At 40.2% G+C, this 141737-nt stretch overlaps 2 protein-coding genes, 1 long non-coding RNA gene, 15 other non-coding genes and 4 pseudogenes across 18 annotated transcripts; 6 read left to right on the top strand and 16 right to left on the bottom strand.

Annotated features, from left to right (window-relative positions):
• Positions 1-10567: 10567 nt before the first annotated feature.
• Positions 10568-16594, bottom strand: LOC143710761 (uncharacterized). The gene is made up of 3 exons (XR_013194640.1): positions 16408-16594; positions 10856-10899; positions 10568-10643 (listed from the first exon to the last, which is right to left on the bottom strand). It is a non-coding gene; the product is annotated as an uncharacterized LOC143710761 (long non-coding RNA).
• A 17210-nt stretch (positions 16595-33804) lies between these two features.
• LOC143711410 (5S ribosomal RNA) lies at positions 33805-33923 on the bottom strand. Its single transcript, XR_013194842.1, has one exon. It is a non-coding gene; the product is annotated as a 5S ribosomal RNA (ribosomal RNA).
• Positions 33924-35861: 1938 nt separating this feature from the next.
• Positions 35862-35980, bottom strand: LOC143711338 (5S ribosomal RNA). Its single transcript, XR_013194811.1, has one exon. It is a non-coding gene; the product is annotated as a 5S ribosomal RNA (ribosomal RNA).
• Positions 35981-38825: 2845 nt separating this feature from the next.
• LOC143711403 (5S ribosomal RNA) lies at positions 38826-38944 on the bottom strand. The gene has a single exon (XR_013194841.1). It is a non-coding gene; the product is annotated as a 5S ribosomal RNA (ribosomal RNA).
• Positions 38945-43852: 4908 nt separating this feature from the next.
• Positions 43853-43971, bottom strand: LOC143711332 (5S ribosomal RNA). The gene has a single exon (XR_013194809.1). It is a non-coding gene; the product is annotated as a 5S ribosomal RNA (ribosomal RNA).
• A 628-nt stretch (positions 43972-44599) lies between these two features.
• Positions 44600-44717, bottom strand: LOC143711377 (5S ribosomal RNA; annotated as a pseudogene).
• A 386-nt stretch (positions 44718-45103) lies between these two features.
• Positions 45104-45222, bottom strand: LOC143711350 (5S ribosomal RNA). Its single transcript, XR_013194819.1, has one exon. It is a non-coding gene; the product is annotated as a 5S ribosomal RNA (ribosomal RNA).
• Positions 45223-45283: 61 nt separating this feature from the next.
• Positions 45284-45402, bottom strand: LOC143711383 (5S ribosomal RNA; annotated as a pseudogene).
• Positions 45403-51188: 5786 nt separating this feature from the next.
• On the bottom strand, positions 51189-51307 carry LOC143711328 (5S ribosomal RNA). The gene has a single exon (XR_013194808.1). It is a non-coding gene; the product is annotated as a 5S ribosomal RNA (ribosomal RNA).
• Positions 51308-51368: 61 nt separating this feature from the next.
• On the bottom strand, positions 51369-51487 carry LOC143711388 (5S ribosomal RNA). The gene has a single exon (XR_013194838.1). It is a non-coding gene; the product is annotated as a 5S ribosomal RNA (ribosomal RNA).
• A 61-nt stretch (positions 51488-51548) lies between these two features.
• Positions 51549-51667, bottom strand: LOC143711370 (5S ribosomal RNA). Its single transcript, XR_013194831.1, has one exon. It is a non-coding gene; the product is annotated as a 5S ribosomal RNA (ribosomal RNA).
• Positions 51668-51728: 61 nt separating this feature from the next.
• LOC143711320 (5S ribosomal RNA) lies at positions 51729-51847 on the bottom strand. The gene has a single exon (XR_013194807.1). It is a non-coding gene; the product is annotated as a 5S ribosomal RNA (ribosomal RNA).
• Positions 51848-65981: 14134 nt separating this feature from the next.
• LOC143711368 (5S ribosomal RNA) lies at positions 65982-66100 on the top strand. The gene has a single exon (XR_013194825.1). It is a non-coding gene; the product is annotated as a 5S ribosomal RNA (ribosomal RNA).
• A 273-nt stretch (positions 66101-66373) lies between these two features.
• Positions 66374-66492, top strand: LOC143711356 (5S ribosomal RNA). The gene has a single exon (XR_013194820.1). It is a non-coding gene; the product is annotated as a 5S ribosomal RNA (ribosomal RNA).
• A 2923-nt stretch (positions 66493-69415) lies between these two features.
• On the top strand, positions 69416-69534 carry LOC143711343 (5S ribosomal RNA). The gene has a single exon (XR_013194813.1). It is a non-coding gene; the product is annotated as a 5S ribosomal RNA (ribosomal RNA).
• A 61-nt stretch (positions 69535-69595) lies between these two features.
• Positions 69596-69714, top strand: LOC143711369 (5S ribosomal RNA). The gene has a single exon (XR_013194826.1). It is a non-coding gene; the product is annotated as a 5S ribosomal RNA (ribosomal RNA).
• Positions 69715-69994: 280 nt separating this feature from the next.
• On the top strand, positions 69995-70103 carry LOC143711373 (5S ribosomal RNA; annotated as a pseudogene).
• Positions 70104-75265: 5162 nt separating this feature from the next.
• LOC143711361 (5S ribosomal RNA) lies at positions 75266-75384 on the bottom strand. Its single transcript, XR_013194821.1, has one exon. It is a non-coding gene; the product is annotated as a 5S ribosomal RNA (ribosomal RNA).
• Positions 75385-75777: 393 nt separating this feature from the next.
• On the bottom strand, positions 75778-75886 carry LOC143711386 (5S ribosomal RNA; annotated as a pseudogene).
• Positions 75887-76177: 291 nt separating this feature from the next.
• On the bottom strand, positions 76178-76296 carry LOC143711334 (5S ribosomal RNA). The gene has a single exon (XR_013194810.1). It is a non-coding gene; the product is annotated as a 5S ribosomal RNA (ribosomal RNA).
• A 25404-nt stretch (positions 76297-101700) lies between these two features.
• Positions 101701-112664, top strand: LOC143710771 (5-hydroxytryptamine receptor 3A-like). The gene is made up of 8 exons (XM_077201935.1): positions 101701-101865; positions 102272-102316; positions 104020-104126; positions 104366-104535; positions 104626-104792; positions 104929-105139; positions 107215-107406; positions 112193-112664. The coding sequence occupies exons 1-8, from the start codon at positions 101701-101703 to the stop codon at positions 112489-112491; spliced, it is 1356 nt and encodes a 451-aa protein (XP_077058050.1). The 3' UTR covers positions 112492-112664.
• An 18086-nt stretch (positions 112665-130750) lies between these two features.
• LOC143710744 (5-hydroxytryptamine receptor 3A-like) lies at positions 130751-141501 on the bottom strand. The gene is made up of 8 exons (XM_077201874.1): positions 141337-141501; positions 140897-140941; positions 140698-140804; positions 140266-140435; positions 140010-140176; positions 139710-139920; positions 138630-138821; positions 130751-131142 (listed from the first exon to the last, which is right to left on the bottom strand). Exons 1-8 carry the CDS (start codon positions 141499-141501, stop codon positions 130844-130846), a joined length of 1356 nt encoding a protein of 451 aa, XP_077057989.1. The 3' UTR covers positions 130751-130843.
• Positions 141502-141737: the final 236 nt, after the last annotated feature.

The following is a 141737-nucleotide window of genomic DNA, read 5'->3' as shown; positions in this document are numbered from 1 at the left end:
ACTCAAAATTGGCATAATAGTAATACACAGGATGATAACAAAGCTTACACAACAACTCTTGCTTATTGATATAAACATAATTTATCTTTCATCCAAAGCCCTTGTTAGATTGACAACTATTTAATGGACACTTTTTACATTTCTGAGGTTCTCAGAACCAATATAATTTTGGTTGGGTAAACGTATAGTGGTAAATGGGAGGGAGTATAGTGGTTATGTAGTGGTGAACTATAGCAAATATAACTTTGCATTCCCATTTTGCTCCAATTTTTAAAAAAATATTTTAATGCAAATAACACAAATAATAGTTTTATAAATATAAAATGTAAAAAATTATAAACATTTTGGTAGATTTACCATGCGAATAACCATGGAAATGGGTCATTACAGTCTGTAAAAATCTCTTAACAACACAAGAATGCAATAGTGTAGACTAGTGTAGTATCTGGTAAGAATCTATTCTATATTAACAATGCATTAAATCACATTACACATTAATAAACAACAATAAATAAATAGAATAAAAACAAATTAAGTGATAACTCACATGCATCTGCTCCGTTAATGAAGCCATGTCTGTCAAGTGATTGTGAATTACGGGTCATCTTATAAAATGCGTCCAATCACAAGTGACTTCCGGGAAAAGGGATGTAACCAATGACATTTGAGGTTATTAAAACAGTAAGCCCCGCCCCTCGACTGCCAAAAATGAAATTGTTCGAGCCATAGACATCATATAGATAGACGCCCTATCGACCGCTACTGCCTATTGGCTCGGACGAGCCGTGGGGCCGCCATCTTAAACCGGTCACCCGCTCTGCTCAGTGTAATCTGTTTGGCAGGTGCAATGAGCTGCCAGCGCATTTAATTAATCATATCTCACTGAATACCGAACTGATTTTCACGCGGGGTTTTTTTGCTGCAAAGGTCATACAAGTAGCTACGATACAGGACACATTGAATATTTTGTTCACAAAATACAACTAATAGTACGGTAATGTTAAATGTTAAATCTTACTTGTGTAAAGTAATCCCCGAGTGATGGTCCGCCGATTTGAGCAGGAATATACTGCACAGTGCTCTGAAATCTACTGCTGCTATGCAACGCAAATTAGGAGTATGACCTGCTTAATATGGCGGCCGCATTTACATTTATTCATTTAGCTGACGCTTTTATCCAAAGCGACTTACAATTGCTATATTTCAGAGGTCGCACGCCTCTGGAGCAACTAGGGGTTAAGGGTCTTGCTCGGGGACACATTGGTGTCTCACAGTGGATTCGAACCGGGGTCTCTCACACCAAAGGCATGTGTCTTATCCACTGCGCCATCACCACCCCATCATGACATTTCTTGCGCCACAGCGGCCAATAGGGCATCTATGGCGGCAAATCAATGGCAATAATAATCGAGCGCAAAACTGATGTTGGCGCGCGCGGTAAATGACTTTCGCGAGAGAATAACAGATCTACACGCGATGAAACGGGAACTCGCGAGCTCATTCATAAGGCTTGTTTGAGATGAGCAAAATCTGCGCAGAACCGATCACCGGTGATCAGCGCGTAATGCATGCCGGTTAGAAATGTGTCCGAGAGCGGTCCGCCTTGCTGTGATGTCATGGTGACGTGTGTCAAAAAGCTCTCGCGAGCGCAAGGCGCACGTGTCGGATTCTGCAGTCGCGCGCAGTTGCTCTCCACCGACTGCGCTGATCAAAAGCATGATGGGAAACGACTTGCTGACGACACAGCTTAATGTTGATTGGTTTAAACAACCGTGATGTATTGTTCTCTTTTAAAATGTTTGATTTTAAAACTCGGATATCATGTTTTATGTGTATATGTACTCTCGGACAGTGCGATCTCTATGAGTTATGCAATGTCATTTTATTATTTAAAAAAAAACACACAAAAAAAACATCAATGTCACAGCCTATGTCTGTATTAAAGAAAAAATGATTGATAAGCACTTATTTGGAATGGAATTAAATAACAAGTACTCATTATTGTCTTGTTCATTATATTTATTTTCATATAAAGGCAACAGAACTTAAATTACATCCAGTTTATTAGCAACACTGTGCACGAGCGTGAATCCCGTGAATCCCGCGATATCCATCATTGATCTCGCAGGTGTCAGATCCACTGCGAGAAGCGAGAACTGTCCGGCTTGCCTGCGCTTTTTACACTCCTCTTCTCACTGCAGCCGCCTACTCTCGACTACATTTCAGGCGAGGCAAGGCGCATCTCAAACAAGCCTATACTCTGCGCGCGCTCATGAAATCTCCTTGTACGCAATACAAGCCCTCCCCCGCGCGCATGATCATTTCACAAGCTCTCGCGCGCACGCATGATCATTCCACACGCTCTCGCGCGCACGCATGATCATTCCACACGCTCTCGCGCTTGATCTGCTAATTAATCCTGTGTACTGTATCTTAACTTACAAAGCCAGAACCCCTTTTACATTTAATATAAAATATAATGAACCATTTATATTATGTAAAAATGCACATGAATTTTGGTAGATTTACAATGCTAATAACCATGGAAATGCGTTGTTACAGTCTGTAAATATCTCTTAACAACACAATGCAAACACTAGTAAGACTTTCTGTTAATAAAGTATCTGGTTAGAATATATTCTACATTAACAATGCATTAAATCACATTACACATTAATAAACCACAATAAAAGACAAATTAAGTGATGTATCAAGTCAAGTGAATTAGCCTACGAGTCATTGGACAGGCGTCCAATCACAACTGACTTCCGGAAAATGGAAAGTAACCAATGACATTTAAGGTTATAAAAACAGGAAGTCCCGCCCCTCAACTGTCAAAAATAAAATTGTTCGAGCGAGCAAAAGCAGCAGGCGAGAGCAGATCAAGCGCGAGAGCGTGTGGAATGATCATGCGTGCGCGCGAGAGCGTGTGAAATGATCATGCGTGCGCGCAAGGGCTTGTATTGCGTGCAGAGGAGATGTCATGAGCGCGCGCAGAGTATGAATGAGCTCGCGAGTTCCCGTTTCCTCGCGTGTAGATCTGTTATTCTCTCGCGAAAGTCATTTACCGCGCGCGCCAACATCAGTTTTGCGCTCGGTTATTATTGGCATTGATTTGCCGCCATAATCTAGTCTCTATATGATATCTATGGTTCGAGCGAGCAAAAGCAGCAGGCGAGAGCAGATCGAGCGCGAGAGCGTGGGGAATGATCATGCGCGCGCGCGAGGGCTTGTATTGCGTGCAGAGGAGATGTCTGCGCACGCGCAGGGCTTGAATGAGCTCGCGAGTTCCCGTTTCCTCGCGTGTAGATCTGTTATTCGCTCGCGAAAGTCATTTACCGCGCGCGCCAGCATCAGCTGTGCGCTCGTTTATTATTGGCATTGATTTGCCGCCATATATTAGGCTTGTTTGAGATGAGCAAAATCTGCGCAGAACCGATCACCGGTGATCAGCGCGTAATGCATGCCGGTTAGAAATATGTCCGAGAGCGGTCCGCCTTGCTGTGATGTCATGGTGACGTGTGTCAAAAAGCTCTCGCGAGCGCAAGGCGCACGTGTCGGATTCTGCAGTCGCGCGCAGTTGCTCTCCACCGACTGCGCTGATCAAAAGCATGATGGGAAACGACTTGCTGACGACACAGCTTAATGTTGATTGGTTTAAACAACCGTGATGTATTGTTCTCTTTTAAAATGTTTGATTTTAAAACTCGGATATCATGTTTTATGTGTATATGTTATGTGTGAATATTCCCAAACTCTCGGACAGTGTGATCTCTATGGGTTATGCAATGTCATTTTATCATAAAAAAAACACACAAAAAAACACATAACCTATGTCTGTATTAAAGAAAAAAATGACTGATAAACACTCATTTGGAATGGAATTAAATAAGTACTTTGGGTGTCTTGTTCATTATATTTATTTTCATATAAAAGCAACAGAGCTTAAAATACATCCAGTTTATTAGCAACACTGTGCACTAGCGTGAATCCCGCGATATCCATCATTGATCTCGCAGGTGTCAGATCCACTGCGAGAAGAGAAAACTGTACGGCTTGCCTGCGCTTTTTTCACTCCTCCTCTCACTGCAGCCGCCTACTCTCGACTACATTTCAGGCGAGGCAAGGCGCATCTCAAACAAGCCTATTGCGTGCAGAGGAGATGTCATGCGCGCGCAGGGTTTGAATGAGCTCGCGAGTTCCCGTTTCCTCGCGTGTAGATCCGTTATCCTCTCGCGCGAGGGCTTGTATTGTGTGCAGAGGAGATGTCACGCGCGCGTGCATGGTTTGAATGAGCTCGCAAGTCACCGTTTCCTCGCGTGTAGATCTGTTATCTTCTCGCGAAAGTCATTAGGCTTGTTTGAGATGCGCCTTGCCTCGCCTGAAATGTAGTCGAGAGTAGGCGGCTCCAGTGAGAAGAGGAGTGTAAAAAGCGCAGGCAAGCCGGACAGTTCTCGCTTCTCGCAGTGGATCTGACACCTGCGAGATCAATGATGGATATCGCGGGATTCACGGGATTCACGCTCGTGCACAGTGTTGCTAATAAACTGGATGTATTTTAAGCTCTGTTGCCTTTATATGAAAATAAATATAATGAACAAGACAATAACAAGTACTTGTTATTTAATTCCATTCCAAATAAGTGTTTATCAATCATTTTTTCTTTAATACAGACATAGGCTGTGACATGGATGTTTTTTTTTTGTGTGTGTTTTTTTAAAATAATAAATTGCATAACTCATAGAGATCGCACTGTCCGAGAGTACATATACACATAAAACATGATATCCGAGTTTTAAAATCAAACATTTTAAAAGAGAACAATACATCACGGTTGTTTAAACCAATCAACATTAAGCTGTGTCGTCAGCAAGTCGTTTCCCATCATGCTTTTGATCAGCGCAGTCGGTGGAGAGCAACTGCGCGCGACTGCAGAATCCGACACGTGCGCCTTGCGCTCGCTAGAGTTTTTTGACACACGTCAGCATGACATCACAGCAAGGCGGACCGCTCTCGGACACATTTCTAACCGGCATGCATTACGCGCTGATCACCGGTGATCGGTTCTGCGCAGATTTTGCTCATCTCAAACAAGCCTATTTACCGCGCGCGCCAGCATCAGTTGTGCGCTCGGTTATTATTGGCATTGATTTGCCGCCATAGTTTAACAGGGTTTCTATAGCTTTGGATCAAATTTTCATTAAGCAATAATCAATGTGTGTTAATGTGTTAAATAATCAAGATGTCAAACTTCAAACATAGCTAAATCCTGATCTGTCCATAAAAGATTGTGTCCATAATACAGACAGTCAAATGTTGTGTATTTACAAGTTGCAGTCAGACAGCTTTACATGTTTTCCAGTCTTATCTTATGTGTGTTTATTTTTTTTATTATTATTTTTTAAACTTGACATTGCCCCCCCCCCCCCCCCCACCCCCCACCCCCCACATACAGGTATGTCCGTCCTCACACACGTTCACACACCACCCAGCAAACAAATTTAGGTTCTGGGAACGTTAGTTTTTGGTTCCCAGAACGTTCCTAGAACTTTCCCTTAACGTTAGGGGAACGTTCCCGGAACATTTCCCTTACGTTATAAAAATGGAACCTAAAAATATCCTACATGGAACGTTCCTATAACGTTCTTGTTTGGTTCCCAAAAAAATAACCTCATGGGACCATTCGGGAACGTTAGGGGAACGTTCTGTGTTTGCTGGGATAACCACCAAAAACACACACCATTTCCTTCCCCACACCCCACACCCCACACACACAATTTACCAATTAGTAATACTTTGTATTTGTTGTACCACACTGATGGTGTCGATGAAGACACATACATTGTGGCCTGTAACCTGATTACCGGTATCTACACTTTTAATTCTATTTTCAGACTTTGTTTGTATATATTTATGTATGATATGTCATTCTGATCCTTCTGATCTTTATTTGTATGCCCTGTGACTACTTCATTTTCTTTCCTTTTTTTGTAACATTTTAGATCTTCTGGAATGACAATAAAGCATATTTTTTCTTTTCTTCAGTTTATTGAGTTTCATAAACTGGGGAGGCGGGGCTATAGGTGGGGGCTGGGGTGTAAGCAATGAATCTTCTGATCTCACTGATTTCTTTATATGCAGATAATTACTGGAGAATAGACAAGTGTCATTAACCTTTGTTGGTTCTTTATGTTATTCACATTAACTAACTGAATCCATTTATCCCATATGTAGGCCTCTGTTGATGGTATGAAATAACTGGCATGGCCCCTATAAAAGGCTTTTGTCACCTATTAACCAAAGCTTAGCAAATTTTGAAGTGAAATGAATTCATACCTTCGGGATGAATCTCCTGATCTCCTGACCGCCACAGCGGGTGAGAACAGTGAAAATGGGTTAATTTCAGCACAGCACACATGTACATCAATCAGCCACTACATTATGACCACCTGTCTAATATTGTAGTGTAGTTTACCCTTTGGCTGCCAAAACAGCCCTAACCTATTGTGCCATGGACTCAACAAGACCTCTTAAGGTGTGTTGTGGTATCTGTCACCAAGACATTAGCAGCAGATCCTTTAACTCCTGTAAATTGTGAGGAGGAACCTCCATAGATTGGACTTGTGTCCAGCACATCCCACAGATGTTCGATTGGATTGATTTATTTCTGTGGAAATCTGAGGCCATGTCAACACCTTGAACTCATTGTTGTTTCCTCAAACCATTCCTGAACCATTTTCTTTGCGGCATTATCCTGTTGAAAGAGGCCACTGCCATTAGGGAATACTGTTTTCATGAAAGGGTGTGCATGGTCTGAAACCATGCTTAGGGAGGTGGTACATGTCAAAGTAACATCCACATGAATGGCGGCGGACCCAAGGTTTAGCTGCAAAACATTGTCCAAAGCATCACACTATCTCCAGAGGCTTGCCTTATGCCCATAGTGGATCCTGGTGCCATTTGTTGTTCAGGTAAACGATGCACATGCACCCGGCCATCCACGTGTTGTATTGCCCATTGTTGCCATTTTTGGCAGTGGACAGGTCAGCCTGGGCTGTGACCATCACCTGTAGATGTGATTTGACATGAATTGGGACATTCCAACTTCCTCATGGACCTATAATTTGCTGTATTGTATATTGGTGAATCAAAATTACGGCTGATACCTTTTGATGTGTAGGCCTACTTAAAAAATCTAAGTGTAGCCTGTTGAAATAGCCGCCTGAGCCGAAACCCAGAGGGCCAGATCAGGCCCGCTATCTCTCTGATATGATACATTTATTAAACTTAATGCTGCAAACTATCCTCAGGAAGGAAGAGGCCACAAAAATGGACATGGAAGTTGGGTATGGAGGAGGATATGACAGCAGTACATCATGTTTGCTAGTGAGTATAGTAAACTAGAAAGGCCAAGGAATTACAAGTGCATGAAAATGCAACCTATGATGTAAAATATAATACAGAATAAAAACAGATAATGCAGGGATAGTTAAAATGGTTTAATTGTAATTTAGGTGCCTCAAAGATCTTTCTGGTTAGCCTACTGGTGGAGCATTGACAATCTTTGCAGTTCTTGCTGGAACTTATGGGATCCTTTAAGCACTTTGTAATCAGTTCAGAGGTTCTGGAGTCATCAAAGTGCTTTGGGGATAATTCGAGGAATGATATAAACGGTTATTGTAAGATCTTTTAACATTTAAGTGGTTCCTGGAAGATCTCTTATGTTACAGCCAGCATCTGAAGGAACCCAATGGTTCTGTGAGGCCAGAATAATATTATTATTATTTTCCTATTATTATTATAGGCTACTTAAGTTTAATTCAGTAGGCCTATACTTTGGCTTACATTTATTTAGTATAGGCCTATTGATTAATTTAAACCAACAACAACAACAACAATAACAAAATAACAAACAAACTGAATATATATAATAATAATAATATGAAGAAGAAGCAGGAGGAGAAAAGTTTTATTCCGTCACGAAACTGCTGCTATTTGTCTGCTGTCATCATTCAGTGATCCTCGCGCTGCTCGCGCGCAACAAAGCTCAGCTGATCATCATCGGATTTGAAAGTAACGGCTCCTCTCATCAAAGCCTGCTGCACCTTCCGCCGTTTGTTCGGCTATCCGTTACAAGGTTTGTAAACTTGCCAAAGAAATATAAATACCATCTAACGTTACTCACTATATATTCAAACACATATACTAAATGTATTATATATTACTACGTTTTTACAGTGTTTACCACTCGTTTATTGCACAGTTAACGTTATGTGGTATAGGTTTTAGCCGCGATTTTAACTTATCTATTGAACAGATGAAAACATTGAATTATTGTTTTAGATTGTTTAAGTCATTTAATTCAACGCATTCTGTAGAACTGTGTCTTCATATTACTAATATAACTAATTAATAGCTGATTCCTGCTGTCGTCATTGGCGTTTATTATGAATAACACAAGTGGTATGCTAACGTTATAACGTTAGTTTGGTCTGTTTTTGTTGTTACTTACTACAGGTGCCCTCATTCTCTCAAATACTATTTTAGCCGTTTACGGGCCAATAAATATTATGTTGTTAATGGATATAATCAGCTTTGTTCTTTAGTTTCCCCAGAACATCCAGCACATTTCTAAAAAAATCTGAAAATTTCAGAGGCAACATTGAATTACAGTCAGTTAACTTACCTTCACCACATGCAAGTAGCAAACTTTATTACTATGAGCTTTTCTGTGTGAAATTGTGTTTGTTTGAGTGTTTACTTGTGTTATTTAATCAGTTATTCTCTTAAAATCTTCCTCATGGTGTCAAATCTCATTCATGTTACTCAGAAAAATAATATCACAGGTTTGGTGCCAATAATCTTTTCACTTATCTAAATTAAGTACCTCACATGTCCCTTGTGAAGATTTTTTAGGGCCCGAGCACCGGTGGTGTGATGATGTGCTCTGTTTATTATTATTATTCTCCGAAATTAATCAAATTTTTGAGGGCCTAAACATGCACGAAAACTCACGAAAATTTGCACACGCGTCAGAACTGGCGAAAATTTACATCTGATATGCGTTTCAGATTTGGGCGGGGTAAAATGGCTCGTTATTGATTGCATTTTATGTTGCAGCAAGTAAAGGTGCGGTCACATTTGTGAATTTCGTGCAATTACACAGGCAAAAAAGTAAAAAAAAACGACATAATGTATGACGCACAGCTCATAAAGGATTCACTTTTCAAGCAGCTTTCTGTGTGTCAAATCCAGTGAATTCCAGTGACCAACTTGTGACCAACTTGTGACGCGCTTGTGACCAATGATTGATAGTGAAATTTTTGACAACACATGAAATTGCTGATCGTGTTGATTCTTATTGAAATTACTGGGATTCACCAGTGAAAATTCACAGAACAACAGATAATTTTACTACACCTCAACTCTGTTAAAATTGAAAATATTTTCTGCTTGTTATGACATATAGTCCGTGAGGCAGACCCCCACATTTCAGAAATTAGTATCATAAGAGGGCACCAATGCTGCTCTCTATTTTTATTCAACAGAGGGATGTCCCTGGACCACAAAAATGCATGATAGCAATTCTTATTGGGTAGCTTAAGGTACAAAAATCACCAATTTTATGTATGGCCCCCCAGAAATTTGACAAATTCCATAGAGGGTCAGTTAATTCATTAATTCATTATTTTTGGTACCAAAACATTTATACTTGAAGATATCTAGGTTGGAATAGTGTCAACACTTTAACTTGTTTCAATAATAATATTGATAATGATAATACAAAGAAATTCTGTTTTTTAGAGTTAGGTGAAGTTAAGTGAAGATGGACATTTTTAATTAGTCAAAATAAATAAAAAATTCATTCATTTATTACATGAAACATATGTGTTTCCAGGCATTTTGTTGAGATGTCTTTTCTTGTATAGCCTATTGTACTGTATATACATGGTTGATTGTTCATGTTGCTTATGTCTTATACAGTTTGTTTGTGTGTATTCATTGATATTAATCTATTATAGCTTTTTTTCCCAAGTGCATGAAGTGTATGTATTAAAATGGATCTAAAATATGTAATAAACAATTCTTATTTTGTATTTTGTTCAGTTGGTTTATTATTGTAGAAGTTAATGGTAAACAATGGTAACATTTTTTATGTGGTTCCTGGAGGCACCCAAAGCGGTTCCACACAGTGCCTTATATAAGAGTTCCTCAGGAAAACTGTATGGTTCCTCGGAGAACCACCCCTTTTTAAAGGGTTCCTAGAGGATCTACAGACAGTTCCGCCAGTGTGGCAAAGTGAAGAACCGCAAAAGGCTCCTCCAGGCACCTTTTATTTTTACAGGTTTATTTTCTAAAAGCCTATTGCTTTCTTTCAACAATAACACACAAAAAACATGTATATGTAATGATTTTAATGTATTGAAACATTCAAAGTATAAAAGAAAATATCCAAATCAATGAACAAAAGTTGACATGAATACATTTTTATTTCGGATCTGACCAACAATTACAATATAAAAATACAAAAAAACTTTATTAATTTTTGAGAAGATGAAACAAAAAAATAAAATATTTCATTAATAGATGCCAATCATTGGTATTGTTCTGCTGGCTCCCACGAGTCAGGCCATTCTTTCCCACTGTCCAAAAAGGAATGTAAAAAAGGTTATTAATAGGACAACTGAAACACTTACATTGAAAACAAATACAAAACTATGTATTGGTCCTTTTGAACTGATGAAAATATATCTGAGAGTGAATGTCCAAATAGACAAATAATAAACAAATTCAAAATGACCTCATTGACGGTCATATAGTCTGTATGTACATCTGTTTCCAGGGTAGGACTTACCATTTTGCGCAAGATGTCCATTTCACCCTGACTTCTTCTTTCCCCTGAAAATAGATGAAACAAGAAAACCATAACTTTAAACATATTTGCAAGAGCACAACATGCAGAACATGCAAGTGGAAAGGAGTGCGCTCAAAAGTGGTCGCTTTATTCTTAAACATAGGGTACAAAATACATACATAGATAATGTTTTCGGTGTTGTCAGTTAATTTATTCAGTTGAGTTCATTCATCTCTTTTTGCATGTCTTTCCAATTAATACCAACACCAGACGAGGATAGAATATTACAATAGTAGGCCTATCATAGTTATCAGATATTAAATCAAGGTCATTTTTGGCATTGTCACAGTGGGCTATATCCCATTTGGAAACCATTCTAGATTAAACGTGATTCAGCGACGACTAATATAATTTCATATGTAATATATTACATCTGTTTTGCTCAAAATCCTTGAGTAGTATTCTTTGAGAAGGAGGAGTTAGTCGGTACCATCTGAGGGGAAAAGGTCTAGTCTCATAGTCATTTTTGGCAAGGTATACCACCCTATAGTAAGACAATAAGTGATAGCATTGCACTGATAGTAGCTTTTTGTGTGTTATCACCCTGTATTGTATATTATACACTTATGCAAGGATATATTACTAGTGAAGGGCACAGGTGAGGGGTGGAGATAGGGATAATGAACAGAAGCACATGGCAAGGATAAATAAATAGTAGGGAGGTTAAGCCCAAAAAATAGGCCTTTGACTTCAAGTCATGATGCAAAGGTCTCCTTTGGTATGGAAGTACCTTAGGGTCATACAAATCAATTTATCCTAAGACACAAGTGAGATCACACTTTGTATCAGAAATAAACATGTTTTTTCAAAAATGGCCGCCAATGCGCCGAAAATACTCTAGAGCCCATATCTTTGCTTCTGTTATCGCTATAATGACAAATTTGGTGTCAAAGTGTACATTTTTGGGGTCAAGGAATCCAATAAAATCCCCATACCATGACAATTGGGGGTAAATATGCACATTTCACATAAAAACTGTCATCAGAGTGACTTTACTTATCTTTTCGTTCAAAATTTTTTTATTTTGTATTTAAGCAGTGCAGCTACTTCTGTACATTACATTTGTCCTAAGTAGCATGAGATTTCGACCAGTCAGGAGTAGCCTATAGCATATCAGTTCCTGCAACAACACATCCCATCTGCACCAACCAGCTGTTGAAGGTCAGAGGTGACAGGTTAACACTTCGAGGTTCGTATAATGTTTTTAATGTTAGATAACTAATAAATAGCTAGCTAGTTGACTATGGAAAAAAAACCTTAGAGGGAAAACCTCTTTTCTCGAGAATACTGAAGCCAAAAATGATCCTTATAATTTTTATTAATTTAAAACACACTTGCTGCAGCTAGCAGACCTAGGCGAGGCAGCTCGCGCGCCTATTGGATGCTATGCGGCAACTGCTGCAACCTATCGAGGCACTGCACGTGACGTAAGCACCAATGAGTGGGCGTGTGGGCGAATGGGCGTGGCTTATGCCTATATAAGCCAGAGCTCGATAAGATGCTCCTTGGTTTTCATCGACTGAAGCGAAACCAGATGGTAGCACAAGCACGACAGGGTTACGCAACACTCATTCCCTCTTCTAGAGAGTACCGAGGTTACGTTAGTAAACGTGACGTTCTCTTACGAGAGTACTCTCATGTTGCGTAAGCTAGCTTAGGCTACGGGAATCCAATTTAAAACGCTGTGCGTGCTAAATCTACCACAACACTGACCCAAGAGCGAGCGCCCTGAGTTTATATGATATGGGGATATAAAAATGGGAGGCTAAACCTTTAGATCGGCCACCAAACGAAACAAATAGCTGTCCTGACCGTCTGAAAGCAGCCGAACATTCCACGTAAATTCTAAGGGCCCTAACCAGGCAAAGGAGATTCACGTCAGACTCGCTGTCAGATCCGAAGAGAGAATGTCAGATTGAAGAGGCGGTGGTTCCAGTACCAGTCGGTCGCCTTCCAAGGTTTCAGAGCTGCGACGCATTTCTGATTGACCCTGAGGCGAAACAGATCGGAGCCCCAAGCTCGAGACGGCACTCGTGCTTTCAGCCACCACTGCAGTGGGCGCATGCGTAGCAGACCCAGATGGAGTACTGATGATGATGAGGCCATGAGGCCCAGCATTTTCTGAAATCTCTTGAGCGGGACTATAGTGCCGCAATGTTCAGTATGCGCTCTGGCGATAGTCGCGCTGTCATTGACAGCGAGTTCAGCTCTGTGCCCCGAAAGGATATTTCATGGCTGGGGGACAGCGAGCTCTTCGCCCAATTGACTGTGAGACCAAGATTCTCGAGGTGTTCGAGTAATATGGTCCTGTGTTCTATGAGCTCTGAATGAGATCGAGCTAGAATCAGCCAATCGTCCAAATAGTTCAAATTGTATGCCCTGAAGTTTCAGGGGCGCGAGAGCAGCGTTCATGCACATCATAATATACAGGACGCCAGGGACAGGACGAACAGTAGAACTGTGTATTGATATGCCTGGCCCTCGAAGGCGAATCTCAAAAATCGCCTGTGACGAGAGAATGTCAGATCCGCTGTCAGATCCACAGAGACTTGTGCTCTGAAAGGAGTGGCAAGTACTTTGGGGACATAATCATGTCTTGGTTTGAGGATGACCTTGGAGTCATTAGGCCCAAACTCAAGGCACGACGCGCTAACAGAAAGTGCGTGTAAGTCACCCACCAGCTTGACTGAGGCGATAGCCACCAGAAAGGCTGTTTTCAATGAGAGATACTTAAGGTCAACAGACTGTAGAGGTTTGAAAGGGGCACCCTTAATGGCCTCCAGGACCAAGGAAAGGTCCAAGGGGGGGCGAGGAGGGTTCATCCTTCTAGCTCCCCTGAGGAAGTGGACTACAAGGTCGTTCCTACCCAGTGACTGGCCATGTGAATGTTTGACAAACGCAGCAATAGCCGCCACATGTACATTGAGCATGGATGGGGATCTACCCTTATCCAAGAGCTCCTGTAGGAAGAAGAGAACCTCCGACACCCCACTATCTTGTGGATCCAGGTTGCGAGCTGAGCACCAACCTGAGAACACTGACCACTTGGAAGCACAAAGCCATCTAGTAGAGGGCGCTATAGCTTGCGTAATCGTGTTTAATACTCCGTCGGGGAGACTGACGGGTACCCTTTGATAGCCCACACATGCAGAGCCCAAAGCTCAGGTCGTGGGTGCCAAATCGTACCCCCGGCCTATGAGAGGAGATCTCTCCTCAACGGGACAGGCAACGGAGGCAAGCTCTGAAGCTTCATCAGCCCCGGAAACCAAACTTGGTTCGGCCAGAACGGAGCTACTAGAAGTACACAGGAACCGTTCTCCCTTATACGCTTGATTACCTGTGGTAACAGCATGATCGGAGGGAAAGCATAGAGAGGGCGGCTGGGCCAGTGATGGGCCAGCGCGTCCATGTTGTTTGTGAAGCATATTGGACACTGAGCGTTGTCTTGAGACGCAAAGAGGTCGACTTCTGCTGTGCCAAAGGTGTCCCACAACAGCTGAACTGTCTGAGGGTGGAGGGACCATTCCCCTGGGGGAACGTTGTCCCTGGACAGCCTGTCTGGACGCACATTAAGATGGCCTGGCACATGCGCCGCTCTCAGCGAGAGTAGGTTGCGCTGAACCCATACAAGGATGCGTTCTGCCAGTGCATGAAGGTTCCGTGATCTCAGACTGCCCTGGCGATTTATGTAGGAAACCACCGACATGTTGTCCATGCGGACAAGGACATGGTGGCACTTTAGAAGGGGAAGGAAGAACCGCAAGGCGTTCTCGACCGCCTTCATCTCTAGACAGTTTATGTGCAAGCTCTTTTCTTGGCTTGACCACAGGCCAAAAGTCGGTACGCCCTCATAGAGGGCGCCCCAGCCCGAATTGGAGACGTCTGTCGAAACCACTATCAGTTTAGAGATTACTCCCAGGTTTACACCTGTCTAATACCAGTCGACCGCCTTCCAGGGCTCCAGAGCTGTGACACAGTTCTGAGTAACCTTGAGACGTAAACGACCGGATGCCCATGCTCGACGCAGGACCCGCGTCTTCAGCCAGTGCTGTAAAGGGCACATGCGAAGCAGACCTAAACGAAGAAATTATTAAGTTGTGAACGGACTGTGTGTTTGGCATGCGTTTTTTAATAAAAAATTGCATACTTCACCTCCAATTGTCATGTTAAGGACAACATTATTGTTGTTTAGTCTTGGAACCTATTTTATTGGACTCCTTGACCACAAAAATGTACCCGTTGATACCAAATTTGTCATTATAGCTATAACAGAAGCAAAGATATGGGCCTCTCAAGTATGGTCGGCGGACATTTTTAAAAAATGTGCGCATATAAGATACAAAATGTGATCTCACTTGTGTCTTAGGATAGATTTTTTTCTATGGCCCTAAGGTACTTCCATACCAAAGGGGACCTTTGCATCATGACTTGAAGTCAAAAGTCACTTAACCTCCCTACTAAAAGGAACACATGGAATAGGACACAGTAAGTAAACAAAGGTAACACAAGAGGTGCAGACATGATGGAACACAACACTAGGCAGAGAAACAAAACCACGGCAAAACAAGACCCTTATAATTAGTCCTTGAAAAAGTATTCAGATCAGATGTGGAACAATATTGAGATTGTAAATACTACTGTAATATCGTCTGACACATTCCATTTGGTCAAAACCACTGTTGGTCGGCTTTAACCAAATCTTTAATTAATTAACCTCAGCCTGACTCAGCCAAATTTGTGTGTCTTACTTCGCTCTGGCCACAGTTCACATGCACTATCGTCAAAATATGCTCTCAACTTGCACCCTACATGTTTTACGAACAGTATGTTACTTTATTCTCTGAACCTAAATGAGGAAACCTGCAATTTTTTACACAGATATACATTTCTCGAGGTCACGAGTACTGTTGGTACGAAAAAAAACCCGGAAACAATCGGTTTTGCCTAGCTCGAGTTGCTACATCTAGCAGCTACAGCGCTACACTCTGTGGGAATGTACATGGGGGCTCATGGACATGCCCCTAGAGTGTAGTGCTGTAGATGCCTGGTTGGATTAGCTGTTGGCCATAGTAACTCGAGCAATTATCCCTTTGTCACAAGTTTCCCTTTTTTCGTACCGACAGTACTCGGTGACCGCGAGAAACAGAGCTCTAAGTGAAAACTCGCTGGATTTCTCCATTAAAGGCACCCATAACAGTTTTTAGACCTTAACATAACGTTCCCAAAATCATTTCAATGGCACATAACCTCATAACATGACGAACGGCACTTTGCCATTTTCTGAGCGGCCAAAATCAAAACGCCAAAAAAGCTGCTATGCTACAGAAATATATTTTTCTACAGATTGCTGTCGGTGCATTCCCTCAATATTATATTCGAGTTATGTTCATACTTTGTTGCAAAAGACTTTAGATCAGTTATTCTTGTGCTTCTCAACTGTAACCGAGAGCAACATAGAAGTATGCAACTTAGGTCTATGAAAAAATACTTACACCAACAACACGCTTATCCACAATGTCGGAATAATTGTAGATGGTCTGTTTGGCATGTTTTCTGCATTCTAAAAATGACAATAAAATAGGTTAGACAAAGTGTATGTTGTTCAACAGGTCAAAAATTAAGCAGAGTTGCAAAAGTCTGGATTCAGAAACTGAACGTCCTCCCAAGTATTGCACTTAACACAGGTGATTTCACGAATTAGCTTATTTACTTGCCTGAGAAGGGGTGATGATAGCACTCAGCTGGTGTAGTAGCACTGAAGCTAGACTTTTACCACATTTAATTAATTTAGCTGAAATCTAACCTTTAATTTTACGTTTTGAATTGCGTTTTGCAGGTGGTGGAGGTAAATAGGACCCAGGTGGTGGAGGGAGAGAGGACCCAGGTGGTGGAGGGAGAGAGGACCCAGGTGGTGGAGGTAAAGAGGACCCAGGTGGTGGAGGGAGAGAGGAGGACCCAGGAGCTTGAGGTAGAGAGGACTCAGCATAAGGCAAAATTATAAAGAAATAACCGTCAGTAGTTGTCACTGCCTGAGAAGTGGTGGTGATAGCACTCAGCTGGTGTAGTAGCACTGAAGCCAGACTTTTACAACATTTAATTAGTTTAGCTGAAATCTAACCTTTAATTTTACGTTTTGAATTGCGTTTTGCAGGTGGTGGAGGTAAAGAGGACCCAGGTGATGGAGGGAGAGAGGACCCAGGTGGTGGAGGGAGAGAGGACCCAGGTGGTGGAGGTAAAGAGGACCCAGGAGCTGGAGGGAGAGAGGAGGACCCAGGAGCTGGAGGGAGAGAGGACTCAGCATAATGCAAAATTATAAAGAAATAACCATCAGTAGTTGTCACTGCCTGAGAAGTGGTGGTGATAGCACTCAGCTGGTGTAGTATCACTGAAGCCAGACTTTTACCACATTTAATTAGTTTAGCTGAAATCTAACCTTTAATTTTACGTTTTGAATTGCGTTTTGCAGGTGGTGGAGGTAAAGAGGACCCAGGTGGTGGAGGGAGAGAGGACACAGGTGGTGAAGGGAGAGAGGACCCAGGTGGTGGAGGGAGAGAGGAGGACCCAGGAGCTGGAGGGAGAGAGGAGGACCCAGGAGCTGGAGGGAGAGAGGACTCAGCATAATACAAAATTATAAAGAAATAACCGTCAGTAGTTGTCACTGCCTGAGAAGTGGTGGTGATAGCACTCAGCTGGTGTAGTAGCACTGAAGCCAGACTTTTACCACATTTAATTAGTTTAGCTGAAATCTAACCTTTAATTTTAGGTTTTGAATTGCGTTTTGGAGGTGGTGGAGGTAAAGAGGACCCAGGTGATGGAGGGAGAGAGGACCCAGGTGTTGAAGGGAGAGAGGACCCAGGTGGTGGAGGGAGAGAGGACCCAGGTGGTGGAGGGAGAGAGGACTCAGCATAAGGCAAAATTATAAAGAAATAACCTGTCAGTAGTTGTCACTGCCTGAGAAGTGGTGGTGATAGCACTCAGCTGGTGTAGTAGCACTGAAGCCAGACTTTTACCACATTTAATTAGTTTAGCTGAAATCTAACCTTTAATTTTAGGTTTTGAATTGCGTTTTGGAGGTGGTGGAGGTAAAGAGGACCCAGGTGATGGAGGGAGAGAGGACCCAGGTGTTGAAGGAAGAGAGGACACAGGTGGAGGGAGAGAGGAGGACCCAGGTGGTGGAGGGAGAGAGGACCCAGGTGTTGAAGGGAGAGAGGAGGACCCAGGAGCTGGAGGGAGAGAGGACTCAGCATAATGCAAAATTATAAAGAAATAACCATCAGTAGTTGTCACTGCCTGAGAAGTGGTGGTGATAGCACTCAGCTGGTGTAGTAGCACTGAAGCCAGACTTTTACCACATTTAATTAGTTTAGCTGAAATCTAACCTTTAATTTTACGTTTTGAATTGCGTTTTGCAGGTGGTGGAGGTAAAGAGGACCCAGGTGGTGGAGGGAGAGAGGACACAGGTGGTGAAGGGAGATAGGACCCAGGTGGTGGAGGGAGAGAGGAGGACCCAGGAGCTGGAGGGAGAGAGGAGGACCCAGGAGCTGGAGGGAGAGAGGACTCAGCATAATACAAAATTATAAAGAAATAACCGTCAGTAGTTGTCACTGCCTGAGAAGTGGTGGTGATAGCACTCAGCTGGTGTAGTAGCACTGAAGCCAGACTTTTACCACATTTAATTAGTATAGCTGAAATCTGACCTTTAATTTTACGTTTTGAATTGCGTTTTGCAGGTGGTGGAGGTAAAGAGGACCCAGGTGGTGGAGGGAGAGAGGACACAGGTGGTGGAGGGAGAGAGGACCCAGGTGGTGGAGGGAGAGAGGACCCAGGTGGTGGAGGGAGAGAGGAGGACCCAGGTGGTGGAGGGAGAGAGGACACAGGTGGTGGAGGGAGAGAGGAGGACCCAGGTGGTGGAGGGAGAGAGGACACAGGTGGAGGGAGAGAGGACACAGGTGGAGGGAGAGAGGAGGACCCAGGTGGTGGAGGGAGAGAGGACCCAGGTGTTGAAGGGAGAGAGGACCCAGGTGGTGGAGGGAGAGAGGAGGACCCAGGTGGTGGAGGGAGAGAGGACACAGGTGGTGGAGGGAGAGAGGAGGACCCAGGTGGTGGAGTGAGAGAGGACACAGGTGGAGGGAGAGAGGAGGACCCAGGTGGTGGAGGGAGGGAGGAGGACCCAGGTGGTGAAGGGAGAGAGGACACAGGTGGAGGGAGAGAGGAGGACCCAGGTGGTGGAGGGAGAGAGGAGGACCCAGGAGCTGGAGGGAGAGAGGACTCAGCATAAGGCAAAATTATAAAGAAATAACCGTCAGTAGTTGTCACTGCCTGAGAAGTGGTGGTGATAGCACTCAGCTGGTGTAGTAGCACTGAAGCCAGACTTTTACCACATTTAATTAGTTTAGCTGAAATCTAACCTTTAATTTTAGGTTTTGAATTGCGTTTTGGAGGTGGTGGAGGTAAAGAGGACCCAGGTGATGGAGGGAGAGAGGACCCAGGTGTTGAAGGGAGAGAGGACACAGGTGGAGGGAGAGAGGAGGACCCAGGTGGTGGAGGGAGAGAGGACCCAGGTGTTGAAGGGAGAGAGGAGGACCCAGGAGCTGGAGGGAGAGAGGACTCAGCATAAGGCAAAATTATAAAGAAATAACCGTCAGTAGTTGTCACTGCCTGAGAAGTGGTGGTGATAGCACTCAGCTGGTGTAGTAGCACTGAAGCCAGACTTTTACCATATTTAATTAGTTTAGCTGAAATCTAACCTTTAATTTTAGGTTTTGAATTGCGTTTTGGAGGTGGTGGAGGTAAAGAGGACCCAGGTGATGGATGGAGAGAGGACCCAGGTGTTGAAGGGAGAGAGGACACAGGTGGAGGGAGAGAGGAGGACCCAGGTGGTGGAGGTAGAGAGGACACAGGTGGTGGAGGGAGAGATGACCCAGTTGGTGGAGGGAGAGAGGAATCAACAGAAGGCAAAACTAAGAAAAAAAATCCTCATTAATGACCACTGGCTCCTCCACCACCTCCTCCTCTGGAGGGTTTGCTTCCTCTCCAGATGGGACTGGATCCCCCACCTCCACTTCTTGTTGGTTTTCCTCCACCACCTCCTCTTGAGATGGGTTTGGATTCACCTCCCCAGGGACATCCTTTTGTTCAAGCAATTCTGCAAAATGTTAATATTAAATGTTAATAACAACAGGATTAAGAATGTTAAGATGAAAAAGTGAAAATAAAAGTAGCTGTCTATCTGCAAGTAGCTAAGTTTTCCTATGGCTTAAAGTTGTAAATATATAACATGACCTATACAGGTGCATCTCAGAAAATTTGAAAATAAGTTGTTTGCAGTCACGTGACTGTGTTGACGCGCGAAATTCAGATGGAGGGCAGGAAGTGAAGAACGCAATGGACGAGATGGAGGAAAGTCCTTACTGTACTACTTTAGACGCTATTACAAGAGAAATATATAAACAAAAAATCTAAAAATATGTGACCCGTCACAGAAACCAGGGACACAAGTCGGCAGCACAACTTTCGAGCAAAATGAGAAAGAAGAGTTTTTTTTCAAAATTGGTGATTTTCAATTTTTTGCAGAATCTGTTAATTGAAATCACGAAGAAGCCTCTCCATGTTTGAGATAGCAGTATTGGTATATTTAAAAGCTTAAATTTTTAGGTTGAACTCGGCTTGTTTTCGGAGATTCTAGCATGCAGTAGGGGCGTGGCGTGTCATTGTCTGTGTGTATTTCCATACTGAATAACCCGGCGCTTTTGCCCCCGCCCTCCAAATGAACTGCATGGCTACTTATTATGTTGTGCTCTGGCCGGCTCTATCTGATATCAAAATTCAATGAAGATGGATGCCGCAAAGATTGTCGCAGACGAAATGAACCGTGGCAGTTACACCGAAAATGTTTTCGCCGCACTTCGTGGGCTCGGGAAACTGAAACACTCAGTGCTTGAATATGGCGGCTCGGCTCGCTGACAGCGGTGGCTGGCTGTTTCATATGTGACGTCCCGATTGCTTTGAATGGGGAACGTTTTTTGAACAGGGAACAGAGTTAATGGACTGGCAACAATCTCCATAGAACATGAACTGGCACAGAGAATCGAAATAGAGGATGCAGTTAAGACCTTTGCTGCGATGAAGGCCCGCTGTGCGCGTTTCTGAAATGTAAGTTAAGCTTCATTTGCTCTTTAGTCGTTATTTAAGATGCTGAACCTGCTGATGATATAATATGTTTGCTGACATTTCATTTGTGTGTGTATACGCACATAAGAAAGTGGTGTAAAGAGATTTGCAACAGTAATTTGAGGAGGTGAAATGTGATTATTTGGAAAATTCCTGTCATGACTACTTATAGAAAAATGCCAGCAGGCATTTGCCTCCTGCATAAACTTTAATATTGTTGACATTTTGGGCACACGAGCGTTGCGCACTATTTGCGTTATATGTAGGCCTATGGCTTATTGGTCTTTGTGTGTTGTTGCTGGTTTTGCGTTATATGTATATGGCATATTGGTCTTTGTGTGTTGTTGCTGGTTTTGCGTTATATGTATTTGGCATATTGGTCTTTGTGTGTTGTTGCTGGTTTTGCGTTACATGTAGGCTATATGGCATTATTGGTCTTTGTGTGTTGTTGCTGGTACGTTGCAAATAGAGGGGCAGCACAATTGTTTTTCGCCTAGTGCGGCAGAAGTGCACTCATTCGAAGTGCAAAAAAAGCTGTAAAGCACAGGGGGGAGCTTTACAGGGGGTATGGCTTATCTAAATGAGATGTAAATGAGCCCTATTGTCACTCCCAGCAGCAGATACAGGTGAGAACTGCACAATCTTTAGAGGTTGTTTTCTCATCTTTGAGCTTTTTTAAGTGCCTAGCTTAAAATGGCCACAACTTCTCCAAATATTATCAGATTTCCACATGTTACACATCGTTGGAAAGCTTGGATATTACACTCTCAGAATCTATGAATAACTCAAAATGCCCCAGAACCGACTTGTGTCCCTAGTTTCCGTGACTGGTCACATATGCATCAGAGTTTCTGGCTCTGTCTCGCACATGTCACACTCTCTACTCACATTTTTGTTTATTTCCATTGAGGCGGTAGATATCCGCAACTACCTCGTCTCACAGACATACTTTGACTTTACAAAGTTCAAAAACTGGTACATTACACAAACAGACACATAAGCTGTATTAACTCAGCTTTGACGAAGTGATCACTGACACACACAGGCATTTTCCCATTCGGCTCCTCCCGACCGCAGACGTAGGTTTGCAAGGCAATTTTTCCGATGTTTTTCTGTCAATTTCTTGTATTTTCCCCCCTTATGAACAACAAATTTTGGCACACGATAAAAACTCCTCGTGGTTTGATCGATTTGAGCAACCATAAACGACGCAAAACATAGGCATTTTGAGTTTGTTATAGTGATTCCTAAATATAGAAAATCACTTCCTGCCCTCCATCTGTATGTATCGCCATGGGAACGCAGTGACGTGACGTCATGTGAAAACAAGCTATAGTGAAAAAAATCCATTGCCCTACCCAGATTGGATAATTAAATCCTCAAGAAACCATTGCCAGTGTTTTTACTTAATTAGCTGATTAGAGCTCTTCTCAGGTCGACATTTTACATTTTACAGCTCATGGAAATAAAAAAATCCAGCATCTCAAAATATTAAAATATAATACAATATACACTGTATAAAACAGTAATCATCAAGATTAAAAACCAAAAAAGGCTTGGAAGAATTTACTGTATGTGTAATGAATGTAGAATATAAAGTTTCAAGTTTAGAAATAAATAACAAAAAACAAAAATCACAACATACTACATAGACTAAGATGGATCTTTAATTTTCCGTATGAATGTGTACACATTGTAATTATACTAGTCGCAACATGTAAATAGGACAGAGTTTTTTGTCACTTTTGGGAAATAGGTTAGTTGGTTTTGCCACCTCAGTGAGCTATACTAAGATAGGCTAAAGGTGGGTCTGACTGAGTTAATGCAATGGATGAGAAGGCTATGTATAATCTTATCTCACTTTAAAGTTTTTAGGGTCACACTGTACTTGGATAGTTTTTCCACAGACTATCAATAGATGCTCAGATTACCTAACTATCTGTTGACACTGTAAACAGTGTCGATAGTTATGTAGAACATAAGTACGTATTACTGTGTTCATGTTGAAAATGACAGGAAATCTTACTTCGTAGAAGGTGCCCATAAAGATTTTTCATTTTTTTTATAAGTAAAGAAAGCTCAGGATTCCCTGGGTTCTCAAGGCAATGCATAATGTCTGCTGACATTCCCCGTTTCCTGTCCTTATGTCCCAAGAAAAGAATTGGGCAATAGTCCAAAACACTGAGTTTGGAAACCTGCAAGAACAATAAAAACAAGACAAATATTTGGATTATAAACAAATATGCAGTTAGTGTCACTGTAGTAATATAATGACTAGACAATGAGAATACACAGACAATCTACTTATTATATAATGTTATGAATCACAGATCAATGTGATTGGTTAGGCTGGATCAATGATTTTAAAGTTAATGGTGATTGTTTGTTTATGCTGGACAAATGAAATCCAAGCTACCGCAAACTTTATGTTCATTAGAATGCTACAATTGGAAACATTTCCAAATGGAGTGTACCCAGACCCTATCCACAAAGGGACACACCAAGTTTCCTGGCAGAAGGGAGGCAAAAATGTTGACATTAAAGTTCCTCGGGTTCACTCTCTGGTTTTAGATGACACCCACAGGTGAAATAAAACAGAAGGGTGAACCTGGGGAACCAATGGCGAAACACATTGTTTGCTCCTAATAAAACAATTCCTGACATCAGACCAGTGTGATACTCTCTACTTATTAAATCCTGACATTCCTGCACATCAATTCCTTAACAACGTATAAAGGAACAAGTCCTGCTTTGTGATTATGTGATTGGAAATCTAACAGTCTTAGACTATAGGCATCGGCCTATATGTGTTTTAACTAGATGTGTAGGGCTAATTTTAATCAGCCATGTTTTGCAAGTTTAAACATAAGACACAGCACAGAAGAGGAAAGAAAAGAGACAGTAGAAGTAGAGTAAATCCAAAGTATAGAAATTGGATACATTGTTCATAAACCTCCATCATCTGCAGATGTTGCAAGTTACACATTAGTGTTATTATATACACAAACATGTGGTCTAATTGTCACAGTTCTGTCACTATTATCTGTGTCTTTTCTGGGTTTAGTGACAGAGCTGTGACACTCCCGGTTTGTCATGCGTTTGTGTTGGTCTGGTTTATTGTGAGCACATGGCTTGTCTTGTATTCATTGTGCCATGTGCTCTCCTGTCAATTGTCTAGCCCCTCCCATCTCGTTTCCTGATAATTGATTAATCTTTCCCACCTGCCTTGTTCTTTACCCTCCTTGTTTGTTCCCTATTTAGTCTCCCTGTGTTTGTAGTCCTGTGCTCGTTTGTTATTGATGTTCACCCGTGTTATGAGTAATGACCTGTTTCGTGCCTGTTTTGTTATACCTGGATTTATTTTCTGTCTTAATTAAAATACTCATTCTCTGCATTTGAGTCCTCGCTCTCCTTTCCACAACTATCCCGTGACAGAACGAACAAGCCATCATGAGGACTCAGCAGAGGAAGAAGTCAAAGGAACCACCGGTCCCTCCTTTGTCATGCCCGTTATATGAACGGATAGTGAAATTCAGTGAATTGACCTCTCTTCGGCAACTGGGGACTAAAGTGAGGGACTTTGCCCAGAAATTCACTGCAGCGGCAGAGGGATTGAGACTTAGTGAGGGAGCTCTGAAGGATCTATTTAATTATGCCCTTGATGAGCCCATACCTTTTGGCATTATGAGAGGTTTGGAGAGGTCGACGTTTGAGGAATTCCTAAGACTACTAGAACGTCACATAGATCCTCCGAATTCGGTGGTCAGGGAGGACCCGACTTCAGGGGTCCCAAGGCCAGTGGTCCAGGAGGACTCGACTTCGGTGGTCCCAAGCCCGGTGGTCCGGGAGCACCCAACTTCGGTGGTCCCAAGCCCGGTGGTCCGGGAGGACCCGAACTTCGGTGGTCTGAAGCCCAGTGGTCCGGGAGGACTCAACTTCGGGGGGCTCACGTCCGGTGGTCCGGCAGGCCCTGATTTCAGTTGCCCCAGAGCTGTCCACTCTCTCAGTCGCGTCTCCAGTGGTAGCTGAGGAGACTGCAGCACCCTCTCGCTCTCGGAGTCGGAGGAGGAAGAGATCTTCCGGTCAACCACGAGGCCCGGAGCTTGTTCCGAGGCCCGCAGTCGAGACCCCGAAGCATCCAGTGAGGCCTGCAGCGGGGCCACCCAAGCGCCTCGCCCTGACGGCGCCACACAAGCGCCTCGCACTGACGGCGTCACACAAGCACCTCGCCCTGACGGCGCCACCCAAGCGTCTCGCCCTGACGGCGCCACCCAAGCGTCTCGCCCTGACGGCGCCACCCAAGCGTCTGGGCCTACCGACGCCACCCAGATGCCTTGCACTGCCTGCACCGCCCAAGCTCCTTGTTGTGCCAGCGCCGCCCAAGCAGGTCACGTCTGCCGATCCAGAGACCGTTCAAGTCACGTCTGCCGATCCAGAGATCTGCCGATCCAGAGACCGTTTACGTCACGTCTGCCGATCCAGAGACCGTTTACGTCACGTCTGCCGATCCAGAGACCGTTTACGTCACGTCTGCCGATCCAGAGACCGCTCACGCCGTGTCTGCTGCACAAGAAACTGTTTGCGTTAGGTTTCCTGAGCCGGTGCCTGTCCCTGAGCCGGTGCCTGTCCCTGAGCCGGTGCCTGTCCCTGAGCCGGTGCCTGTCCCTGAGCCGGTGCCTGTCCCTGAGCCGGTGCCTGTCCCTGAGCCGGTGCCTGTTCGTCCACCATGGCAGCCCAAAGGGTGGTTTCCACCATGGACACCTGAATGGTCATCTCCACCATGGCCGCCCGAAGGGTCTACACAGCCTGATCCGCCCTGGGGTCCTGCACAGCCTGATCCCACCTGCCTTGTTCTTTACCCTCCTTGTTTGTTCCCTATTTAGTCTCCCTGTGTTTGTAGTCCTGTGCTTGTTCGTTATTGATGTTCACCCGTGTTATAAGTAATGACCTATTTCGTGCCTGTTTTGTTATACCTGGATTTATTTTCTGTCTTAATTAAAATACTCATTCTCTGCATTTGAGTCCACGCTCTCCTTTCCACAACTATCCCGTGACACTAATATTTTGTAGGCCCTATTCATTGCTGTGCTTGTCTCGTTGGCTATAGTTCTGTGGCTTCTGTTTTGATTTGTTAGTGTAAGCTGTTTATAGGCTACTTCAGATGTTGGGGTAGTTCAGAAGTGGTAGTAGCAAATATTAATCAGATAGCCACTGTCAATGGTTCTGATCATAGACTAGTAGGGCTATGTTGTTGAGTTATTGTTATGTAGCATACTCATATTATATACTATTTAAAAGCTTGGACTCTTGGGAATAGATACATTAAATCTTATTCATATACAATATGCATTGTGCTTTACGTTATCAAAATAATACCCTCCAGCCCTTGCTTATATCCTAAGCAATATGATGCAACATATTGGGTATTAAAATATCCACAAGAATCCATAGAAATAGATTATACAGTATAAGTTGGGAAGATGTGTAGTCCATCTTATACAAACCCATTTGAAACAGCCATGCTATGGCAAAAAAAAGAGATTTCTATGTAATTATTACCTATTTAGTGTTGTGATTCTAGGCTATATGAGAACCTCTGGCATGAAATTCAAAAACTCTACATGAAATGTTTTACCCATAATTTTAGAGGATTATACTTCCCACAAATGGTTTCTTAAGCAGTGAGCCTTTGCCAGTATGCATTTTGGGTAACCTAAGTTCCTATTTGGAGTCTTGATAAAGACCTTGAGCAAAGTGCATGGGCATACTTTTACAAATAATTGTGTAAAATACTATTCATTTTTTATTATTTATTGATATTCTTTTATAAACAGCTTCACAAGACCTGTTGTCAGGGTGCAATTGTGTTTTTAAGACACTTCACATGACCTACATGGCTATGGATAGTTCAGAGATATCTGTAACCTGTATAAATAAAAATAAAAAACAATAGAAACTACTGGCCCTCGGCTTTCCAAAAAGGTCAAGCTTTTATGTCATACTAACAATAGTCCTTGTATGACTTACAGACAGCTGAGCAGCCTTAAGTATTCTGCTCACGTTTCCGTTTTTCTTAACAGATTCTGCCCACTTGGCGGTAACCTTTCGTTTGTGCTTCAAGGGGAACAGACAGACTGTGCAAGTATTCAGCGGCAGGCGATTTGAAACCTGGCAGGTGGGGCAATTGACAGCTTGTGGCTTTGTCATGTCTGCAAATGGAAATGACACATATTACTGTAGTTATGTTTCTATTAGCAATCACACCTTCAATTTCTATCACAGATGTGTTCTCAACATGCACTTATTGTGTTTAAAGACATACAGAGCATATATATTATTTTTAAGATAACCTAAATTGTATTTTCATGAAGAGCAGCCAAAATACTGAACGGTCACAATGCTTGGGTGGACTAGAGACAAAACCAATTCAAACCATCATCTGAGGCCATCAAATTCAGTTCAAAGACAAGATGTGTCACAGGACAGTGGGATAGCCTACTTTAGCCTATTTGAACATACTCCTATGCGGCTATTAAGGGATAATGGAGCCTATGTCACTTATTGCCTTGTTTAATTAGGCCTACCAGGCTTATATAAAGTAGGCTATACTACAGGCTAATTTAAAACTAAACGAAATTGTAGCCTTACTTAGCCTTGCCTTGTAGCCTGTTGCTGAAAGCGTCTGATAGCACGCACTTGGATTGGCTATATAAGCCCAAGCGCGTCCTGTAAAACGTGGGTGGCTGCATTTGAATGAGCGTCTCTGACACACGATAAAGGGTCTGTGTTGAATTCGGCCAATATACTGGGATGATGGAACCTATATTGTGGTGTTATTAGTTAGGATACCTAGTCACGTTTTAATTGAGTAGGCTACCACAGGCTAATTTAAAACTAAACGAAATTGTAGCCTACTGTGACGAGTTCAGTAATCAACTCGTTGTCTCTTGAGTTGCAGGTGATTGGCTGAAATGAGTGGTTGTACACCTGAACATAATCATGAGCTCTATAAAAGACTGTGACAGAGGAGAGCGAATGGGGGGCTGAGCTTGTGCAGAGCTTGGGCTGGTTTCGTCTGCGCTGTACATTCGGACTCTTGTCGGCTTGGAGAACTCATGAGATGTGAGGGATGTGGGAGATCACCGCCGCCCTTTGATCCATCTCTGTTGGGATGGTTGGATTGTGGACTTTCATGAGCGATATACATTTGCACACAACTACTTACACACTGATTGTCATTTATACTGATCCTTAAGTGTTGTTTGTCTCACACGAATTAATAAATTCCTTTATTAATTGCAAGTGGTGTGTGGTTGCTCCCTTATTTTGTTGCGACTCTGAGGAGATTGTAACAAATGGGGGCTCGTCTTAAAGCAAATTATGTCATAGGATCAAATTTGATTCATGTTTGTTATGATTTCGATTAGAGAAAAATAAATCAAATCTTGAGCTTTCGGTATTGCGCGTTGTTTTGGAGAAACGTACATAGCTATTGTGTTTAAACCATCTCATGAGTTTGAAAGTCGTTAAAGGTAAGCAGGTGCATTTTTTTTTCTTTTTTTTTACAGGTGATGCATTGTTCATTTTCTCCCGGGTAGGAATTAGCAACGCTTGGCGTTGATTTGTTATTTTGCCTTTTTTATTTTTATGCAGGCTTCTGGGTGAAGTACACCGCCGTGGTTTCTGATTGAGCTGTTTGTTCAATTTTTAAACCATCGGTATATTGGTGTTTAATGTCGCTTTGCTCTTGGAAGCTGCATGAAGACTAGGCATAGGTTAGCTTAGTGGTTGGGTAGGCAGTTTAGAAGGGGGAGAGTGAATAATTATTTCACCTGTTTTGTTCCGAAAGGGGAAATAAATGCACTTGTTTTTTGTTCTGTGTAATTTTTGAGAACAGTATGGCATCGATAGAAGAATTTATTAAAGCTCCTTTAGAGGAGAAATTAATTTAATTTGTAAAACAACAATTATGGGACCTTGTAGATCATTTTAAAATCAGTGGGGTCGATAAGAAGACACGGAAAAAGGAATTACGTTCTGTTGTGAAAGATTGGTTATGTGAAAATAGCATCATGGTGGCTTCGCAGAGAAAACGTGACGTTGACGTAAAAGGTTCTTTAGACATTTTCTCCGGGTTATCTTTTGAGGAAAAAAAAAGAGATTTTACAAAGGCAGCAGCTTCACAATAAAGAGTTGTTTAAAGAAACTAAACATTATGAATTGGAGATTGAAAGATTGAGAAATGAGAAGGTGATCAGACAAAGCGAGCTTGATTTTGAACAAATTGAAATAGACGCTGAGAAGTCTGCACGAGATCATGAGCTGCAGTTGGAGCGATTGAGATTGGTAAAGGAAGGGAGAATGTCAGATGTTGGGGAAAGAGGTTTAGGTTTATCTGAAGGATTTGATTTGGCAAGCAATCTAAGACTGCTTCCCAAATTTAATGATCATGACCCTGATGTGTTTTTTTCTTTGTTCGAGACTATGTCAGAAGAAAGAAATTGGCCGAGGTCTATCCGAATTGTCATGCTTCAAATGGTAATCACAGGCAAGGCACAGGAGGCATATGCAGCACTCACAATGGAGGACAGAAGGAATTATGACAAGGTAAAAGTTGCTATTTTGAAGGCCTACGAACTGGTTCCTGAAGCCTATCGCCAGCGATTTCGAAGCTGGAGAAAAGGTGAGCGTCAGACTCACTCTGAGGTGGTAAGAGATCTGGTTTCTTATTTTGATCGTTGGTGTGTTGCGTCCGCTGTTGATGACTTTGAAAAGCTGCGCGATTTGGTCATTTTAGAACAATTTAAAAATATTGTGCCCGATGACATTGCTGTATATATAAATGAAAAGAAGCCAAAAGACGCAATGGAAGCTGCCGTGTTGGCAGATGATTATGTGTTAACGCATAGAAAGTTATACAGAGAAGACGGATCAAGTCAACAGAGTGGTAACTTTAACCGAGTTGGAGTAAAGAAATTTGAATAAATGTTTACTTCAAAATCAGAGAACAGTGGTCGGAGGAGATCTGACAGAGACTTGGTGTGTAATCATTGTTTTAATTTGGGACATTGGAAAAATAAATGCCCAGTGGTAGCTGCTAAGTGGATGTCGGGAAAAAGTAAATCACATATTAATCCTGTGTTAGTGACTGAGGTTACTGGAACTGCCAATGACTTTAAGCAGGGTGCTTCCATAGAGGTGGGGGAGGAAGTATGTGACTCCAAATTGGTAGCCATGAAGAGCTTTGTACCGTTTATTATGGAGGGTTGTGTGTCGTTGCCAAACTCTGAGAGTAAAATACCAGTTACAATTTTGAGAGATACAGGCTCATCAGAATCTTTTATTCTTGAATCTGTTCTGCCCTTTTCTCAGGTATCAAGTGAAGGGAGGAGTGTTCTGATTAGAGGAATTGGATTAAACACTCTCTTTCTGTTCCTCTGCATAGAGTACACTTGACTTCCGACCTGATCTGTGGAGAGGTATCTTTGGGAGTTCGTCCGTCTCTGCCAGTGGATGGGGTTACTGTCATCTTGGGTAACAATTTGGCTGGAGGTAGGGTCTGGCGAGAGGTGATCCCACCTCCTGAGGTAGTGCCTATTCCAGTCACTGAGAACACCGACATTTTTTATCAATTTTCCTGAAGTATTTACAGCTTGTGTAGTGAGTCGTGAGATGTCAGTTGAGAAACCAGAGGTGTCAAAATATGTTGTGTATGGTTTATCCACCCTTTCACCTATTTCTCATAGGGAGTTGGTAGATGCGCAGCAGAAAGACCCTGAGTTACAGACGTTGTTTGATGCTGCTATTTCGCCTCAGGAGGTAAGAAGTGCGGTTAGTGGATGTTTTACCCAAGATGAGGTGCTTCTAAGGAAGTACATTCCCTGTAAAAAGTTTTTACTGGAGGAGTGTGTAATTCAAGTGGTGGTGCCGAAACTATTTCGAGACATAGTATTACAACATGAACATGGTGAAGTTGCTGGACATTTAGGAGTAAAAAAGACCTATGACCGAATTTTACGACAGTTTTATTGGCCCCGTGTGAAAAAGGATATTGCGTCCTTTATTAGAACGTGTCACACTTGCCAGGTAACCGGGAAGCCAAATCAGCGGTTGAAACCAGTGCCTTTGAGTCCCATAGTTGCTACAAGTAAACCATTTGATCACTTAATAATTGATTGTGTGGGACCACTGCATGCATCTAAATCAGGGAATGCATATCTGTTGACCGTTATGTGTCAGGCAACTCGCTATCCAGCAGCTTATGCTATACGAAGAATTACCACCAAAGCGGTTGTCAAGGCGTTAACCCAGTTCATATCTATTTTTGGGATACCGAAGGTTATTCAAAGTGATTACGGTACTAATTTTACGTCTCGTATGTTTGCTGAGGTTCTGAAAGTACTTAAAGTGAAACACAATGAGTCGAGCGTATATCATCCTCAAAGTCAGGGTGCGATCGAAAGGTTTTACCAGACTTTGAAGTCGCTTTTGCGTGCTTACTGTGTGGAGCTAAACCGTGACTGGGAGGAGGGTTTACCCTGGCTATTACTTGCTGCTAGGGAAGTACAGCAAGAGAGCTTGGGATTTAGCCCAAATGATTTGGTTTTCGGTGATGTACGTGGACTTCTTTCTGTTTTGCGTGAGGGACTAGGTGAGGGGGATCCTCCGCAAAATTTGGTAGAGTATGTGAATGGTTTTCATCGACGTTTGTTCTTAGCTGGATTAAGTGCACAGAAGAATCTTGCTGTTGCGCAAGAGAAGATGAAGAATCGTTTTGATAAGCATGCTGAAGGTCGTGTCTTCACACCAGGTGATCAGGTGTTAATTTTGTTGCCATCTTCTGGATCTACGTTTTGTGCTAAGTTTACTGGGCCGTATACTGTTCTTCGGAAACTGTCTGACGAAAATTATCAAGTTGCAACTCCCGATAGGCGCAAATCTAAGCAGTGTTTCCATGCAAATTTGCTTAAGGCTTATCGTTCTCTAAATTCTGAGGTTCAACCAACTAATTCCGTTGCTCCTGTTGTCACTGCTTCTTTTGAGTCTTACCAACCTGTTGTTGAGGGAGGAGGAGATGTAGTTAAAGAGGATACAGTTGTTCCTGAAGACTGTGTTTTGCTGCCTCGATTAAGGAATTCTGAGACTCTTCGGAATTTAGATGCTTTGTTTTCACATTTGACAGAGGTTCAAAATAAAGATCTAACCCAGATGTTATGGGAGTTTTCTGGCTTGTTTTCAGATATACCCACTCGTACCCATCTGGTAGAGCATGATGTTGATGTGGGCGAGGCACAACCTATTCATCAACGTTTCTATAGGGCTCCAGTCAGTAAGAGAGAAGCATTGGAATCTGAAGTTCAATATATGCTTGAGAAGGAATAGCTGTTCCATCGTGCTCATGTTGGGTTTTCACCTTGCTTGTTAGTAAGGAAAGCAGATTCAACGTATAGATTTTGTACTGACTATCGCAAGCTAAATGCCATCACTAAGGCCGATGTTTTTCCACTTCCTCGAATGAAGGATTGTGTAGATCAGGTGGGTACAGCTAATTTTGTGAGCAAGCTAGATCTTCTTAAGGGGTATTGGCAAGTGCCGTTAACTCCTAGAGCTAGAGAAGTAACCTCCTTTATTACATCGTCTGGATTATACTCGTACTCAGTTATGAGTTTCGGTTTGCGAAATGCACCTGCCACCTTCCAGAGATTGATGAATCGAGTGGTATTTGGGCTGGAAGGGTGTGCAGTGTATTTAGATGATGTTATTGTTTTCAGTGAGACCTGGGAACAACATTTAGTTCGTTTGCGAGCTCTTTTAACTTGGTTGACTGAGGCATGTCTTACAGTTAACTTGGCGAAGTGTGAGTTTGCCAAGGCTACTGTAAGATATTTGGGGAAAGAGGTTGGCCAAGGTAGTGCGTCCAGTTCAGGCCAAAGTTCTTGCCATTCAGCAGTTTCCTTCTCCGTCTACCAAGAAAGAACTCATGCGTTTCTTGGGGATGGTTGGTTATTACCGGGGTTTCTGTTCAAACTTTTCAACCGTGGTTTCTCCGCTGACTGACTTAAGAACTCTGACAATTCTCGCTCCAGTCAAATTTCACTGAGCTTTTGAAAATGTTAAATTACTATTGACCACTGCTCCTGTTCTAGCTGCCCCGAGGCTGGATATGCCATTTAAGTTACAGGTGGATGCCAGCCAGGTTGGTGCTGGAGCGGTCTTACTACAGACAGGGGAGTTCTGTTTTACAGACAGAAAACAGTGACCTCCTATAGGTGTAGTAGGCAATCCTAATCAAACACACGTCGTTGTTGCTGAAAACGTCTTTAGTCTGTGCAGTCGGTCAATGTCGAGGTGAATTGAGGACTGGCGAAGCCCTGAGCGTGTAATAACATTGCGGATGGTTTTACATTGAAGTTGGTTGAAAGCCATGTGCGTGTCATGTGTACGCAAAAGGGTGCTATATGCGTGGGCAGAAAACGCCGAAGGACGTGACAAAACGGCCTTATATGACGCCCTGAGATGAGAACGGGTTGGACCAAGGTGGTACGGCCGTAAGCGAAAACTGCTGCCAAAATTGGGCTATTTAAAAGGTTAGACAAATTAATGAAGAAAACTAAGAAGAATTCTTGTAAAAACTCAAACTCTTTCAGGCTTTCTGAAGAATCTCAGAGACTTTTAAAGGCTTTCTGAAGAAGCTCAGGGACTTTTTTTTTAATCAAAAAAGCTTACAGCACCTGGTATTCCCAGGCGGTCTCCCATCCAAGTACTAACCAGGCCCGACCCTGCTTAGCTTCCGAGATCAGACGAGATCGGGCGTGACCAAGGTGGTATGGCCGTAAGCGAAAAATGCTGCCAAAATTGGGCTATTTAAAAGGTCAGACCATTAATGAAGAAAACTTAGAAGAATTTTAAAAAAAACTCAAACTCTTTCAGGCTTTCTGAAGAATCTCAGAGACTTTTAAAGGCTTTCTGAAGAAGCTCAGAGACTTTTTTTTTTTTTTAAGCTAAGAAGAACTTTTGAAAAAATATTTTCTTCCACAACCATTCTACATCACATATCATTTCCATAATTTAAAAAAACTTATTCACTTCCAGGCAACCTCCACATTAGATCCTTTAAAACATCACACACTTTTGGGGTAAAAACACCATAAACATCCAACTTATTTTCACATTTAAAATACTCATACAATCCTTCAATATACAATTCAGTTTTCCTTTTAAAAACGATCCAAACATCCAACACGATTTTTTCCTTTTTTGCTACAATTCTTCTTTCCCATATTGCACTTTTCATTATCATCACACACAGATTAATAAAACTTTTGTTTTTACCCTTTTCTTCCATCCCAAACATCACCACTCTGTTCCATTCTACAGTCTTCTCATTGGATTCCCCTCTCAACATTTCAATCAATCTTTTACCCTTTTCGTTAAAATCTTCCAATTCTCTACAATTTAAAAACAAGTGTAAAAAACTTTCATCTTCCACATTACACACTTTACATGTTTCACTTAGTTCCATGTGGATTTTTAAAAAAAATAATGTCAGTAAAAATTGCTCTGTGTCTGATTAAATATTCAAAACTCTCAAATTTCGCGTCTATCATTGTACCTTTCCTGTTATTCCATATATCCTCTTCTTTTAGATCTTTGTATTTCTGTACCCAGAACTCATTGGCTTTTGGTTTTCTGAAAACCCCCTCTCTAAAAAAACAGAAACATTTTCACAGTACATTTATAAAAAAGCATATAGTTTTCCCCTCAACGTTACATGCACTTCTTTCCCTTGTTTCTCTTCTTCCATATCTTCTATTCTTTTTATCCACTCTTTGGGTATTGATTCTTTCATTATTTCATACTTATTTTGCAGTTCTTGTTCATTAAAATCCTCTTTTGCCACTTCCATTGTATCTATTATATACTGTAATAGTAAAAATCCCTCTTTAAATTCATATAAAATATCTAACTCTTGTGATCCCAACATCCCACCATTTCTTTAAAAAAATCACATTCCCCTGATTTAAAATGCCGTTGTTTAAGAATAAAGGCTGGTTTAAAATGCTCTCTCTACCTTGAGGATTAAAATAAACAATAGTTAAAAATTTCCCCCATGAACTCATCAATTCTCTGTAAAAATTTGGCATTCCGTTCACCATCCAATTCTTAGTTTTCATCCATAAAATATTATCTCCCAAATTAAAATTCCCACATTAATTTAAAAAATATTCCATCGTCTTTTTCCACGTTGTTTTACTTTTCTCATCCAGATACTTTTTTTTTATTATTTTAACTCTTAAGCTATTTTTTCCCTCCCTTTCCAACTTCTCCTATTATAATATTGTATGCAATTCTTGGAGGTTTTCCATCCCATATAAAATCCAGAAAACTTTTCTTCAGCCTTTTTTCCACCCACATCGGCATAGAAGTCACATATAAAACATACCACAACTTTGCTACCATTAAAACATTTACAATTAAAACCTTCCCCTTTAAACTTAAAGTCCTCAATTTCCAAAAATTTAGCCTTCTTTCAATTTCTCCTAGTATTTCTTCCCACATTACTTCTTCAACATATTTTTCGTCTTTCCCTATTAAAACACCTAAGATCTTTATTTCCTTTGAAATAAAGGAAATAAAGTTGTGGTATGTGGACTCTTTTTTTTAAACTAAGAACTTTTGAAAACTCAACTCTTTCATGCTTTCTGAAGAATCTCAGAGACTTTTAAAGGCTTTCTGAAGAAGCTCAGGGACTCTTTTTTTTTTTTTTAATCAAAAAAGCTTACAGCACCTGGTATTCCCAGGCGGTCTCCCATCCAAGTACTAACTAGGCCCGACCCTGCTTAGCTTCCGAGATCAGACGAGATCGGGCGTGACCAAGGTGGTATGGCCGTAAGCGAAAACTGCTGCCAAAATTGGGCTATTTAAAAGTTTAGACCATTAATGAAGAAAACTAAGAAGAATTTTTGAAAACTCAAACTCTTTCATGCTTTTTGAAGAATCTCAGAGACTTTTAAAGGCTTTCTGAAGAAGCTCAGGGACCATCCAAGTACTAACTAGGCCCGACCCTGCTTAGCTTCCGAGATCAGACGAGATCGGGCGTGACCTTTTTTTTAAAAATCTTTTTATTGAAATTCACACATTTTCTAATCAATTTTTTACATCATTTATCACTCAAAACATTATTATAATTATTATTCTCTCTTTTAAACACAACATTTGTTACCAATTGAACAATCTCTTTTCTCTCTCCCTCTTTAATGAACTTATTACCGTTTATAAAGAAGTCTTTCACCTCGGTTTCTCCATATGTACAACACATTTCAACATCTCTCTTCACTATTGCTTTGAACAAGTCTTTAATTTTTACTTTTCTTCCTTCAAAGTGAGCATAATTCCGTCTATACACCACAGCTAGCCTGGCATGGCTTAACACGTAGTTGATAAACCAAAAGTCTTTTGTCTTCTTTTTCAAAAACACTCCAAATAAAAATATTTTTTTCCAATCTTTTTCCAAATCCACCTCATCAAAACCGTTCTTTTTTAAAAGACTTTTTAAAAAAACAAAAAAATCCTTTAGTTCATCACATTCTAGAAAATAATGCAGAAAACTCTCATTATCAGCGTTACATACATCACACATCGCATTGATATTTCTATTTATTTGATTTTATACCATGTTGGTATAAATCCTATTGTGCCTAATCCCTTCCATACTTCCCTTACTACTTTTACTTTATCTTCATCCCAATTAGTTTCTTGAATACAAATAATATCACTCCGATAAGTGAATTTTACCTCCTTCAACTTAGTCATATTCCTCAGTCCATTTGTATTTACCGAAGTAACAGTAATCATACAACAACAACAGAAATAAAAAATAAAAAGACTTAAACAAAACATCTGATACCATCAGCACATAAAGTTCACGTACCAGAGCGCGGCTCCTTTATCTGTTCATTCCCGTCTTTGTCTCTTTCCGCCTTTCTTTTGCCATTCTGTCTTTGGGCATTCATCTGCCTATTTCGCAAACCTGTCTCTTGGTCTTGTCCACTTTTATTCTCATGGGGTACTGCTTCTTGCTCTACTTTCTTCTCCCTCCCAGGCGTTGCTTGCTTGCCATCCTCTTCTTCCTCCCCGTACTCATCGTTCTCTCCCTCTTCCATCCTTTCTTCATCATCAGTCTCCTCGCTTGTTGTCTCAACTCTCCATCCCCATTTCATTTTATCTTGTCCATCAGCGCTCTCTCCTCCACCTTATGCACCTTCGACACCATCCCCGCACTCCATGTTTTGGTTCTCTGGTTGATCCTCTTCCCTCCTCTCGTCATCGTCCTGTTGTTCCCCTTCCTCTCCCGTCTCGCTTGCTCCCCGCTCCCCGCACTCCCTCGCATAGTGCCCCACCTTTCCACATGCAAAACATTTGAACTCTGGGCATTCCTTGAACAAATGTCCCGGTTTTATGCACAATCTACAGACACGTACTTGTCTATCATGTATTACACGGAAGTATTCCGCTCCTCTCATTGTGTCGAATCTGGTCGAATAAGGCAGTGAGCGCACTTCATCTGTAAATCTCACTTTTAAGAATCTTGTGCCATCCACCATATTTGTTCCCGGCCACACCCGGCGCTTGATAGCAGACAGGGGTTGTACCCCCCACTCTTCCAGCTTTTCCAATATTTTCCCATCCTCAAGATAAACTGGCAGGTTAATAAATGACACAACCATTTCACTATTTATAATGCTTCTGGCATGTACTATTGCCCCCTTCACCCTTACACCGTCCATTAGTTTCTTCTTTGCCCCTTCATCTTTCATTGTCAGTTCATAAGCTCTTTCTCCTCTCACTCTGCATCCAACAACTTCTCCACACACCTTCACCTCTCTCAATAAATCCATCATGGAAATGTTTGCAGCTCCTGCTACCTCAACTTCCACAGTCAGCTCTTTGAAATATTTCTCTGTGCGCTGCTCTTCACATACCTCTCTTCTGTTATTTCTTCTCTCTTGTTGATCATCTCCCGTCCGTTTGTTAGAAGCATATCCTTTCTCGTCGCCATTTCCAATATCCTTTCCTTTTGCCATTTGTCCATCTTTCATTTTGATTTCTTTGTTTGCTGCCATGCTTTCTGCCGCCATTGCAGAGAACAACTTGGAAACGCTGGTCCCCCTAACAGCAAAAGCTGTCGGGGGAACACTGTCAACTTAAATTATCTTCTACCTTTGATGCTCAATATTAGTCTTAAATATAACCAAAAATATACGTAGTTTTCAAGTTTTAAACACAGAATTACTACTTTAGCTCTTGGACTGTACCACTATAGGGTGTGACCAAGGTGGTATGGCCGTAAGCGAAAACTGCTGCCAAAAATGGGCTATTTAAAAGGTTAGACCATTAATGAAGAAAACTAAGAAGAATTTTTGAATAAACTCAAACTCTTTCATGCTTTCTGAAGAATCTCAGAGACTTTTAAAAGCTTTCTGAAGAAGCTCAGGGACTCTTTTTTTTTTTTTTTAAACTAAGAAGAACTTTTGAGAACTCAAACTCTTTCAGGCTTTCTGAAGAATCTGAGACCTTTTCAGGCTTTTTGAAGAAACTCAGTGACTTTTTTTTTTTTTTTTTTTTTTTTAAACTAAGAAGAACTTTTGAAAAAACTCAAACTCTTACATGCTTTCTGAAGAAGGTCAGAGACTTTTAAAGGCTTTCTGAAGAAGCTCAGGGACTTTTTTTTAATCAAAAAAGCTTACAGCACCTGGTATTCCCAGGCGGTCTCCCATCCAAGTACTAACCAGGCCCGACCCTGCTTAGCTTCCGAGATCAGACGAGATCGGGCGTGACCAAGGTGGTATGGCCGTAAGCGAAAACTGCAGCCAAAATTGGGCTATTTAAAAGGCTAGACCATTAATGAAGAAAACTAAGAAGAATTTGAAAAAACTCAAACTCTTTCAGGCTTTCTGAAGAATCTCAGAGACTTGTTCAGGCTTTCTGAAGAAACTCAGGGACTCTTGTTTTTTAAACTAAGAAGAACTTTTGAAAAAACTCAAACTTTTTCATGCTTTCTGAAAAATCTCAGAGACTTTTAAAGGCTTTCTGAAGAAGCTCAGGGACTCTTTTTTTTTTTTTTTTTTTTAATCAAAAAAGCATACAGCACCTGGTATTCCCAGGCGGTCTCCCATCCAAGTACTAACCAGGCCCGACCCTGCTTAGCTTCCGAGATCAGACGAGATCGGGCGTGACCTTTTTTTTTTTTTTTTTTTTTTTTTATCTTTTTTTTTTTGCCTTACAATTCACATTTTCAATTACATTATTTCATCAGATTTATATACACACATTTCATTTCTTTTATATATCCCATGAACAAAAAAACAAAAAAAACAAAAATGGAAAGGAAAAAATACAAATTCACACTATTATGTTGCTATTTACACAGTTTGCAACAACAAATCTCAACCAAATACTTTTCATTTTTACCAGTTGAAACATATGTCTTCCCCTGGCTCTTGATATATTAGCTTGCTTGTATTTACAGAAAACTCTTTCACCTCTTTCTCACCATATTTACAAATCAACTCAACATCTCTTTTTGCTATTGATTTAAATAAATCTTTAATTTTAACCTTCCTCCCCTCAAAATGTGCGTAGTTTATTCTCAGAACTACTGCCAGTCTGGCATGACTTAAAACAAAATAGATTAGGCAATTGTCCATTTTCTTTTTCTCTAAGATCCCAAACAAAAACATTTTATCCCATTCCTCTTCTGATTCGACTTCCACACCCCAGTTTTCTAATAACAATTTTCTCAGATAGTCAAAAAAATCAACCAACGTCTCACATCTCAAAAAATAATGTAAAAAACTCTCATGGTCATTATTACACACGTCACACATCACATTTACCTCATTGTTAATTTTATTTAACACCACATGTGTAGATTCTGTTATGTCTTATCAAAAAATCATTATTTTCACACTCTATACTGTTATATTTTACATTTAGATTCGACCATATTTTTTCCACTTCCAAATTATCAAATACCCTCTTCCACACTTTCTCTGCTGCTGGCTCTTTTCTAACATCAACAATTAGCCTCCTATATACATTTTTAACACTCAAGGTTTTGATTTGATATTTCTTTTCATCATCTATATACATCTCTGGCATACATTGTTCTCTTTTGGATATACATTCATTTTCAATCATATTTGTCCATTGTGTGGGTATACTTGATTTAATCTTTTCATATATTTTGTTCACTTTCTCTCTGTTCTCCATTCCCTCCAAATCACACACAGAGTCATAAATGCAGTTGCTTCTGAGGAATCCTGGAATGACTTCATATATAATGTCTTTTACCTGTTTTATGCCTCCTTCTATAAATCTAGGTTCATATAACGTTTTATTTTTATGTTTAAACTCTTCATTTAGAAACAGGGGTAGATTTTTAATCATATGTATATCTTCACACTCATACTCTATCTTAGGTAGAAACTGCCTCCATGCCTCTAATACCTCCCGATATATTTCTGGTATTCCTCCTGTCATAGATTGCTTAAAGCCCATGTACCAACCATTTTCTCCTATTCCTCCTACATCATCAATATATTTTCTTAAGAGTTCCTTCCACCCGTAATCCCATCTACCTGTCATATATTTTATCACCGTTTTTATTCTCATTTTATTTCTTTTTATTTCTAGGTCCATCAAGTTTAATCCTCCTTCCCATCTCTTTCCCACCAATGTTTTCTGTGCTATTTTCACCCCTTTTCCCTCCCATATAAAATCACACACAATTTTATTCAACTCATTCATCACCCACCCTGGCATTTCAATTACACTCATTACATATACACATACTGATAACAACAGACCATTTACTACAATTACTTTCCCATTTAATTTTAATTTCCTCCCTTTCCATGCTGCGCATACTGTTCTTATTTTGTTAATCACCCCGGTCCAAGTTACATCTCTTGCCTCTTTGCTTTCTACCCCTAAATATACTCCCAATACTTTCATATATTTTTCTTCTACTTTTACCCCTACCTCTACTCTCCCAACCTCTCCTATGTACATTAACTCTGATTTCTCCCTATTTATTTTTGCCCCTGATGCCTTCCCATACTTCTCTACTATCTCTAGAACTCTTTTTACACTATTTCCTTCCCTCACTGTGATTGTGGTGTCATCCGCATATTGATTTATAATACATTTCCTCCATACGGCAAATAAATCCCAACTATCCTTTCATCTCTCTTAATTAATGTGGCTAGAGGCTCTACTGAGATGGCATACAGTAATGCAGACAGGGGACATCCCTGTCTCACGGACCTCCCCACCTCAAACTTATCTGTTAACACTCCATTTATCTTTACACAGCTCTTTGCCCTCTCATATAGTTTCCTCACCCATCCCACCATTTTTACCCCAAATCGAAACTTTTCTAATACTCTGAATAGGTATTCATGTTCTACCCTATCAAATGCTTTGTTCCAATCCAATCCCTGTTCTTTCTATCCCTCTGAATACTTCTACTAATATTGGTGCTACCTCTTCCTTATATACTTTATACCACTCTATACCTATCCCATCACTTCCCGGACTTTTTCCGCTCCTTAACCCCCCTATTGCCTCTAACACTTCTGCCTCTTCTATTTCCCTATCACACCAGTCTCCATCTTCCTTACTTAGAACATTCTCTACGCTTTCTAGCACGTCATCTACACTTTTCTCATCTACTCCACCTCTTTTATATAACTCTTCATAAAATCCCTGCACTCTCTCCAAAATCTCTACATAATCTTTTGTTGCCTTACCCTCTTTTGTATTTATTTCGTTAATGTATGTTTTACTTTGTCTCCTTTTCTCAAGACCCAAAAAATACCCTGTACATTTTTCACCTTCTAATGCATATTTTGCTTTGCTCCTTAAAATCGCTCCTCTACATTTCTCTCTCTCATATTTCTCTAGTGCCGTTTTAATCTCTATATATTTTTCCATACTATATCCTTCTTCATCTTCTGCTTTATCTAACTCTTCTCTTAATTTTTCTTTCAACACCCTTTCTTCCTTTATCTTTTTCCTCCTTTTCATGCTATATTTTATGCTTATTGATTTGATTTGGTCCTTCATTAGCTCCCATCTCTCTCCTATTCTATCATCTGCTTCGCCATTCCTTTTATACTCATCTATCTTCTCGTTTTCCCTATTTAATAAATCCTTCATCTGCATTTCATATTCTCCCTCTATATATCCCGCATTCAAGATCCACATCCCTCCTCCTACCTCCTCATTCCCTATCTTGATTTTGAACCTGACACCATCGTGATCACTTAAACTATTTTCTTGATGCCTTATCCCGTCTATATACCTAATTATTTCTTCCTTTGCTAACACTAAATCTATTCTACTATGAGATTCTACTATGAGATCTATGATCTATTCTACTGAGAGCAAACCAGAAAACCTATATAATGATAAAACATTTAAAAAAATATCACATACCCGATCGTGGTTCTTTTGTCTGTTCAGTCTGTTCTCCATCCATCTCAGACTTTCTCTTTGCACTCAGTCTTTTGATCTTTGCTTGCAGTCCTTCTTTTTCTTCATCTCTCTTTTTTCTGGCCTTTCTCTGAATTGTGGTACTGTCTCTTTCTTTTCCTCTTCTTCGCTTCTTTCCCCTTCAATGTTTTCTCTTTTCCTCTCTTCCACCTCCTCCTCCTCGCCTTCGCTCTCTCCCGATTGTTCGATCCCTTCCTCTCGATCATCCTCTTCACTGGAACTTCCAGCTCTATCTCGCCATTCCATTTTGTTTCTTTCTTCACATCCCACAGCTCTGTCAGTCCCTTGCATTTCCACATCATCAGTTGTCGTCTTACCTTGTTCCTCTGTCAGAATATTGTTTCTTCTTTCACTTTCTTCTTGTCCATCCATCCGCTCTCTCTCTATTCTCATCTGTTCTTCACAATCTCTGGCATAGTGTCCACTCTTGCCACATTTAAAGCACTTAAATTCAGGGCACTCTCTGAATATGTGCCCTGGCTTGATACAAAGTCTGCAAACGCGCACTTGCCTATCATGAATGACTCGAAAATATTCTGTGCCCCTCAGAGTCTCAAATTTTGTAGAGTATGGAAGCGAACATACCTGCTCTGTAAAGCGAACTTTTAGGAACCTTGTTCCATCCACAGTATCCGTTCCAGGCCATACCCGACGTTTAATTGATGAAAGTGGTTTTACTCCCCGCTCTTCCAGTTTGGAGAGTATCTTTTCATCCTCCAAATACACCGGCAAGTTGATGAAGGAAACCACCATATCATTATTGATGATATCCCTGGCATGCACCATTACTCCTTGTATCCTCACTCCATCCATTAGTTTCTCTTTCGCTTCATTGTTCTTCATTGTGAGTTCATATATCTTTTCACCTCTCACTCTGCACTTCTCACTCTGCAACCGATCACCTCTCCACACTCCTTCTTTACTCCCTTCAATAGATCCATCATAGAGATTTTCTCCGTTCCTTCAACCTCCACCTCCACAGTTAGCTCCTTGCTGTATTTCTCTCTCAAATCCCTGTGCATTTCTCTGTTGTTTTCTTCTCTTTCTTTCCGCGCTTCTGTTGAAGCTCAGGGAATCTTTTTTTTTTTTAAACTAAGAAGAACTTTTGAAAACTCAAACTCTTTCAGGCTTTCTGAAAAATCTCAGAGACTTTTAAATGCTTTCTGAAGAAGCTCAGGGACTCTTTTTTTTTTTTTTTTAAATCAAAAAAGCTTACAGCACCTGGTATTCCCAGGCGGTCTCCCATCCAAGTACTAACCAGGCCCGACCGTGCTTAGCTTCCGAGATCAGACGAGATCGGGCGTGACCAAGGTGGTATGGCCGTAAGCGAAAACTGCTGCCAAAATTGGGCTATTTAAAAGGTTTGACCATTAATGAAGAAAACTAAGAAGAATTTTTGAAAACTCAAACTCTTTCAGGCTTTCTGAAGAATCTCAGAGACTTGTTCAGGCTTTTTGAAGAAACTCAGGGACTCTTTTTTTTTTTTTAAACTAAGAAGAACTTTTGAAAAAACTCAAACTCTTTCAGGCTTTCTGAAGAAGCTCAGGGACTCTTTTTTTAAAAACGAAGAAGAACTTTTGAAAAAACTCAAACTCTTTCAAGCTTTCTGAAGAATCTCAAAGACTTTTAAAGGCTTTCTGAAGAAGCTCAGGAACTCTTTTTTTTTTTTTTAAATCAAAAAAGCTTACAGCACCTGGTATAACGCATTCTCATCCTTTGGCGTCATATGTGACGCCATATGACAAAGCGGCGAAATACTACGCACATGGCACCCTTTATCGGCAATATAACACGCACTGTGATGGGTAGGTTTAGGGGTGGGGTAGGGTCTGCGTCTCATATTCACGCTAAAGGATGCCAGTCAACTTTATGACGCCTTGGGTTCGCGTGTTATATTCACGCTGAAGGGTGCCATGTGCGTAGTATTTCGCCGTTTTGTCATATGCCGCCAAAGGATGAGAACGGGCTCTGTATTCCCAGGCGGTCTCCCATCCAAGTACTAACCAGGCCCGACCCTGCTTAGCTTCCGAGATCAGACGAGATCGGGCGTTACCAAGGTGGTATGGCCGTAAGCGAAAACTGCAGCCAAAATTGGGCTATTTAAAAGGCTAGACCATTAATGAAGAAAACTAAGAAGAATTTTTGAAAAAACTCAAACTCTTTCAGGCTTTCTGAAGAATCTCAGAGACTTGTTCAGGCTTTTTGAAGAAACTCAGGGACTCTTTTTTTTTTAAACTAAGAACTTTTGAGAACTCAAACTCTTTCAGGCTTTCTGAAGAAGCTCAGGGACTCTTTTTTTAAAAACGAAGAAGAACTTTTGAAAAAACTCAAACTCTTTCATGCTTTCTGAAAAATCTCAGATACTTTTAAAGGCTTTCTGAAGAAGCTCAGGGACTCTTTTTTTTTTTTTTATTTTTTTTTTTTTATTTATTTTTTTTTATTTTTTTTTTACATCAAAAAAGCGTACAGCACCTGGTATTCCCAGGCGGTCTCCCATCAAAGTACTAACCAGGCCCGACCCTGCTTAGCTTCCGAGATCAGACGAGATCGGGCGTGACCAAGGGGGTATGGCCGTAAGCGAAAACTGCTGCCAAAATTGGGCTATTTAAAAGGTTAGACCATTAATGAAGAAAATAAAAAAGCTTACAGCACCTGGTATTCCCAGACGGTCTCCCATCCAAGTACTAACCAGTTCCGATCCTGCTTAGCTTTCAAGATCAGACGAGATTGGGCGTGACCAAGGTGGTATGGACGCAAGCGAAAACTGCTGCCAAAATTGGGCTATTTAAAAGGTTAGACAATTAATGAAGAAAATAAAAAAAAGTCACGCCCGATCTCGTCTGATCTCGGAAGCTAAGCAGGGTCGGGCCTGGTTAGTACATGGATGGGAGACCGCCTGGGAATACCAGGTGCTGTAAGCTTTTTTATTTAATTTTTTTTATTTCTTAAAAAGGCATTTAAAATATTACAGTAAAATGCATTTCCCTTGATTCATCATTTAGATCATCACCATATCCACATTCTTTCCTATATAAATTTGTATAACAATTTACAATTTTACAATACCATTTCCAATCCATTTTCAGTCATTCTCATGTAAGGATTATTTTTAAGAATTAACTTCTCAAAAATGAGATTCTTTCCTTCACGGCAGTAAACTTCCAATGCCTTAATATACATATTCAGTCTTTTGGTAAAATAAGTCCATAATTCCACTTTTCCCTTTTTTTCTCCTGCCATGTTTCTCCTTACCCAAATAGCATATCTTGCAACAGTTAAAAGCACATTAACAATACTTTGATTTTCACATTTTTCCTTAACACAAAATAAGAACACACAATTCCATTCTTGTTCATCCTCAATTTCACTACTTTTGTCTCCCAACAAAATTTGTATTACCCTTTTCATTTTTTCTTTAAACATTTGTATTTCTTCACATAATAGAAACATATGTACAATTCCTTCATGTCTTTCATTACATACTTTGCATAATGAATCTTCTATTAATACAATTTTGTGCAGTTTCACCCTAGTAAAAATTATATTATGTCTTCTCTTAAAATCCAAATTTTCCATTTTAACATCCATATACCATTTACATAGGTTGTCCCATAGACTGTTTTCATCCAAATCAATAAAAACCTTTTTCCAAAACTGAATAGCTACTGGTTCTTTAAACACATTATTCCTAAAATAAACATAAAAGTCTTTGACAGATTTGAAATTAAAATTTTCTATTTCTTTGGGTCCTTTTACAAAAACTTGCATTTTGTTACCTTCTTTCTTTTCTATTTTCTTTAACCATTCTTTTGGTATTGCTTCTTTCACCTGTTTTACTGTTGCTCTAAAGTTTTAACATTTAAAATCATCTTTTATTTCTTCAACTCCATCAATAATTGCTTGTATTGGTAAAAATCCTTCTTTCACCTCATATAAGACATCTCTTACTTTTTTAAAACCAGCCTCCATCCAAAATTAAAAAAATAGATATTTTCCATTGTATAAAATGTTTTCATTTAAAAACAGTGACTGATTTAAAAATTCTTCCCTCTTTTCTGGTTTAAAACATACATTGGGTAAAAAATCTTTCCATGCCTCCAAGACTTCTTTATAAAACTCTGGGATTCCTTTTAACATTTCTTGTTTCAATTTCATACACAATATATTATTCCCAATTCCCATATTCCCACACTTGTTTAAATAAAAGCTCATAGTTTTCTTCCATTCAGCCTTATTTTCTTCATTTAAAAACTTCTTCACTGTTTTGATTCTAAAACTCTTTTTCTTTAGCTCTGGGTCTTGCAACCCTAATCCACCATCTCCCACTTCTCCTATTATTGTATTGTAAGCTATTTTTGGTGGTTTAGAATCCCAAATAAAATTTAAAGCTGCATTTTTAATCCTTTTAACAATCCATGTGGGCATTGGCACCACCCCTAAAACATACCACATTTTTGCCAGTACTAATGCATTAAAAGCCAATACCTTCCCTTTTAATGTTAGTGCTCTTAATTTCCAATAATTTAAAATCCTTTCCATTTTCCCAACCACCTCTTCCCACATCAAATCCCTCCCTATTTCTTCATTCTTCCCAATCCAAACCCCTAAAATTTTCAAATTGTCTTCCTCTTTGAGTAAAAATTTTGTACTTTCTCTCCTACCTCTCCTATACTCATAAAAAATGTTTTTTGTATATTTACTTTAGCTCCGGATCCCTTACAATACCTTTCAATTATATTCATTGATTGTCTTACATCATCTACATCTCTTACTATTAAAGTCGTATCATCTGCATATTGATAAACTTTCTGTAACTCTTCCATTCCTTCTATTCCTATTCCCTTAATTCCCTTTTCCTCTTTTAAAGCCAACCCCAATGCTTCTGCAACTAAGCTACATAACAATGCCGATAGTGGACATCCTTGTCTTATAGATCGTGTTAATTTAAAAGTCTCCGTTACAAATCCATTACATTTAATCTGACTTCTTACATCTTTGTACAAAATCTTTATCCATTTAATAAAATTTTCCTCAAATCCATACTGCTCTAAGACCCCAAATAAAAATTGGTGCTCAACTCTATCAAAAGCCTTCTCCAGATCCAGGCTAATCACATAACCTCTTCTTTTCTGCTATCATAAAACTAACCACATCTCTTATACTACTAATAGTATCCGTAATATCTCTTCCCATTATTGCATATGCTTGGTTTGTCTGAATTATGTTCGGTAAAATCTATTTTAATCTATTTGCTAAAATTTTTGCCAAAATTTTAAAATCACTATTCAACATTGTTATGGCCTATAATTTCTTAGATCTTTAGTGTCTCCTCTTTTTTTATAAATTAATTTAATCAACCCTATCCCCATAAATTTACTTAATTCATCTCTTTTAAAAATGTCCTTATAAACTTCTTTTAAAATCGGTATCAATACTTTGCTAAAAACCTTATAAAATTCATTTGGTATCCCATCTCTTCCTGGACTCTTACCATTACTCAATTGCATAATTGCCTCTTCTATTTCCTCTTTTCCAATATCTTTCTCAGCTATCTTTTTGTCATCATCATCTACTCTTGTTTTAATTCTTTCTTCGAAAAATTGTTTGTTCTTGATCCAGTCGCTCGCTTCTAAATAATTCTTCATAAAAGTCTTTTATTTCCTTTAAAATATCTTGTGTTTCTTTCACCTTTTCTCCATCTTTACTACTTAACTCTTTGATAATTCCTGATCTTTGTCTATTTTTCTCCATGTTGAAAAAGAATTTTGTACACTTTTCCCCTACAACTATATACTTTGCTCTACTTCTTACCATCGCTCCTTTACATTTCCTTTCCTCTATTTCTTTAATTTTTTCTTCCAAATGTATAATTCTTTGTGAATCCTTTCCATCATTACTTTGCTCTTCTTTTAGTTCCCTTCTTCTATATTCTTCTGCTTTTTTGGCTTTTTGTATCAACCTACTATGTTGCTTTGTGCATTTACTTATTTCATATTTCATATTATCCCACCATATCCTTTTATCTTCAATGTATAATTGATCTTCCATCTCTCTTTTTATCAATTCTTCTATTTTCATACAAAATTCTTCTGTTTTTTAAATCTCAGTATTTAGCATCCATAAACCTGGTCCCCTTTTTATTCCACTCATATCAATTTCAGCCCATAAAATCTTATGATCGCTAAGAAAAGTTTCTTTATAATATATACCTTCTATAAATTCAACTAAATCTCTTTTACTTAAAATAAAATCAATTCTACTTCTACACATGAAATCCTTTACCAGCTGTTGTCTTGAAAATTCTCTTATCCCTTCATTTCTTTCTCGCCATACTTCCACTAAATCATTTTCTTCCATCATACCTTTTAATTCTTTTCTCCCACTATCAGATTTAAAAACCATCCCCTCAGTAATATCCATTTTACTAAAAAGTGTATTAAAGTCACCCTTTATTACAAAATTCCCCAAATTAACAGCAATTTCCTTAATTTTCCTAAAAAACAAAACTTTTTCTTTTTCAATTACTGGTGCGTGAATATTGAATATAGTAACACATTCCTCTCCTTCTATTTTCACCGCTATACATTTCCCCTCCATATCATCATACACTACTTTTATTTTTTCTCCCACACCTCTTTTAATTAAAATCGCTACCCCTCTTCCTCTTTTCCCATCACCATTATTATAAACAATTTCTCCACTCCATTTCTTTTTTAAACCCTCCATTATCTCTTCTCTCCAATTTGTTTCCTGTAGTAATATTACATTTGCTTTTTTACATGTTACCTTCAATTGTTCAAATTTTTCATTATTCACTACACCTCTAACATTTAATACTGCTATTTTTAGCAGCATTAAATGCAAATGAGTCCATAATGTCCAATTCATTTCCTTCTTCCAAATCCACCAAAACCTCAAAACTATTTGCATCACAATCTTTTCTTTTGGTCCCCTTTTCCTTACAATTTTCTCTTAATAAATGTCTTTTTTGTGCAAATTCTACACTTGGGGTTACCTTTAGCAGTCTTCTTGTCGTCATCACCTTTTCCCACTCTGTTCCCCCCCATCTCCTCCTTTTCCATTTGTGTTTTGTCCATTCTCTCCTCCTCCGTCTCCTGTTGTCCTTGGATTCCAATCTGTGCGTCTATTTGCAACTGTGAATCTTCTTTATCTTGTTCATTTTCAATTCTTATCTCTTCTCCAAGTCCTTTTTCTTCACTCTTTAGCTTCTGCTTCTTTTCCCTCTCACATGTATCACTGTCCTCCTCTATTTCACTGTCTCTTTTTCTGTTCTCCACTTCCATATGCTCAGTTCTCTTATATGTTGATTCCTCCTCTGTTGTGCTGACTCCTTCTTCCATCCTTTCTGCTTCTTTCATCATTTCTGCGCTTGTTCCTCTCGTTGCTCTTCCCTTTGGGTTTCCACAGTCTCATCCTGCATCTGCCCTCCCACCTCTTGTTGCTCCTCTTCTTGCTCTCCTTGACCTCTCATCCAGCATTCACATTTGTCAAGGATTTCTTGACAATCTGGGCACTTCACTGCCTTGAAGTCTCTTGCAAAGTGCCCTTGTTGTTCACATTTGTAGCACCGAAACTCAGGGCAATCCCTCAATATATGTTCCGGATTCATACACAATCGACAGGTTTTAACCTGACGATTGTGTATGATCCTAAAATGTTGAGTTCCCTCTGCTGTCTCGAACCTGGTGCTATATGGTAATGACACTACCTCCTTGGGGAACCTCACCCGTTCAAACTGTGTGCCATCTTCTATTTCTGTCCCCGGGTAGTATCTTCTTATTCTGGAAATAGGGGTTACTCCCCAACCTTTCAGTTTGTCCACAATATCTCTGTCCTCGAGGTAGGCTGGCAGATGCATAAATGAGACTGCGTACTCCCTCTCCTGTAGCTTTTTCACCTCACATTTTACTCCTTTCATTTCCAGTCCATCCACAAGTTCATCATAGGATTCTTCATTTGTCAAAGTCACTTCATACAGTCTGTTTTGTTTAGGTCTTACTGCTAAAATCTTCCCAACTCCTACTTTCTCTGCTATCACTTTGATTAAATCCTCTGCCCTTCCATCGCTGACATCTCCCATGTCCACTGTTACTGTTGCCTCTTGTGCATAACTCCTCTTGTTTTCCATCTTGTTTTCTTCAATCTGTTCTCGTCGTCTTTGTCCTTTTCCTCGGTCGTTATCTGTTCCATTGTCCGCTGCCATTCCCATGTCTTTGCCAGTTAATCCATCCGTTTGACTCATTTTAACGAAAAACAATGCACACAAGACACTCCCCAGACAGCACACGGCTGCTGGCAAGTGGTTTAAAAAAAAAAAAAACACTATACTACTATAAACTTTTTCACTAACTTTTAAACAAACAAAACATAAAATAAACACTCTGAGAGCCTCTTGGTTTCACACACACACACCACTTCCTGGTTGCTCAACAGTGATCCAAGGTGGTATGAAGAATGGTGGTAAGACTTTTAAAGGCTTTCTGAAGAAGATCAGGGACTTTTTTTTTTTTTTTTTAATCAAAAAAGCTTACAGCACCAGGTATTCCCAGGCGGTCTCCCATCCAAGTACTAACCAGGCCCGACCCTGCTTAGCTTCCGAGATCAGACGAGATCGGGCGTGACCAAGGTGGTATGGCCGTAAGCGAAAACTGCTGCCAAAATTGGGCTATTTAAAAGGTTAGACCATTAATGGAGAAAATAAAAAAGCTTACAGCACCTGGTATTCCCAGGCGGTCTCCCATCCAAGTACTAACCAGGCCCGACCCTGCTTAGCTTCCGAGATCAGACGAGATCGGGCGTGACCAAGGTGGTATGGCCGTAAGCGAAAACTGCTGCCAAAATTGGGCTATTTAAAAGGTTAGACCATTAATGGAGAAAATAAAAAAGCTTACAGCACCTGGTATTCCCAGGCGGTCTCCCATCCAAGTACTAACCAGGCCCGACCCTGCTTAGCTTCCGAGATCAGACGAGATCGGGCGTGACCAAGGTGGTATGGCCGTAAGCGAAAACTGCTGCCAAAATTGGGCTATTTAAAAGGTTAGACCATTAATGGAGAAAATAAAAAAGCTTACAGCACCTGGTATTCCCAGGCGGTCTCCCATCCAAGTACTAACCAGGCCCGACCCTGCTTAGCTTCCGAGATCAGACGAGATCGGGCGTGACCAAGGTGGTATGGCCGTAAGCGAAAACTGCTGCCAAAATTGGGCTTTTTAAAAGGTTAGACCATTAATGAAGAAAACTAAGAAGAATTTTTGAAAAAAACTCAAACTCTTTCAGGCTTTCTGAAGAATCTCAGAGACTTTTAAAGGCTTTCTGAAGAAGCTCAGGGACTCTTTTTTTTATTTTTTATTTTTTATTTATTCATTTTTTTATTCAATTTTTCTCTCAACTTCACATACACTTCCTTTCCATTTGTCCCCTCTTCCATACTTTCAATCCTTTTAATCCAGTCTTTAGGTATTGCCTTTTTGATTATTTCATATTTATTAATTATCTCTTGTCTACTAAAATCCTCCTTTGCCTCCTCCATTACGTCCACAATATACTGCACTGGTAAAAATCCATCTTTAAATTCATATAAAACATCTCTTACTCTTGTGATTCTCAGTTCCCACCATTTCTTAAAAAATATCTCCTTTCCTTGATTTAAAGTGCCATTGTTTAAGAATAAAGGCTGATTTAAAATGTTCTCTCTACCTCTTATGTTAAAATGTACATTAGTTAAAAATTTACCCCAGGCACTCATCAATTCTTTGTAAAAATCCGGCAAGTCCTCTGTCATCCATTTCTTTACTCTCATCCACAGTACATTATCTCCAAGAGTAAAATTCCCACATTTACTTAAAAAATATTCCATCGTCTTTTTCCATGCTATTTTGTTTTCTTCATTCAAGTACTTTTGTATTATTTTTACTCTTAAACTATTCTTTCTTTGTTCAAAATCCATTAAGCCCAAACCTCCCTTCCCCACTTCTCCTATTAACACTATGTGTTTGGTATCTATGGATTCAGAAGACCCTAAGCTAACATAAGCACACATGTAATATGTTTATAAAGGAAGTATGAGTGAAAATGTACCATAAACTAGAGAATTTCAAAAACGGAAATTTGATTTTTGGCATTTATTTTTCTGTAAATCACACAACAATAGTGAACAGTTTTTGAACAAAAAATATATTTGTCAAAGCCTTTGCTTGACAGACATGTGTAATTGTTAAATAAATTGTGTAAAGAACAATGAGAAATTTAACTTTATTTACAAATAGTCCCAGGCGTTTTTCTTAGGAATGCTTAGAATTTTCTAAGCAATGCTTTCTCCTCGTCACTCTCCAGTAATTGTTCCAGAGCTTGTTCCACCGTAAATCGTTTACTGCTTGCCATCATAGAAGTGCTAAAACAATAAATAATGCTATAATTGTATGTGTGTATATATATATATATATTATAATTGTTCTGTCTCTCTCTCATATCTCTGTGCGCTCTCGCTGCGTAAAGCCTTGTTTATATTCGAGGCGTCCGTTCGCTTTCTGTCGTCTCTGCCACTCAATGCTGTTTGCGTAATAGTATATAGTACCACCCCTTGCAAGGCTACAGAGTCCTACGATTTGCTAGAATACGTCATGGTAACCTTCCTCTGATTGGGTAAGAAAAATATTCCTCCATCGGCAATTTTTCCATTGGTTGTTGCTCGTGAATCTGCCAACAACATCGATTTCATTGGTCTTTGACGAAGTGGTATTGCGCAACAAGGAAGTGTGTATACAAGCCGGGTAAGTTTGTTATCACTGTTTTCAGCGGAATCTGAGGAAGACGGCAAAAAAGACCGCACCTCTCTATCATTAATAGTTTTTAAGATAATTGCACATTTGTAGAAGTTTGTCATTTTGGGCGGTACCGCCCAATCCGTCCCCATAGGGTTAATGTGTTGTACGCAATTCTTGCTGGCTTCCCTTCCCATAAAAAATCTAAACATTTTTTCAGCATTTTTTCTGCCCACAATGGCATGGATGACACATATAAAACATACCATAATTTAGAAACCATTAAAACATTCAGAATTAAAACCTTCCCTTTCAAAGTTAAAGTTCTCAGTTTCCAAAAGTTCATCCTCCTTTCAATACCCCCTAATAATTCCTCCCACATTGTTTCTCCTACCTTCTTTTCATCTATTCCCATTAAAACCCCTAAAATCTTCATTTCTTTTGTTTCCTTAAAAGCAAAACTATTTGTTAAATCTTCTGCCCCTCCAAATCTCATGTACACTGTTTTTTCTGCATTTGCTTTTGCTCCTGATCCCTTACAAAACACGTCTACGATTCTCATTGCTTTTTTAACACTCTCTAGATCCTTTACTATCACTGTAGTATCATCCGCATATTGAAATATTTTGTTTTCTTCTCCCTCGACGCCTATTCCATTAATTCCCTCTTCTTGTTTTATGGCCAGGCCTAGTGGTTCAGAAACTAACGAATATAAAAGAGCTGAAAGTGGACATCCCTGCCTTATGGATCTAGTAACTTTAAAACACTGTGTTAAAAAGCCATTACATTTAATTTTTGTTATTGCTCCTTTGTATTAAATTCTTATCCATTTAATAAAATTCCCTCCAAAACCAAAACTTTTTAAAATGTCAAATAAAAATTCGTGTTCTACTGTCAAACGCTTTCTCAAAATCCAAACTAATTATGTACCCTTTTTTGTTCTTTTCATGCATTTATCTTATTGTATCTTTTATACTTAATGTTGTGTCTGCTATGTCTCTTCCTTTCACTCCGTACGCTTGGTTGGTTTTAATTATACTCGATATTACTTCCTTCAATCTGTTGGCTAAAATTTTCGATTAAATCTTTAAGTCGGTATTCAACATCGTAATTGGTCTGTAGTTCTTCAAATCTATCTTCTCTCCTTTTCGCTTGTATATCAATTTCATTAAACCCATTCCCATTCTTTCATTCAGTTCTCCTTTCTTAAAAATATCTACATATACTTCTTTTAAAATGCTAGTTAAAAAAACTTTTAAAACTATATAAAATTCACTCCCCAAACCATCTATACCTGGACTTTTCTTTTTGTTTAATTCACTTATTTCTCTTTTTATCTCTTCTTCTCTTATCTCTTCATCACACTCTTTTTTGTCTAGTTCTCCAACGGTTGTTTTTATTTGTTTCAGTAACTCCAGTTTCTCTTCTGCTTTCACTCCCTCTGAACTAAAAAAATTCTCATAGTATGCTTTTACTTCCTTTAGTATTTCCTCGTTTGTTTCCACAACCACTCCATTATTTCCTCTAATTTCTTTTATCATTTTCGCTTTCCCTCTACTTTTTTCTAGATCGAAGAAAAACTTTGTACATTTTTCGCCCTCCACCGTATATTTTGCCTTACTTAGTCTTGCTCCTTCATATTTCTCCTCCTCAATTTCTCTCAAATTACCCTCTAATTCGTTTATTTTTTGTATATCTTTCCCATTCTCATTTAATTCTTTTTTCAATTTTTCTCTTATTTCTCTCTTTGTATTTCTCTTACTTTTCTGTATCAACTTGCAGTACTTCGTAGTACATTTTTTAACTAAATATTTTGTATTTTCCCACCATATTCTTTTATCCTCAATATTCATTTTGTTCTCCTTTTCAGTTTCAATAATCTCTTTAACGTTTAAAATATAATCTTCATTCTTTAAAATCTCCGTGTTTAAAACCCATACTCCCGGCCCTCTTTTCACAGAACTCCAGTCTATTTGCATATTTAATACTACTGATAAAATCCTCCACGTTCCTTGTACATAATATAAAATCAATTCTTGTTTTGCACATAAAATTCCCCACTAATTGTCTTCTTGAATATTCTCTCGTTTTTTCATTTCTTTTTCTCCATACATCGATCATATTATTTTCTTCCATTAATAGCTTCAATTCTTTTCTTCCTTTGTCACTTTTAAAAACTATTCCCTCACCCATTTCTAATTTGCTAAAAACAGTATTAAATCCCCCATCATTATAACTTCTTTATATTTCTTTAAAGGGTCACTCCACCCATTTCAACATTAATCTTTATTGAAAGTGAGTTATATATGTAGTCGAAATGTAAAAGAAATTTTGAATTTGGTGCCCTCTTGACCGAGAAAAGACAGAAAATAACTTTGGGGCGCATTTGTATGTAAGACAACAACTCCCACAATGCAGCTCCGCAAGCCACAGCTCCGCAAGCCACTCCCACTAATCCAGAACAGCGCAAACATCAGAGAAATCACTCTTCCGTCTACAAGAAGGCTAGCTGCCAAATGAGTTTGAAATTCATTTCACAAAAAATGTCTAGTTAGTTGGCTGTGGCGAGCAGGACGAGGGCGAGGGACGTGAGAGGACGACGCGAGTGATAATGAATGACACCTGTGCAGCGGTCTCATATCTCTCACGGAGGAGCGGAAGCACAAAAGGAACAGGCCTGATTTTATGTTTGTTTCTGTTGTGTGTGGCCAGCTGGCTTATACTTTTGTTTTGTATTTGTTTATTTTACTATTAAAACGTTCAAATGTTCGCCGGTTCCAGCCTCCTTCTTCCCACAACAACGAACCCCGTTACATTGGCAAACTCATTAGTGAATTACTCGTTTGTATTTCTTTCTATATGGTGAATTATTGCATGATACCTGGATGTTCAGTCAGGCGAAACTAGGATGGTTCACATCACAACACAAACGTCCGTGTGGTCGTCTGATTCAGAGATTTCGTCCAGGAGAAATTGCGATCGTTGAAATTCTCTGCAGCAGACGGACTCTATCTGTGTCCGTAGCGCACAGCGAGAGCACACACACCAGCAGCCCGCCTCAGCTCGACCCAGTCCGGGCTCCTCGTCCGCGACAGGCAGCCGCCTCCTGATCCTCCATCAGCCTCAGCTGCTCTTCACTATATTGCGGCTCGTAAAGATAGCCACGAACAGCGGATTCGAGCAGCAGAATTTCAAAATCCTCTATTCCATATCATGTTTAGTTTCTTCCGTCATTGTCGTAACTTCCTATATCCACAGCGCTTGTTAGCTTAGCTTATAAACAAGATGGCTGATATTGCTTTCAGTATCTGCAAGTGAAGTCCCACCCACTGATCTGTGATAGCTCTGTTAGCGCATTAGGCACAACCCCCTATGGGCGGGTTTGAAAGGGTGGGAATTTGTGCTTGTAGTCTATACAGAAATCCCCCCTTTTTACACTTCCTCCTACAATGACGTCAAATGACGATTTTTGCGTCATTGTAGGAGGAAGTGAAAAAGGTAAATAGTAGATTTCTCTCGTCTCAGGGGAAAATGAGAGAATGTTGCACGACCATTCAATAGTATGACTGGTTGTCTAACAATGGACCTCTTAATGCAAATGGGTGGAGTGACCCTTTAAGAATTCTCTTAAAACACTAAAAAACTCTTTCTTTTCATTGTCTTCCGTTGGCGCATGAACGTTAACCACAACTACTACTTTCCCCTCAAAATCCATTTCTACTGCCATACATTTCCCTTCTTTATCATTGTATAGTGTTTTACCTTTTACACCTCTGTTTTCCTTTATTAAAATCGCTACACATCTGCCCTGCCTATCATCCCAATTATTATATAAAATCTCTCCATTCCATCTTTTTCTTATTTCAGTCATAAAACCTTCCTTCCAGTTAGTCTCTTGTAATAAAATCACATCTTCATTCTTGAACATTTCTTTCATTTTCTCAAATTTTCTTACATCTAAAAGTCCTCTGGCATTAAAAGTAACACAACTAAAAGCCATTAAAAGAAAAACAAATAAATACCTAAAACCATTACTCTTCATCTTCTCCCTCGAGGTCCTTTAACACTTCAAACCTATTTTCACTTTTATCTAAAACCTTTAAAATAGTCCTTTTTCTTGCGATACCAATATTTGGTTTTACCTTTACTAGTCTTCTTAATTGTCCTTTCCCCTCTCTGTCTTTGTCCATCGACGTTTCTTCTTCACCTTCAGTCTCACTTTGATCCTTTTCATGTCCATCTTTCTCCACGTCATCCAGGTAACTTATAAAACTGTCCGAAATGTCCATTACTGTCCATTGAGTGTCCTGCTCCATTGTTTGTTCTTTATCGTTTTCTTGTTGTCCTTCCTCTCTGATGCTCGCTGCTCCTTCCATTTCTTGTTGTAAGCTTTCTTCCGGTTGTCCTTCATCAGTTTGCCGTTCCTCCTCGTTGTTTCCTTCATGCACCCTTCCGTCCACCCGATTTTCCCTACCTCCTTCCTCTCCCTCCATCCAACATTCACATTTATTTAAGGTTTCTCTGCAATCCGGGCACCTGACAGCATTGCAATCCCTTGCAAAATGTCCCCTCTCCTCGCATTTGTAGCACTTGAATTCAGGGCAGTTTTTCAGTAAATGTTCTGGGCTCGTGCACAGCCGACAGGTTTTAACCTGGTGACCGTGCACCACCCTAAAATACTGTGGCCCTTCCGCTGTTTCCAGCTTTGTGCTGTACGGTAGCGACGCGACCTCTTTGGGGAACCTCACCTTTAGGAACCTTGTTCCGTCCTCTATGTCAGTGCCCGGATAACATCATCTTTTTATTTTCAAGATGGAAGTAACTCTCCATCCTTCCAATTTATCTAAAATTTCATCATCATCAAGATAGACGGGCAGGTGCATGAAGGAAACAACAAAGTCTCTGTTTTGCAGATTTTTCACTTCAGATTTCACTCCTTTTATTGCCAGTCCATCAGTCAGTTTGTCACACATTTCTTCTTTTTCCATTGTCAGTTCATATTCCTTTCCTTGTCTTGGTCTTAGCGCTAAAATTTCCCCATGTCCACATAATTCCGTCACAGCTTTAATAATATCCTCCGCATTTACCTCAATCACGTTTTCCACATTCACAATCACTGTAGCCTCTTTTAAATATTTCCTTTCGTTGATTTTCTCACTCACATCTCTGGTGTTTCCATTTCTCACTCGTGGTCGATTATCCAGTCCATTGTCGTTTGCCTTGCGTGCTCCTCCTGCCAGTCCATTGTCGTTTGCCTTTCATGTTCCTCCAGCCAGTCCATTGCCGTTTGCCTTGCGTGTTCCTCCTGCCAGTCCATTGTCAATTACCGGGCATGTTCCTCACCCGTGTTCCTCAGTGTCGTTTGCCGTTAATCCGTCCATGCTTGAAAAAAAAGAAAATAACCACCCTCCAGCCAGCTAAAAGCTGCTTTAGGTGGTTTGAAAAAACAAAAAAAGCGGGAAAAAAACTAAGTAACAAAACTCGAAAAACAAACACAAATGGAATAACAAAAATGGGGGAGAGCCTTCCTCTCCAACTGCAGCCAACTCACTTCCTGGATCGTACCAACTAGATCGGGCTTGACCAAGGTGGTATGGCCGTAAGCGAAAACTGCGGCCAAAATTGGGCTATTTAAAAGGTTACACCATTAATGAAGAAAATAAAAAAGCTTACAGCACCTGGTATTCCCAGGCGGTCTCCCATCCAAGTACTAACCAGGCCCGACCCTGCTTAGCTTAGTTCAGACGAGATCGGGCGTGACTTTTTTTTATATTTTAATTTTTTTTTATTAAAACCAGATGTTTTACATTAAAAACAATATAAAGTAATTTTTTTATACATTCAAAGTTCTATATAACATGCATACAATTAACATCTTTACAAAATAAGTGTTACATCCAAGTTAATTTCATCTTCTTCCCTTAACATTCATTTTTTTTTATAAACTTTTCGAAAAACATGTAGTGTTTCCAAAGAAACTCCACCACACTAAACAAAAACAGGGAAAGCAATCTACATATGTCTTATTCATACTCTAAATAATTTTCAATAACTTTTCTCTTTTCCTTTAAATCCGTCCTCCTTAACTTCTGTTTTTTTAGCACAAGCTTTAAATTGGGAATTTCCTTATATCTGAGCACATGTCCTCCTATACTCTGGTTTTTCGGTTTATTTTTGGTAACATTATTTCTTTCTTTACTTCCTGATTTTATAGTAGACGCATCCACCACAGTCAAATGGTCCAAGTCAACATCGAGCCATGGGCTCTCTCCCAGATCCCCACTGCATATTTGCTCAGGTTCATTCATTGATACGTTACTCAGTTCATGTGTACTTTTTTCATTCAATTTGGGTATATCGTTCACCTTCTCATCCCTGTGCTGTTTTTCTTCTCCTTTCTCATTGTTTTGTCCATACCCCTTTCCACAGTCTTTTTGGTTCAAAAAATTTGTTTTCTTCCCTCATTGTCCCTTCTAAATCCACCAAAACTTCCTCCCCCTCCATTTTCTCTTAATTCTCCACATTAGTCTCTTTGTTCCCTCAATTTTCTTTCTCAGTCTCTCCAATATTTCCCAATTCGGTTTCATTCAACATTTGCCTCACTACATCCTCTGACTCTGCATTTTGCAAATCAACCTGATCCTCTATCCAACACTCACATCTTACCATCACCTTTCTGCAATCCGGGCACTTTAATGCATTGCAATCCCGTGCAAAATGTCCTTGTTCCTCACACTTGAAGCATTTGAACTCCGGACAATCTTTAAACACGTGCCCCGGATTCATGCACAATCGACAGGTTTTAACCTGACGATCATGCATGATCCGGAAGTATTGTGTTCCGTCCTCCGTTTCAAATTTTGCGCTGTACGGGAGGGATTTTACCTCTTTTGGGAATTTCACCCTTAGCTACCTTGTACCATCTGCAATTTCTGTACCAGGATACATTCGTCTCCTGATGTCAGATGCCGGTGCTACTCCCCATTTTGTTAATTTTTCTAGAATTTCTGAATCATTAATGTAAACAGGCAAATGTATAAAGGAAACCACACATTCTCTTACTTGTAGTTGCCTTATTCCACACAATTGTCCTTTTATCTTCAGTCCCTCGTCCAAGTTCCCGCACTGCTCTTTGTTTGTCAATGTTATTTCATATTCCTTCCCCTGCCTCGGTCTCACTGCCAGAATCTTTCCTTCTCCAATCCTTTCATTAACCGCTTTTATAATGTCCTCCGCTCCTGCATCTCTCAAATCTGCAATATCCACAATCACCGTCGCCTCTCTAGAATAAACCTTGGCAGAATCCATTCGCCCGTGTCCAGCTCGTCGTCTTTTTTCCACTCCATTATCCATTAACTTTCGTCCTTCTCCTGCCGTGTCCATTTCTTTGCCTTTTAATCCATCCATTGTTCAAATAAAATCAACAAAAACTCACCAGACAGCAACCTGCTGCTGGGAGATGTTTAAACTCAACAAAACAAACTTGAAAAATCAAAAAACAAGAAAATAACTAACAGAGAGCACATGGGAGAGCCTCTCTCTCCCAACTGCCAACTCACTTCCTGGATCGTACCACTATCGGGCGTGACCAAGGTGGTATGGCCGTAAGCGAAAACTGCTTCCAAAATTGGGCTGTATAAAAGGTTAGACCATTAATGAAGAAAACTAAGAACTTTTGAGAAAACTCAAACTCTTTCATGCTTTCTGAAGAATCTCAGAGACTTGTTCAGGCTTTTTGAAGAAACTCAGTGACTCTTTTTTTTTAAACTAAGAAGAACTTTTGAAAAAACTCACTCTTTCATGCTTTCTGAAGAATCTCAGAATCTTTTTTTTTTTTTTTTTAATCAAAAAAGCTTACAGCACCTGGTATTCCCAGGCGGTCTCCCATCCAAGTACTAACCAGGCCCTACCCTGCTTAGCTTCCGAGATCAGACTAGATCGGGCGTGACTTTTTTTTTTTTATTGGAAAATTTCAATCAATAAAATCAATAGAAATTAAAATACATATTCATATGTTACATATTTTCTTCCACAACCATTCTACATCACATATCATTTCCATAATTTAAAAAAACTTATTCACTTCCAGGCAACCTCCACATTAGATCCTTTAAAACATCACACACTTTTGGGGTAAAAACACCATAAAAAACATCCAACTTATTTTCACATTTAAAATACTCATACAATCCTTCAATATACAATTCAGTTTTCCTTTTAAAAGCGATCCAAACCTCCAACACGATATTTTCATTTTTTGCTACAATTCTTCTTTCCCATATTGCACTTTTCATTATCATCACACACAGATTAATAAAACGTTTGTTTTTACCCTTTTCTTCCATCCCAAACATCACCACTCTGTTCCATTCTACAGTCTTCTCATTGGATTCCCCTCTCAACATTTCAATCAATCTTTTACCCTTTTCATTAAAATCTTCCAATTCTCTACAATTTAAAAACAAGTGTAAAAAACTTTCATCTTCCACATTACACACTTTACATGTTTCACTTAGTTCCATGTGGATTTTTTTTTAAAATAATGTCAGTAAAAATTGCTCTGTTTCTGATTAAATATTCAAAACTCTCCAATTTCGCGTCTATCATTGTACCTTTCATGTTATTCCATATCCTCTTCTTTTAGATCTTTGTATTTCTGTACCCAGAACTCATTGGCTTTTGGTTTTCTGAAAACCCCCTCTCTAAAAAAACAGTAAAACATTTTCACAGTACATTTATTAAAAGCATATAGTTTTCCCCTCAACGTTACATGCACTTCTTTCCATTGTTTCTCTTCTTCCATATCTTCTATTCTTTTTATCCACTCTTTGGGTATTGCTGCTTTCATTATTTCATACTTATTTTGCAGTTCTTGTTCATTAAAATCCTCTTTTGCCACTTCCATTGTATCTATTATATACTGTAATGGTAAAAATCCCTCTTTAAATTCATATAAAATATCTAACTCTTGTGATCCCAACATCCCACCATTTCTTTAAAAAAAATCACATCCCCCTGATTTAAAATGCCGTTGTTTAAGAATAAAGGCTGGTTTAAAATGCTCTCTCTACCTTGAGGATTAAAATGAACAATAGTTTAAAAATTCCCCCATGCACTCCTCAATTCTCTGTAAAAATTTGGCATTCCTTTCACCATCCAATTCTTAGTTTTCATCCATAAAATATTATCTCCCAAATTAAAATTCCCACATTTATTTAAAAAATATTCCATCGTCTTTTTCCACATTGTTTTACTTTTCTCATCCAGATACTTTTTTATTACTTTAACTCTTAAGCTATTTTTTCTTTGTTCCACATCTATCAATCCCATCCCTCCCTTTCCAACTTCTCCTATTATAGTATTGTATGCAATTCTTGGAGGTTTTCCATCCCATATAAAATCCAGAAAACATTTCTTCAGCCCTTTTTCCACCCACATCGGCATAGAAGTCACATATAAAACATACCACAACTTTTGCTACCATTAAGTTTAAAGGGGAAGGTTTTAATTGTAAATGTTTTAAAGTCCTCAATTTCCAAAAATTTAACCTTTCAATTCCTCCTAGTATTTCTTCCCACATTACTACTTCAACATATTTTTCGTCTTTCCCTATTAAAACACCTAAGATCTTTATTTGCTTTGATTCTTTAAACTTAAAATCATTTGCTAAAACACTCGCCCCTCCAAATCTCATATATACTGTTTTCTCTTCATTTATCTTGCTCTCTGATCCCCTACAAAACGTCTGTACCACTTCCATTGCTTTTTTAACACTCTTTATCTTTAACCATTATCGTTGTATCGTCTGCGTATTGAAATATTTTTTTTCATTTTCCCCACTCTTCAATGTCTATCCCTCTTACTACTTTATCTCTTTTAACAGCTAATCCCAAAGGTTCTGCAACTAGAGAATATAAAAGTGCTGATAGTGGACATCCTTGTCTTATTGACCTAGTTAATTTAAAACATTCTGTTAAAAACCCATTACATTTTACTCTTGTTATTGCTCCTTTATATACAATTTTAATCCATTTGATAAAACTTTCCCCAAAACCATACTCACTTAAAATCTCAAATAAATACTTATGTTCTACTCTGTCAAAGGCCTTTTCAAAATCCACACTAATAACATATCCATCCTTGTTTCTTTCTTTCATATACCTTACTCTATCTATTATACTTATTGTTGTGTCTGCTATATCCTTCCCTTTCACTCCATATACTTGATTTGTTTTGATTATGGTGGTTTTTTTGATTATGGCTTTAATTTTTTAAATCTGCTTTTTCTCCTTTTCTTTTACATATCAACTTAATTAATCCCATCCCCATTCTCTGATTCATTTCATCTTTCTTAAAAATCTCTTCATATACTTTTAAAATATCAGTTAAAAAATCCTTAAGTTATATAAAATTCATTCCCTAAACCGTCAATACCTGGGCTTTTCCTTTTATTCAGTTCACTTATTGCTCTTTTTATTTCTTCTTATCTCTAGGTCACACTCTTTTTTGTCATCCTCTCCTACTTTGGTCTTTATTTGTTTCAATAATTCTAGTTTTTCTTCCTCCTTTACTCCTTCTGCTTTGAATAGCTTTCCATAGTATGCTTTTATTGCTTTTAGTATCTCTTCATTTGTTTCCACTATCTCTCCATCTTCCCTTTGTATTCTTTTAATTGTTTGTGACATTCCCCTTCTTTCCAAATCAAAAAAAAAAAAAAACTTAGTACATTTCTCTCCTTCCACTGTATACTTTGCTTTACTTCTTAATAGTGCCCCATTATATTTATTCTCTTATATTTCTTTCAGTTTTCCCTCTATTTCTTTTATTTTTTGTATATCCTTTTCATTCGTTCAATTCCTTTTCTAGTTGTTCTCGTATGTCTCTTTCTTTACCCTTTTTACATCTCTGAATTATCCCACAATATTTTATGCTAAAATTTATTAAATACTTCACATTTTCCCACCAAATCTTTTGTCTTCTCTATACATTCCATTTACTTTTTCCTTTGTTATAATTTCTTGTACACTTAAAACATAGTCTTCGTTCATTAAAAACCCTGTGTTTAAAACCCATACTCCCGGCCCTCTTTTCACTGTATCCCAATCAATTTGCATAAAAATAGGTTTGTGATCACTTATACTTGTTTCTTCATATCTTTATATTTTCTAAATAGCTTTCCATATTCCGTGTACATAAAATAAAATCAATTCTTGTTTCACAAATAAAATTCCCCACAATTTGTCTTGAAAATTCTTTTCTCTTTTCATTTCTTTCCCTCCATACATCAATCAATTCATTTTCTTCCATCAGCCCTTTTAACTCTTTTCTTCCTGTATCTGTCTTAAAAACCATTCCTTCAGCCATGTCCAGTTTACTAAAAACAACATTAAAATCCCCCATAGTACCAATTTCCTTATATTTCCTTAAAAGTTCCCTTAAACCATTAAAATATTTCCTCTTCTTAATCTCTTCCGGTGGTGCATGCACATTTATCACAAGTATTTTGTTCTCTTCATATTCCATTTCAAAACCTATACATTTCCCCACTTTATCTTTATATACTACTTTAGATTTTATCTCTATTTTCTCTTATTAGTACTGCAACTCCTCTTCCAAATCTATCATCCCCGTTGTTGTATAAAATCTCTCCATTCCACTTTTTTCTTATTTCACTTATATGCAAGTCTTTCCAGTTCGTTTCTTGTAACATTATCACATCTTCTCTTTTACACATTTCCTTCACTTTTTCAAATTTCCTCATGTCCATTAAACCTCTAGCATTAAAAGTAACCATTCTTAAAATCATGACACAAAAAAAGTTCTTAAAGACATTGCTAAAATCCATCTTTTCATTCATTCTCCTCAGAGTCCTTTACCAGCTCCTTTTCATCTATACTTTGTTGCTCACCTTTTAAAGTCACTCTTTTTCTCACTCCTTCAGTGTTCGGTTTTATCTGTATTTATCTTCTCCTTTTATTTGATGGAACTACATTGTCATCTTCTTCATTTTCCGCTTCCTTTTCCATTTCCACATTCGTTTCCATGTCCTTTTGTTCTGCTCTGTCTACTTCACTTTCCAAGCTTACATTCATGTCCATTTGTGTCCAGTTTTTATCCTCTTGTTGTGTTTGTTTCCCCTGTTTATACTCATCGTCCATTCGTTCCTCACTTCGTTTATTTTCTTTAATTTCACTCGTCTCCTTTCCTCCGTTTTCTTCTTCTTGCTCCTTTTCTGTGTCTCTTTCTAGCACCTGCCCGCTCACCTGCTCCTCTTCTTCCTCCTCTTGCCCCGTCCAGCAGTCACATTTAGTGAGAACCTCTCGGCAATCCGGGCACTTAACAGCGTTGCAGTTCCTTGCAAAGTGGTTTTCACCTGTTGACTGTGCATCACTCTGAAGTATTGTGGTCCTTCAGCTGTTTCCAGTCATGTGCTGTATGGTAGTGACGCCACCTCCCTTGGGAACCTTACTTTTAAAAAGCGTGTGCCGTCCATAAAAGAGAACAAAATGTGACGAGAAAGGCCACTTTTAAATAGCCCAATTTTGGCAGCAGTTTTCGCTTACGGCCATACCACCTTGGTCACGCCCGATCTCGTCTGATCTCGGAAGCTAAGCAGGGTAGGGCCTGGTTAGTGCTTGGATGGGAGACCGCCTGGGTATACCAGGTGCTGTAAGCTTTTTTTGATTTTAAAAAAAAAGTCCATGAGCTTCTTCAGAAAGCCTTTAAAAGTCTCTGAGATTCTTCAGAAAGCATGAAAGAGTTTGAGTTTTTTCAAAAGTTCTTCTTAGTTAAAACAAAAAAGAGTCACTGAGTTTCTTCAAAAAGCCTGAAAAGGTCTCTGAGATTCTTCAGAAAGCCTGAAAGAGTTTGAGTTTTTTTAAAAATTCTTCTTAGTTTTCTTCATTAATGGTCTAACCTTTTAAATAGCCCAATTTTGGGAGCAGTTTTCGCTTACGGCCATACCACCTTGGTCACGCCCGATCTTGTCTGATCTCGGAAGCTAAGCAGGGTAGGGCCTGGTTAGTACTTGGATGGGAGACTGCCTGGGAATACCAGGTGCTGTAAGCTTTATTGATTAAAAAAAAAAAAAAAAAAAAAAGTCCCTGAGCCTCTTCAGAAAGCCTTTAAAAGTCTCTGAGATTCTTCAGAAAGCATGAACGAGTTTGAGTTTTTTCAAAAGTTCTTCTTAGTTTAAAAAAAAGAGTCACTGAGTTTCTTCAAAAAGCCTGAAAAAGTCTCTGAGATTCTTCAGAAAGCATGAAAGAGTTTGAGTTTTTTTTCAAAAGTTCTTCTTAGTTTAAAAAAAAGTCTCTGAGATTCTTCAGAAAGCCTGAAAGAGTTTGATTTTTTCAAAAATTCTTCTTAGTTTTCTTCATTAATGGTCTAACCTTTTAAATAGCCCAATTTTGGCAGCAGTTTTCGCTTACGGCCATACCACCTTGGGTGCAAGGAGTGTGTGCGAGTCTGAGCTGCTTCTCAAAGTGTTTGAGCTGTTTGGAGAGGAGTTTTTTAGGAAGAATCCTACTGCTTTGTTTTCTTTTTTTTTCCCCACAGCAGCAGCCGCTGTTTGTGGAGGGAAGTTATTTTTTTTTGTCTTTTTTGGGTTGGTTTAATTGAATGGAGCACATGGAGGCAAACAATGGAGTACTACAAGCAGAGCTAGCTGCTACAAAGAACAACGGGAATCGCGCTATGATGGAGGAAAAGCTGTTTGAAAAGAGCCTAACAGTGAGTGTGGGAATTGTTGGGGAGGAGAAAATCACAATGATGGAATTACTCAGAGGAATCAATGAAGTTTGTGGAGCTGTAAATGGATGTCGGTTTAAAGGAGATAAGAAGTATGAGATCACGATGAATCACATCAAAGGAAAAGAAAAGTTGATTGATGGTTTTAAAACCAGGAACTATAAAATTTTGGCCAGAGACTTGAGCAATGACGAGCTTGTTGTTTCGTTCATGAATCTTCCGGTGCACATCACAGATGAGGACATCCATGGAAAGCTAAGTGGATGGGGAGTCAAAGCAACAACTCCAATCAAGAGAAGGAAATGGCCAGGAACCGAAATCGCAGATGGAACACGCTTCTGCAAAGTTAAGTTCTCTGATACTGTTCAATCACTGCCATACTCAACCAAGTTTGAAACACTGGAGGGTGCTGAGTATTTCAGAGTAATTCACAATAGACAAGTGAAAGTGTGTCGTCTCTGCATCCAGCCTGGACATGTTTTGAGAGACTGCCCTGAGTTTACTTGCTATAAGTGTGATAAGCAAGGGCACTTTGCCAGAGAATGCAATGAACTAGGTGAGATGCAGTACGGTGATGTAATGGAGGTTACAGACTTGCCCAGTAGGGCAAATGAGAACGGAACCAGACCCATGCAAGAGGACGCAATGGGAGACACCTTGGATGATTTTGAAAGCCAGCAGTCGCATCAAGGACAGAAGGATCGCACAGTTCAAGCAGAGGGTGGTACTGCCGGCAGCCAGAAAGCGGGACCAGCGGTAGCCCTGTGCTTAATGGACAACAAAGAAAGGAGCGGGCATGTGAGTGAAACAACTATTGTCAGTGAGACCCCACAATCTTTAGCTTTTGCTAAGATTGGCTTTAAGCGTGATGGAACTAAAAAAGATGATGATGTTTATGATGATGATGATAATGTTGATGAGGAGGAGGACTGTGATGATGATGGTGATGATGACGATGATGATGATGATGAGTATGATGAGCATGATTTGTATGAAGATTTGATTGCTGAAAATACGCAACTCCTTAGGGTAAAAAAAAGACTACTAAGTGACAAGAGAGAAAAGGGAGACCTAAAGAAAAAGAAGTGAGGTTCATCTTTCTTCTTTTAACTTCAGACCAACTGCTGCCATGATTAAAGTTGCATCCTTAAATGCTAATGGTCTAGGCAATATGTGTAAATTTGAAAAGATCCTAAAAACTGTGAAAGCTGACATATATTGCTTTCAAGAAACAAACTGGGACAACAATAAAATGAGAGAGGTGAGGAAAAAGTGGCCTCATCATGTTTTTGTGAGTCATGGCAGTAGTAGGTCTTGTGGAGTTGCTTGTCTGTTCAAAACCAATGGTGTAGAAAATGTTAAGGAGGTGTATGCTGATAGTGATGGAAGAGTTTTAGTTATAGATTTTGAGTATCAAAGTTGTGTTTTCAAATTGATTAATGTTTACGACGAAAAATTGGGAGAAAAGACATTTTGTGGACGAGGGGTGGAATAGTTTTTTTCTGTTTGGAATGGTAAAGGAAAAGAATGTAAAAGGAAACTTGTATCTCTTAAATATGGTACTAAGCTATGCAAGGTATGCTGTAAGGCTGAGGAGGAATGTAGCATATTTTAATAAAAGAAAGGAAAATGTGTGGTGTGTTTTCAAAGCTTTGTTAAAGCAGCACATAAGAATGATTTATACTTATATGGATATTGATTTTTGTGTTCTTTTTGTTGATGGAAGCAAATTTATTTCTGTAACAGCATTGAATGAACTTGTATTTAATTTTTAATAATGTTCAAATAGAAGACTGTTGAAAATGTAATGTTGAAATTTATGATTTATCTACTGTAAAAATGTTTAATACTTTTATAATAAAAAAAAATTATAAAAAAAGTCACGCCCGATCTCGTCTGATCTCGGAAGCTAAGCAGGGTAGGGCCTGGTTAGTACTTGGATGGGACACCGCCTGGGTATATCAGGTGCTGTAAGCTTTTTTGATTAAAAAAAAAAGAGTCCATGAGCTTCTTCAGAACGCCTTTAAAAGTCTCTGAGATTCTTCAGAATGCATGAAAGAGTTTGAGCTTTTTTCAAAAGTTCTTAGTTTAAAAAAAGAGTCACTGAGTTTCTTCAAAAAGCCTGAAAAAGCCTCTGAGATTCTTCAGAAAGCCTGAAAGAGTTTGAGTTTTTTCAAAAATTCTTCTTAGTTTTCTTCATTAATGGTCTAACCTTTTAAATAGCCCAATTCTGGCAGCAGTTTTCGCTTACGGCCATACCACCTTAGTCACGCCCGATCTCGTCTGATCTCGGAAGCTAAGCAGGGTAGGGCCTGGTTAGTACTCAGATGGGAGACCGCCTGGGAATACCAGGTGCTGTAAGCTTTTTTATTTTCTTCATTAATGGTCTAACCTTTTAAATAGCCCAATTTTGGCAGCAGTTTTCACTTACGGCCATACCACCTTGGTCACGCCAGATCTCGTCTGATCTCGGAAGCTAAGCAGGGTCGGGCCTGGTTAGTACTTGGATGGGAGACCGCCTGGGTATACCAGGTGCTGTAAGCTTTTTTGATAAAAAAAAAAAAAAAAAAAAAGAGTCCCTGAGCTTCTTCAGAAAGCCTTAAAAGTCTCTGAGATTCTTCAGAAATCATGAAAGAGTTTGAGTTTTTTCAAAAGTTCTTCTTAGTTTAAAAAAAAAGAGTCCCGAGCTTCTTCAGAAAGCCTTTAAAAGTCTCTGAGATTCTTCAGAAATCATGAAAGAGTTTGAGTTTTTTCAAAAATTCTTCTTAGTTTTCTTCAATAATGGTCTAACCTTTTAAATAGCCCAATTTTGGCAGCAGTTTTCGCTTACGGCCATACCACCTTGGTCACGCCCGATCTCGGAAGCTAAGCAGGGTAGGGCCTGGTTAGTACTTGGATGGGAGACCGCCTGGGAATACCAGGTGCTGTAAGCTTTTTTGATAAAAAAAAAAAAAAAGAGTCCCTGAGCTTCTTCAGAAGGCCTTTAAAAGTCTCTGAGATTCTTCAGAAAGCTTGAAAGAGTTTGAGTTTTTTCAAAAGTTCTTCTTAGGCGCCCTAGAGCAACCATGAAGTAGTGTGGCAGTAGTGGGTGAGGAAGGCTCACCAAACGTGTTTCTGTGTTTTTTCGTTTGTTTTTGTCAGAATCAGTGTTTTTTTGTAAGTTTTTTTGTTTTGTTTTTTGTTTAAGCTAAATCCTCCCAACAGCGTGTTTTTCTTTGATGGATGGATAAAGGTTAACGGACATTGCAATGGCTGGAGTACCACGAGGGCGAAACGACCACGGACCGGACGAACAACAAAGAGATGGACAAGAACGGGGGAAAGAAGCGAGAAAGGAGAAAGCGAAAAGGATGTACAAAAAGGAAGTGACAATAACGGTTGATTTAAGAGATGAAAAAGAGATGAGAGCGATGGATATGATAAAAGCAGTGTCGGAGAAGATCAGAGAAGGAAAGATTTTGGCAGTGAGACCTAAACAAACAAATGAATATGAAGTTACACTTGAACGGGAGGAGGATACGGGATGCTTAATGGACAGATTGGATATTAAAGGAATGACATTCGAGGTAAAGAGTCTTCACAACAGGGACTGGAAAATCTTTTGTTCCGTTTCATTTCCTTCTATTAAAATGTCCTTTATTTCTTTTTCTCCCATTATCGCTAAACCTAACGGTTCAGCTACTAATGTATATAGTAAAGCTGACAAGGGGCATCCTTGCCTTATGGATCTAGAGATTTCTACATAATCTGTTAAAAAAACATTTATTTTAAAACAACTAAAAATATCTGTATAAAAACATTTCATCCACTTTATAAAATTATTCCCAAAACCAAATCGTTTTAATAAAATCAAATAAATATTTATGTTCCACCCTATCAAATGCCTTTTCTAGATCTATACTGAATAAAAAACCATCACCCTTTTTCTCTTTCATATAGCAAATTAAGTCTCTAATGCTCATCACCGTGTCAGCTATGTCCCTTCCTAATACACCGTACGCTTGGTTGGTTTTGACGATATGAGGAAGTACTCTTTTAAAGGTTGTATCAGTGATTTCTGGCCCCAAAATAAATGTCTAATCTTTCCTAACGATCAGCTAGCTGCTCGCCCCATAAGCATGCCGTCCAAAAACCGCGTCTCTGTAGGCAGCCTAGGCTCTGAGATCTCCACACAAAAACAAATGGGTACAACCACCACTCAAAGCCAAAATAAACAGTGTTCCAACCAATCACTGACAGGGGCGGGTGTTGCTCCGATTTCGCGTCCAGCCGTGCACGAGCGCAAAACCTCACAACACCCGCCCCTGTCAGTGATTGGTTGGAACACTGTTTATTTTGGCTTTGAGTGGTGGTTGTACCCATTTGTTTTTGTGTGGAGATCTCAGAGCCTAAGCTGCCTACAGAGACGCGTTTTTTGGACGGCATGCTTATGGGGCGAGCAGCTAGCTGATCGTTAGGAAAGATTAGACATTTATTTTGGGGCCAGAAATCACTGATACAACCTTTAAGTCTATTAGCAAAGATCTTTGCTAATATTTTATAGTCAGTGTTAAGCATACTTAATGGTCTATAATTATCCAAATCATCTTTATTCCCTTTCTTTTTATAAATGATCTTAATCATTCCTTTTTTCATACTCTCACACAATTGTCCGTTCTGAAAGATAACTAAGAAAAGATCTCTCAAAATCGGTATTAAAACATATTTAAAAACCTTATAAAATTCTGATGATAAACCATCTAGACCAGGACATTTCCCATTACTTAATTGCATTATAGCTTCATTTATCTCCTCTTCTGTTATGTCTGTATCACACATTTTTTTATAATCTTCTTTTACTTTCACTTTAATTTGATTTAACAAGAATTCTTCATCTTCCTCATTAACTCCTTCTGTTCTAAATAAAACACCATAAAAATCCTGAACCACTTTTAAAACCGCTTCTTTATCTTTTATGTTTTTACCTTCCAATGAAACGTTCTTTATTAAATCAGCTTTTTGTCTAGTCTTTTCTACTTCGTAAAAAAATGTTGTACTTCTTTCTCCTTCCACCGTATTTCTTATCTTGCTTCTTATTCTAGCACCTGCACATTTATCCTCTTCCATTTTTTAAAATTATCTTCTAGTACTACTATTTTCCTAATGTCCATGTTTCCTTCAGTTACCTTTTTCATTTCATTTTCCCATTCTTTATTTAATTCTCTTTCTTTAGCTCTTTTTGCTTTCTGTATTCTCTTAGAGCATTCTATATATCATCTTTTAATTATTTAATAATTAATATAATTTTATATTTTCCCACCACACACATATTGCTTCATCATATAAAACATCATCTACACTATTAATAATTAAATTTTCCATTTCCATTTTATAAATATCATTCTTTAAGAGTTCTGCGTTAACCACCCATACACCTGGTCCTCTTTCCACTCCACTGAAATCCATCATTACGTATAAAAAATCATGGACACTCCCACTATACATTTTATAAAAAACTCTTGAAATAAAATGCTCAAATCTTCTGTCACATAAAAGAGAATCTATTCTACTTTGTTTTAAACTGTTATTCACTCACTGTCTTCTTGAATATTCTCTCTTAACTGTGTTTCTATCTCTCCATACATCTACTAATTTGTATTTATCCATCATACATTTCAATTCTTTTCTTCCAACATCAGCTCTGTACACCATATGATCTTCAACATCTTTCCATTCTAAAACAGTATTAAAATCTCCTATAACAATGACATTCTTCCATCCATTGATTAAAATTCTCAATTCTTTAAAAAAAGTAACTCTTTCTGTATCTTCATTTGGAGCATGTATGTTGCATGTTGTTATTTCCTCCCCCCTATCCATGATTTTGACAGTTAAAATCCTTCCATGGTTATCTTTGAATAGAACATTTGTTGATTCTACTACTCCCCTTCTGATGAGTATCGGCAGACCTTTTTTTTTTTACATCATTATTATACCATATTTCTCCATCCCAACATTTTTTTAAATCATCTAGTATTGTTTCATTCCATCCAGTCTCTTGAATACATATAATATCACTTTGTTTTGTTAAAGTAATCACATTTTCAAACTTCCATTTGGATGACAACCCTCTAACATTAATCGAGACCAAACATAAATGACTCATAATAAAATAAATAAAAATAAATGAATAAATAAATAAATAAAAAAACACAAACCAAAAACAACCCATAATCCATATGTGGTCTCTCTTAAGATCTACAAATATATATCTACTTTATCCTCATTTATCCTTGTTCTGTTCTTCTCTTCTTAACTTTTGTTTCTTTAATACTTGTTCAATATTTATTTGCACTACTGTACTTTTCCAACCCAGTTTCCTCATCTCTTACCTTCTCTTTATTCCGCCCATCTTCAATTTCACTCAGTGTCACACCTTCCACCTCTTCAATTTGTCCATCACCAACAGTAGAGTGTTGTATCTCAGTCTCTGCCATATACACTTCCATTTCTTTATCTCCATTGTCCTCTCTCCTCATGCATTCCTCCTTTTCTTGTTGACATAAATCCTCAGAAATTCCATTCACCTCCTGGATGTCGTCCTTCCTTCTACAACTGCTTGTCTCCTCCATTTGGTCCTGCACCTCTGTCTCCATTTCTGAATTACCCTCCTCTTCAGATTCACATGTGCACCTCATCCATGTCTTTTCACAGCTTTGGCACCGCTAGGCTTGGCAGTCCCGCGCAAAGTGCCCCTGTTCCAGACAATCTCTGCAGATATATTTAGGACAGTCTTTTTTTTCATGATCTGTGCTTGTACATAATCTGCAAGTCTTAAGTTGGTTATCATGAATTACTCTGAAGAATTTCGGTCCATCCTCCGTGTCAAACTTCACATTGTATGGCAAAGTCACAATGTCCTGTGGGAATTTTACCCTTAAGAACCTCGTTCCATCTGCGACAGTAGTGCCCGGGTAATATCTCCTTCTTAACGGAAGAATCGGATTTACTCCCCAATCCACCAGCTTCTGAATTATTTCATCATCTTTTATGTAGTTGGGCAAATGCAAAAAAGAGACCATTCTTTCAATTTCACATAGTTTTTTGATCTTACAGAATTGTCCTTCAACCAGTAATCCATCCCTTAGCTTGTCACAGTCCATCTTATTTTCCATTGTTAGTTCATAGTCAAAATTACTTTTTTCCTCAGTCCATACAGTTTTCCAATTCCAGTCTTGTCTTCCACAGCCTTTATTATCATCATCACGGTTATTTTCTCTGGATCATTAACAGTCATTGTTAGTGTTGCTTCTTTTTTGTAGTCTCTCTGATATTTCGATTGGCTTTTTATCTGTTTCATTGTCTCATTTCTTTGACCTTTTTCTCGTCTTCCATCCATATAATTTCTTGATTGTTTACCTTGACTTTTTTGTAGTTCTTCTGTTCCTCTACTTCTTACATCCATTCCATTCTTTTTTTCCCCTCATGGCAACCATTGCCCATGTTTGATGTCATCTTTATCTTTTCCATTGTCCTTTTCTTTGTTCCGTTCTGTGTAGTCGTTATCCTCAGTCTCTTGGTCTAATATCCGTTCCTGTTCCATAGCCGTAGTATCAGTCATTTTGAAAAAATAAAACCTCAGACAGTAAAAATAACCTGTCTGAGGTTTAAACAAACCTAATTTAAGAAGAAAACTATAAACTTACTAAATTATCAAAAGAAAATCACAATAAAGAAAAACAAAAAATAGGAGAACCTTTCTCTCCAAACTGCCACCTCACACTTCCTGGATCAGACGAGATCGGGCGTGACCAAGGTGGTATGGCAGTAAGCGAAAACTGCTGCCAAAATTGGGCTATTTAAAAGGTTAGATCATTAATTAAGAAAAATAAGAATAATTTTTGAAAAAACTCAAACTCTTTCAGGCTTTCTGAAGAACCTAAGAGACTTTTTCAGGCATTTTGAAGAAACTCAGTGACTCTTTTTTTAAACTAAGAAGAAACTTTTGAAAAAACTCAAAATCTGCCATGCTTTCTGAAGAATCTCAGATACTTTTAAAGGCTTTCTGAAGAAGCTCAGGGACTCTTTTTTTTGTTTTATTTTTTTAAATCAAAAAAGCTTACAGCACCTGATATTCCCAGGCAGTTTCCCATCCAAGTACTAACCAGGCCCGACCCTGCTTAGCTTCCGAGATCAGACGAGATCGGGCGTGACCAAGGTGGTATGGCCGTAAGCAAAAACTGCTGGCAAAATTGGGCTATTTAAAAGGTTAGACCATTAATGAAGAAAACTAAGAAGAATTTTTGAAAAAACTCAAACTCCTTCAGGCTTTCTGAAGAACCTAAGAGACTTTTTCAGGCATTTTGAAGAAACTCAGTGACTCTTTTTTTAAACTAAGAAGAAACTTTTGAAAAAACTCAAACTCTTTCAGGCTTTCTGAAGAACCTAAGAGACTTTTTCAGGCATTTTGAAGAAACTCAGTGACTCTTTTTTTTAAACTAAGAAGAAACTTTTGAAAAAACTCAAAATCTGCCATGCTTTCTGAAGAATCTCAGATACTTTTAAAGGCTTTCTGAAGAAGCTCAGGGACTCTTTTTTTTTTTGTTTGAATTTTTTTTAAATCAAAAAAGCTTACAGCACCTGATATTCCCAGGCGGTCTCCCATCCAAGTACTAACCAGGCCCGACCCTGCTCAGCTTCCGAGATCAGACGTGACCAAGTTGGTACGCCCGTAAGCGAAAACTGCTGCCAAAATTGGGCTATTTAAAAGGTTAGACCATTAATGAAGAAAACTAAGAAGAATTTTTGAAAAATCTCAAACTTTTTCAGGCTTTCGGAAGAATCTCAGAGACTTTTTCAGGCTTTTTGAAGAAACTCAGTGACTCTTTTTTTAAACTAAGAAGAACTTTTGAAAAAACTCAAACTCTTTCATGCTTTCTGAAGAATCTCAGATTTTTTTAAAGGCTTTCTGAAGAAGCTCAGGGACTCTTTTTTTGTTTTGTTTTGTTGTTTTTTTTTAAATCAAAAAAGCTTACAGCACCTGGTATTCCCAGGCGGTCTCCCATCCAAGTACTAACCAGGCCCGACCCTGCTTAGCTTCCGAGATCACACGAGATCGGGCGTGACCAAGGTGGTATGGCCGTAAGCGAAAACTGCTGCCAAAATTGGGCTATTTAAAAGGTTAGACCATTAAAGGAGAGGTGAAATAATCTAAAAATAGATTATTTTAGTGAAAAATATCCTTAAAAGTCACACTTTAAATGTAATAGAGGTTGACAGGAGAAAAGATCGAGACGAACGGGAAAAGTTAGAAGCGCACATTAAAAAAGAAGACTGAAACCATCTAGATTTAGGCCAAACCAAAAGAAAATCTAATTTTATTATATTCTCTTTCACTTACTTTTTCCTTGGTGAGTACCATTTTTGCTATAATATATATATATATATATATATATATATATATATATATATAAGTGGTTTTGAAATATGGAAAGTAATCATTTGAAATGTAATGTAATGGATATATGTCCCGGTGTGGGTTTTGTGTCTTGTCATGTTCAGTGGTTCCCTGTCTTGTCTATTAGTTATCCTAAGTGTTTCCTATTAACCACGCCCCCTTGTTGTCTTGACTTGCTCGTGTGTCCCTGATTATTTAAGCCCTGTGTTTCAGCCTTGTCTTGGTGAATTCTTGTTTAATGTTTGATTGTTTACACAAATGTTTGTTGTTCCTATATTTAAATCCTGTTCCTGAGTCCGGTTTCCTGTCTAAGTTTGTGTAGTTTGTAGTCTATTGAATAAAGTGTGCTGCAGTTGGATCCTGCCTCATCTCTACTTCAACCGCACCTCGTAACAGAATAACTCACCGCATTGAGATCCAGCAGCCATGCCTACCTTGAGCCCTGACTTCCAGATCATCCATCTCCGTCAGGAGAATCGCGCCATTGAGGATTATGTTTCGCTGATTTAATTGAGCTGGCACATCTTGCGCAAATGAGCACCGACTGCCTGGTGATCTTCTTCCACGGGGGATTATCTGAACCGCTCCGGTCATTGATGCCCGACCATGATCTGCACGGGTCTTTAGAGTGGTATATCGACCTGGACCTGTTGTGGAGCGGCTCTTCGTTTACTGTGGGCGAAGGAGGAGAAGAAGCTTCGAGAGCCTACACTTCACGTCAGCCCAGTCGAGCCCGCGCTCCACGTGAGCCCTACCCAGGACGCGCTTCACGTCTGCCCAGCCGAGCCTCGACTCACGTCTGCCCAGCCGAGCCCGCGACTCACGTCTGTCCAGCCGAGCCCGCGACTCACGTCTGTCCAGCCGAGCCCGCGACTCACGTCTGTCCAGTCGAGCCCGCGACCCACATCTGTCCAGCCGAGCCCGCGACTCTCGTTTGCCCAGCCGAGCCCGCGACTCACGTCTGTCCAGCCGAGCCCACGACTCCCGTCAGCCCAGCCTAGCCCGCGCTTCTCGTCAGCCCAGCCGAGGCTGCGATTCACGTCAGCCCCGACGAGCCCATGCTCAGTGGTGGACAGTAACGAAGTTAAAGTAATTTGTTACTGTACTTGTTGAAGATTTTATTATTTAGAAAACAAGCAATTTTGCTATATATTTGGACACAATTATTTCTTCTGTCTGTGACTTTGGATTTCCTCTGTGTATGTGAAAGACCTTGAATGGAATGTTGTGCCTTTCCACACGTTGTGCCTTTCGAACTGCGTTCGAAAATAAAGTCTAATTATTTCTGGCATCAAAGATCTCTGCGAAGTTATTTTTCTTAAGTAGCTTTTTTGCGTATCTGCACTTTACTGAAGTATTTAAATTTGGGGAGACTTTTACTTTAACTCCACTACATTTCAAAGTCAAATATCTTACTTTTTATTCTACTACATTTTCAAAATCAGTTGTTCCTTTTTATTTATACTCATAAATGAGTTAAAACCAGTTAAAAACGTAACTGGTCCAACGAGCCACCAATCACAGCACAGCGCGCGCGCTTTGTTTTGAACTTGAATTGGCGGTCTCTACTAAGTGCGAACCAGAGCCGTTATGAGAGATGCGAACATAGACGGTTGCGACAGTGATCTCGCCGCCGCCCGGTCACGTGATTCGTGCAGCTCTCAATAGTTCCAAATCCATTAAATCACGTTGCCAATGATTTTAAGCGGGGCAGAGAGCAACAGCTATTATTGCAGCAATTATCGGTAAATATTGACGCATAATGTACATTGCTTATTACGTTGACACTAAAATGACTTGCATATAATAGCATTTTTTTTCTTGGGAGTACAAACACTGCATTAATATGTTTTTGTGTTTCATTTTGGAGGGAAATTAGTTGCTCCCATTACACAGAATATGTGTGTATGTGTGTGTGTGTGTGTGTGTGTGTGTGTATATATGTGTGTGTGTGTGTGTGTATATATTTAATGGCGTTGTGCAGGTTTATGTGAGTGTATCATAACTTTAGGATGTTAATAATTATGACCATAAACGCTCAATAAAAATATGTACAGTAAATACTGTAAATGTATTATACCTTATGGGAACAGTCCCCTTCCCTCCAAAATTAAACACAAAACAAATTATTCAATTAAAATATATATGTATAGTCTTCATGTAGACTGAGCTAAGCAAGAGTCTTATGACAAATTATAATAGGACATTATAGCCATAAAAAAATCATAGTTCTTGGATACTTAAGTACATTTGAAGGCAAATACTTTTGTACTTTTACTCAAGTGATTGTTTAAAGGCAGCACTTCTACTTTTACTTGAGTAATATTCTACCTTGAGTATCTTTATTTTAACTCAAGTACATGGTATGTGTACTTTGTCCACCACTGCCCGTGCTTCACTTGAGCCCAGCCGAGCCCGCGCTTCACGTGAGCCTTGCTGAGCCCGCGCTTCACGTGAGCCCTACCGAGACGGCGCTTCACTTGAGCCCTGCCGAGCCTGCGCTTCACGTGAGCCTTGCCGAGTCTGCGCTTCTCGTCGGCCCTGATGTGCCTGCACTTCACGACAGCCTCGACGAGCCAGAGCTTCACATCAGCCTCGACGAACCTGAGCTTCACGACAGCCTCGACGAGCCAGAGCTTCACGTCAGCTTCAACGAGCCTGCACCTCACGCCAGTTCTGACGAGCCTACTCTTCACGCCAGTCCTGTCGAGCTGGCACTTCTGGTTCCGCCCGCAGCACAAGAGACTGTTCGTCGGACGTTAACCAAACAAGCAGTCCCAGAACCACTATCAGTCCCAGAGCCACTGTAAGTCCTAGATCCTGTTCCAGTCTATGTCCCCGTAGGTTCTCCCAAGTATGGGAAGTGAAGGCAAGAAGGCAATATGGCGCCAGGGTGCGTGGCTAGCCGTCTGCCTCGTCTCCTTTTTTTAATGGCTAATAATAGTCTTGCTTTGTGGTTTCTGCCAAGTAACCCCTGCTTTATTCGTGTATGATCGCCAAGCACTGTTTAATATCAGATCAGTTTGCTCATTACTGTTAAATCACAAATTTGAAGACAAAAACCACAACTCCCCTCCTCACCTGGCACTAGTGCCTACCTACCTGTGGCGCACGCCAGTGAAATTGAGGAGGAAGCGGCCTCGAAGATGCGGAAAGCGAGGTCGAGTACTGGTGAGAATTCGATCAAAGTGGAGGTCTGATAACTGGATTAACCCTCATGCCCGAGACAATGGATACTCGGCACCTCACAGAGTACCGGGTCTGCGGTGGATTCAGCTCCTAAACCCCAGCAAACTGGACGTCGCGCCACGTCACCTGCCGCTTGAAGCACCGTTTCTTCAGGCGTCGCAGGCGCATCCGCGGTGTGGACCAAGGATGCCTCCGGGAGTTGAAACGCTGCTTTGCACCTGGCCATCAGGAGCAGTCTCTCCATTTTGGCCTCCTCAATGTTAGATCCCTCACTAATAAGACGTTCATCCTCAACGACTTCTTTACATCACGCCAGTTGGATATATTTCTTCTGTGTGAAACTTGGCTGCACGTCGGTGAGCGCACTCCGTTCTCCGAGCTTACACCTCCGGATTTTTCGTTCTTAAACTCCTCACGTAGCACTGGCAGAGGTGGAGGGCTGGCATCAGTTTTCAAGTTTTCAAGTCAACTTTTAATTGTAGACAAGTACAAACAGACTCATTTTCGAGCTTCGAATTACAGACATTTGTTCTAAATGCCGACGTTCCAGTTCTGTGCGCTTTATGCTATCGCCCCCCAAAATTTAATAAGACTTTCATTGAGGACTTTACAGACTTTGTTGCAGAACTAACTCTTAGCTACGACCATTTTTTAATAGCCGGGGATATGAATGTCCATGTGTGCTGTAAGTCGAACCAATTGGCCAAGGATTTTCTAAATGTGGCTGACTCTTTTAATCTTACTCAATGGGTGGTTGGGGCCTCAACACGAGAAGGGACATACATTGGATATTGTGTAGTCCTTTGGATTAAGTGTAAACATACAGGAAGTCTGCAATTCTGGCATCTCGGATCACTTTGCAGTACTGTTCTGTGTTACATTGCCTGGCTCCTTGAATACACCCTGTGCCCCAGCGTGCCGGGTGCGCACGATAAACAGCCAGACTGCCTCGCGCTTTTTATGTGCTTTTGACGACTCATTGATTCACATGAGTAACATAGATAATGTAAATGTTGATCAATGGCTTTGTGTTTTTATCTCGATATGCTCGGACTTGCTGGACGAAATAGCTCCACTGGGAAGTAAAAAGTCTAAACCAGCATCGGAGCTATGGTTGAATGAAGTCACGCGCGCATACAGACTTGCGTGTAGTGCGCAGAGTGGAAATGGAAAAAGGACCGTTTGCAAGTTTCGTATGAAATACTAAAAAACAGTCTGGCGGAATACCTGAAAGCTGTTAAAGCTGCAAAAACTTTGTTTTTATCCAATCTTGTTTCCAGTAAAAGCCATAAGCCACAGCTTCTTTTTAAAATGTTAAATTCTCTTTTAAACCCTTGTGATTATGCTGATGTTGAAACTTCAACTGAATTATGTGACAAATTCCTGTTGTTTTTCCATGAAAAGGTGTGTGCTGTTAGGTCCTCTCTCACTCCTTATGTGTCTGAGCCTCAGATACTCTTTACAGGTGCGGCTGTGTTTGATCACTTCGAGACGGTGTCTCTATCTTTTTTAACTAAAGTTGTTCAGCAGCTGAGGCCTTCAAACTGTCCACTTGACACTATCCCGTCACGCCTCTTTAAAGAGGTATTTCCGACATTGTGCTGAGTACACTAGATGTTTTTAGTGGTGTCACTCCTATTTTTCCACTGTGAGATCTCTTATCTTGCTTTGTATTTGCATGATTTAACTTCTGGTATTAGACATGACCTGAACCATTGCCTCTACTGGACAACATTTGTGTTGCAAGTGCCAGAGTGGCACACCTAAAACCAATGCAACTATAAGTATTGCTTGATTTTGTCTGTTTGTTACCAACACCCTGATAATGGCCAGTGTGCCGATACGCGTTGGTGTTTTTTAATGGTTTAGCCCTCGATCTAACTATAATAAAGGCTTTTTTACTTTTGTAACCTACTGAGTGCCTGGACTTGGATTTTTTTCCAATTTTTATGAACATTCAACCCTTCCAAGAGCACCAGACGATACAAGGGATACCAGCAGCGCTCCAGATTCCTTTTGTTCAGGTATTTCCAACACTTGGCCCTTTTATTTTGGATTTTATTAATTCCTCACTGCTGTCTGGCTGTTTCCCGGCTGCTTTCAAACATGCTGTGGTCCAGCCCCTGTTGAAAAAAAACAAACCTTGATTCCACAGTGTTATCAAATTTTAGACCTATTTCTCAACTCCCTTTCCTGTCTAAGATAGTGGAAAAAGTTGTATATGACAAACTACAGTCTCATCTTGATGAAAATGAAATCACTGAATTATTCCAATCTGGTTTTAAACCCCGGCATAGCACAGAAACAGCCCTCTTAAAGGTTTTAAATGATTTGTTTTAGCTGCGGATGTAGGCAAATCTACTGTTCTGGTGCTTTTAGACTTAACAGCCGCATTTGACACTGTAGACCATGCCACACTCTTATCTCGCCTAGAGCATTACGTGGGCATAAAGGGTACTGCCCTTCAGTGGTTTAAATCGTTTTTATCTAACAGAAGTTTCTCAGTTCAGCTTGGTGACCACTCTTCAACAATTTCACTAAATTTCGGCCTGCCTCAGGGTGCAATTTTAAGCCCTGTCTTATTTTCACTGTATATGCTTCCACTTGGGGCCATTTTTAAGAAATACAATGTGGCTTTTCACTGCTTTGCAGATGATATTCAAGTATACCTCCCACTGAGCACAATTGTGTCTGCAGGGCTGGGACAGTGCCATCGGCCCACTGGCTTCATTTTCTAGCTCAAGCACAAAAAATGTAGGAGTGATTCTGGACTGGTTTTAAATTCGACAAACAGATCAGTGCAGTGGTAAAAAGCAGTTTTTATCATTTAAGACTACTTAGTAAAATCAAGCCCTATCTCCCCAAGAAAGACTTAGAGAGAGCAGTCCATGCCTTCGTGACATCGCGGCTGGACTATTGCAATTCGTTGTACTGCGGACTCGAACGGCGCTCTCTCCGCCGCCTCCAAGGGGTACAGAATGCGGCTGCTCGGTTTCTGACAGGGAAAAGAAAAAGGGACCAAATTACCCCTGTGCTGGCCTCATTACACTGGCTCCCTGTATCTTTTAGAGTGCAGTTTAAAATTGTATTAATAGTTTTTAAATGTTTAATTAATACTGCGCCACCTTATCTTTCGGATATGCTGCACTCCTATGCTCCTGCCAGAGCATTAAGGTCAGCAGATCAGCTCCTCTTGACTGTCCCTAAAACTCGACTCATCTCCCGAGGGGACAGAGCCTTTTCAGTGGTAGGACCACGGCTTTGGAATAGCCTACCACTTTCTGTTAGATCTGCAGAATCCGTAGACCAATTTAAAAGCAGGCTAAAAACGTACCTGTTTTCCATCGCTTTCAACAATGAATAGACAGGTTACATTGGCCGTTCCACCACTGTATGTTTTATACTCTATTGAACGTAATGATCTATTCTATTTTATTATTTTGTGATTGTATTCTGACTAACTGATTCCATATGTACAGCACTTTGGTCAGCGGAAGTTGTTTTTAAATGTGCTCTATAAATAAATCTGACTTGACTTGACTTGACTATGCCACGGTGTGGGTTTTGTGTCTTGTCATGTTCAGTGGTTCTCTGTCTTGTCTAGTTATGTCTATGTCTTAGTTATCCCAGGTGTTTCCTATTAACCACGCCCCCTCGTTATCTTGTCTAGCTCGTGTGTCCCTGATTATGTAAAGCCCTGTGTTTCAGCCTTGTCTTGGTGAGTTCTTGTTTAATGTTTGATTGTTTAGGCGAATGTTGGTTGTTCCTGTACTTAAATCATGTTCCTGAGTCCGGTTTCCTGTCTAAGTTTGTGTAGTTTGTACTCTATTAAATAAAGTGTGCTGCAGTTGGATCCTGCCTCAATATACATCTAAAAACGATAATTGAATCTATATTTTCATGATAACTGTGTAGATAATGTTTAATGGTTCATATTATGTATATTTGTTGAAGTACAGTTTTTATTTTATTCATGAAGAAACGTTACATGTGAAGCTAGCTTTGCTAGCTGTGTGCATAGGATTCAATGTACTCAAAGTTAACATGTGGTTGTAAGTGCATAAGAAAGTGAATGATAAACCAGACAATTTATTTAATTTAAACAGTCTATTGAACAGCTGAATAATGATTACTTTTGGCTTTGTTTCTGCAAGGCCGGGGGTTTTTTTTGTTTGTTTTGTTTTCTTTCTCGTTTATTTCTGATTTCATCGAAATCAATCTCTATTGAATCCTGATCTGTCCCTGCCATGGATGTTCTGTCTGTGGTTTGGACATGGCGAGCCAATCATCTGCTTGATTGTACCTGGAAATTAAAACGGCTATCATTTTGTTGAACTGGTAGGATAAAATATACTCACCCTGAACTGTGATATTTGTTTTTTTTTCTTTTGAATTTCCCCTGGATCAATCGTTGGATTTTTCCTATTAACCCGGAACTGAACCAGAAATATTCAGTGACATCTGAACATTGAATCTGATTTCTTAAGTTTTTTTGCTGTTACTGTGGACACTGATTTTGAATTGTGAATCTGGTTTTAAATCTTGATTTTGAGATCTAAATGTCCAAATTGAACTGAAGTCTCAATTGTGAACTGACCTACTGTTTATTATTGCTGTTTATTTGTTTATTCATATGGTTATTTGTCTATTGATTCAATTCATTTATTTCTTCTTAATAACAATACAATTGATTTCCTAGTAATTCACATTTACTTTCATTAGTTTCTGTTATAAATTCCCTATACTCCAGTGAGTCGATACTTCTGTAATCTGGTCCTAGACATAAATAGATTACATGTACCCAAGTTATTACACCATAAAACGTGTAGCTGCGGGTTACAAAATCAACTACAATGACAGTGAAGCACACGGCGAACAGTAAAAACAAAGCCATATGCTCCGAGACAACAACCACGCAGAAAACGCACATAAAGAATACAGGTGAATCAGACCGGAGACATGACAGCTACTACTATGAATTGTCAGATACAATTTACTCATGGTGTTTATGTTGAATTGCAAAAAAATTTTGCTACTATTGAGGTGGGATATGGGTAATGTTAGAGAATGGTAAAGATAGGGTTAAAGGGTTAGAAGCGTTTTTTTAAACATGCGTACAATTTAAAAACGTATGTACACAACAAATGCATTGTATCACATGATTCATTTAAATGTTACTACATAGTAGTTAAAGGCACTTAATATAAAGTGGGACATCATTTTTGTTAAATGGCTACAAAGCAAAACAGTTACCTTTTGTTGTTACTCTGAGTTACATCGGATGACGACGAATGGGGTTTCGCTTAGAAAGCCTATCAAATTCGAATATTACAAAACGAGCTAATGGCAAAAAAATGCCATGGGTCTGCGGAATTTGCATAGCGTATCTCCGCCCTACCTCGTGGGTATAAAAGGAAGACGCTGGCAACATGCAGATATGTTTTTGCTTCGGAGCCAAGTTAATTCTTCACTCCCTAAGCCATCTCTCATTTTGACAGCTTCTTCGAGACGAGCAAACTCTCTGGTGTTGGTGTGACGGCGATCTCCCGGCGAGTGCACACTTCCTGCTTATCTGTGCGTGGTTTGCCAGTAAGTGTGTCCGCGGGCACTTCGGCACTTGAGTTTCTCTCACAAAAGAGCTTGCACGCGGCACGTCTTTTTAAAGATGCCTCGCCCGTGCACTTCTGGTTGCGGTCGACTTGTGTCTGACTCATGGGCACGAGCGTTGTCTGGTGTGTTTGGGCATTAATCACGCTAGAGCAGAGCTCGTGGATAGGTCATGTTCTCTCTGTGGGAACATGACCATCGCAACACTAAGATCGAGACTCAATGATCTCGCAAGAGAGAGAGTCCCCTCATCCACACCCCGATCTAGCGCCTCCACGAGAGGCTCTATTTTGGCTGGGGGCCAGGGTGATCTGAGAGTGACTGTGTGGAACAAAGCGCCGACTATCTGTCTGTGCCCCACAGCACACAGCACCTTCTTCTCTGTTGCAACCCGCGAGTGTTCAGCTGTATTCACACCCGAAGGTGGCAGCTGTGACGAGCCGTCACTTCTAGACGAATCAGACCCGCCCTGTGATGCTGCGATTGACATCACGTCTTCCTCTGGACTCCTCGCCCTCCTCTCGTTCCCTCTTGGGACCTCTCAGTGGTTTTAACTGCCCTGCAGAGTGCTCCCTTTGAGCCCTTGCAATCAGTGGAGCTTAAGTTTCTGTCAATGAAGACAGTGCTCCTGGTTGCATCGGCCTCCATCAAGAGGGTAGGGGACCTGCACGCATTCTCCGTTGACCAAGCATGTCTGGAATTCGGGCCGGCTTACTCTCACGTGATCCTGAGACCCCGGCCTGGATATGTGCACAAGGTTCCTACCACTCCCTTTCGGGACCAGGTGGTGGACCTGCAAGCGCTGCCCCTGGAGGAGGCAGACCCAGCCTTGGCACTGCTTTGTCCAGTACGCGCTCTCCTCGGCTATGTAGACAGGATGCAGTGTTTCAGAACCTCAGACCAGCTCTTTGTCTGTTATGGTGGGAAGCTGAAGGTAAAGGCTCTCTCCAAGCAGAGGTTGTCTCCCTGGATAGTGGGCGCCATTTTTTTTTGGCATACCAGCAGCAAGGTCATCTGTGCCCCCTTGGTGTGACTGCCCACTCCACCCGGAGTGTGGCGTCCTCTTGGGCTCTAGCGCATGGCACCTCTCCGAGTGGAGCCTGTGTCCTCTCATGTACTCGCTTCAACCAGGTAGTACTGGACCCGCTCAGGTGTCTTCGCTTGCTCGCCATTCCACTCCACGGACTGGATACGTGCGATTATATTCCTCAGGTGAGCTTCCCCGAAAGCCCTGAGTTCCTCCAGCACTCCTGACGTCGGCGCCAGTGTCTATTGCCTGCGCGTCGCCTAGGTGCCTCCCGTGTGCATGGTCCCTCCTTGAGCAACCCCCACATGTGTATTTCCACTGTAAGCCTCTCTGAGCATGTGTCTTTCCCTTGGCAAGCCACCTTGCCTCCCCTGGGGTTGAAATATTCCACCTGCAGCTGGACACCCCAGTGATCTCCATATGCATCCCTCCGGGTCATATGTGTATTCTCTAAGTCCCCCCTCTGGGTTGGCAATAATTGCATATTTCCTCTAAAGCTATGGAATATGCTCCCCAGTGTACCTTGGTATTCCTGTGCTAAATAGGAGTCCTTCGTCCGTGCCAGTCTCACGACAGGGATCTCAGATTTACGCAGGGCACTGGAAGACAGCCGAGAAGGTGGCGTGATTAGACTGGTAACCCCATTCGTCGTCATCCGACGTAACTCGGAGTGACAACGAAAGGGAACGTCTCGGTTACGTATGTAACCCTCGTTCCCTGAGTAGGGAACGGAGACGTTACGTCTGCCTGCCACTTTCCGCTGTACCGCGGGGATCGCATGACCTCAGTCTTGGCTCCTCAGCGAAGAAACATATCTCTGCATTTTTCCAGCGTCTTCCTTTTATACCCACGAGGTAGGGCGGAGATACGCTATGCAAATTCCGCAGACCCATGGCATTTCTTTGCCATTGGCTCATTTTGTAATACTCAAAGTTGATAAGCTTTCTAAGCGAAACCCCATTCGTCGTCATCCGTAACCGAGACGTTTCCAGGTTTAAATTTGATTTTTAATCTCATTTTTAGTGTTCTGAGACTTTTTGGTCTTCACTTTTTATATATATATATATATATATATATATATATATATATATATATATATATATATATACACACTTTATGTATAAAAGACAGCTGTAAAGTGCATTAGCTTGTAGTTTCTGGTAAATAACGTAACTAGTGGAAATAGGTATGGGTTACCTTTGATACATAGTATCCCCAATACCGTGTACATGTCTTTTTTTAAAATTACATTACATTATATTTTAACCCTTGTTTATGTAATTGTATTTTTATTTCTGACAACAAAAAGTCATTGGGCTGATGGAAGTATTGAAGGACTAATCACCGAGTTTAGCTAAACATTTTTTTTCAAAGTATATAGAAACTTTAAGATATATTTTTTTCTTTTTTACATTTAACATCCATGATTAAAATAGGTTAAAAAAGACAATTTGCATTATTTTGCAAACATTCCTTCTCTGCTTAAGTGTAAATTCAAAATTTTAAAACAAAACTATTTAACTATCCTAATTATTGTCAGTTGAAACCCAGCCTTTTTGTCAATTGCTGAATCTAACCTGAATATTGACAAAAGTTCTATATCCATTAAGTTCTTGGTCAGTGATGTGACTATCATTGACCCATAGATTTTAATTTCAGAATCATTTATCAGTTTGACAGGTAATGTGTTAGACTGGTGGGTATGTAACCTAAATACAAATAACTCATTTGCTTAGGCAAATATGTATTAGTCATCCAGATTGTAATGGCTTGCGACAATGAACGCTTTTGCAAAACTCAACATTTTACTTCTAAATCTTCTGGAAATATTAGACATTGGGAGACATAAGCCCAACATGCAAAATATCTAGTGTGTGTCTAAAATAAATGTGGTGGTTACTGAGGTCTCAGTGGCGGAACATACTTTTGCATACTGAGGATAACAAAACGTGGCATTGTCTAAAACTGTAGTGTGGATATGACATTAACCCTCTGGGGTCTGAGGTGTTTTCTGGGCCCTGTAGATGTTTAGACGTGCCCTGTTATTAGTGCTTATTTCAGTTACTTATAACATTTTCATGGCTTAAGTCCCATTACACTGTATGTAGCACAAACTCTGCTTCAATAATATGAAAGCAGGATGTATGTAAAAGTCTGGACCTTTGAGAAAATCACATTTATGCCTGGTTAGTGATTTAAAAAATAAATGTAAAAAATCACTGAAATAAGGCCATAAAACACATACTGAATATTTGTTCAAAAGACTTGAGAACTGGATGTTGTACCCTAAAAATTTGGCTTCAAAATTAAGTGAAAATTATCCTGCCAACTCATTCACATAAAACAATATATTGATTTAAAATTGTTAAGACATGTTTTGTGTTAGAAAGGCTATATGTGTGGAGGCAATGATGATCGAATGATCAATTATGTGTTTTACACATGGTTACGACGTGTCGACTGTCGCGCCATTCGAAACTGTTGTCTACTTTTATTTGTGTACATTCAAATGTTGTGCTTTTCGCAAAATAAAGAAAATAAAGATGCCATCAGTAAAATCCATGAATACTTGCCACACAGACATGAGAGATACGCCATTAGAAAGCTTGAATTGTCTGCCTTTAAATAAAGTAATTAATATCAAAAACAAATATTCTCTGTTCATGTAATTTGTATGAAACCATCGAGAGGTACATTTTCTCACACCTGTGCTCATTTTCTGTAATGTGAACACCCACGCATTAGCAGCCTTTGACACACTAATCGTCCACATGAACCACACTAACCTGTAAACGCCCCCATCACATTGATAAACAAACCATCAAGCTTCATCATTCTTCTGCTTTTTATCGAGTGTTGAGAGAATGTGATTGATCCAGCGGAGGTAAGGAATTTATTTTCAATTATATTATATAACGTGTTATTGTTACATAAACTTTACATTTTAGGCTATTGGTTGAACTATTGCCAGACTAAAATGTGTGAAATCGATGGAAACATGTTAAAATATGAAATATAGACTAGCAGGCAACCTTTCCATGCTACAAAAATATACATGGACGACACAAGGATGTTTTTATGCTATATATTATAAAACCGTAAGTATGATATAAAAAGGTAGTATGAGTGTTTACACTATCATTATGAATATCAGAATATTTAGAAATACCGTGTTCGTGGATATCTGCTCAAACGTAGATATTTATAATGTTAAACAATAATGTTTCATAGTGAGTGCGTTTACATGCACCATCATGATTCGATTATAGGATTTTACCAAAATTTTGGCAATATTGCGATTAAACTTCACCTCATGTAAACACAATACAGACAGCCTTGTGGGATAGACTCTTCCCGTAATGTAGTGGCCAGTCAAGTCAAAGTCAACGTTTATTTATAAAACACTTTTTAATAGCAGCAAGTGTTTAACAAAGTGCTGTACACATATATCCTCTATCAATGATACAAACAACCAACAGGACAAAAATAAGAGCAATAAAACAAACTCTCACTTAGCGTCAAATTCCAGACTGTAATAATAGGTATCAGATTAGATTTAAAAACCGCGAGTGTTTGAGCCTGTCTGATGTGCAGAGGCAAACTGTTCTAAAGCTTCGGTCCTGCAACTGCAAATGCCCTTTCACGCTCTTCAGCTTTACCCGTGGGACAACTAAAAGCAAATGGTCAGCAGACCTAAGCGATCTTGACGGAGCATACTGCTTGATCAGTTCAGACAGATATTTAGGTGCAAGACCGTTAAGAAATTCAAAAACCAACATGAAAATTTTAAAATGAATCCTAAAATGAGACGAGAGAAAAGGGGTAATGTGTTCCCGCTTTCGTATACCCGTCAACAGGCGAGCTGCTGCATTCTGGACCCTCTGCTGTCTGGAGAGAGGCCTGACTAATGCCTATAAAGAGTCAATTACAATAATCCTGACGCGATGAGATAAAAGTGAGAAGAAGTCTTTGAAAGTCTATAAAAGACAGAAAGAATTTCACCTTGATGAGTTGTCTCAATTGGAAAAAAATCTGTTTATCCAATTTAAAATCACAGTCCATAATAACACCTACATTTTTAACATGGGGTTTCACTAGTGGATTCAATTCCCCAAGATCCAGCTGTAAAGATTCATAAGTGCCACCCGGCGTAAATAGCATGACTTCTGTTTTATTTTCATTAAAACTTAAGAAATTCAGTGCCATCCAGGGCTTAATTTCCTCAAGACACCGTAATAGAGGCGCTAACCAGACTGAAACACCTCATTGATACCATGTAGTTCAATGAATGCATTCAATTGTCCAAATACAACCTTCTCCAGTAATTTCAACAGAAACGAAAGTTTAGAGATAGGTCTAAAATTAGCAAAGACTGATGAATCCAGGTTAGATTTCTTGAGTACTGGTTCCACTGCTGAGAGTTTAAAAGACTTAGGTACAACTCCCGAGGCCAGGCTACTATTAATAATCGCAAGAACAATAGAACCAATAGCTTCAAATGAGTCTTTTAGAAGACGTGGAGGAACAATGTCCATGCAACATGAGGATAATTTCATTTGAACAAAGATCTCCCTCAGTGAGACAAGAGACACCGGTCACGAACTGATTAAAAACGGCAGAGCACTCAGAGGAAATTGATAAAGAAGTCAAAGGAGGGGATATATTTGATCTAATAGCTTCAATCTTATCAATAAAAAGGGTAAAAAATTTTCCCACAATTCGGCAGAATACTCCAAACAAGTAGCTTGGGGAGTGTTCAAAATAGCATTAATAGTACTGAACAGCACAGCGGGTTTATGGGAGTTATTACAGATAATATTCGAGATATACTTTGATTTCTCAGATCTAACACTTTTTTGATATTTAGACAGATTGTACTGTAAAATATCAAATGAGATCTGTAATTTGTCCTTCTTCCAGCGGCATTCCGCCCTTCTGCATTCCAGCCTTATAGCTCGAGTAGTAGCATTCAGCCACGGTTGAACTTTAAATTTTTCTCGAACCGTCCTAAAAGGGGCAACTGTATCCAAAATACTTTTCGGTATTTAGCCCACATGAGGGCATTAAATAATCAACCTCAATTGCATTAAATGCCTCAGAAAATAATTGAGCAGTTGAAGGATTAATTGCCCGACAGCGACGTTTTGGAACAGTCACTTTAGAGAAATACACATCTCAAATAAAACAGGCAAATGATCAGAGAAAGTGGCATCGCAGACATCAATGTTACTAATAGGCAAGCCATATGTCAAAACCAAATCCAGTGTGTGTCCACATATACGCGTGGGACTAACGACAAACTGAGTTGAATTAAAAGACTCCACAAGATTTAGAAAAGCTTTGACCAAAGGCTTGGCGGGACAACACACATGGTAGGGATGTGACGGTAAGGATATTTTCCCACCGGTTATTCGGCGTGTGACAACACCGGTAATACCGGTATCACCGGCGGGGGCTTTTAAATCATTCATTTAAAGGCAAACGTAAAATGCACGTGTTTGCACAGGCATGCATATTGGTGCGGTCGTTCGAGGCAGCACTTTTTTGTTATTGTGCCCTGAATTGGCACTATTTTTTTTTTTTTTTACAACGCTTATAAAAAGCTGGTGCGCCAGTGTGCACTTCACTTTAACTTTTAAATTGGCATCAATTCATCCTTCACAGGGAGTTTGTTTGACATGCGATCTGACCAATCAAAATCCACAATTTTTGTCCGACAAAGCAGTCAGGAGAGTTAATAGATTAACGTCGGTGGATTTGAACTTGGCTTTAACTGAGGCAATCTGTCACGACATATTAAAGAGCCACAGAACGGTAGCCATATTAATGTTTAATTTTCTTTGACTGACCAAATTTGAAAGTTGAGACTTTGTTCCATATTAAATATTACTTGCTCGGTCCTGTCTGTCAGCGCGTTGTCAGTGTCCTCTATTTTTCCCTGCTTGAGAACACAGGTAAACTGTTCCAAAGGTTCGCTCCTGCTACTGCAAATGCCCTTTCACGCTCTTCAGCTTTACCCGTGGGACAACTAAAAGCAAATGGTCAGCAGACCTAAGCGATCTTGAAGGAGCATACTGCTTGATCAGTTCAGACAGATACTTAGGTGCAAGACCGTTAAGAGATTCAAAAACCAACATCAAAATCTTAAAATGAATCCTACAATGAGACGAGAGAACAGGGGTAATGTGTTCCCGCTTTCATATACCCGTCAACAGGCGAGCTGCTGCATTCAGGACCCTCTGCAGTCTGGAGCTGTACACTCGTTAATGCAGTGCAATGTGGTATTGAATAAGTGCACTCAATAACGTCCACTATGGTTTCTCACAAATCTCAATGTTCATTTAAGACTTTATTTAAATCATTTAAGACTCTTATGAGGACACTCAACAAAACAGACATTTTGGCATAATTTGTGTGTTATGGTTTGTTTAAGACCGAAAGAGAACTCGATACTGACGCGCGTCTTTTCTGTGGGTCGTGTGTGTGTGTGTGTGTATGTGTGTGCAGGACTTAACGGATACTGCGTAATTGCGTTAAATATTTTTAACGCTTTTAATTTTTTTTTCTTTTTTTTTTTTCTGCGGGGTCGCGGTGGGCAAGTGATGAAACCGGTGTTGCGACCGAACACCGTGTAACACCGGTAACACCGACTACCGTAGCAAGCCTGACACATGGATATTAAAATCCCCCACAATTAAAACCCGGTCATATTTAGTCATGATACCGGCTAAAAAATCTGAAAATCATCTTTAAATTCTTTAAAAATAGTTGCTACTCCACCTCCTCGTCCCGTAAGCCATGGAGAGTTGAAATAGGTACAGTTCAGAGGTAACACTTCAGAAAAAACACTTGACTCACCGACACCGATCCAGGTCTCAGTCACACACAACATGTCCAAGTCCTTGGCAGTAAAAAAAGTAATTTAAAATGAAGGACTTGTTAGCTAGTGATCTAGCATTTACCAAGATTATCCTCACAGGAGTTGAGTCTTTCAACGACGGAGAATCATGGACCAAAGACTGATGGAGAGTTGCGTCCACACCTATTTTAAAACGGGATGCCGGATAAGTTATGACCGGAGGCTCTTTGTCCACATCCACACCAGTCACAGGTACCAACCACCTATACGTAGAATCCCCAGGGCGCCAAAGCGCATACCGACGACAATCCACGTCAAGATCTCCAAAAATCCAGCGAGGATTGGCATTCGGGAACAAAGCCATTAAAGACTTTATTTTAACCAACAGACCACATCGTTTACCATGGCGTCTGAACCGCTTCTTCCTCCCGAGAGAGCATGTGGTTCAGTGGAGATAGGCAGGTAATCCACAATGGAACGGTGGAGGGGAAGAATTGTTTGTTCCACCCCGGTTCACAATATAGATCGGCGTATTATCCAAAGCCGATCTAATGCTAAGAAGTGTATGGCGATCGTACACTAGAAGAGAGTTTGTAGTATTTAAAATATACAATAAAAACAAAACAAACATCCATACAACCGGGAGCAGCAGCCGGCTAGCCACACACACTGGCGCCATCTTGCTTTCCAGATCTGTGATCTCTTTCCAGATCTGTGATCGTAGCATTGGTATTACGTTTCCCATAGCGTCAATGCCATGACACAGTGTTAAATTTTCCCTTTGAAGGGGAACGTCTAGGGTTATTTATGTAACCCCAGTGCATCAAGGCATTGAATACCAAAGCAATTTGTATTTTAGATTGGGATGAAATTATAGGTAGGAGGTAACTGAAAAGCTAAAATTAAATGCCAATTTTCACTGTATGCACAGTATGTATGCATTTTTGGTGAATACATTTGACTAATCAAGATACAGTATAGTGTGACACCCTTGTACATGCGACGCACCACACAATACAAGATTGTCTTCAAATCTCTTTGGCTTAGCATTCACATAACACATTATAGACTTCTATAATTGAATGTTATGCTGCATAGTTTAGATCAGCCGGAACCGGGAACACTTCCCATAAATCCTGATGTATTTTGTACATCATTAGAAGGATGGCGTCTACGCTAATATTAGTCTCTCTGTTTATCCCGAGGTTTACAGTAAACTGCCGGATCCAGGCCGTATCCGGATCTGATGAAGGAACAGCGCCTGGACACGACGACAACACAGTCCTGAAGTGTCACTAGTCTCTCCCCTGTGAAGGCCTCCTTCCCTTTACCTCTGTACTGATAAAATGTTGTCAGGATAATTCCGATTCACGTGGCTACGCGGAAGCGATAACATTCTTTTTAGAGCCACCAGGCACTGTTTTATGCAAATGAATGGCCGGATCGCATTAAAGGTTTTGTGTGAGAAGGGTTTCGTGTTAGCGGCCCCTAAGTTAATAACTAATGATCATTGTGACGGAAGTGAATCAATCAAAACTAACTTTATCTGGACAATAACTTTATTCTAGAGCTGCTGTAAAGCCAAAACAATCTCTGTTACTTTAATTTCCTATTATCACTATAAACAGTCCATATTGTTAAAAGCGATATATAAATGAAGGTGATTGACTTGACTTGAATATAAGAACTATAATGAAAAGTTATAGAATAGACTGAATATATATACTGTGTATCTATATATACATACACACACAGCTAAAATTTTATATATATATATATATATATAGATAGATAGATACACACAGTATATATTCACAAAAATGTTTGCTTAAATTTTCGACTCTTATTCTTGCATATGCATAAAGTAAATTCAATAACCTAATACTGGCAAAAAACAATATTCCACCAGCATAATTCAGATTCTATAATGGGGTGACCATATTTAATATTCTAATGTTTTTACAAAGTCTTAAATGTAAATATTTAAAGGATGTACTTGTACTGAACTGTAAAGAGAAGGTTAACATTCATGGTGTAACAATTCATGTTTTGTGTTAACCTACTTGGCATCCTTGAATCATTGAAAAAGGTCATGGTCAAGTCTTGGTTGGTCTTTTTTCTATAATTTTTTTAATGATTAAAGCAGGTCTTTCAAATATTAAAAAGATGCACATTTCAGAAATCATACATATTTGTTGATTAAATTTTTTTTTCCACTTATTTTAAACAGAAATCATACATATTTGTTGATTTATTTATTTATTTTTTCTCTATATTTTTCTCAATATAAGATTATATTTCGACCATTTCTCAACCAACCAGTGATTTCTCAAAAGACCAAAAACAGAAATCATGAACTGTATCTATATATAAACTCCCATTAAAATACAGTCATCTAAAACTGCTTAACCATTTATATTAACACATAATAATGTTTTTACAGTGCTTTAGTTTTCAATTAATTTTCACTGCTATACTGACCCTTTGTCAGAAACTCATCAGGGTTTCATGAAGCAATCATTCTATCATAACTTACAAAACTTATTACCTAGGTACATTTGAAAATAAACATCATACAACATGCATTTATACTGATCAATCAGTTGGATTACAAAAATCTATAAAAACAAATACAGAACTTAACATTGCCAGAAACTTAACATTGCCAGATCTTCATTACAGGCCATTTAATGTAATAAATGGCAACATGTTTACAGGCTTGGTGATCATATACACTTAACAGCATTACTTTTCATGCAGTTCAGTTATACCACTGATGTATTTTTGCCGTACCAGGACAGCCAAATTGCAAAAATAGTGATGAAACTCACTGAGAGAAAGATAATATACATCCCAAAAAGTAAGCGGTCAATGACTTCACCCAAATGTACCCACTCATCTGCGCTCTCATCAGTTTTAAAATGTTTATTGACCTGCTGACGGATGGATAGTAACTCGTGGCTTATCTTCCTCAGTTCCTGAACAGTAGGAGTTGTGTTATGGACCGCTTCGCTCAGAGAGGTGTCAACTACAGGATCACAACGTTTGTTCTCAGTTCTGTGCTCTACAGGTACAAGAGAAAGTTGTTGAAATAATACATTTTTATACATAAATGGAATATTCTTTTCCATCGAGCGGTATGGTACGGTACAGTACGATTCGGGACGGTAAACCCTGATCTGGCTTGCGTTTATACCGCCAGCAGTACTCCTACTTGATAGACGTGGTGTAGCCTATACCAGAAAGAAACGATCAACGTCAATTTTCACGCGAAGAAGAAAGTGGCATAGTAAACTACAATGGATGACATACAGTAGATATTTTTCTTGCTTCTCAGCATTTGGCTGTTTGTCACAAGAAGACAAGCACCGACATTAGGCTTTTCTAAGCACACAAAGTTCGGACTTGCCAAGTCTGACTCAGGAGAATAACTCCCGAGGACGCAAATTCGATAATTCTACAAAAGGAACCACCTGCCATTCTTGAAAGCGTCACTCAGCTCGCTCTGCTACTCCGGTTATCACTGTATGTACATTTTAGGCAACAATAAAAGGAAATATGTTATAAAACACCACTCTGCCTCTTTTCCTTTCATTTAAAGAAATCTTAAACATTATAGCCACACAAATGTGGTTCAGGCAAGGCGTAATGATCCAGGCAATATGTGCATTTGTACTAAACAACAAATGTTGCAGTAAATAACATTACAGTGTTCATCTTCACTATAATAAAATTAAAAATGACAAAACTCAACCCTGTCTCTTTTTGTTAAATTTCAGTTTTAGCAATAATAGCCATTATTAAAGTATAAGTAAAAAGTACACAAAGCTATACAATAAGAAATAAAGCAAACAATTCAGTCAAACATACAAAGTCAGTGCTCTAGTCTAACGTTACAACAGTAAAGTTAAATAGCCTAAATATATAAAGTTATGAAACTTCACTTAGCCCTCAGCCAAACCGGTTGGCCAGGGAACAAATTATATATTCACGGGACCAAAGAACGCCCGCTAGTTCTACACAATATGAATTATATCTCATGTTTAAACACTACAGAGACGTCAGAGGCAAACGTCAGAAGGACTAGCCGAGGAGAGGCTGTTCCAGGCGGGGTACATGAGTGCCAAGCGCCCGGTGATCATCTGGAATGGATCTCACAACCTGGATCAAATTTTCATAATTTGTATTTTAATTTTATAATCTTTATAAATAAACCACAGATTTGAGCTTTAAACAACTACATTCTCACCTGAAAAACTCTTAAAACTACATTTCGTGACACAATGACAGTAGTATTATATTTAAACTGTATATTAAAAAAATGGCACTTCTTATGTTGTCATTCCCCTTGTTGTCACAGTCTTCGTCTGCACTACACTTCCCAAAATCCCTCGTCTTCACACCTGCACTCACTCCCTCATTTACCCACACCTACCCATCATCATCACCATCCTTGTCACCTGTGCTCACCTCATAATTTTTTTTATTTGTGTCTGTATTTAGTTCCCTTTTGTTCAGTTAGTCTTTGTCAGTTCTACATTGTGTTTTGGTGTGTGTATCTTCTGTTCGCCTGCCTGTTTGCACCCTTGTTTATATTGTTAGTAAAAGTTGTTGTATTTAATTTCTGGACCTCTTTTTCTACCTCTGCCCATACCACACCCTGACAGAAGAACCGACCACCCTAGAATGGATGACGGGTAACATTAATCGTCCTGGCTCAGGAGAGCCAAAATCTTTTTTGCATTTACTCTATAGGCTTTTGCCACCTCGCTGTCACCAGCGCCCTGGATGACGAGATTCTGTGCACCTTGTTCCGTATCTGGGCCACATTTAACCATCCTATAGACCTCCCAGACTCACCGGACTGGACTGGAGGGTGACCATCATCCGGTGTCTGGAAAGTGTCATGCCTCGATCCGGGACACAGCCAGCCCCAAGGGATCTTCACGTTTTGCCTGTTCAGCCTGATCTTCATGTTATGCCTGTTCAAACTGATCTTCACGTTATGTCTGTTCAGCCTGATCTTCACGTTATGCCTGTTCAGCCTGATCTTCACGTTATGCCTGTTCAGCCTGATCTTCACGCCATGCCAGTTCAGCCTGCGCTCCCTGTCAGCCCTGCCGAGCGAGAAACTGTTCACGTCATGCCCGCCGAGCCTGCACTTCACGTCTGTCCTGCCGAGCCTGCACTTCACGTCATGCCCACCGAGCTAGAGACTGTTTATGGCTTGTCAGCCTCACCCGAACCCTCGTCTCCGGCCAAGATGTCCACCGTCACAGAGCCTGTCCCTAAGGCCATAGTTCCACCCAAGAATTTTTTTTGGGGGGGGGGGCGGCTATACCTCTCTGCCATGGCCGCCTGAACTGCCAGGTCCGCAATGGTCGCCTGCACAACCTGTTCCTTCTTGGAGGCTTCCTGCTCCGGTAGGCCACGCCCTCGTCAGCCTCCAGGGCGCCCACCATCCCACCCCATTGATGTAATACGCCGCGAGGACGCACCTTTTTGTGAGGGGCCATACTGTCACAGTCTTTGTCTGCATTACACTTCCCAGAATCCCTCATCTTCACACCTGCACTCACTCCCTCATTTACCCACACCTGCCCATCATCATCCTTGTCACCTGTGCTCACCTGATCATTGTTGATTTGTGTCTGTATTTAGTTCCCTTCTGTTCAGTTAGTCTTTGTCTCTTCTACATTGTGTTTTTGTGAGTGTATCTTCTGCCTGTCTGCACCCTCGTGAGTTTATATTGTTAGTAAAAGTTGTTGTATTTGAATTCTGGACACCTCTCGTCTTCCTCTGCCCACACCACACCTTGACACTTGTAGCACGCGCAAGTGACGATTTTTTGTTAAAGGACAATTCCGGCGCAAAATTAACCTAGGGGTTAATAACACATGGGGACCGAGTCGACCGTTCTCTGGGATGTGTTTTCATGATAATCGAATGTACCCAGTTCTATCTCGAACCACAGATTGGCTTATAATGCTAGTATATAGGGCATAGAGTAAGTAAAAATAAAAATCGCTAGTTAATACCACTAACAAGGCTCAAAATAGCCCCACACCAACACGGTAGCATACAAAACAAGAGACCCTTGAACGTGAACGACAAAACACACTGGCAAAGAAAAAGTTAAAATATGAGTAATCAACAAACAGCTGCAAATGCACAACCGCGCTGATTTCGAAACGCGATCCGGCATGCTCGAATGAAAAGAAAAGAAAACGAACAGTTGTGAGCTCATGTACAACATGTGAAACACGATTAGTTGAGTGCGGCCGGCACGTGCGAACAAAGACACGTGCAAGAGAAAAGAGACAGATCAAACCTGAGCCCTGACAGACAAGTGTAATCAATTATTTATTTGTTGTGAAAGTGTCATAAGCAGTACCAAAATTTGTCCAAATGACAATGCTTTGCAGTCGCAGTCCTCTCTGGTGGTATATAATAGTTTTGTATGAGGTACAGAGAAGAATTGAAGTTATTAATCCATGAAAATGTTAATCCTGCTTCCCACCGTGAAGGCGCGGATTTCCCAATTTCAAATGTACATCGACTAAAACATGGCATGTCACAATCTGTGGTGAAGCAGGCGAGAGCCAATGAGCGTCGGATATCACTTCTGCAAAACATGTCATAAAGCTTTTTGAGGGGGCAATTTTTTCATTTGAATTCATATCGATCGTGGAATTTGACGTTTACAGTCACTGCTGAGAATGAAGACAAAGGTCGCTGGATAAAGGGCTGAATTTGGATCTGTTTCTCGAAATACTGTGAATTGTAAAGATTAGGATTACAGCAAGTGAATAAAATTTGTCTTTTTGTGAATTTATGTTGTGTTATGGTGTATTTTATGGATCTATTTTCAGGTGCTATATAGGAGAAAACGTATTACTGATTTGTTATTTTTTTAAATACAATTTGTAAATAAATCCTTAATATCAGTTATTCCCTTTGCCTTCATATGGAAGCACCACAGAAACCACCATATTTGTAAAGTGGGATTTACACAACATATATTTTGTTTTGCATATTGTTGGCTTCTCAGACTTATGGGATGCACAAAAATATCTAGGCAAATCAGTGTTGGTATATAGTTTGACAGTGTATTTAAATCACAGACTCACAGACATAAAACTGTAAGTTTAATAATACAATTAATTTTATAGCATACTCATTGCGAACTGTTTTTACATTCACGAGAAGGTGATGGCTGTGGCTTTGCTCTCAAGATCATGGGTAAGATATAGTCTTAAAAATCGTAATGCATTAACAAAGATTTCTGAAATTATACTAAATGTTTTTTTTAAAACATAAAAGCAAGCACATTTCATGTGTCTACTGCATGTTAACTGTGTAAATGTAAGGTTTATGAGATTTATTTAATTTATTCAATAGTAATTAATAATATACTGTTGTTCATCTTCTTTATTGTGGTGCATAGGCTATGTAATGAATATGTTTAATGTATGTAATATGTAATAATTTCCAGAAGCAGTTTACAACTTTAGATGTTTGTAAGGTATTATGAACATGTTACACATCACATGTAATATGTACACTGTAGTGTAAAATGCTACTCATTGAGTTCAAATGTCTATTACTAGACATCAAATATTTACAAATCTTCAAAATTTTTGTATGAAAATTCTCATCACATTTTATAAATGAAACATTATAATGGCAAATGTACAGTGACATTTCAGGTAAAAATCTTTTTTATAAATTATCACACGTTGTCATTTTTGTTTTTATTATATGTGGAAAAAAGAACTTGCTAATCCAACAAATAACTAACTTTACCATCATTACAGGCTGCTGAATACAGTGTTCCACAATTCCGGCTCATCATTATCTACAGTCTCCTAATGCAGTGTAAGAAGAAATTAGATTTTCATTAAAAATAATACAGCTAAAAAAATAAAATAAAAAATAAAAATACAGCTGCACACACAAAAGTTATGTAATGCTTAATGGTTACATACTGTTGTTCCTTGTGTAGATTTTAATAATGTATGCATGAAAATACATGAATCATATGTTAAGTTAAAGGAATTGTTCATTCAAAACTGAAAATTCGTTCTTCATTTGCTTAGCCTCGGCTCATTTTGATGACAGAATTTTTATTTTAGGCGAATAATTAATAAATGTTAAGTGAGAAATTTAAGTGATAAGATGATGATCTGCCAAGCATTATGAAACATTAAACAAAATGATGTTTGTAATGCTATTTAAAAAATGTATTATAAACTGTTGTCCGCTTTTCGGTCTCAAATTCAGACAAAAAGATGTTAAATTGATATTTTACTTATTTCACTGAATTGAAAACACGTATTTGCATAAAATGTTTTTCAATACTACCTTTTCTTATTTTGTTTAATATATTAACTTATTCTTACAGCACTATTAATGAAACCTGCAGGGACTATTAACTGCTCCGAACCGACTACAGATGCTCTTTTAACAGCCCTGAAGGAGAACATCTTAGGCAAAACTGAAGTGAGGCCAGTTATTTACCCGAAAACTCCAACAAACATCAGTGTGAGCTTCATTCTGTATGGAATTTTAGATGTGGTAAGTTTAATTAATATCACTGGCAATCAAATGTGTGGGAGTGACAAAAGAGTGAGCCGCTTAAAAAAAAAAAAAAAAAAAAAACAGATCAGAGGCAAGATTCTGAAAGAGGGCCGAAATACAGGGCTGAGTGAGGATGTGTATCTCAAGAAATGGGCCAAGCATTGAACCCTAAGGAATCCTTCAAATTTATCGATTATAATTTATATAATTTAAAAAAAATTACAGTTTAATTTTAAATTTAAAGAACACTTGTTTTTCCTGCTCGCCACTTTGCTGTCATATTGAGCTGGTTTGTAAATTATATTTTAGAATTCAATCAATTAAGAAATAAATGTTAAGGAGCATGTCTTTAGGCAATTGTGGGAGGAAAATTATGTACATTCTTATTTTTTATTTTTTTCAGGATGAAAAAGCTCAATTATTTGACTCGTACATTTGGGTGAATTTGGTAAGACCTTCTGCATCCTTTTTTAGGCATTTAAAGAAGAGATCCCTCAGCAGTGGCGTGCACAGACTTCCTCAGGGGCAGGGGCGGAGGGACCAAAAAGGGCACTAACATTTTTTTTAAATTTAATTTAACAGTAACTGCATTTTTATTCTCTCTTTTCAGCCAAGAGGGATGCTTCCTCTGGCTGCATCAGAGAGTTCCTTGTTTTTTGTTTTTATTCTTTCTTTCCTTGGCATTCTAATAAAATATGTTGATACAATTATTAGAATGCATAACACATCAAATGAAAATAGGGAAATTATGATAATATTACTAGATAATATTTACTTTACCAAACAAAACAGTGAGAATCAAGAAGGTAATTGTCACGGTGTGGGCGTTGTGTTTTGTTCCTTGTTCTTGTCTGTCATGTGTTTCCCTGTCTTTACATGTTCAGCTGTTCCCCGTTCTGTTGATTAGTCTCCCCATGTGTTTCTGATTAGCCATGCCCCCTTGTTATCTTGTTTAGCTTGTTTGCCTGTGTATGTATACCCTTGTGCTTCAGTTGGTGTTTGTCGGTCGTTGTTTGTTGTGAGATGTTCCTAGTTCTGTGTCCTGTGTGCCTTGTTCTGAGTTTAGAGTTTTCTGGATGACTTGTCTGTTAGATAATTAAAGTGCTTGCATTTGGATTCGCTCTCTGCTTCATTCCTCCTGCCATCGTTACAGTAATTATGGAAAATTAATTGTTAGTTTTGTTGATGTTGTAAATTTAATGTATGTATTATATGTATGAAAGACAGTGTTAGCTATCATGAATCAGTAACACTTTACAATAAGGTTTCATTAGTTAAATTACTTAACATTAGCTAATAATGAACTGCACTTCTACAGCATTTATTCATCTTAGTTAATATTAATTTCAGCATTTACTAAAACATTAAAATCAAAAGGTGTATTTGTTATCATTAGTTAATGCACTGACTGTGACATAACATGAATATACAATTAACAGTTGTAGTATTAACTAAGATATACAGTAACAAATGTGTTGCTCATGGTTAGTTCATACATGAGTAATGAACAAATGAACCTTATTGTAAAGCGTTACTATGAAATCAAAGATATAAGTTCCTTACAATTTAGAGTTGGACATGGACTTAAGATTTCATTTAACAAGATGTATTTCCCCTTGCACTTTTATTCCTTGGATAAAAACGAATGACATTGTCACTCATAATGCGTCTGAAATCGAGTTATACTTTTATTATAGTTAAGAATAACTCGCATGCTCCCGCAACTTTTAGAATAGCATGGTGATGGTAAGGTCATTTTCCGTATAAGCTTAAACGTTACCTGCTGCTCGTTCGAAGACTGGCGCGAACTGCTGCGTAGTGCACTGCGTACCAGAACCGTTAAATGTGTATGAGGAGCTGCAAAGGAAACTCCGCCTACCACTTCTCCGCCAAATTGATTTTTTATATAATATTTGTTTGTATTATTATTGTTAGTGGCAAGGGTGTGTAAGTGTATTGTTATTTACAATATTTTTGTTATTACAATATTACAATATACAATTATTTACAATTATCAGAAAAGGGCACAATACATTTTGAGACAAAAGGGGCAGGGGCTTGAGGCCCCCCCCCCCAATCCATCCCCCCCTCCCCTCCACTGTGCACGCCACTGTCGTGCAGCCTTTATTATTATGATATTTTGTTTTATAGTTTTGGAATATTGAAGGTTTGAGCTGGGATCCTGTTGAATGTGGAACAGACAGAATCTCACTGCCAAGAGAACAACTGTGGAGGCCTGATATTGTCATCAACGAATTGTGAGTTCAAAAGTACATGATTTACTGTATGTTAATGCTGATTATTGCAAATAAATCAGACATCTTTATCCTGCATATCATGAAATGTTACAAGACTTTTGCACTTTGGTACATTTGACTAAAAAGCACACTCAAAAGCTTTAATAAATGTGATGGATAATAGAAGGAATGCCCTGTAATATTAGCATACTACCCTTTCCTAATGCTGCTGTTTTTTGTTTATTTTTTTTACTCTAAAGCATGGATGAAAATAAAGTCCCAGACACATATTACCTCTATGTCCAACATACTGGTAATGTAATGGATGATCTTCCAATTCATGTGATCAGTTCCTGCAACATGGACATCTACACCTTTCCATTCGATATTCAGAACTGTTCATTTACTTTTAATTCATACAAGCTCTTTGGTAAGTTGGCTTGACTGGAGGGTCCATTTTCAGTTATAACTACAACATTTGTGACCCCGTCATCTCTCATTTGTTTGGTCTTCTCTACAGCGGTGGATGTTCAATTTTCTTTTCTTGAACCAGTGGAGGAAACACTTAAAAATTCCCTAGATGCAATGCAAACTAAAGGAGAGTGGGAGCTAGTCACCATGTTAGCCGAAAAACCTACACTACTTCCTGAAGAGCTAAACAATGCATATGATACACTAATTTACTATGTATGAACACACAGAAGTTCAATTTCTATAACTTGGATAATGATAAATTAGGAAAAAACTTTTTCCTTTATAAATTTTTAAATCAAATTAATTTTTATTAGAAAATATATTAACGTTTTTATATTTTATGATTCAGATGGTTCTCAGGCGTCGACCCACCATGTACGTGGTGAACCTCCTGATTCCCAGCTGTTTCCTCATTACTGTAGATCTATTCAGCTTTCTTCTGCCACCTCAGAATGTGGATCGATCTTCCTTCAAAATGACCCTCATCTTGGGTTACACTGTGTTCCTGCTGCTAATGAATGACCTGCTGCCCGTCACAGGAAACACATTACCTCTCATAAGTTTGTATAGGAGCTTTTTATTGTAGCATTTTTCATAACCAGGCATGTGACAAGTTCCAGAGTCAAGTACTTATTCTGGCTGCCCTGTAAGAAAAATGCTTAAGTTAAGTAACAGCTTGCACCAGTGTAAACCCTTTTTTGGCGTTAAAAAACTACTGTCAGGATTTACTACAGACATGCAGTGAGAAATTCTGGTTACACTTTATTTTAATGTATCCTCGTTACAGTGTAATTATACATTTTAAGTACTGAGACATAGTAATTGTAGCCTACTTACTATAGGGTTAGGGTAGGATTAGGGTTTGAGGTTAGTTTGTAATTGCATGTCATTTTCATGTTTAAAGTTTGTTGGATTAAATCCAGTGTGTAGCAAGATTTAACCATTTGAATTGTGGAATGTTCATAAAATTTCCTATTACAATCTTATGTCCAAATATGTCAAATATAGCCATATAAAGGGCGTGGCCCCGTAATTGCTGCCTGAAAGAATTTTCTCTACTTCGTTAATTGAGCATATCGATTACCAAGCCACGTTATTTTTAATTCGCTGTGACCCTACACTAATTTGCGCTGCTCTTGGTAGATTGTGATGGTCATTATGGAAACGTGCTGGCTGCGTTTTTATTTTGCACATTGTCAGTAGATCGCCCGCAAAACTTTCCTCTCCCATCTTAGCTTTTATGGAATTGCAGTCTCACAAAAATGTGCCCTGTTTTATAAATCTGGCCCAAAAATGTCTTGTCACTTGTCACAGTCATTGCTGGTTATGAAGCATATTTTCCTCTCTTGCCAGCCGGCATTAAAGCAGCACTATGTAGTTTTTCAACCTTCAGAATATATTTCCAAGACCCTTGAGATGGTACATCGACTTACAATAGGTTGAATGACACGTCTGCCATAGCCTGACAGTGTCTGTATCGCGTTTACTGGCACTATGTAACTTCGGGTTTCGGGTAGGAACCCGAGCACAAAAAAACTACAAAATTCGACTGCTTTACAGCATACGTCACTTCCCCCAATTCCTCAGATTCTGGCGTGAGAGCCCAACTAGCGTTTTGATACCCGTCTGTATGTTGTTGTCATGCCCGAAGCAACAACTAAAAGGTAGAAGGCAAAGGTTTTGTCAGAGGAGACTAAAAAAAGAAAAGAAGGGAGAGTGACAAATTAAAAGGCCGGACGAGGATCAATATTGGAGGGAGAGCAAAACATTTTGAAGACGGTGAGAGTGCGAGCGCACGCGACCGGCTCTCTCTCTCCATCCTCGTTCTTTCAGTAACATGCACCCTGTCACAAACGCAGCAGTCAGTCATCTATAAAGTGTTTATAAATGTATAAATAAATCGGAGTCAGGGAGCTGACTACCGTGCGAAATGTAAATGGATTAATAACATGGCTTGGCCATGTTACAGAATCTATCTGGTCCTCCATTTATCTTCATGAATCAAGTAATGCTAGTAGAGTAGCGAATTATCAATCTGGTAGCTAGTAACGTTAAACACTAACATGCTAGTTTACGATGGTTATAATAAATAATCTTTTATTCTAATCTTTTATTAGAATTAGAGTCATGTTTGTTTATTTATTTTTCTGGTGAAAGGCTATTGGTCTTGTCTGTCTATAATGCAAATCGATTTTCAAATTTGCAGATTCATCTATGGTAGCTTGATATTATAATATAGACGATATATGGCCATTACCTACCACACAAACATTGAATTGAATTAGCGTATCCATTATGTAAAACAGTAGCCAATTATATTCATATGACATGCTGAAATATATGCCAAAGTACCTGGGATGAAAACATTTCACACGCAATGCTGTCAATCTGCCCAATACGTGAGAACTCGCGAGAACTCCAGGAGATACACGTGCATTTGTTGACAAGCCAATATCGTCTTGTGTAACCATAACAGATTTTACGACCGTAGTAGAAGACAATACTGTTTCCCAACTTTAGGGGGACCCGAGAGCAAAAATCGCAAAAACGACATAGTGCTGCTTTAATATTGTAAAGTTTTAGCTTATTTTTGAAACATTACTTTTCCTCTCTTTTATATCCAATCTCTTTCCAGATGTGTTTTTCTCTCTCTGCTTGGCACTGATGGTGGCCAGTCTTCTGGAGACAATTCTTATCATAAATATTCAGTGTGGTTCCTGTAACTATGGACCGTTGCCTCGATGGGCCAAGGTGCTTTTCCTCAACTACCTTGCTAAACTTGTTTTTTTAAGCAAGAAACCCAGTGACCAAAACTTTGATCCTGAAGGTGAGTCTTACATGCAAAATTAAATATGTCTGTCTAGTGTTGTTTATAAATTTAAAACCTGCCAGATAAATGTACTGATGATCTGCTGTGACACCACAGGCTTAAGTTTTATTCAATTGTTTTGAACGAATAATTTACAGATGTCATTAATGGCTCGTTTCCACCGAGTTTCCAGTATGGTACAGTACGTAATTATTTCCGTTTCCACTGTCAAAAGTTGTGAATGGTACCAAAATGCCGAACCGTACTACTTTTTCGGTACCTCTCCGTTGGGGTACGTAGCACAGTGATGCGGTACCTAAAGGGTGGAGCTAGACTCACTGCAGAACGTTGATTGCTTAAAGGACAATTTCGGCGCAAAATTAACCTAGGCATTGTTAACACATGGGTTTACGTTAACACAGATTTACGAAAATTTGATCCAAGTTGTGAGATCCATTCCAGGTGATCACCGGGCGCTCTGCACTCATGTACCCCGCCTGGAACAGCCTTTCCTCGGCTAGTTCTTCTGACATTTGCCTCTACAGAGACGTCAGAGTCAGAGTCAGTGTTTAAACATGAGATATAATTAATATTGTGTAGAACTAACGAGTGATCTTTGGTCTCGTGAACCTATAATTTGTTCCCTGGCCAATTGGTTTGTGAAGTGAAGTTTCATAACTTTATATATTTAGGCTATTTAACTTTACTTATGTAATGTTAGACTAGAGCGCTGACTTTGTATGTTTGACTGAATTGTCTGCTTTATTTCTTATTGTATAGCTTCTTGTACCTGTATCAGAATCAGAATCAGAATCAGAAAGAGCTTTATTGCCAAGTGTGCTTGCACACACAAGGAATTTGTTTTGGTACTGAGGCTTCCAGTGGACATATACAAATACAACATGAAACATAATACTACAAATTATAAGAATAAAAAATAAAAATATAAATATATGAGAATAAAACTATCACAGTTGGGTTTAGTCAGAATAGACATTTTCAGATTTACAGATTATGAACCTATTTACAGTGTTTTGAATATTATAAATAAATAAATCTACATATAAGTATCACCTGAGTTGTGGGATATTGCACTAAACAGTGGGAGTATTGCACTTACAGGCATATGCCTTGGGAGGAGTGTTAACTGTTCAGGAGGGAAATGGCCTGTGGGAAGAAACTGTTCCTGTGCCGAGATGTTCTTGTGGCCAGTGATCTGAGTCTCCGTCTTGACGGTAACAGTTCAAACAGGTGGTGTCCAGGGTGAGTGGAGTCTGTGATGATTTTACCTGCTCTCTTCCTCACTCTGGAAGAGTACAGGTCCTGGAGGTTTGGCAGGGGGGCACCAATAATCCTCTCCGCAGTCCGGACTGTCCGTTGTAGTCTCCTGATGTCTGATTTGGTAGCTGAACCAAACCAGACAGTGATGGAAGCGCACAAGACAGACTCAATGACGGCTGAGTAGAACTGAATCAGCAGATCCTGTGGCAGGTTGAACTTCCTCAGCTGGCGAAGGAAGTACAGTCTCTGCTGGGCCTTTTTCACAGTGGAGTCAATGTGATTGTCCCACTTCAGGTCCTGAGAGATGATAGTGCCCAGGAACCTGAATGACTCCACTGCTTCCACAGTGCTGTTCATGATGGTGAGTGGGAGGAGTGCTGAGCTGTTCCTCCTGAAGTCCACGATCATCTCCACTGTTTTGAGCGTGTTCAGCTCAAGGTTGTTATAACTGCACCAGGCAGCCAGCTGTTCAACCTCCAGTCTGTAAGCAGACTCGTCACCGTTTCGGATGAGACCGATGACAGTGGTGTCGTCTGCAAATTTCAGGAGCTTGACAGTGGGGTCTTTAGAAGTGCAGTCATTAGTGTACAGGGAGAAGAGCAGTGGGGAGAGAACGCACCCTTGGGGAGCACCAGTGCTGATTGTGAGTGTCTTGGATGTGTGTTTCCCCAGTCTCACTCGCTGCTGCCGGTCCGTCAGGAAGCTGGTGATCCACTGACAGATCGAGGATGGTATGGAGAGATGGGTCAGTTTGGCTGTGAGAAGACCAGGCATGATGGTATTGAAGGCCGAACTGAAGTCCACAAAGAGGATCCTTGCATAAGTCCCTGGTCTGTCGAGATGTTGCAGGATATAATGCAGTCCCATGTTGACTGCATCATCCACAGACCTGTTTGCTCTGTAAGCAAACTGAAAGGGATAGAGCAGGGGTCCAGTGATGTCCTTCAGGTGGGCCAGCACCAGTCTTTCAAACGACTTCATGACCACAGACGTGAGAGTGACAGGTCTGTAGTCATTAAGTCCAGTGATTTTGGGTTTTTTGGGGACAGGAATGATAGTGGAGCGTTTGAAGCAGCAGGGAACTTCACACTGCTCCAATGATCTGTTGAAGATCTGCGTGAAGACCGGGGCCAGTTGGTCAGCGCAGGCTTTTAAACAAGCAGATGAGATGCCGTCTGGGCCTGAGGCTTTCCTAGTCTTCTGTTTTTTGAAGACTCGGCTCACGTCCTCCACACAGACCTTAAGCTCAGGTTGGACGGCAGGAGGGGGGAGTGATAATTGGAGAACAGGAGGTGATGCTGAATGTGTGAAGTGCAGATCAGACCGGGTGTGTGGTGTGAATGAGGGCTTTTCAAACCGGCAGTAAAATGAATTTAAATCGTCAGCCAGGTGTTGATTGTCCACAGATCGAGGGGATGGTGACTTGTAGTTGGTAATGTTCCTCAGGCCATTCCAGACTGATGATGGGTCGTTGGATGAAAACTGGTTTTTCAGTTTATCAGAGTAGTTCCTTTTAGCAACTCTGATCTCCTTTGTCAATCTGTTTCTGGCCTGGTTATACAAGATTTTATCCCCACTTCTGTAAGCATCCTCTTTGGCATGACGAAGGTGTTTGAGTTTCCCAGTAAACCATGGTTTATCATTAGTGAATGATAAGAATGTCCTGGTAGGAATGCATGTATCCTCACAGAAACTTATATATGATGTTACAGTATCTGTGAGCTCATCCAGATCATTGGTAGCAGCTTCAAAAACAGTCCAATCAGTGCAATCAAAGCAGGCCTGTAGATTCTGCTCTGCTTCATTAGTCCATCTTTTCACAGTCCTTATTCCAGGTTTAGCTGATTTCAGTTTCTGCCTGTAGGTCGGTATGAGATGAACCAAACAGTGATCAGAGAGCCCCAAAGCTGCCCGTGGGATGGAGTGATATGCATTTCTTATTGTGGTGTAACAGTGGTCCAGTATATTACTGTCTCTGGTGGGACATGTAACGTGCTGTCTGTATTTTGGTAGTTCACGGGAAAGATTTGCTTAGTTAAAATCCCCAAGAATGATTAAAAGAGAGTCTGGGTACCTTTGTTCCGTTTCAGATATTTGTTCAGCCAGCTGTTGTAGCGCCGCGCTCGCGCACGCGTCTGGAGGGATGTAAACATTCACGAGAATGAAAGAGGAAAATTCCCGAGGCGAGTAGAAGGGTTTACAGTTTATGAAATGTGCCTCTAAATTAGGAGAGCACATCTTCTTCAGTGTTGTTACATCTGAACACCAACTTTCGTTAATGTAGAAACACAATCCACCACCTCTCGTTTTCCCCGTTAGCTCCGCGATGCGATCCGCTCGGAACAGCTGGAAGCCCAGCAGATGTATTGCGTTGTCCGGTATGGCTTCACTCAGCCAGGTTTCAGTGAAGCACAAAGCAGCAGAGTTCAAAAAATCCTTGTTAGTGTGGGTGAGGAGAAGAAGTTCATCCGTTTTGTTAGGAAGGGATCGGAGATTCGCGAGATGAATGCTGGGGAGTGCAGTGCGCAGTCCGCGCTCGCGGAGTTTAACCAGCGCGCCGGCTCGCTTCCCGCGTTTGCGTCTGAACGCGCGTTTGAACAACAACGCTGCCCCTCCGACGAGAATGTCCAGCAAAACGTCCGAATAATCAAAAACTGTAGAAAAGGTTTCTGGTGTGTGTTTCCTAATGTCCAGTAGTTCGTCTTTGGTGAAACTGATAGGAAAAGAATGACTAAACGCAGAACAAACGAACAAAAACAACACAATAGCTGGAGAGCTCCACACCGAGGCAGCCATCCGCGGCGCCATCTTGGACGAATACTTGGACTGTATTATTGTACTGGTACTATACTACCAGTCTTGTATTATTGATAAAACCGAAATTTAACAAAAAGAGACAGGGCTGAGTTTTGTCATTTTTAATTTTATTACAGTGAAGATGATCACTGTAATGTTGTTTACTGCAACATTTGTTGTTTAGTACATATGCACATATTGCCTAGATTAATACGCGTTGCCTGAACCACATTTGTGTGGCTATAATGTTTAAGATTTCTTTAAATGAAAAGGAAAAGAGGCAGAGTGGTGTTTTATAACATATTTTGTTTTATTGTTGCATCAAACGTACATACAGAGATAACCGGAGTAGCAGAGCGAGCTGAGTGACGCTTTCAAGAATGGCAGGTGGTTCCTTTTGCAGAATTACCGGACTCGCGTCCTCGGGAGTTATTCTCCTGAGTCGGACTTGGCAAGTCCGAACTTTGCGTACTTAGAAAGACCTAATGTCGGCGACAAACAGCCACATGCTGAGAAGCAAGAACAAGATCTACTGTATGTCATCCATTGTTGTTTACTATGTCACGAAAATAACACCAACTCTATCAATTAAGGGTACTGTTGGCGGTGGAAAAGCAAACCAGATCAGGGTTTACAGTCTTGATTCGTACTGTACCGCTCGGTGGAAAAGACTATTCCATTTATGTATAAAAATGTATTATTTCACAAATTTCTCTTGTACCTGTAGAGCACAGAACTGAGAACAAACGCTGTGATCCTGTAGTTGACACCTCTCTGAGCGAAGCGGTCCATAACTCAACTCCTACTGTTCAGGAACTGAGGAAGATAAGCCACGAGTTACTATCCATCCGTCAGCAGGTCGATAAACATTTTAAAACTGATGAGAGCGCAGATGAGTGGGTACATTTGGGTGAAGTCATTGACCGCTTGCTTTTTGGGATGTATATTATCTTTCTCTCAGTGAGTTTCATCACTATTTTTGCAATTTGGCTGTCCTGGTACGGCAAAAATACATCAGTGGTATAACTGAACTGCATGAAAAGTAATGCTGTTAAGTGTATATGATCACTGAACCGGTAAACATGTTACCATTTATTACATTAAATGGTCTGTAGTGAAGATTTTCTGGCAATGTTAAGTTCTGTATTTGTTTCTATTGATGTTTGTAATCCAACTGATTGATCAGTATAAATGCATTTTGTAGGATGTTTATTTTCAAATGTACCTAGGTAATAAGTTTAGTAAGTTATGATCGAATGACTGCTTCAAGAAACTCTGATGAATTTCTAAAAAAAAATATAGCAGTGAAAATTATTTGAAAACTAAAGCACTGTAAAAACATTATTATGTGTTAATATTACAAATGGTTAAGCAGTTTTAGATAACTGTATTTTAATGGGAGTTTATATATAGCTACAGTTCATGATTTCTGTTTTTGGTCTTTTGAGAAATCAATGGTTGGTTGGGAAATGGTCGAAAAAAACAAAAAATCCTTCTTACTGTTGTTTGAAATAAGTGAAAAAATAAATCAATAAATTAATCAACAAATATGTATGATTCTGAAATGTGCAACTTTTTAATATTTGAAAGACCTGCTTTCATCATAAAAAAAACTAAAATGCCAAGCAAGACTGAACCATGACCTTTTCAATGACTCAAGGATGGTAGATGATGGTAAAGTTATTTGTTGGATTAGCAAGTTCTTTTTTCCAGTGTGATAATTTATAAAAAGATTTTTACGTGAAATGTCACTGTACATTTGCCATTGTAATGTTTCCTTTATAAAATGTGATGAGAATTTTCATACAAAAATTTTGAAGATTTGTGAATATTTGATGTCTAGTAATAGACATTTGAACTCAATTAGTAGCATTTTACACTACAGTGTACATATTACATGTGATGTGTAACATGTTCATAATACCTAACAAACATCTACTGTAAATGTGTAAACTGCTTCTGGAAATTATTACATATTACTACATACATTAAACATATTCATTACATATGTAATGGCACCACAAAAACAGAAGATGAACTGCAGTATATTATTAATTACTATTGATTAAATTAAACAAATCTCATAAACCTGACATTTACAGTTTACATGCTGTAGACACATGAAATATGCTTGCTTTTATGTTTTAAAAAAAACATTTAGAAAAATTTCAGAAATCTTTGTTAATGCATTATGATTTTTAAGACTATTTCATAAAAATAAAAAAAAATACACTGAACTGCATGAAAAATGAGACCTAATGTTCAGTCAGTGAAAGAGTAAAAGACTTAACGTTTCCTTGTAAGAGAGACGTGATCGCAACAGTCATAGGCCTACATGTTGGCCTAACACGTTTGCAAAGAAAAACGTGTTCTGTGTGAAGACTGCACATGCATTAAGATGATGTTATAAAATATATATTGTAAATGAGATAAAACTCTTACTTTCTGAGTTTCCTTGTAAACCCTTTGGGGTCAATTGTTGCAAAATTCGAAACTGTTAAAGGCACACTATGCAGGAATTCCGTTTTTGTCAAACAGCGACCCCTAGAGTCACTGTGGAATACTTGCACTATCGTGCAAGTACTTGCCCCCCCTCCCCCCAACCCACCCCACACCACACTGGTACCTGTTCGGTAGGATAGAAGCGTCGGGCATGTAACAGGCACAGATAGACTCCGAAGATATTGAACAGGTAATGTTTCACGATTTCATACAAATATTAGGCTACTGCATAGTCTACTGAACTACTGATGACAGTAAAAGGATAATAATAACTATATGTCAAGTGTTATTCTACTTTATAATAATAAAGTTGCCTACCGCGTTTGCTGGCTTATAACGTTTTTACATGATTGCTGCTAAATCACAAGTAAATAGCCTACAGTCTAGGACTACTGTATAATTTCATTTGTGTTTTTTGAGTTTAATGTAAACATTACAAAACGCCAGATGACATCAATAAAGTTAAATGTACGTCGCATTATTTAATAACATTCGTTTGTGTCCTGATAATTATGTGAGATATTGACAACTGTTCTCATGATAATCTCATGATAAATTATTGGACTGGTCTAATTATCAACAATGGATGAATGAACAGCATCGTAAAAAATGACATACTACAAGCAAGCGCAACAACATACAATATAGAACGCAGACAGGTTTACAAATAAGATATTTACTTACTAGTCCATCAACAAGATGCTGTTGCATCCAGTGCTGCTGTTTAGCTTGCGCCAACGAGTAAATGCCCGAGCGAGTGGGACTCTTGTCCGGTTCCTCACGCGGTCAGATTCTCATTTCCTTTTCCTAGTCTCTTCCGACCGCGTTTTCTTTGCTTTTTCCATCTTCAACTCGAGTATCACGTCTGAAATGCGCGCAAGTGTCTTCGTGCTTCATGTTGTTGTTGATGTGTGTGACGTCGTTGCCGTAAAGCATTTCGTGATTCTCGCGAGATTTGTCGGGGGCGCTCCTCTCACACTTGCATTGCTGGTTTTTCCAGCGGTGTCCCCCCCAAGCTTTACTACCAGGATGATTCGTCCTACTATGAGTTTGTTTACCACCGAAATGACTTTGAAGCTGTTATATTAAGGTAAAATTCTTGCATAGTGTGCCTTTAAGTGTCTACTTTTATTTGTGTACACTCACAATAAAAAAAACTAAATGTGCTTTTCGCAAAATAAAGAAAATTATGATGCCGTCTTTCTCTCAGTAAAGTCCATTCTGAAACGCATCAGAAAATTAACTAACTTAGCGAATACTTAGCACACAGACATGAGAGATATGTTTTTAAAAAGCTTGAATTGTCTGCTTTTAATTAAAGTAATTAAAGTAAAAATAATTAATATCAAAAACAAATATTCCCTGTTCATGTAATCCATATGAAACCAACGAGAGGTACATTTTCTCACGTCTGTGCTCATTATCGGTAATGTGACCACAACCACGTGCTGCGCAGCCTTTGACATACTAATCATCCACATGAACCACACTAGCCTGTAAACGCCCCCATCACATCGATAAACAAACCATCAAGCTTCATAATTCTTCTGCTTTTCATCAAGTGAAGAGAGAACTGATTGATCCAGCGGAGGTATGGAATTTATTCTCACTTATATTAGATAATGTGTTATTGTTACATAAACTTCACATTGTAGGCTATTGGTTGAACTATTGCCAGACTAAAATGTGTGAAAATCGACGAAAACATGTTAAAATATGAAATATAGACTGGTAGGCAACCTTTCCATGTGTAAAGAGGATCCACTGGAGGCAAGTGTAGATGAGAACCCAAGTGCAGTTTATTCATTAACAAGTTTAAACAAAACAAAAGCATGGCGTGGCATGAACACAAAAACATAAACATGAAAATAACGCTCACCAACAGTCGTTACTGTCAGGTTTAGGTTTGGTCTCGAGTCGGTTTTCCTTAGTTTCCCCCTTCCTAGTATGTTTGGTACAGTCCTGTTCTCAGTTTTCCCGCTCCTCGTAATTCCTCAGTTAAAACACCTGTTCCCAATGTTCATTATGTCTCTCACCTGTGTCCCCATCATGTTCCCTTGTTATCCCTAGCATTTATACCCTGTGTTCTCCCTTATTCAGTGTCCGTTCTCGTCGTTGTACTGCTTGTGATGTGGTTCCTGAGTGTTTTCATTAAATATTCCTGTTTCCTGTGATTTCTCGTCTCCTCGTGCTTCCTGCCACTATACGTACCCTGACAGAAGAATGGACCTTAAACTGTACAAGGATGGCTGAAGACAAACTCCTCTCCATTTCCCAGAATAGACGATCATTGGAGAGGTATGTGGAAGAGTTCCTGAGTCTTTATCAGGTGAGCTGGGGTAACTCTACTATTAAGGCCTGCTTCCGGATGGGACTGGATGATGATAATTTATTCAGATGTATCTCCCCTGATGATTGTTACAGGTCAATGCCTGATTTCATTAACTATATCCTAGAATTACATGGCTCTAATTTCTTTGTTGATATATAGTAGAAGACAATCAAAATCGTCATCCAGTACCTATCCGAAAGCATGTGGATGCCCCAGTTCACCTCGAACCAGCACCTTTCACATACCTCTCCAAGGGTTCGAAGTCCTCCGGATCATCCAAAATGGACACGGGGGAAATCTGGTGAGTCCTGCCAAGTCTGAAATCCACGTCAGCCCCGCCGAGCCTGAAATCCACGGCAGCCCTCCCGAGCCTGCATTCCGCGTCAGTCTTCCCAAGCCTGCACGTCACGTCACGGCAACCATCAACCGAGCCACCAGATCAGTCTATGGACGTCCAGGGTTGATTTCCAGCGTGGCCGATCTCCCGCTGATGTCACTGTGTGCTGCCAAATGGACCATCCAGCCAAAGTCTCGTCCCGCTGAGCCTTCACAGCTGGTTCCGTCCAGCCCAGAGCCTTCTTCACCGCTGGTCCCGTCCAGCCCAGAGCCTTCTTCACCGCTGGTCCCATCCAGCCCAGAGCTTTCACCGCTGGTCCCGTCCAGCCCAGAGCCTTCTTCACCGCTGGTCCTGTCCAGCCCAGAGCCTTCTTCACCACTGGTTCCGTCCAGCCCAGAGACTTCTTCACCACTGGGGCCGTCCAGCCCAGAGCCCTCACCGCTGGCGCCGTCCAGCCCAGAGACCTCACCGCTGGTGCCATACAGCCCAGAGCCCTCACTGCTGGCGCCGTCCAGCCCAGAGCCCTCACCGCTGGTGCCGTCCAGTCCAGAGCCTTCGCCGCTGGTGGTCTCGTCCAGCCCAGAGCCTTTGCCGCTGGTGGTCCCGTCCAGCCCAGAGCCTTTGCCGCTGGTGGTCCCGTCCAGCCGAGAGCCTTCGCCGCTGGTCCCGTCCAGCCCAGAGCCTTCGCCGCTGGTCCCGTCCAGCCAAGAGCCTTCACCGCTGGTCCCGTCCAGCCCAGAGCCTTCTCCGCTGGTCCCGTCCAGTCCAGAGCCTTCGCCGCTGGTCCCGTCCAGTCCAGAGCCTTCGCCGCTGGTGGTCTCGTCCAGCCCAGAGCCTTTGCCGCTGGTGGTCCCGTCCAGCCCAGAGCCTTTGCCGCTGGTGGTCCCGTCCAGCCGAGAGCCTTCGCCGCTGGTCCCGTCCAGCCCAGAGCCTTCGCCGCTGGTCCCGTCCAGCCCAGAGCCTTCGCCGCTGGTCAACTTGACAAGGTCACATGGCAAACATGAGGGCTTAAATACAAGGACACGGGACACCTGTGAACAATGAACAGAAGATTAACCAATGACACATGGCAGGATCACATGACAAACATGGGATCACATGACAGAAATGGAAAATGACATGAACAAACCAAAATGTGACAGAGACAAGACCAAATCTTGACAGAGATTGCCTCCGCAATACCCACAGTATATGAGGAACCACTTTAGCAACAAGGTGTAGCAGGTGACATAAATTATATGATTAAAAAAAATGTCTGTATTAGTCAGCAGACTGTAATAACAAAACAGCATTTAAATTCTTTACACTTTGGGCGAAGTAGGCCTTTTTAAAAGAAAAACAATTAAATCAACAATAGTAAAATAAAAACAAATAAATACAATTTTTCCAATGTGAAATAAATGAAAACCTCTTCAAATAAAGTCAGTTATCACTGGTTTACAGTCACTTGTTGATTTAACCCTAGTAACACCAGATTCACTGTTTAAAACATAACCCTCTTCTCACAAAGAAAACACTTTGAATGCAAATTACAGTTCAGTTCAATCAGTCACTGATATCAGATGTCGTTCAGTCACTTATCTCAAATCCAACAATGCATCTGTTAATTCACAGTTCCATTCAGAAAAAGAAAAAAACATCCTTTCCGAAGAAAAGAATGAAAAAAAACTTGATTTCAGTCTCTGTTATCCTCTTGATAACTTCATTCTCCTAGCGTTCGATTGGGCAGCTCGCCATCAACGGACCTTTCCGATGAATTCAAAAAACCTGACCAGATCCAGTATTTACACACGATAATACTTGAAGACTGACATCCACCCGAACATAAAATTAACTGGATTTTCTCAACATTACTGTCTCTTCATGAAATCCAAAACGTTTTTAGACAAAATCAAGTTTACACTTATATTTCCTTCTCATTAGAGAATACTTGCTCTTGCTTATTGCTCTCCTTCGGTTGCTTTGTTAGATCACACTGCTTCTAATGACTCAGCAAGGTAGAGTTTCTCAGTCTTCTCTCATTGGTCAATTCTATTATACATCTTATTCAAATTATTCCTTTTCCACATTTATTTATTTCATATATATTATTATATTTCAGTTAACAATCATATAACTATAATTTATAATTGATTTAAACTATATACAATTCTTATTATTTATCCTGAAATTAAGTCAGGGTTGCAAAGGCATAGTCAATGTATTGGGCCAGGGAAAAATACATTTTTCCCCCTGGTAATCAAGACCACACAGGTTCTTTCAGCCCAAAATGAAAAATGACCTTGAGCCTTAATGAGCCACGTCATTAAAATCTACCTGACGGCTGAGTCCACAAAAGTCCTGAACATAGGTCTCGATGGCCTGATCGGCTTGACGAAGGTTCAAGAGACCAAGAACTGCTGGGTTCATTGTGATGGTTAAGTTCCCTTTCGAGGGAACTCGCTATGAGTCAACGATGCTTTGGGAACGCTTCCAGCGTGCATGCGTCTTAAGCATCTATGTCAACAAGTCCAATGGAAGGAATGAACGGCACGGGCGGGTAACGTCATGACTAGGAAGTGATAAAAGAGCATCTGGAGCAAACTGGCATTAGCTTCTGTTGCCTCAGCAAGCGATCTGTGTCAAACTGTCTGTTATATTTACTGTTGTCTGTCTGATATATATATATATATATATATATATATATATATATATATATAAACACTATGGCAAAACAATTGCACAAACTCTGTGTTCTCCCTGCTCGCGTTATTTAACGAGTAGGGACATACACAAGTTTTGTGTGATGTGATTGGGAGTAGAGCATGCGGTATCAGCCTTCGAGCCTTCTCCAGCGAGCATCTGGCACAGCATCAACTCGACATTGCGTCAGACTCGCACCCTCTGAGGTAGGGATGGGTACCGAGTTCGGTACTTTTTAGGTACCGACCGAATTGCCTCGATACTACCGAGTATCGAAACATGTCTTGTTTTTCGGTACCAAGTTTCGGTACCTAAGTGGTTAATCTCGTCAACGTCAGTGAAACAATAAACATGCAGCATGATTGGCTGTGGCGGAAAAACAGTAGTTTACGCGGCTGCCCAGAGACGTGGCTCGTCGCACGTGAGGCTGTGGTGTGTGTGTGTGTGTGTGTGTAAGCGTCCAACCCAGATAGATAGAAAATATGTGGAAATGATCAAAAGTGTACCTATGTACCCGACTCGATGCCATAAGCACACGATGCAATATTTTCAACAAGATAATTGCTGCCAAGACCGGTAACACGGTAAATCTGATAAGGCACTTAAAAGCGCACAGAATACACTCAAAAGTAGAAAGTTTATCAGCCTTCGACTACAAGAACTGGAGCGCGTCACATATAAACCAAAACTCAGCGTATAGGATACTTGCCTCACAGACATGAGAAATAGTTCTATGTATGTTCAAAATATGTCTACTTTTAAACGAAACAATTAGAAATAAATAGTTTGATTACCTAATCCATATAGGCGCACGCGCGTTCACTACTGCGGGGATGACGAGTCAGCATCGCAAATTCGCAATAATCATCTTTGCAGCCAACACGTTTAGTAAACACTTGTTCATTAATAAACAATTAAAATATCTCCTTGCTATCGTTTCCCGACACATCCATAATCATTTGTCTACTTTTTCCAGTGCTTTGCGCAAGCTTCATGTGTGCTGAGCGTGAGGCATATATATCCCGCACCTCAGTAGCCTATATTTAATTCAATTCAAATTTATTTAATAGCATTTTTCACAAAACATATCGTTTCAAAGGAGCTTTACAGAAAATGCATGTGTCTAAATTACAATTTAGAGTGATCTGTTATCAGGGGTGACTGTGTGTAATGCATTTCAATTAATTTTCATTCAGTTTCATTGTTAAACAATGCATTAAGTTAAGGCAGAAACAATGAGCTCATTGAAGTAAAGAATACATGTTGTTAAATGATTAGGAAACATAGAAAACTTTAGCATTGGGGCTTTTTTACAGACTCAAAATATGAGTGTAAAAAAGTCAACAAACTGAAAAAATAAAAGTTTATTTTTAGGTGATGTTATATTGATAAAATTGGTATAGAAAAAAGTATCGTTCAGGAACCGGTATCGAAGTCAAGGTATCGGCATCGGCATCGAAAATTTTGTTACGATACCCAGCCCTACTCTGAGGGGGGTTCGAAAACAGTCAGTTCGGGTGTGTCCTGCCAGTATGTGTTGTGAATCATCAGACTCAGTCAGATCCATTTGCAACAGTTTATTTAGATATAACAAGGTCGACAGGCAAGGGTCCAGTACCAGCGATAACAGTAGAGCAGGACAGACAATATCATAAAGGGAACCAGGCAGGAGATCAGGGGCAGGCAGAAGACATGATGAGATCCAGAGAACAGGCAGGAGGTCAATGGGCAGGCAGCAGTCAAGACGAGATCCAGGAAACAGGCAGAAGGTCAATGGGCAGGCGGCAGACAATCGAAGATGAGATACAACAGGGTCGAACAAACTGGCAGGATAACAATCAGGAAAACGCTCGGAATTGGACACAGCGGTGAAACAAGACTTTGCTCTGGGCGAGCTGTGAGCGTGAATTATATAGGGCTGGGGCTGAGATGCAGCTATGTGCATGATCATTATCCACAGGTGGGGATGTACTCAGCGCTTGAGTGAAGCATGGTGGGATTTGTAGTTCGGGAACAGTCAATATTCGGGGGAGCTCGACCTTCGTGTGTTATCGGGGAAACTAGCAGGAATAGTGGCCGTGACAGAGCCCCCTTCCCTGCGAGCGACTCCCGGCGTGAGAATGTTGGCGACGACAGGGTCTACCATGTGGTCGTGGAGCCGGTTTGGTTGGGTGGTTTAGATGGAACTCCTGGGTAAGCGTGGGATCCAGAATATATTTGGCGTTGACCCATGACCGTTCCTCTGGACCAAACCCCTCCCAGTCGACGAGATACTGGAGACAGCCACTCCGGCACCTGGAGTCTAGTAGTTTGTGCAATTGATAGGTTTCCTCACCCTCCACTAAGAGGGGTTGAGGATTGGAGTCCGCGGGCCTCTCCTCCCTTCCCTCGGTGGGGGCTGTGGCTGGCTTGAGCAGCGAGACATGGAAGGTAGGAGCAATGCGAAGGTGGTTAGGCAGGGCAAGTCGATAGGACACTGGGGTGATCTCTAGAAGGATTTTAAAAGGACCCACATACCTCGGGCTGAGCTTTTTGCAGGGGAGCCGAAGGCGGAGGTCTCAAGTGGAGAGCCACACCCATTGACCTGGTTTGTACACAGGGTTGGGTCGGCGGTGTCGATCCGCCTGTCTCTTGCAGAGTTTGATGGCCCGTTGGAGGTGAGTGTGTGGGAGGTTCCATGTCTCCTCACTGCGCCTTAACCAATCCTCCACGGAGGGGACGTTCGTGGGTTCACCAGACCATGGGAACAAGGGTGGCTGAAACCCGAGGACACATTGGAATTGAGTCAGACCCGTAGAGGGTTTTCGAAGAGAGTTCTGGGCGTACTCATCCCACATTAAGTACCGACTCCAATCCTCCTGATGAAGGTGGCAGTAGGACCGAAGGAACCGAATGATCTTCTGGTTGAGGCGCTCGACTTTTCCGTTGGCCTGAGGATGGTACCCGGACGTGAGGCTTACGTTAACCTGAAGCATCTGGAAGAAGGCTGCCCAGGTCTGGTGGAAATCAAACTTCTCAATCTTGGCGTAGAGTTGATGCTGGATGAGTTTCTGGAGGACTCCCCGGACATGATGGATGTGGTCTTTTAAGTTGTCTGAATAATCTAGGATGTCATCAATGTACACAATGACAGTTCGATGGAGCATATCCCGGAACACATCATTGATGAAGGACTGGAAGACCGCTGGACTGTTTGCCAGGCCGAACGGCACAACAAGATATTCATAGTGCCCTGTGCAGGTGGAAAAGGCGGTTTTCCACTCGTCTCCCTCGCGAATGCGGATCAGGTTATAGGCACACCGCAGATCCAGTTTGGTGTAGAATCTGGCCGTGCGAAGGAGCTCCAATGCAGCGGGCACTAGGACAGTCGGTAGTGGAACTTGGTTGTGCAGTCATTGAGAGCTCTATAATCAATGCAGGGTCAGAGGCCGCCGTCTTTCTTCTGCACAAAGAAAAAGCCGGCTGATGCAGGGGACGTTGAAGGTCGAAAGAAGCCTTTTACCAGTTCCTCCTCAATATATCTTTGCATGGCCTCGGTTTCAGGTTGAGAGAGCGGGAAGATGCGGGGAGGGGCGGCACCTGGCACCAGATCGATGGCACAATCGTTAGTACGGTGAGGAGGAAGCCTTGAGGCCTAGCAGCCGCCCATCGACTGCTTCAACTGTGAGGGGAGAGGAACAGGGAATCAGAGCAATCTTGTGGTGCATGGCATAATCTTGGGACATGAAGTTACCAGCGGCTCCAGAATCAATTAAGGCGGACGTGAATACTGCTTGGCCATTAATCGTGAACTCAAGCGGAATTCGAGCACATAATAAGCGGCTGTAGACCGGCCCTGCACGATTTCCAGGAGACGGTCCTCCGCTCCCTTACCCTCCTTGGAGTGTTCGAAGACTGCCCAAAACCTCTGAAGTCGGCAAACGTGGGAAAAGAGGAACCATCCGGTCTCCATACTGCTGTGAACCAGTCTAGAGCGCGACCGGTGAGCAGCGAGAAAACCAAGGCGATTTTGCTGTCGTCAGTGGGATGAGACATGGGTTGTTGGGCCAGATACATTGAGCACTGAAGGATAAAGCCCTTGCATTTACTTGGGCTTCCGTCATACTTCTCGGGAAGGGCAAGGCGGGGGTTTGTACCCGCGGAGGGTTGGGGCTCAGGAGCGCGTGCAGCGGAAGGACGCACGGGCACCGGAGATGAATCGGTGGACGAGGTTTGTAGCGCTTGAATCAAATCCTCGGTTAGTGAGGTTAAGCGGTTTAGCTGGTGATGGTGAGCAGCGCGCTGATTGGCTTGAGCGGAGAAAGCAGCTGACCAAGCAGATACCGTTGCTGGATCTTCTTTAGGCGAAGTCTTCTGTTGTGAATCATCAGACTCAGTCAGATCCATTTGCAACAGTTTATTTAGATATAACAAGGTCGACAGGCAAGGGTCCAGTACCAGCGATTACAGTAGAGCAGGACAGACAATAGCATAAAGGGAACCAGGCAGGGGATCAGGGGCAGGCAGAAGACAGGATGAGATCCAGAGAACAGGCAGGAGATCAATGGGCAGGCAGCAGTCAAGACGAGATCCAGGAAACAGGCAGAAGGTCAATGGGTAGGCGGCAGACAATCAAAGATTAGATACAGCAGGGTCGAATACACAGGATAACAATCAGGGAAACGCTCGGAATTGGACACAACAGTGAAACAAGACTTCGCATTGGGCGAGCTGTTAGCGTGAGTTATATAGGGCTGGGGATAAGATGCATCTGCGTGCATGATCATTATCCACAGTTGGGGATGTAATCAGCGCCTGAGTGAAGCATGGTGGGATTTGTAGTTTGGGAACAGTCAGTATTCGGGGGAGCTCGACCGTCGTGTGTTATCGGGGAAACTAGCAGGACTAGTGGTCGTGACAGTATGGTTCAGGTCCACCTAACCTTTCTGGTAGCTCTGAAGCTGCTGACGAATATATCTCTATGGGTCCTGCAGTTAGTAGTAAGAGGCAGATTTGGTTCTCATCCTCCAGGTTACAACGCTAGTGCATCCCGAGCAGGCTCTGGTAATGGAGAAGGAGGTAAAGGCCATGTTAGCAAAGAAAGCTTTAGAGCAGGTGTACTCACCCGACATTGCGTGTCTTTACAGTCCTTACAGTCGTTATCTCATTGTTCCAAAAAAGGAAGGAGAACTGCGTCACATACTAGATCTTCGTCTGTTGGAGTGTTCGGTGCTGGAACTCAAGTCCAAGATTCTGACACTCAAACAGATCATGACTCAAATCAGATCCGAGGACTGGTTTCTCACAATAGGTGTGAAGCTAATGCCGGTTTGCACCGGATGCTCTTTTATCACTTCCTGGGGCCTCATTTATAACTGTTGCGTACGCACAAAACAGGTCATGAAAGAGGCGTACGTCACTTCCGACGCATAAGTTGTGATTTATAAAAACAAACTTGACGGGAAAATTTGCGCACCTGCACGCAAACTCTGACCCCTGTGTACAAACGTTTTGGAGGTGGAGCAGTTTGGCGACACCGATGGTGAGTTAAATGTCTTTTTGGTCACTTTTAGACAGAAAATCTAAAGAAAATGTATACATATACAGAAAGATAATAAAAAAAATATATTTTCACTCACCAAGCCTACCACATGAAGCAAACATCCATCCCTTCTTAAATGTCCGCGCCAGCGAGCGCGTTGAACTGACGCAGCCTATCTAAAACCGTAAATCTTCATTATAGGTCCTAATCATTAATACAGTGCATGTTCACAACAGTTTAAATAAATTAAATAATGATTTAAACTATGTTTTACTTCTGATATAAACATTTAGATTAAATATGCCATTCTGATAAATGGAGTTAGACACTTCAATTACTTGAAATCATTACTGAGAAGTTACAACATTTTTTATATTCAATAAATATAAATATTTGTTGTGGATGCAATGTTTTCAAACACTTTTCCTCTGGCATGCTGTGTTTTAATGTATTAACTACAGAGATAATTGCTTAAATCGTTTTGTGCAAATAATGCACAACAAGGTCTATCTGTTTCCATTAAAAATATAAATCATTTTCTCTGATATGTATTTTACACTATTTGATTTATTTATTTAAAAACAAGGCAAGGAAAGGCTAATAAATCATTTTTTATTAATGTAACAAAATGACGGCACATCCTTATTTCATATTTTCCAAATGACTTGTACCGTTAAACATATTATCACATGGATGAATAATCATATGCAAATGATATGCAGATGAGGATTTGCATAGTAAAACTAGGCATTGTAAGCTCCACATTTGGTTGTTTCGGGGAGGAGACGCATGTGTGTCGAGTTATCTGGGAATTTTGTGCATCAGTATCTGCTTCTATCTCGAAAAGAGCATCAGCTAACCACAGGGGACACAGGGAACAACTCCAAATCACTTTTCAGAAGGATTTATTAAGGTTGATAACCTTAAAGAGGAGAAGAAAACAAAGAAAAACAAAGAAAAGAAAAGGATACATCATTACTTCTGATTATACTTTCAAATGTGAACAAATACAATGTAAATAAAGATTTTAACACATACAACTGTCCCACTATTTGTTCATTCACATATTTAAGCTTTCTTTCTTTCCTTATTCAATACACAATATTATCAATTTCCACAAACTAGTTAGACAAACTTCGGTCACTGTTGCATTTCTTCTGAACACACAAAGTTGCATTTTTATGAACGCATGAGAACTGTGCACCATACACTTAAATAACAACCAAAGCATGACATTATTCACTGTTCTCCTCTATACTGTACATTATAATAGTCAAATAACACAGATTTAAGTGACAATCAGTACTTCACACAATTAAAGAGAGATGTTGTCATACCATCAGTGTCCCTGAGATGACCGATTGCTGATGCGTTTCCCGTCTTGTGTTGCTCTCCTCAGCCTTTTAACTTTTTAGCATGCGTCATCTTCATGCAGAAATTACTCATGCATTGAATTCACGTGTTAATGCACTAAAACAATCGCGTCTTTCACTATCTCTGCACTCTAGTTCTGCGTGCGTGCATCTGCATGTGAGTTTCACTTCCTTCTGCGTTCACTCGGCATTCTCCGCCACTCTTCGTCACTCAATTTTAAATTCGGCTTCTCAGTTTCGTCGTTTTTATTTTAATAGTGCAGCAATCTCAGACACAAATCAGCTTTTTAAGGTCACAATGTGTGCACAATCTTCCGTTGACTGGGATTTATAAAGTGAATTCAGCGCAGGTTCTGGCATTCGCACGGTTTTATAAGTCAGAATATTTGTTTACATACATCATTTTTGGCTTTCGGACGCACGTACATTTTTAGTAAGGATTCTACGCACAGTTTTATAAATGAGACCCCTGGTCATGATGTCACCCGCCCTTGACGTTCATTCCTTCCATTGGATTAGTTGACATAGATGCTTCAGACGCATTTGTCACCGATGTTAAGGCCAAGGGTTATTTACCACACTCCGGAGAGCAGACACCAGAGGCAGACAACCAAGGTAAGTTTAAAAGGTAAGTTTTTATTAAAATTAAAAAGGGATAAAAGCAGGGCCAGGGACGTTCGTGGCTGTGGTGCGATACGGGGAGGGGAGTGCTGGTAGGTAGTCTTCCGTTCTTCAAGTAAGTATAGCCCTCTTCTGCTGGCTCATGGGACGGGTAATGGCTCTTCTCGTCGTCAGACTCGTTGAATAAGCTCGTTGGACAGACAGTGACTTCTCTCGTTGTCAGACTCGTTTAATAAGCTCGTGGGACAGACAGTGACTTCTCTCGTTGTCAGACTCGTTTAATAAGCTTGTGGGACAGACAGTGACTTCTCTCGTCAGCAGACTCGTTGAATAAGCTCGTGGGACAGACAGTGACTTCTCTCGTCATCAGACTCGTGGAATAAGCTTGTAGGACAGACAGTGACTTCTCTCGTCAGCAGACTCGTTGAATAGTGGAACAGACAGTGACTTCGAAGACAGAAACGGGGTACTTTACCGATGCTTCAGACGCATTTGTCACCGATGTTAAGGCCAAGGGTTATTTACCACACTCCGGAGGAGCAGACACCAGAGGGAGACAACCAAGGTAAGTTTTTATTAAAAGGTACGTTTTTATTAAAATTAAAAAGGAATAAAAGCAGGGGCAGGGACGTTCGTGGCTGTGGCTTTGGTGCGATACGGGGAGGGGAGTGCTGGTAGGTACTCTTCCGTTCTTCAAGTAAGTATATCCCTCTCCTGGTGGCTCATGGGACGGGTAATGGCTCTTCTCGTCGTCAGACTCGTTGAATAAGCTCGTGGGACAGGCAGTGGCTCCTCTCATCGTCAGACTCGTTGCTTAAGCTCGTGGGACAGGCAGTGACTTCCCTCGTCGTCAGACTCGTTGCATAAGCTCGTTGGACAGGCAGTGGCTTCTCTCCTCGTCAGACTCGTTGCATAAGCTCGTGGGACAGACAGTGGCTTCCCTCGTCGTCAGACTCGTTGCATAAGCTCGTGGGACAGACAGTGACTTCTCTCGTCAGCAGACTCGTTGAATAAACTCGTGGAACAGGCAGTGGCTTCTCTCGCAGTCAGACTCGTTGCATAAGCTCGTGGAACAGACAGTGACTTCGAAGACAGAAACGGGGTACTTTACCAGTCTTCGCTCTCGTTCTGGGTAGGTTAGAACGGCACCGTTGGGAGAAATAGGGAGGCTGGACCTTCTTTGGCGTGGAGTACAGTGCTCGTGAACGGTGGCAATAGAGGTGCGTTGAGCTGTTCTCCTCTGCACCATACACACAATCCCAGAGACCTGGACACAGTTGAGGGGACAGATCAATTCGAAAGAATCTTCAAAGTTATGGGTCAATTTCATCCGTCAGAAACTCAGAGAAACACAGTTGTTTGATCTCACCGCACTCGTGCATAAATCACTCTTGTAAATCTCCACACGTGTTTAGTTCACTCTTTCAGACACTGCAAACTCACTCTTTCAGACACTGCAAACTCACTCTATCTTCACAGCAATTAAACAACTCGTTTCTCTTTTCTTCATAGGATGGATGAACCAAATAATAGTGGACTCAGAAGATGAACATGGATTCAGCGATCTTCCCAGCCACTACTGTTACTGTCAACAGGATTACCCACACTCCCCACAAACACAGGTTAGTCGTACACTGATGATGGCAATCTTCACATGTGTCTTTCTCCAAAAGGTGAATCATAAAAGGGGTGCACTTAACTTTTCCTCGGTGAATCACGTGAATCCTGCAGCGGGTTTCCACTCTCTTTTCTCCCAGTCACTCTCCTTCTTCCTCTGTGAAGTTTTCTCACTTACTTCATTGCGTTGCTGTTCGTGGTTTCTTCAAAAAGACTCACTTAATGAGCATGTCGCGGGGGACTCGACATAGAACACCGATCAGGTCTTAAACCTCTGCTTTCTGCACTTGTCACCGCTCACTACCGCTGCTACAATCCACTAGAGCACTCCTGTAGAGCTTTCCTATTGCCAGAGCATTTCTTCACCCCTTCTGTGCTTCAAGTCTCTCTCTTTATACTCCTTTCTCCCAGGCATGTGGTTCAATGAAGCGCTAATCATTGGCTTCAGCTGGCGCTCATTATGGTCGGCGGCCATGACAGGTAAACCCAGAGCCAGTCCGGTGTTACACAGGCATTTCTTCCCCCTAGAAATGAGTCAACAATTTTTTGGTTCCTGGGTTGTTCACCCGGTGACACATTCATGCTGGAAGCGTTCCCAAAGCGTCGTTGACGCATCGTCTCGTTCCCTCTCTCAGAGAACTATGGTTACAGTCGTAACCTAAGACGTTTTCTGTAAATGGATCCACTGGAGGCAAGTAAAAAAAATATACATGTATATATTTATAAAATATATATATTCTCTATAATATAAAACCGTAATATGATTTTGGCAGTATTGCGATTAAACTTTACCTCATGTAAATGCAATACTTGTGGAGTGGCCAAACGGTTGAGTAAATTGTCTCTGACAGTGCTGTGAGTTTGAGTCACTTACGCGGTGCATTTAAAAAAAAGTAAAATGAGCCAAACATTAGGGGTCAGGTCCCCCTCCACTAGGTGTGTCTCATCTTCTAATGCTCTTGCTAGGGGTGCATCCTTACATGATGTATGTGCTGTGGCAGGATGGTCTTAATGTTTTTATGCAAATTCAACCCCAGGATCGCAATCCCTTGTGGGGCAGACTCTTCCCGTAGCGTGGTGGCATTGGTATTACATTTCCCATAGAGTAAATGCCATGACACAGCATTAAAGTTTCACTTTGAAGGGGAACGTCTGGGGTTATGTGTGTAACCCCACTGCATCAAGGCATTGAATACCAAAGCAATTCGTTTTTTAGATCAGGAGGAAATTATAATGGAAACTGAAAAGCTAAAATTAAATGCCAATTTTCACTGTTGTACAGTATGTATTTTTTGTGAATAAATTTTACATATCAAGATACAGTATAGTGACACCCTTGTACATGTGACGCACCACACAATACAAGGACTATAATGAAAAGTTATAGACTAGACTGAATATATATATACTGTGTCTTTGTGTATATGTATATGTATATATATATACACACACACACACATATATACACACACACAGCTAAAATTAAATATATATATATATATATATATATATATATATACATTCACAGTATATATTCACTAAAATGTTTGCTTATATTTTCAACTTATTCTTGCATATGCATAAAGTAAATTCAATAACCTAATACTGGCAAAAAACTACATTCCACCAGCATAATTCACATCTATAATGGGGTGACCATATTTAATATTCTAATTTTTTTACTAAACTCTTAAATGTAAATATGTAAAGGATGTACTTGTAATGAACTGTAAAGGGAAGGTTAACATTCATGGTGTAACAATTCATGTTTTGTGTTAACCTACTTGGCATCCTTGAATCATTGAAAAGGTCATGGTCAAGTCTTGGTTGGCCTTTTTTCTATCTTTTTTTTATGAAGGCAGGTCTTTCAAATATTAAAAAGTTGCACAAAAAAATCACTTATTTCAAACAACAGTAAGAAGGATTTTTTGTTATTATAATTAATATTATTTCAACCATTTCCCAACCAACCATTGATTTCTCAAAAGACCAAAAACAGAAATCATGAACTGTATCTATATATAAACTCCCATCAAAATACAGTTATCTAAAACTGCTTAGCCATTTGTAATATTAACACATAATAATGTTTTTACAGTGCTTTAGTTTTCAATTAATTTTCCACTGCTATACTGACCCTTTGTCAGAAACTCATCAGAGTTTCTTGAAGCAATCATTCTATCATAACTTACTAAACATATTAACTAAGTACATTTGCAAATAAACATCCTACAACATGCATTTAAATCAATCAGTTGGATTTCAAACATCAATAAAAACAAATACACAACTTAACATTCATTACAGACCATTTAATTAAATAAATGGCAAAATTTTTACAGCTTAATTGATCATATACACTTAACAGCACTACTTTTTATGCAGCAGTTCAGTTATACCACTGATGTATTTTTGCCGTACCAGGACAGCCAAATTACAAATATAGTGATGAAACTCACTGAGAGAAAGATAATATATATCCCAAAAAGCAAGCGGTCAATGACTTCACCCAAATGTACCCACTCATCTGCGCTCTCATCAGTTTTAAAATGTTTATCGACCTGCTGACGGATGGATAGTAACTCGTGGCTTATCTTCCTCAGTTCCTGAAGAATAGGAGTTGAGTTATGGACCGCTTCGCTCGGAGGGGTGTCAACTACAGGATCACAGCGTTTGTTCTCAGTTCTGTGCTCTACAGGTACAAAAGAAGTTGTAGAAATATATTTTTTTATATACATACATGGAATATTATTATGGCTCATTTCCACCTAGCGGTACGGTATGGTACAGTACAGTACGATTCGGGACGGTAAACCCTGATCTGGCTTGAGTTTACACCGTCAGCAGTACTTTTACTTGATAGACGTGGTGTAGCCTATACCGGAAAGAAATGATCGACGTCATTTTCGCGCGAAGAAGAAAGCGACTTAGTAAACAACAATGGATGACATACAGTAGATCTTGTTCTTAAAAAACGGCATGTGGCTGTTTGTCACAAGAAGACAAGCGCTGACATTAGGCGTTTCTAAGTACGCAAAGTTCGGACTTGCCAAGTCCGACTCAGGAGAATAACTCCCGAGGACGCGAGTCCGGTAATTCTCCAAATGGAACCACCTGCCATTCTTGAAAGCGTCACTCAGCTCAAGATATGTTATAAAACGTCTCAGGTTACGACTGTAACCCTTGTTCCCTGAGTAGGGAATGAGACGATGCGTCAATGGCGCTTTGGGAATGGTTCCAGCATGATTGTGTCTGAAGAATCTATGTCAACTAGTCCAATGGAAGCAATGAACGTCACAGGCGGGTGACGTCATGACCAGGAAGAGATAAAAGCGCATCCAGTACAAACCGACATTAGCTTATAAATTGCTGAAGCAAGTCGATCACAGGGATGCAGGAAGTATGGCAGGGTGAAGCATCTTCTAACCCAAACCCAAATCGCCAAACTTCCGAATGCCTGAGTGTCAGCCTGTTGTCAGAACTAACACTAAGCACTCAGCACCTGAGACCCTGGGCCAGCGTCCAGGTCCAGGGTGTAAAACCTCACGAAAGTGAGCTGTGAGGACCAACCAGCCGCATCGCAAACGTCTTTGAGAGAAACCCAAGATAATAAGGCTTTAGAGGCCGCCATGCTCCTAGTGGAATGAGCTCTGACCACCAAAGGGCACGGCTGGTCAGAGGACTCATAAGCAAGAGAAATAGCCTCAGCTATCCACTTTCTAACCGTGCTTAGAGGCTGGAAGACCTATCTTGGGTGATCTAAAGCAGACAAATTACTGATCGGATTTTCTCCACGGAGAAGTCCGATGAACATAAGTTACAAGAGGTTCAGCTCTTCCTGGTCCAAAGAGGTAAACGTAGGAGGACAGAAATCCTGCAGCACAATAGGCCTCGGAATAATGGTCGGCCCCTTAGGGACGTATCCCTGTTTGGGGTATAAGAAAGCCTTGACCATGCCGGGGGCAAACTCAAGGCAGGTGGGAGAAAACGAAAGGGCCTGAAGGTCTCCGACTCTTTTGAGGGACGAAATAGCTAACAGAAAGATGGTCTTAAGTGTAAGAAATTTCTCTGAGACCGAAACTAAGGGCTCAAATGGAGCCCTAGACAGGTCTTCTAGCACTATAGAAAGGTCCCAAGCCAACGATGTACTACCCACCGGGGCGTGGAAAGCCGCAATGGCCGCCACGTAGACCATTAGGGTGGATGGACATAAACCTGATGCAAAGTGATCTTGCAGAAACTCAAGTACTGTACTAACTTAACAGTTAACCGATTCCCACTGACGCTGGTAAGACCAAGTAGTGAAAACTCTCCATTTCAGTGCATATAATTTCCTTGTAGTGGGAGCTCTGGAGCTTAAAATGGTCTCAACAACCCATCAGAGGTCCCCTCAGAGGCCAAACCCATAGTTTCCAAATCTCTGGCCGGGGGTGAAATATTGTGCTCCCTGCCTGAGACAGAAGGTCTCTCCTGATCGGGATCTACAAGGGAGGGCCGTCGAAGAGATGAATTAGGTCCGCAAACCAAATTTGACTCGGCCAGCGTGGTGCTACTAGCAGTGGGTTTATTCCATCCTGGCGAACTCTCTCCAAAACTCCTGGGAGCAGAGCAACAGGGGGATATGCGTACAGACATAGCATCTGCCACGTCTGCATCATAGCATCCAGCCCCAGGGGGGCTGGGTGAGTGAGGGAGAACCAAAGTGGACAGCGCGTCGTGTACTGAGACGCAAACAGATCCACTTCTGCATGGCCGTAAAACTCCCATATTTGCTCCACCGCCTCGGGGTGGAGTCTCCAATCCCCTGGCCTCAGCCCCTGCCTCGACAGGGTGTCTGCTCCTATATTCTGGCCCCCTGGAATATACACTGCCCTCAAAGAGAGTATTTTCCCCAGGGACCACAGGTCTCTGGTGCGCCAGTTTGCAGAGTAGACGCGAACGCAGACCCCCCTGATGATTTATGTAAGAGACCACCGAGGTGTTGTCTGCCCGGACAAGCACACGATGGCCCCTCAGTTCTGGGAGGAAATGTCTCAATGCATTGAAGACGGCCATCATCTCCAGGCAATGTATGTGCCAAGAGAGATTATGACTTCTCCACAGACCCTGAGCTGAGCTGTCTTCCATTACCGCTCCCCAGTCAGTAAGGGAAGCATCTGTCGAGATCGCAACTCGATGGCAAAGAGCTCCCAACACCGTCCCTGGGACAGGAACCAATGTTTCCTCCATATAACCAAGGCGCGGTGAAACCGCTGCGTGATCTTGATCGTACGGTGTGGGTTTCCCCTTGGGGATAACCCTCTGCTCCTGAGCCACCACTACAAAGTTCTCATGTACAGCAGGCCAAAGGGTATCACATTGGACGCTGCTGCCATGAGGCCTAACAGTCTCTCGAACTGTTTCACAGAGCATGACTGGCCTAGCTGTATCTGTTTCGTGGGTGTGAGGATAGCAGCTACACGAGCGGGCTATAGGACGGCTCGCATAGTGACTGAATCCCAGACCACACCAAGAAAAATGGTCCTCTGTCCTGGAGAAAGCACACTCTTCTTGGCATTGAGCCTTAACCCCAATCTCTGTATATGCGCAAGGACGACATCTCAATGCCGAACCGCCAACTGTTCTGATTCCGCTAGAATCAGCCAGTCGTCTATGTAATTCAGAATGCGTATGCCCTGCAGTCTGAGCGGGGCCAGAGCTGCATCTAAGCACTTTGTGAATGTGCGGGGTAGGGGTGTAACGGTTCACAAAATTCTCAGTTTAATTCGATACGTTACAGTGGTGTCATGGTTTGGTACATTTTCGATACAGCAAAAAGATAGAAATGCCAGTGCAATTTCCTAATTATTGAAAGAAAAATAATTTGTAACCCTCTGGGGTCAGCAAATGCGCCGCCGTGTTTTGCTGGATTTTCTTCACATAGTAGCACAATAGACTTAAATTGCTCCATCATTTATGGCCATACAGAAAAAATAAATATGAAAAAATTATCTCCGATATGTCTACTTTTGTATGTGTCCACTTACAATCAAAATAAAATATTGTGCTTTTGTCTCGGTGAACTTTTTTTTTCTTGAGCACGTCTATAAACTGAAACAAAACTCACAGAATACTATTCACCCAGGTATGAGATCGGGGAGAGCAGGTACAGTTGTAACACTTTTTGCAATTTTTAGCAATAAATCAAAAACCATTTATACTGGAATAACCAATTTGTTATATTATAAACTTCAATCTTTCAGCTGCTGAAACAATGTATTTAAGAGTTATTATGAAATATGTACAGGTTGCAAAATTAATTTTAATACAGTCTCTCCACTGTTACAACTATCCCAGTGTACAGGGACGGTTGTAACACATATCAGGGACGGTTGTAACATGTCTAAAAAATAGGCTAAATAATGAATCAATCATATAACCTACTCAAAATGTAAAATATTATTTATCAGTCATCCCAGCGGGCACCTTAACATCAATTTAACATCAATATGACATCAAACATTGATGTCAAAATAACGTCACAAAATAGGTCAAAAATGAAAATCATATTGACGTCAAAGTGTCGATGTAAATTTGATGTCAATATTTTGAACTCTGATGATTAGGTCAAAACATAACCAACACCATCAGATCACCTTTACTCTTTGTTCATCTGGCTGTTCACCACTCAGTTTCAGCAGCCAAACAAAATTTAAAGTTAAAAACTTTAGGGTCAAGTCAAGGGCCCAACTAAAGCAAACATTGATCACCAAAATGGTGACTTAAAATTGTGATTTTCACCTTCAGTGAAAGCCTCATACCAAACAGTTCAATACGAATACATGTATCGTTACACCCCTAGTGCGGGGTGCGGAGCTAGACCGAATGGAAGCACCCGATACTGGTATTCTTTGCCCCCGAAAGAAAACCTCAGGAATCCTGTGCTGAAGAAGGAAGGAGACATGGAAGTATGCGTCTTTCAGATCTATGGTGACAAACCAGTCTTCGGATCTGATTTGAGTCACAATCTGTTTGAGTGTCAGCAGCTTGAACTTGAGTTTCTGAACAGAACGATTCAAAAGACGAAGATCTACTATGGTACGCAACCCTCCATCCTTTTTTGGAACAATGAAATAACGTCCGTAAAAACCCGATTCTCTGTTGGGTGAGTACACCTGCTCTGCAGCCTCCTTTGCTAACAGAGCTTTCCCCTCTTGCTCCATTACCAGAGCCTAATCAGGATGCACTAACGTGAGCAACACCCCGTTGTTGCCTGGAGGACGAGAACCAAACTGAATTCTGTAGCCTTTCTCTACTGAAAGGTAGACCTATTGAGATATGTTTGGCAGATTCTTCCCCTCTGCCAGAAAATCTACTAAGGGAACCAGGCTCTCGAGGCTGGCCTAACCAGTTCTGGGACCTGAAGCATGCTGGCAGGACACACACGAAACCCCCTCAGAGGGCGCGAGTCTGACGTAATGTTGAGTTGACATTGCGCCAAAAGCTCGCTGGAGGCCGCTGCGCCCCAAAGCACCAAGGGTGGCGGGGTTGGCAGAATGGTCCCCTGAGGGCACCGATATGGAACTGGCACCGTATACTGAGGTGTACACCACTCCACCCCGGTTGGGGCTGCCCTCACTGGACTGACGCCGGTGGCGTCAGGACCTCTTTTGAGCCGAAGCCTTCTTAGCCTGAAGAACGGTCCTCAGATCCGGCTTCTGCTTTGAAGACTTCGGCTGAGAGTGTTGGGTCTGTTACCAGTATTTTTGTGGAGGGGCATGAGACGCAACACTCTCTTTTTGTTGTGCTCGGTATGAGGAGCAAGACGACTGGGCTGCTCACACCCAGCAACCCCAGGGGGTTGGACACGGTGAGGGAGACATTTTCTAAAAGCCTCTGACTGTTTCTTAGCCTCTTGGAACCTCTCGACAACTGAATTAACAGCGTTGCCGAAGAGACCAGAAGGACTAAGAGGAGAATCTAAAAGATAAGCTCTATCTTTCTCTTTAGAAATTCTCGAACCTCATCGGGCCCCACTCCCTCACTTCTGTCCAAATCCCCCAGCAGGTCAGCCTGATATGCTTGGAGCACTGCCATGGTGTGAAGGTACACGACCTGGCACATGGCACACGACCTGCTGCCGTATATGCTTTGCCCACTGAATTTGATGTGGTTTTAATTGCTTAGTGGGCAAAGCCGAGGCCTTCAGGGACGATGCTGAACCGAGAGACGGATAGCTTGCAAGCGTCTGTTCTGCCCGGGACATCGCCCCATAGCCATACTTTTTCAACCCCCTAATATCTGAATAAACGTGAAATTGGGGGCTGAAAAGACGGGACGAGTATGGCTTATTCCACGATCTAGACAGCTCACTGTGCAGATCGGGGAAAAATGGAAGGCCCTTTGATGGAGGTGAAACATTAGAAGTAAGGAAGCGCTCGTCTAATTTACTTTTGGGAAGATCGCCCCTTTTCTCGGCTGGCCATTCAATATGTAATTTATCTACAGCCCGAGTAATCACCTCCACCAGCTCCTCATCCGCTGGGGAAAGAGATGGTGAATCCTCTTCCCCCCTGATTGAGTCACTTTCAATGCTCAATACATCTACCTCCTTGGAGCTAGAGCACTGGATCGCTCAGGTAAGGGAGGAGATAAGGCCCTCGGACCCGTGTCCAACCCCGCTAAGAGATCCATTTCGATGCCCAGGAATGCATTCTACATGCTGCCTCGGCAGCAGGGGGTCCTGCACCCTGAGGACCGCGAGCCTGGCCACTTTCGTCAAAAAGTGACAGGTGGGAGCGGAGCATGCGAAGCGGAAGCTTCTTACAATGTTCATAATCAGTTGACATAGATGCTACAGACGCAATCACGCTGGAAGCGTTCCCAAAGCGTCATTGACATATCGCGAGTTCCCTCGAAAGGGAACATCACCCTGCCTCTTTTCGTTTTCATTTAAAGAAATCTTAAACATTATAGCCACACAAATGTGGTTCAGTCAACACGTATTGATTATATTCACTCCATAAATAACATTAGCCTCTTTATAAGAAAATGAAATATAAAACACAACCCTGCCTCTTTTCGTTTAGATTTTAAAAATATTAAACGTATTAATATGGTCCAGACAATATGTGCATTTGTACTAAACATCAAATTTTGCAGTAAACAACATTACAGTGATCATCTTCACAGTAATACAATTAAAAATTACAAAACTCAACCCTTTTTTTGTTAAATTTTAGTTTTATCAATAATAGCCATTATTACAAATATAAGTAAAAGGTAAAAGAAACTATACTATAAGAAATAAAGCAAACAATTCAGTCATACATACAAAGTCAGCGCTCTAGTCTAATGTTACAACGGTAAAGTTAAATGGCCTAAATATATAAAGTTATGAAACTTCACTTAGCCCTCAGCCAAAACGATTGGCCAGGGAACAAATTATAGATTCACAAGACCAAAGATCCCCCTATAGTTATACACAAGACTAATTATATCTCATGTTTAACCACTACAGAGACTTCAGAGTCAGAGGCAAATGTCAGAAGAACTAGCCGAGGAAAGGCTGTTCCAGGCGGGGTACATGAGTGCCGAGCGCCAAGTGATCGCCTGGAATGCATCTCAAAACCTGGATCAAATTTTCATAAATCTTTATAAATAAACCGCATATTTGAGCTTTATACAACTACATTCTCGCCTGAAAAACTCTTAAAGCTACATGTCGTGACACATTAACAGAAGTATTATATTTCAACTGTATATTAAAAAATGGCGCTTCTTATGTTCCCTTAAGAACGAGCAAGTGATGATTCTCTGCCAACCAATCAACATTCTACAGTGAGTCTAGCTCCACCCTTTAGGTACCGTATCATTGTGCTAGGTACCCCAATGGAAGGGTACCGAAAAAAGTAGTAGGTTTGGCATTTTTGTACCATTCACAACTTTTGACAGCGGAAACGAAAATAATTGCGTACTGTACTGTACTGTACTGTACTGTGCTGTGCCGTACCGTACCTCTCGGTGGAAATGAACCATTAATGACATTTGTAAATTATTAGTTCTAATTAAGTTTTAATTATTAGTTAAAACTTTAGCTTGTGGTGTCACCACAGCGGATCATCAGTACATTTATCTGGCAGGTTTTAATTTTATAAACAACACTAGACAGACATATTTAATTTTGCATGTAAGACTCACCTTCAGGATCACAGTTTTTGTCACTGGGTTTCTTGCTTAAAAAAACAAGTTTAGCAAGGTAGTTGAGGAAAAGCACCTTGGCCCATAGAGGTAACAGTCCATAGTTACAGGAACCACACTGAATATTTATGATAAAAATTGTCTCCAGAAGACTGGCCACCATCAGTGCCAAGCAGAGAGAGAAAAACACATCTGGAAAGAGATTGGATATAAAAGAGAGGAAATGTAATGTTTCAAAAATAAGCTAAAACTTTACAATATTAATGCCGGCTGGCAAGAGAGGAAAATATGCTTTATAACGGCCATAACCAGCAATGACTGTGACAAGTGACAAGACATTTTTGGGCCAGATTTATAAAGCAGGGCAAATTTTTGTGAGACTGCAATTCTATAAAAGCTAAGATGGGAGAGGAAAGTTTTGCGGGCGATCTACTGACAATGTGCAAAATAAAGACGCAGCCAGCTCGTTTCCATAATGACCATCACAATCTACCAAGAGCAGCGCAAATTAGTGTAGGGTCACAGCGAATTAAAAATAACGTGGCTTGGTAATCGATATGCTCAATTAACCAAGTAGAGAAAACTATTGCAGGCAGCAATTACGGGGCCACGCCCTTTATATGGCTATATTTGACATATTTGGACATAGGATTGTAATAGGAAATTTTATGAACATTCCACAATTCAAATGGTTAAATCTTGCTACACACTGGATTTAATCCAACAAACTTTAAACATGAAAATGACATGCAATTACAAACTAACCCCAAACCCTAATCCTACCCTAACCCTAAAGTAAGTAGGCTACATGTAGTCAATTACTATGTCTCAGTACTTAAAATATATAATTACACTGTAACGAGGATACATTAAAATAAAGTGTAACCAGAATTTCTCACTGCATGTCTGTAGTAAATCCTGACAGTAATTTTTTAACGCCAAAAAAGGGTTTACACTGGTGCAAGCTGTTACTTAACTTAAGCATTTTTCTTACAGAGCAGCCAGAATAAGTACTTGACTCTGGAACTTGTCACATGCCTGGTTATGAAAAATGCTACAATAAAAAGCTCCTATACAAACTTATGAGAGGTAATGTGTTTCCTGTGACGGGCAGCAGGTCATTCATTAGCAGCAGGAACACAGTGTAACCCAAGATGAGGGTCATTTTGAAGGAAGATCGATCCACATTCTGAGGTGGCAGAAGAAAGCTGAATAGATCTACAGTAATGAGGAAACAGCTGGGAATCAGGAGGTTCACCACGTACATGGTGGGTCGACGCCTGAGAACCATCTGAATCATAAAATATAAAAACTGTAAATTATTTTTTCCTAAATTATCCTTATTCAAGTTATAGAAATTGAACTTCTGTGTGTTCATACATAGTAAATGAGTGCATCACAAGTATTGTTTAGCTCTTCAGGAAGTAGTGTAGGTTTTTCGGCTAACATGGTGACTAGCTCCCACTCTCCTTTAGTTTGCATTGCATCTAGGGAATTTTTAAGTGTTTTCTCCACTGGTTCAACAAAAGAAAATTGAACATCCACCGCTGTAGAGAAGACCAAACAAATGAGAGATGATGGGGTCACAAATGTTGTAGTTATAACTGAAATGGACCCTCCAGTCAAGCCAACTTACCAAAGAGCTTGTATGAATTAAAAGTAAATGAACAGTTCTGAATATCGAATGGAAAGGTGTAGATGTCCATGTTGCAGGAACTGATCACATGAACTGGAAAACCATCTATTACATTACCAGTATGTTTGACATAGAGGTAATATGTGTCTGGGACTTTATTTTCATCCATGCTTTAGAGTAAAAACAAAACAATAAAAAAAAAAAAAACAGCAGCATTAGGAAAGGGTAGTATACTAATATTACAGGGCATTCCTTCTATTATCCATCACATTTATTAAAGCTTTTGAGTGTGCTTTTTAGTCAAATGTACCAAAGTGCAAAAAGTCTTGTAACATTTCATGATATGCAGGTGAAAGATTTCTGATTTATTTGCAATAATCAGCATTAACATACAGTAAATCAAATATAATAGCTTGATACTTTTGAACTCACAATTCATTGATGACAATATCAGGCCTCCACAGTTGTTTTCTTGGCAGTGAGATTCTGTCTGTTCCACATTCAACAGGATCCCAGCTCAAACCTTCAATATTCCAAAACTACAAAACAAAATATCATAATAATAAAGGCTGCACGAAATAGTGAGGGATCTCTTCTTTAAATGCCTAAAAAAGGCTGCAGAAGGTCTTACCATATCCACCCAAATGTACGAGTCAAATAATTGAGCTTTTTCATCCTGAAAAAAAAAAATTAAGAATGTACATAATTTTCCCCCCACAATTGCCTAAAGACATGCTCCTTAACATTGATTTCTTAATTGATTGAATTCTAAAATATCATTCACAAACCAGCTCAATATGACAGCAAAGTGGCGAGCAGGAAAAGCAAGTGCTCTTTAAATGAAAAACTGTAAAGTTTTTTTTATTATATAAATTATAATTCATAAATTTGAAGGATTCCTTAGGGTTCAATGCTTGGTCCATTTCTTGAAATACACATCCTCACTCAGCCCTGTATTTCTACCCGCTTTCAGATTCTTGCCTCTGATCTGTTTTTTTCTTTTCTTAAGCAACTCACTCTTTTGTCTTAACTCCCACACATTTGATTGCCAGTGATATTAAATAAACTTACCACATCTAAAATTCCATACAGAATGAAGCTCACACTGATGTTTGTGGGAGTTTCCGGGTAAATAACTGGCCTCACTTCAGTTTTGCCTAAGATGTTGTCCTTCAGGGCTGTTAAAAGAGTATCTGTAGTCGGTTCGGAGCAGTTAATAGTCCCTGCAGGTTTCATTAATAGTGCTGTAAGAATAAATTAATATATTAAACAAAATAAGAAAAGGTAGTCATGAAAAACATTTAATTATAAATTTATGATTTATTTTTATATTTTATTATAAACATTACATGCAAATAAGTGTTTTCAGTTCAGTGAAATAAGTAAAATATCAATTGAACATCTTTTTGTCATTTGAGACCGAAGAGTGGACAACAGTTTATAATACATTTTAAGAATTTAAACATCATTTT

This window comes from Siphateles boraxobius, unplaced genomic scaffold, assembly GCF_051911475.1.
Source record: "Siphateles boraxobius isolate OS27281-9 unplaced genomic scaffold, OSU_SipBor_1 118, whole genome shotgun sequence".
Taxonomy (NCBI): domain Eukaryota; kingdom Metazoa; phylum Chordata; class Actinopteri; order Cypriniformes; family Leuciscidae; genus Siphateles; species Siphateles boraxobius.
This window is presented reverse-complemented; position numbering and strand designations above follow the sequence as displayed.

What these genes read in the sequence shown, in the direction of transcription:
- LOC143710771 (XM_077201935.1), top strand. Translation starts at nt 101,701, where the DNA reads ATGAAACCTGCAGGGACTATTAACTGCTCCGAACCGACTACAGATGCT. An exon ending in GATATTGTCATCAACGAATT is followed by an intron (nt 104,127 to 104,365) that starts GTGAGTTCAAAA and finishes TTTACTCTAAAG; the next exon opens with CATGGATGAAAATAAAGTCC. An exon ending in CCAAAACTTTGATCCTGAAG is followed by an intron (nt 107,407 to 112,192) that starts GTGAGTCTTACA and finishes TTGTACCTGTAG; the next exon opens with AGCACAGAACTGAGAACAAA.
- LOC143710744 (XM_077201874.1), bottom strand. Translation starts at nt 141,501, where the DNA reads ATGAAACCTGCAGGGACTATTAACTGCTCCGAACCGACTACAGATACT. An exon ending in GTGATGCACTCATTTACTAT is followed by an intron (nt 139,921 to 140,009) that starts GTATGAACACAC and finishes TTTATGATTCAG; the next exon opens with ATGGTTCTCAGGCGTCGACC. An exon ending in CAAAAACTGTGATCCTGAAG is followed by an intron (nt 131,143 to 138,629) that starts GTGAGTCTTACA and finishes TTGTACCTGTAG; the next exon opens with AGCACAGAACTGAGAACAAA.